The following is a 144,179-nucleotide window of genomic DNA, read 5'->3' on the forward strand; positions in this document are numbered from 1 at the left end:
TGCTGGCTACGATTAAGTATTTCCGTTCAATTAAAGAGACAATGCCTTTCAGTTTGGCAGTTTCAGGAAACCGACCAAGACTTGCATGCGACCGTTTTGATATATATGTTTTACTTTTATCTTTTTCACACAATATAAATTTTGCAATCACAACATAACAAACAAAACTGATTGTTCATTAGTAGTAAACTACTAAACTATATATGATAAAATTTAAGGGGACTTGAAAATTCATATTATTAACTGCACTCCACTTACAGTCGTGATAAGGGGGTGATGGGACGGCGTAGTGCTACAGGCATGCTGAAAAAGAACGTACTCGCTTAGCTTGCGATAGCGAACAACATTTATGCATGGTGGGCAGCAGATGTGGGGTAATCGTAATCAGTAATCGTAATCGATTACATATTTTCATGTAATCGTAATTGTAATCGATTACTCTGATTGAGAATACCATGTAATCGTAATCGTAATCGATTACATTGCTAATGTAATCGTAATTTATGATTACTTCCGTGATTACTACACTATTATTAAAGTTTCAAACTGTATGAACTTGCACTTTATTGATGATTATATATTAATCATTATTATAGCATTCTTCAATATACATGTATCTTTAAAGTAATAAAGTTATTACCTACTAGCAATTTGTAAACAAAGTATGTAAGTTAGAAAAACATTTATACAAAATAATAAGAAGGCGTGAATGTATGGTTACTTAGTTTTAAATAAGAGTTCTGTACACATATTATCATATTCTCCTTAACTGTTTTATACCAACACCTTCTGTAAATAAATATCCTATTCTTTTAATCTTTCTTTTTTAATTTGTGGGTTATATTACTTTATACCAATGGTTATCTAAAACTGTAACGATTGTAGTGATGCTTTGATAACTTATTGCTGTGTGTGGATTTGGCTGTCCAGTCAAGCTTACAGACAAGAGATTACGGTTGTGCGCTGTCTGCAGTCATTAAGACTAACAAAAGCAAAGAGTCTGCCAAGACAAGACAAGACAAGAATTTTATTCTCATAAACTGCACCGAGTGCAGTATGGAGAAAATATAAACAAAATAAGTTACAAAGTGTTTTCTGTAGTGGTAATGGACATACTATTTAAGTAATATTAACCCGGAAGACTGACCCTCTCAATGACAATTTGCAAATATTTACATAGTTTACACAAAAGTGATTTTTTAGTTGTAGAAAATAACTGGTAAAAGGTAATTGCACTTGCTCTATTGGTATAGTAACTAGGTATATATACATTTCGATCAGTAGAAAAGACGTACATTTAAAAATATAGTGAAACTCATCACCAACATCAGTGTTGCACAAGTGACATATTCTGTTTTCTCTCTCAATATTAAACCATCTACCGGTTTCAATAGGAAGTCTGACATTTCCAGTTCTAAATTTACAAAGAATTCTAGCATTTTTTGTTGAGAGTTTCAACAAATAATTTTCTAATTTAAATTCATGCTTGAACATTCTGTAGTTAATACCTTTCGATGAGTCAAATGTATCACTATTCCATTTTTGTAAGTACTGGTCACATAGTATTCGTTTAACTGCATGTTTTAACCACAAAACATCCACCTGTGTACATGAATATATATTACATAAACCACATTCATCTAATATACGTTTTATAAAGGAAAACCAAGTACATGGTATAGCATTAACGTTATGGTTATATGATGTCAACATGTATAATATACCAGACAATTTAGATTTTCTACTATTAACAACATTTGCCCAGTATGTAATCATTCTAACTTTAACACTAATAGACAGTGGGTATCTACCTAATTCACCATAAATCATAAAGCTTGGAGTCGACTTATTAACACATAATATATATTTGCAGAACTTGAGGTGTAATCGTTCAATGATATCTAAATTACTGAAGCCCCATATTTCACATCCATATAATAATATAGGTTTTACAATCCTGTCGAACAGGTCTAATTGACAATCGATTGATTGAACTGTCTGCATTTTTGTAATACAGCAAACATAGACTTTGAGGCTCGATTGATTAGATTTTTCTTAGCATTTGTGAATGACCCAGATTTACTCAACACAAGCCCAAGGTATTTAACTTCAGTTAAGATTTCTAAGTTTTTATTATTATATGTAAATTTATTCTTTTTTGTTTTTGAGTTACTTCTTGAAAAAATCAAAATTTTAGTCTTGGCTGCATTAACTTTAAGTTTCCATGTTTCACAGTATACTTGAAAACAATCTAGTTGATGTTGTAGGTCATCTGCTGTTTCAGCTAGTAGTACAGTGTCATCAGCATATAGTAACACAAATAACTTAATATATACATTAAGATCTGTCTCAAGTGGGTTTGTTACTAATTCGATACCTTTGCTATTTTTTGTAGCTAAAAAAATTTCTAAATCATTTAAATATAATGAAAATAAAAAAGGTGACAAATTTTCTCCTTGTCGTACACCAATATTACATGGAAAATATTCAGATTTACAGCCATTGTGTACAATTCTAGATTTGATACCGTCATACATATTAAATATTATTCTGAAACATTTTCCATTAATATCACAACTTAATAATTTTTGCCATAAACCAATACGCCATACAAAGTCAAATGCTTTTTCAAAGTCAATAAAAGCACAGTACATTTTTTTTTTTCCTTTTAGTAATTCTAATAATGTATATAATACAAAAATAGTATCAGTTGTAGAGTAACCTTGTCGGAAACCAAACTGACTTTTTTGTAGTAATTCAACTTGATCAGAGAATACCGTAAGTCTATTATTAATTACAGATGCAAATAATTTTCCGAAACAACTTAGCAATGTAATAGGTCGGTAATTTCTGATGAGACTTTAGCTTAATGGATAGTGGGCAATGAACATCAGAAAATAATTTTGAAAATTCTAGTATACAAAAGTCGTCAATCAGACCTAATAAACTACTAGTACCAATACAGTAATCTACAACACTAGAGTTTTTACAAGTAAATTTACCAAAATGTTTATCTGCACCGACACGACCATTAAGAATGTACAGATTATTAAATGTACACAAATCTATAAGTAAATTTCCATAATTATTCTTTTTCGTGTCCATACTTTTTCTCTTAAGAGGAATGTTAAGTATTTCTAATTTGTATGCGTCGGAAAGTGGTTCAGTATCTTTACCATCTTTATCATTGAATATACAATCATCAATTGAAATACGGCTATTAAAATCACCAGTTAAACAAATTATTTCGTATTCGGCTAACATAGTTAAAAGTTCATTTTCAATTTGATAAAATGCATCTGGTGATGAGTAAATAGAGTTCTCAGGCGGTATATATACAATGCCATACAATATATCATCATCTACATTTAAAACGCAACCTTTCATTTCAAACCATAATATAAAATCACTTTCCGAAATTACAGTTTTTACATATGGTATAAGGTTATTTTTAACGAAAAGTGCAATGCCGCCCGATCGTCTATTAGCCATGGATACTCTATTTTGCATATGTATCAACTGAAAACCCGATTTGATCACAGTCATCAGTTTTAGTTTCAACAAAACATAAAACATCATATTTATTTACAAGTTCAATAAACTCTGGATAACTTGTTTTTTTACACACGCCGCATACATTTAAATACAATACGTTAAAAGTGTGTTCACTGCATTGTTCATTACACGCGAGAGAGTCTGCGTTACACTGAATGTTTCCAAGCGCACTAGTCCGAGCTGAACTGTGTCTTCCGTGGTTGTCCTAGCGTCGGCTTGGCGAGTTGTTCTGCTGAGTTGAGTTCGTGGTAGTACGGGGTGGCGTGGTTCGTTTCTCTGTTCTGAGTCCCTGTGTTTGTTGGTCCTGTCCACCTGTCGCGTCCATCTGTTCGTGCGTTGTGTTTCGTGCGTCTTTTTTAAACAATGTTCCGTCTATATACAGTTTGTCATACACTAATGACGCCCTTTTCCCGGCCCTTTTTGCCTGTTTATAGTAGGGATATAATTCTTTCCTTCTGTCATTTATCTCTTTAGGAAATTGTTCGTTCACACCAAACGTTTTCCCTTTCAATTTTGTGGGGGCAGCTTTTCGGACCATTTCACGGTCTTTAAATTTATAAAATTTGGCCACAATAGGTCTGGGTCCGGAGTAACCTCTTTTCCCAAACCTATGTACGCGTTCAAAACTTATCGGCTGCTCTATCTCCATATCTTTTTGAATAAATGTTATTAACAACAGCTCTGTGTTTTCATCTGGTCCCGTTTCAGGAATGCCTGTAAAAATCAAGTTTTCACGCATCGATCGTGACTGCAGATCAAGATGTCTTTCTTTTAACTCGTCATAATTCAGTCGCATTTCAGCAATTTCACTGTCTAACGCTTTTGTCATATGTCTCTTTCATAGTTTTTTGTAGCTCAGTATTGTCTTTCATTGTTTGTTCAAACTTCTCATTCATGAAGCCCATACTACCCTCCATTTCTATAGCTTTACTTTTTAATGTCATTATGTCAGTGTTTACTGTATGTAAGGATTTTTCTACATTTTCTATTCGTGACTCAATAATGTCGAGTTTGTTCAGTTTAAAACACACTGATTCCAACTGTTTTGTTAACACGTCTAATTTGGTGTGAATACTCAACTGTCCGCCATGTGGGTGGTCACTGTGTTGTAACTGTTGTAATGTGCCGTCTTGTTGCTGTGGGTAGTATTGTTGCTGCTGTTGTACAACCAAAAAGCTGTTTTGGGTGTTTGGGTAATATAAACTTTGACTTACAGGACCGACAGGACCGACGACATTCGGGTTAACATTTGCGTTTTGTTGATATCCAGGAGACGCCATGTTGGTCGACTGCTCACTCCCGCTTGTGTCTTGCTTGCTTTTCTTTCTACGTTTCTTTTTTTCGGGTGGCATCTAGACAGTATAATTAAAATGTATGCTCCCTCCAACAAAACATCATCTTTCTCAGTAGTACTGAAACTATGAGACCATATTGTCGTGAAACTATTTTCGAGAACAATACAAATCGGCAGAGCCGCTCTAAACACGTCCGCTCAGCTTGTCCACCACACCACACATGCCGCAGTACAACCGATCGCATTCAACACTTTTGATGTATATATATACTACTCAAAAGAATTTAATGGTCAGATGATATTTTCGACATTATTTTCTGAATGTCAATTATATTAGCTAGACCATAATGTCACGCATGATATTGTTCCATTTTGACGAAAGTGGGTCTAAGCAACCCATAAATGAATTAAAATCCACTGTCATTGACACTGTCGACTAGTTCTAATGGCGAAAACATGCTTACATTTGCACGTAAATTAGGGCGAAAGCGAAAGGTCTGCTAAGTGCCCATAACTTGCTTTTTCACAAAGCGCTTCATTTGCACGCTTTGCTCGTGTATTCCATGTTCCCAATGCTGAATTTCCGTATAATTGGAGCTTGCGTTCGTGTACGGTGCACACTCCAAATTCGACAATGGTACGACGTCAACTGACTATCGAAGATCGAGGAAGGGCTATTGCTTGGCTTCAGGATGGCAATACGCAAAGAAATGTTGCTCTGAGACTTGGTGTCAGTCAGAGTGTCGTTGGCCGACTGTGGCAACGGTACCAAGCAACGAATTCTGTTCGAAATCGTCCACGTTCGGGAAGACCCCGAAGCACTACAAATAGAGAGGACCGCTACATCACCAATATGGCTCTACGTCAACGCACAACCACTGCACGCCGATTACGTGACAATCTGCGGACTGCGACTGGAACTCGAGTGTCTGATCAAACCATACGCAATCGTGTGAGAGCCAATAATCTACGCTGCCGTCGCCAGGCTGTTCGACCACCACTCCTACCACGTCACAGAACGGCCAGACGTCACTGGTACACGCTTCATCTGCGGTGGCAACGTGTTCAGTGGGGTCGAGTGATGTTCACTGATGAGTCCAGGTTTAGTCTCCAGTTCAACGACGGTCGGGTTCGTGTCTCTACAGACGTCCTGGGGAGCGCTTCGCTGACGTTAACGTTAGACAACGTCACCGGTTCGGTGGTGGCAGCGTCATGGTGTGGGGCGGCATCTCTATCCACCACAGGACCCCCCTCTATGTGGTGGATGGCAATCTGAATGGAATCCGCTATCTGAATGAGATTATCCGGCCGTTGGTTCTCCTAGGCCTTCAGCAGATTGGCGGCGGGGCAGTTCTGCAGGATGATAATGCCAGACCCCACCGCGCCAGGGTGGTAACGGACTTTCTCAGACAACAAGGTATCGCCAGGATGGATTGGCCAGCATATTCGCCTGACTTGGCCCCAATAGAGTCCGCCTGGGACGAATTAGGCAGGAGAGTTCGGGATAACCATGCCCCTCCGGCCAACCTTCATGATCTGGGTCAACTTCTTATGGCAGAGTGGCAGGCCATTCCCCAAGAGTTCTTCAGACGTCTGATCAACAGCATGAGGCAACGATGTGTCGAGTGTATTCGCGCCAGGGGTGGATTCACACACTATTAAACGAATGTTCTAATGTGTAAAATCCATGTTTGACAACCTTCAACTTTGACAGCATGTCATGTGACTTTCTTGTATGCAGTGACGTTTATTTGTGGGTTTTTTGTAAATATGGAACAATAAATTAAATTTTTGGTGTAGTTTACATCATCAATCTAATACACTCTGAAACTTATTTGGTTATAAATTTTTGACCCTTAAATTCTTTTGAGTAGTATATATGATCATAGTTGACAACTCGGACTTTTGATAACTGTAAACTATATGTCTTGTTTTATGTGACACTGAACTAGAGCAGTTCGGCGATTAAAGGGGCATGCTTTGGTTTCTTTTTGCAGCTTGGGGATTAACACACATGTAATTACGTTTTGTCGTTAAATATAATATGTTTTAAATATTCACGTAATAAGTAAAGTTTGTTTTGTTTAACGACACTACTATAGTACATTGATTAATTAATTATGGACGATTGGATGTCAAACATTTGGTAAATTTGACACATAGTCATCAGATGAAACCCGCTACATGTTTTCCATTAGCAGCAGGATAGCACATACCATGGCCTTTGATATGCCAGTCATGGTGCACTGGTTGTAAGAGAAAAACTATAAGTTGAACTAGTCCACCGAGGGGTTTTGAAAATACAATTACATGTTTTAAATATAATAGCATGTTAAATATTTACAATTATTTTGCTTTTTGCCTTTGCTTGGAGACCATGCATTTGAACAGCTCATGTGTATTAAGAACAATGCACACTTTGCTTAAACAGTCAGACATTTCAAAAACATCTCGTGTTATTGTCATACAATGTACATGCGTTTATACATTTTTGATATGATTTTTGATATGATGTAATCTACAATTATCCATTATTTGTTCTTAATTAGTGATATCAAGTGAACATATCATGTTGGTAACATCACCTCAAAAAATAGTTCGTATTTGTGAAAATGTAATCATGATTGTAATCGCCTCAAGTCTGGTGCGACAATCAATATGCTATCGGTGTTCAATGTAATCGCTTCATTGTTCGCAAACATTGCAGTTTATGTTGTCATAGTATGATACCAAGGCTAAGTAACGATGTCGTAAGTGGCGTTATAACCGCTCATTAAACCGGGCCCTGTTTAATGAACATGGTTATAAGCTGTGACAGCAAAAAGCTGTACTATCCCCTGCCATCCAGCGTAATACAAACACAACCGTAACAAACCAAGTGCAAATGTTTTTCCAGGGTATAATGTCTGAAGTAAACAAGAGACTTGCTGGAATTGAAACTGCTGTGAAAAAGTTGAAAAATTGGATGTTTTTGAACATGAACTTAAAGTCATACATACGAAAATTGATAAAACCGAAGAAAAGGTTAAAACCATGGAGAACTCCGTTAGTTTTTTGAGCAAACAGTACGATGAACTTTTAAAATCACAAGTAGAGGTAACTGTCTTGACCGAAATGAAAGATATTAAACAACAGGTAAAGGAATCGTATGACATAGCTCGAGAGGCATCGACTAAACAAAGGGAGCTGGAGGAGAAACTGCTCGATCTCCAGGCACGTAGCACGCGAGACAATCTGATTTTCAGTGGAATAGAAGAGAAAGTTGGTGAGAATGTCCAAAAAGTCCTACATTCTTTTATAAAGGAGAAGTTAAAGATGGAGGAAGAAATCGCAATTGATAGATGTCACAGGATTGGTGCTCACCATCACGGAAAACACAGATCGATAGTGGCAAAGTTTACATATTACAAACAACGTGATACAGTGCGGTTTGCCTCTCCCGCTAACCTCAGAAACACGCCTTTTGGTGTAAACGAGCGATACCCACCAGAAATTGCCCACAGACGTAGAGCATTATACCCGAAGTTCAAACAAGCTAAACGTGAAGGTAAAAACGCCAAGCTCGTGTTCGACAAACTGTTTGTGGATGGTAAGCGTGTCTTTCCTGACGATCCCATGGAGGCACAAGGTCAATAGGGATGTCACAGGGGGTTACCCTCGGTTGAAATAAAGTTTTCTTTTCTAAATATTTGTGGAATCAAGTTTAAAATAATGTTTCCTGATTCCATAGAATTTATATCCAACCGTGACGTTATTGGTATTGGTGAAACAAAGTTATGCAATCTCGACATATTTGAAGTTAACGACTATACCATGTTTCGCAAAGATAGGAAACCGCCCGTCTTGAGGTCATCGGGTGGTATTGCTTGTCTGGTGAACAATAGAGTTAAACAACCAAAAGATTTTTGGAAATTAGTAAACGGTTTGAGTAAGAAAATACCGAGTGATATTAAATCTAAACATTTTATATGAATATTTCAAAACTGTTAATACTACTGTGTGTAATGAAACATGTGACTTCCTAAATACTGATAATGATATACTCGATGTTGCTATAACCGAGGAGGAAATCCTTTGTGCTGTAAGATGTTTGAAAAATGGTAAAGCATCTGGTGAGGACGAAATTATAAATGAATACATAAAAACTACTGTTGATATATTACTACCTTTTTATGTTACTATGTTTAATAAGATTTTTGATACAGGAATAATTCCTGATACATGGTTGAATGGTGTTATACTACCTATATATAAAAACAAAGGCGATCCCTTTACCCGAGAATTATCGACCCTTTACTATACTCAGTTGTCTGGGTAAGTTATTTACGTCAGTTTAATAACCGCTTAACTAAGTTTGTTGAAAGTAATAATTTGCTTTCTGAAAACCAGGCCGGTTTCAGGAAAGGCTACTGTGTGACTGATCATTTATTTACTTTTCACTGTGTTATTGATTATTTAAGATATCGTAAGAAAAAACTATACTGTACATTTATTGACTTCAGTAAAGCCTTTGATCAAGTCTGGAGATCTGGACTGTGGTCTAAAGTTATAAACCTAGGCATATCTGGTAAATGTTCTACTGTTATATTTAACATGTATCAAAATATTAAATCCTGTGTAAAGTTTGATGGACATATATCAGAGTCGTTTTATTGCCAATCTGGAGTACGACAAGGAGAAAATTTGTCTCCGCTTTTATTTGCTATATTCATTAATGATTTAGAAAGTTGTATGAATATGAACAGTGCAATGGTATTAACATTGATGACAACGCTCTAACAGATTTTCTCAAAATACGTATTCTCCTTTATGCTGATACTGTGATATTTGCTGAAAATATTAATGATATGCAAACGTCCTTAAATGCATTTCGTGAGTATTGTATTAGATGGAAACTAACTGTAAATATGGCAAAGACAAAAGTGGTTGTTTTTTAATCTAAAGGTCGTAGACATCCAGTTTTTAATCTATTTGATAACATACTAGAAGTAACTGATAAGTACCTAGGGTTGTGTTTTCAAAGAACTGTACATACTCACTAAAAAAGAAATGTATTAAAGAACAAGCCACCAAAGCTATGTTTTTACTTAAATCTCGAATAAGTAACCTCATCTTACCAATTGACTGTCAGCTTAAACTTTTCGACCAGACTATTTTACCTATTTTACTTTATGGCTGTGCGATATGGGGTTTTGAAAATTGTTCTATTGTTGAAAGTGTACATATACGATTTTGCGAAGTATTCTTGGAGTAAAACACGGGCACACCACTATATATGATTTATGGTGAGCTTGGAAGGTTCCCACTTGTTGTTTATGTGAAACGTAGAATGATTAGCTATTGGTGTAGGATGTTAAATAGTGATAACAAAAATAAGCTATCCTTTAGAATATACAATGCCCTTTTATCTGATTATGTTTATGGAATACATGCATATATATGGTTTAATTTTGTAGAAAATATTTTTAATGAAACTGGATTTACGTACGTATGGTTATCTCAAAATGTTGTTAATTAAATAAACGTTAGCGATATTATTCTTGAGAGACTTAAAGACCAGTACTTGCAGTTATGGAGAGACAACATTTACCATTCTAGCAAAGGTACTGACTATAGGATCTTTAAAGAAATCGTAAATTTGGAACCATATTTATTACTTTTAAATACAAAACATAGGTCTACTTTCACTAATTATCGCACTGCCAATCACAGGCTCCCAGTAGAAGTTGGTAGATGGAGAAATATTCCCAGGTGTGAACGGAAATGTTGTTTATGTCACGATGTTGTTGGTGATGAACATCACTTTCTATTTGAATGCTATTTTTTCCGAAATGAAAGATGCAAGTACATACCAAAATATTACTATATAAAACCAAATGCAATTAAATATCATGATCTATTCTGTAGCACGAATATTACTTTATTAAATATTACTTGTAAATTTTTAGATAACATTATGAGAACATTTATGCCCCCACGTTAATCTTGTATTATTATATTATATATGTAAAACCGCTGTATTATTATATTGCACATACTGTAACTATGTGCTCATGTATCACTTGTTATGTGATCGGAGTGTAAATAAAGATGTGTTCTGTTCTGTACTGCGTGGTTACAGTCGTGCAAAGTTATGACAACTCCGCGGTTGTGCGGCCACGATACCAAAATTGCTCAATGCCTTAACTGGGATGGCGCAAGCCAGACTATATTTAGCTGCGATAGGTAACCCCGGGATTTCCCTGTACATCCGATGCAAACTTCCGCTTGTTTCCACCATTGCCTAAAGGCAGAGTCAACTCAAACAAGAGCTTATGTGTTGGAAAGATGCATACCCGGACCACCAACACATACTGACACTTTAACAAATGAAAAACGGGTAATTTTAGAGTTAATAAAAAAACGTGAATATTCCTGCTAACTGGAGGCAGCCATTTTGTTTCGTTTTTGTATTCACTGGGATGGTACAAAATGGCTGCGCCCGTTATATATAATAACCGTCACATTTAACCGTTTTGTTAATTAACTATACGATTATACGTGTTGATATTAAGCAATAATGTGCATTATATATCGTTAAATATGCATACCAGGCCAAATGCCTTAATTGTCCCCTCCTTTAAGCACTGGCGTAGCCAGAATCTGGCCACAGACCACAATTAATTACGCTATATGTTTCTATATAGCGTTAGTGGCTATAACATTTTTATTAATATCAGCAGGCCCATGGATTTTTCTATGTACCTTTGCCTGCCTGAGACCGGCCTCGGTGGCATCGTGGCAGGCCATCGGTCTACAGGCTGGTAGGTACTGGGTTCGGATCCCAGTCGAGGCATGGGATTTTTAATCCAGATACCGACTCCAAACCCTGAGTGAGTGCTCCGCAAGGCTCAATGGGTAGGTGTAAACCACTTGCACCGACCAGTGATCCATAACTGGTTCAACAAAGGCCATGGTTTGTGCTATCCTGCCTGTGGGAAGCGCAAATAAAAGATCCCTTGCTGCCTGTCGTAAAAATAGTAGCCTATGTGGCGACAGCGGGTTTCCTCTAAAAACAGTGTCAGAATGACCATATGTTTGACGTCCAATAGCCGATGATAAGATAAAAAATCAATGTGCTCTAGCGGCGTCGTTAAATAAAACAAACTTTACTTTACTTTTTTTGCCTGCCTGAGGGAAACACCCTGAAAATGACAACCCCTGTTGTTCAGCTCTTTCTCCCAGAATATTGGTTTAAACAAACGCACCTACTAATCCCATTTTACACAAAAAGCACTACTTTTGCATGGGCCGGAATTACCACAAACAAGTCTTCAATGTCAACAAGTTATACATGTTTACAAACTACATGCTTTCCCCTGTCAACTTCAGTCAAATGCCTAGTTGCCATGAAATAATCACAGTCAAACAGCAGACTACTTGCGCGGACAGATTTCCGGAGTTGGGAAGATAACTCTGATCCGAGGCCATCTTTTTATTGGGGTGGCGGTCACTAGAGTAGACAGAGGGATGGCCATGGCCTCTCCCTCACACTTCTCCCTCCTCACCACTCCACCTTTTATATTTTTCTATCGCTCCAGAGGGACTCATAGACAGTGTTATTGGCCCCTCCCCAATGTGAGTCAATAAAAAAAAACACCTGGCTGTGCCAGTTGTGGCGGCAATCCCTCAAAAAAAAACCCACCCTAATAAATTTCGTAACGAATGTAAGACGGGCCGGTATATAAGGTGGAAAGGAAAAAAGATGTGATCGAGAGGCCGTGTCCCCATCACCCATCTGGGTATGCCAATGTGCCCGGGATGCCTTCCCCGTCCCAACCAGTGGTCCACGACTGGTATATCACATGGCGTGGAATGTGCTGTCATATACGTGAGTAAGTACATATAATATATTATTTGATACTAGTGGACAAATGTAGCGGGTTTCCTTTGAAGAAAATATTCAATATCAGTGAATAATTAATCAATACGCTCTAGTGGCATCGTTAAACAAACAAAAAGAATATTTAATGAAGAATTAGAATCATACTTTAATATCCTAGATAAATCGATGTATACTATAAAATTTCGATTTCGAATATCTAATTACTTTTTTACAAGTCGAAAAGGACACATTTCCATTCACCTGAAGTGCTTTTTGGTAATCCTGATGTTTGTAAAACCACGAAATGCATTTGTAAAAAATTTTCACAAGACGTGCTGTCGAGAAAAAACCGTTAAGCAAGCGCGGTCCAATCTATTTTTAGAGGGGATATTTCCATTTCAATGTCACAGACGTTGGTATATCACGTGACCGTTATCATTTTGGTTCGGTTTGTTTTCTCGAGCACGGTTCGCGCAATCAACATCCGATTTGTTGTTGTTCATTTGTGAGATTTTTCTTCACAGTTCGTTAACATTTTCAGTAACAATAAAGTTCAGACAAAAGTGTCTCAATACAAAACGTTACAAAACCCTTAAAACCAATAATTTTGCTAAGTCTTACGATATCTGGAGAGGGGATACAATCAGGACAGAACAGTTGGAACATGTCCAGGAGAGGTGAAACGAACGCACCCCCAAGTCTGTGAAATTTGTCGTGACGTAGGCATTGTTGTGTTTCGAGCGACATCAGAATACTAACTTTCAAAATTATTTCAAGCAATTGGGACATGGGGATTCCCATGGTATTTATCGATATAAAACCTGCTTTTTCACTCCATTTAATAAAAACGTGATCTAAGTGTGTTACAGGTTTGTAGATTAACCAAATTATAATTTATTTTCGCTGGATGGAACTAGGGTGTGTGGCTTTAATTGACACAGAAATAATATTTGACGTCACAATAGTGAAAATTCGGATGAGTTCAGATTAATGGTAATATGGTGAAATTCACTAGCACATAAAATATATTTAAGGACCCTCAACTTGTTTTCAGTAGCATATTTGCCAGACAAGAAATGTTGAAACATTTCAATGAAAAATAAACAAACAATTATAAATAGGGTAACCGGCTGCCAATGTGAGCTACACTTAGTTAGGAAACAGAAGAACTAGGAAGTATATTGCATTGAAAACCTTTATTTCCCGAAACATGATTATGTAAATCTGATTAACATACTTAAAGATAAATATACACTGTATACTAAAATGCAAGCTGGGAAAAATACATTCAGCATTGTAAACCTTTCTTCCAAACTGCAATATCTGCATTAGTGAGAAACTACAGCTTTTAATGCACGACACAACCAGTTACCAATGAGTATAAGCTAGTTATAGGGAAATGAACAATTAGCAGAAAAAATAGTTCAGCTGACCAATACTAAAAGAATCCTTCATATGTGTCCATGTGGCACAGGGCTATTCCACCCGAGGGTACATAATTTGTTGTTGCTGACATATTATGTACCCGAGGGTGGAATAGCTCTGTCCGACATGGATACATAATGGAGGATTATTTTTCTCCAATCCAGTACATGAAAAACAAGCATTTTGGAAAAACCTACATTTTTTTTTATGTTTTATCTTACAATAAAACAAACATAACCACTGAAAAGATCGTACCAAAAAATGGTTTATACTAAAAGTATAAACCGAAAATGATAGTATAATTGCATTATGACAGCAGGTTTCCTTGTTTTTATCAAATATAAAAAGCATTTCTTGCGTTATTTTGCCGCTTACGTGACGTTACCCAAGGTTAATATCAGCTCAAACAGAAGTCACGTGGTCATGCAAGACCGATTTATTCCGCATATGCTGACATCATGGAATACGCCTGTCTTGCATGGCTAGGGATGGGAGAAATTGCAGTCATTACTAGGAATGTTCATTAAGCTGTTCTTACAAATGGATTTTCTTTCACAAGAAGAAATAGCATTAAAAATAAATGTGACACTTTTGTCAATTTGGTGGACTTTTTTAAAAGGCAAATGATTATAAGAAAAAAATAACGAAACCTTTTCTGGTTCCACAGTTAGTTCCTTAGTTCAAACTTTTCAAGAACAATATTTTAACCAGTCAGAAATTATTTGGTATTTTTTAGTTATCAGTGATATATTTAAGGAACATACAATTTTTATGACATTAAATTTGCCAATGACTTAATTAGCTTTAAATCTACCATGTACATGTAGCTTTTCTCTTGCAATTTGATAGGTAAAAGGGATATCATTTTGGATTTCAAATCAGGTCATAAAACAAACATGTAGAAGAAATAGTAATACAGAGAACATGTTGGATATAAATGACATCAAAAACTGTCCAAATGAGGTTAGTTGATATAAAAGCATGCTTATATATTAGACATATACAAACTTACAATTAATTTTCAGATGACCCAGACTATAATTAGGTTAGTGTGTAACATTCTTTAAAGGGATATATATAGCTCCCTAGCTGCACTTTTTGCAAACGTGATGCAGCCTGGAAGCATGTTAACAAGTTGGAGCTGGCTTTTCCCCAGGTACCCTACATAAAGATACTATAAGAATTTATTAATATTGTCTCATAAGTTTTATTTTGTAACTAACAATCAGTCTTTGTAAATGTATATATTCTGCATTAAGATTTAGTTGGTTACATAATGTTTAATAACCAAGTCTTGGTGATTATATACACCCATTAAAACTTGTTACAAATTGAATGAATCAGTTTCAATGATTATACATTAAGATTTAATTACAAAATAAATGTTAACCATCAGTCTGTCAGTATTAAGACAACTAATTACTTTTTTTCTCTTACAAACTTCAATAAATCATTAACCATTTGAAGCAACTGTGAGCCAAAACCTGCCAGTTAAAAAACAAAAATAACATATCATAGTTAGTATTCTCATGTCATCAAGAGAAAATTCAGGACATGAAGCATTCAGTATCTCAGTCCGTAAGCGATGATTTGATCAGTCCAAACAGCAAACTATTTTGAGAGAAAACAAAATGGAGTTTAGGATGAAAGTGTCATAGTGTGACGAGCACTACTCATCCAGACAGGTAGTTCTGACAATAACCTCTGTGACAGCATAGGGATCACAGTTAGAAGATGGACGTCGGTCCTCAAGGTAACCTCGGCCATCCTCTGCAACTTGGCGTGGAATTCTAATGCTGGCACCTCTGTTGGCAACGCCTGCTGAGAAGTCATGTATACTCGATGTCTCATGCTGACCAGTCAAACGCCTTTCATTATCCTTGCCCTCGCGTGGATCATAAGCTTTGATATGGCGCACATGATGCTTAGAAAGCTTCTCAATGGCATCTTCAATCGCTCTGAAAGCATATTCAAAACACAGCTATTACGACTAGTGGCATCTTAAAAGTTTATCCAATATATACATTGTATACAGTCAAACTTTGTTATCTCAACCTCTGTAAACTCGAGTACCCAATACATCTTGTGGTCCAATGCCGGTCCAGACAATTTTCCTATGTAATGTTCTGAAACTAAACACTGTTATCTCGAGCATGCTAATCTCAAGTACGAGACTTATCTCAAGCATATTTTGGTATCCCTAGGTGCACTTTCCTGGAGTTTTTTCTAAAAAGTATATACACAATTTACACGTAAAATGACTCCCTTTTTACTTATGTTTAGGGTATTAATTTGATATGCCATTTCCTTCTTCTAACTGTCAGCATGAAAACATTCACACACAAATACTGTTAATTTAAAATACAAAAACGACTATACTGTTTAGTGTTGTTACGTTATCAAACAAATTTATGTTTGGGATAATTTGCATCAGCAACTATTATGTTTATCTCTAGCTACCGATATCTCGAGCTTGTTGAATCGGTCCTTTCAACATCGGGATAATGAAATAATATATACTGGTCATTCTCCCAAAATATGTCATATTGCATTAACCACCCCTAAAATTGATAAAAGTATGATGACTGAGATAACAACACTTAGACAATTAGTACCGTATTTAGAATCTTTCAGGTAATTGTTTTAACATTATATATAGAAAGAGAATAATTCATGAGTGGCCATTAGATACCATCTGTCTTACGAGTTGTGATTTTTATTAAATTTTAAAAATTTAATTAGAAATTTAACAGTAAAACATTTTAAAATATCTTCTTCTAAAGATTTGACTGGGATAGTTCTGAAATTAAGTATAATAATTCTTTGGGCAATCTTCACAAACAAATAGATATTTTGAAAATTGTGAATTATTTTATTTTATTTATTTAACTAGAGAAAACTACATGTATTAACAATTAAAGTTTTCCAAATTATCTTCTCCTAAAGTTTTAAAATCAAGACATATAAAAAATTAACATTAAATTTTTTAAACTATCTACTTAAGAAGTTTTTATTGGATAATACTGAAACTTTGTACTATTAGATAACATATAAATAGTTCTATACTTTGTAAAAATGTTGGCTTTGGGACCCAGATTGTTCATGTATATACCACTGAGTAATTAAGATTGGAGAAAACTTGGGAGTGTTTTCTCTTTTATAGATACATTACCTGTCCTCAACAAGTGCACCTCCCCCCACGCAAGTGGTCTGGTCCAAACATCTGAACAGCCAATGGGATGGCCTAAAATTCTTCACTGTATACTTCCTGTAGTTCCGGTCATGTGACTTCAACTTCCTTCTTTTTTCCTGAGCGCATTAATGGAAAATTAGGCCAACTATGGTAAACCCTCTTCCAAGGGATGCCCGTCACAAACCAATGCAGATGATGTTAGTAACAACCACCAGAAAAGCCGGCATCTGTCAACAGTGGCAGGTACGGCTCCTAGAAACACATGGAACTGGAGTCGGTAAGCCACATCTCATGCTAGGTCTGGTAAGTGGAAAGACGGAACCACTAAGGATGCAGGTATTAGGTAACCTCCCAATGTATTGGAGTGTTAATAAAAACAATCAACAACATAGTATGGATGCATCCATCAGAACAATGAACTGAACAATCCCCTGAGTGTTTTCTGTCCAGTACACCAAAAAAAATGTTAGTCCAGTTAGGAAACATGGCCCAGTGCAGTGCAAGGCAAATGTTATCCAGACAAAACTTCCAGCAACAGTGCATGTTAAAAGTGCACACAAAAGTCTTATTAAATCCTCACCTGTTGATTCAACAGACATCTTGGTGTACAGTCTAGAATCCAACAGCAACCTCGACAACAACGAGGATGGCTAGTATTCACCAAAGTCTGTGCAGTCACCACTGGACTCAGATGATGAAAGCCCTCAACATCTTCTGTAGAGACATCCCTCAAGTAGTAGTTAGCGAAGATGGAGTCTGTTGTCCAAAAACAACCAGCAAGTATGTGCTGAATGGGCATGTTACAGTGCAATGACATGGTGGCGGCCAGTGCACGCAATTCATGTGGATTGGAAGCTGACAGTGCAGGGAAACCTTCCTTCTGGTACTCAGACAGGATTGTAGACCAGATTCAAGTAGACAGTATTCTTGGTAATGTCTTTCAGATGACTTTGGTGACAGGAGGGTAACAATCTCGAACGGCGTCCCTCTCGATGTAGTGATACAAGCTCTCACTGGACATATGGATAAGTCTTCCACATCGTCCGGACCCACAATGGATGACAAAGCTTGAACTACGTATGATCGAGGCGCTTGATCAGGCAGTTGATTCTTGGCCATAAGGAGCCCCAGGGTAACAGAACTGCGCTCAAGGTGAAACCGAACCAAGTCCACATCTAAGGCATGAAACACATACAGCTGTAGAGAAACCCAGCAAGAAGACAGTCTGCCATGTCAAAGCTTCTAAGGAGGACTCTTCTAGAGGCTCATATGGTACTGATGTCAAGGACCACAAAACCTGATTCAAATCCCACTTCAGTGGACTAAAGCGATGGACTTGATCTTCCAGTTTAAACTCCTTGATCATCTTATGTATTTCAGGGATGGTAGACAGCTTTGTAGCAGTGGCTGGATCACGAACCGTAGCAATCATGGACACATAACCTGCAATGGTCGACCCTTTGAGCTTCTGCCGGATGCACCATTGGTGGAAACACAGCCATTGGACATCATATGCAGCAGTAGTGAACGAGCTATGAGCCTTCATGATAGCCACAGAAGTCTTGGAAGAAAACTCTTTCTTCTTCAAGCCTTTGGTGATAATGTCCACACATGTAGCTGGAACAAGCTGCAGATGGTGTAACCTTGATGTGGGATGCCACAGCAGATGATCCCAATCTGGTAGAGGCAGAGGATGTGGATCAGCGAGCCTGATGAGGTTTGGAAACAACACTCTTGTTGGCCACATTGGAGCGATCAAAAGAAGATGACAATGGAATGGCTGAAATCTCTGCAACACATTGGGCAGCAGGATTGGAAGCGAAAATGCGTAAGCATCATCTGTTCCCAGCTGATGGCCAAGGCATCGAGATCTATGGCGTCTGGATCTGGTACTGGCGACACGTATACTCGAAGCTGATGGCTGAACCGTGTGGCAAACAAATCGATGTTTGGTGTCCAGAGACAGTTACACACCCATCAAAAGGCCTCCAGATGCAGCATCCATTCGGTTGACTGCGGAGATGATGGACGGGAGAGACTGTCTGCTAGGACATTGGACACCCCCAGAATGTGTCGAGCATGGATCGGCAGTGGAATGCTGTCCACCAAGTCATACAGGTGAAACGTCATCTGTAGAAGACTGCAGGAATGAGTAAGCCACCACGGTAACACTGTTGGTGGCCACCATCAGACGCTCCAATCAACCTCGGACGCCAGTGGAGGATTGAGTTGTAAACCGCTAACATCTCCAGCAGATTGATGTGTAGATCGGTTTCTTCTGGAGACCACAGCCCTGACAGCATTTGGTCGCTGAGATCAGCTCCCCAACTTTCTAAAGACGCATCGGCGAAGAGATAATAAGTCGCTTGTAAGGGTCGCAAAGGGTCTAAGACATTCGATCGGTGTTGCCACCATCGGAGACTGGGCTGCAGATCGACTAGCAGACGAAGTTTCAAGTGTGGATTGTTGTACTGTTGTACTGGATGTAAGGATTCGACGCAACTGGAGTCAACTTCTGAGCATCAAGTCTTGCGCTGATGTCAAGAGACCCAAAAGACTGCCACTCTTGGAAAGACATCTGAGACGCCAATGCTCTGGTGATCATTAACTGAATCTTTGTCCAAAGATCGATGGGGACCAGGACAAGGCCGAGATCTGGTCACAGACGGGCTCCGATGAACTGCAAGTCCTGCGTCGGATGCAACTGAGACTTCTCTAAGTTGATTATCCACCCGAGAGACCGAAGGAACTTCAGGACATAGTCGACATGGATCGAGAGCAGAGTCTTGATGCGAGACTTCATCAGGCAATCATCCAGGTAGAGGTAAAAGCAGATACCTCTCTGGTGAAGGAACTGTGACATCGGAGCAGTAATTCTGGTAAAAAGCTATGGAGCCACGGAGATCCCAAAAGGCAGGACCTTCTCAGTCTTCTTAACTCTGGTAGCAAGAGTAGGCCGCAAACTCTTCTGCCGACAGCCCGGTACATCGGTCACACAGTCTCTCATCATGACACGGAATACGACATCCTGGGCAGAACTCATGTGGGTCGTCCCCCCCCCCCCCCCCCCCCCCGACATAAACTTCCGACATCGGGTACAGGAACGCACAACACGTGTCAAGCTAACATCTGACATTAGAAATATTTTTCAATCTGTGAAATAGAAAGAAAAAACCAACCATTAACTGCAAAAAGCTGCTAAACAAAGGACGCCATTTTGTAAATGATGACCACACATTGTTACCTAGCAGAAAACAAAGAAAAAGAAAGAAATGTTTTATTGAACGACGCACTCAACACATTTTATTTACGGTTATATGGCATCAGGCATATGGTTAAGGACCACACAGATTTTGAGAGGAAACCCGCTGTCGCCACTACATGAACTACTCTTTCCGATTAGCAGCAAGGGATCTTTTATTTGCACTTCACAGAGGCAGGATAGCACAAACCATGGCCTTTGTTGAACCAATTATGGATCACTGGTCGGTACAAGTGGTTTACACCTACCCATTGAGCCTTGCGGAACACTCACTCAGGGTTTGCAGTCGGTATCTGGCTTAAAAATCCCATGCCTCGACTGTAGACTGATGGCCTAACCACCTAGGCCGGTCAGAAAACAAAGAAATTTGGAATAAATAACACTTAAAACAAGCGTAATATGCCAAAAGAATATAGCGACAAGCATAATAAGACAATGCAGGAAACGAATCCACCATAATAATACAAAAGTATCACGAAAAACCCTGAAGTTCGACTCCAAACAGAGCCAAATAAAACATGTCAATCCGACAGCAAAAGGAAAAAGAAGGAAGATGAAGTCACATGACTGGAACTACAGGGAGTATACAGTGAAGATTTTTAGGCCATCTGTGCAGTAGACCATGAAAAGTAGGTCACAGGAATCTAGTAATAGCATGCGATATACTGCCATCCCAAGTTGTTCCTACATGTGAGGTTTGATGATCCTATATGCATCTGTATGGAAGATATGGTCCTGACAAGAAAAAGTTAATGCCATACCATAATACAACCCATCAGACGGGCGTATAAAAATAACTCTTTATCCAAAAATATTAAGAACACGAACAAGAAACTTAACTTGACTTAGTACATTTAAGGTATTACACTTAACAGTTTTTACATCATCATTTGTGGTTTGTGTACCCAAGTATAATTACAAACTTTCCTCTATTCTGATTGGATGACGCTTAAGAAAAACTGAAGGTTAACCCCAGAAAATGACGTCATTTTGCCAGCTGGGACGTCATACGTAAAACAGGTCATGGAAATTTTAAGGACTTTAGAAGCTGATTTATGTGTATTTTAACTAAATATAGTATGTTCAGGCACTTGTGCATAAATTTTAGAAGAGGGTGGGGGTTAAACTGTGGCTAGCAAAGTTTACGAGGGGTTAAGACATGCTTCCCCGGAAAAAGTATTGAAAAAAGATTAAAATTTCCTTGATCAAGGGGAGGGTTCGACTGCCAAAACCCACCCTCTGCACACGCTCCTATGTTTGTAATTATATAACTGCTTGTTATTTCAAAATAAATTTATCAATGTACAATTGTCACGAACTACATAAAATTGTGTAGCGTAGTGAAGGATTGTAAACTAAACTCCTCAGAAAATGACGTAATTATGTCAAATGGGACGTCATTATGTAAAGCAGATAATGGGAATAGTTAGAAACTGATTTATGAATTATGTCTAGTTTTGACTAAATAAGTTATGCTGTTTGTAATTATAAGAATTGTATTTTGTTGTAAATTTATTGATATAAAGTCACAAGTTTAGTATAAAATCACTAAGTTATGCGATGCAATTTTATACAATTTGTGACAGTTATACAGTCAAATCCGCTTATTTGGATGTGCCTCGTGCAACAAAAATATATTCAAATAAGCGGCATATTCAATAAACCGAAGGTACAGTTTCGACATACGATATACCCAATTAAGACCTCTTGTTGATTTATGCAAACCCTAATTACGATTCTCCCAATTTGGGCCTCATGACATGTGGAATTTTAGTCAAAAACCGTTAAGTATTTTGTGTTAATAAAATACCGATTCCAAGTTCCATATTGTGACTCTGTTGTCATTATCAAGTTTGTCTATAAACTTGATAAATACAAGAGGCAACAGTTAATGCCGTTTGTACGCCTAGAAGTAGAAGTGACTAAACATCTAATGACCCAGATAAAACCACCGGAAGCTCAATTAGACTGGCCACAGTCAAATAATTAAAAGGCCGTTATTAACTTTTTGATAATTAAACGGCCGTTATTAACTTCTTTGTACATTTGTAAATCAAGTGCAACAAGACCCCACCCCCACCACCCAATATAATCTTGAATAAGTAGTCATTTCCATGTTCTGTATTTTACCAGGACGTCTATCTGACTATTATCTGTGCGCATTTGTAACCGATTTGACAGGTAAACTAGACTGGCCAAAGTCAAATAAGTGAAAGGCCGTTATTCAATGTAACAGAAGGAAAAACACAAACACAAACGCTAATATTGGGCCCGATATTGGAATGTCTTTTTGTCTGGCGACGGAAAACCATTCTGATAAGGCCTTCTCCACATTGGCTGCTTTTCCCGTTCTCTGTCTTTTTCGTTCTGGGTTAGCATTGGCGAGATACTGGGCACATATCTCGTCGTATTTCTGAGCCAAAGATAAATCGTTTCGTTTCCGTTTATTTGCCATGTTGACATTGTGAAAAAAAAAGTTCTTGTCAATATTTATAGCCAAAAGATGATTAATCCAACTTGCTAAGAAAATCTCTTACAACTTACCTTTTGTCGGCATTTAACAATTTAAACAGTAAACACCATAATCGGTCACCCCAAATGGGGCCTCACATTGTGAGCTGCAGAGGAAAAATCACGTGATCAAAAGATCCCGCTAAAAATAACACTAGTAGCAAACGGCTTTTGTTTGTTACTGTCACCGACAATTCATAGAGAAAAATATCTGACAAGTGTTTATTTATGGATTAAACATACACTGCTTCAAAAGTGGCTGACATGAGATTAAGGGATGCCTGCTTACGAAACGCACGTGGCCGCCAACAAGGTGGGAATGACCGACTTTGATCCTTGATTGTCCTGCATTGTCTCGGCCATTGGGTCACATTTGAGATGAATCTCCGAGTTCATGGATTAATTACGATGTAATTAGGAAATGTATTGATTAATAACGAGTCATCCGAAATAATTTAAGAAACAAGAAAACAAGTTTGTTGTAAGTCTTTTTCTCTTCTTTAACAATGAAATAAAATTAAATTAAAAGTATTCATTTCTGCATGTACAATAGTATGGTATTACGTACGATCATAAATTTTACAAAAACACATCAAGTAACACAAACTTTCCTATGTTTTACGTGCAATTGCCATTCGGCAAGAATAATTTTATATTCAAATATCCGAAAACACGTTAAAAAACACATCCAATTAACCGTTGGATTTTGTATTGTCATAATGGCAAATGGTTCCGTGCAGGACAAACATATTCAAATATCCGAAATATACAATAATCCGACATCCAATTAAGTGGATTTGACTGTACATGGATATATTTTTTTTAATATTACGAACAATTCTTATATAAATCTTATAAATTTAATATTCAGTTTTTACTATGAGGGACAGTGGTGTGGTACTTATTTTAAAAATCATTATAACAATGCAATAAACACTATTTCCACTAATCGTAAATAAAACCTCATTATTGACATTAACGTTATGTCAAATAGCAGATTTATTAACTGTACAAAAATAATCCTTTGAAGTGCACGCTTTGTTACCAATTTTTTATTATTAAGTGTACTCTTGTTACTGCACAAACATACAAAACTACCTGATACAAGTATTGTTTATATAGCTAACTGGTCTTTTCGTTGTCTTGCTGTGACATGTGATTTTAACATTGTGTGTATATATCAGTGTCAACTGGCAGTTAAGACTAATCATATAAGTTACATTATGTAATATAGTGGGAAGCTGTTTTACATGTCAGCGGCATTATTACGACTAAACTGGATAGTTTTATGTATATGGAAACACTGAATGTCAGTACACAGCCTTTTGAATCAGCGGAAACACGTTTAGTAGCCATTGCGATGACAACAAACTTAACATCATAATAACACTCCATGTGCTTTTTTAAAAGTACATTCCACAATTCTCAAAAAGAAATTAGCCAAAGTCTGGAGGTTTAATGAAATACACAGATTTTCAGAGAGGTAAACCAGTGCCGCCACTTTTCAATTAGCAGCAAGGGATCTTTTATATATGCACCATCCCACAGCCTTTGTTACACCAGCTGTGGGGCACTGGTTGGAACGAGAAATAGCCCAATGGGCCCTCCACGCACAAGGCGAGCGATGTACCACTGAGCTATGTCCCGCCTGCCTGTTTTGGTGTACAAGATGACTGCACAACACATGTACATTTAGCAATCGCAGATTTCCAACATATCGAGGGGTTAGTGCCAGAACCCATTATATGGTGAATTATACAAAAATGAGTTGATCACCTTGTCAGCATCATGGGAAGGTGTACTATCATTTCACAATGTCTCATTCAAACCAATAATTTATTTATGCTTTTACAGAACAGAACCCAAACCAGTTATCTTTTATGTCCATTTCCACAAAAGGCAAAAACCATGTTTTCAGCACTACATTATTCTGTTTCTCTAGAATTTTGTAGTATCAACCATAGCTGACAGACATAATGCGTTAGCTTACAACACTGGATTGTGGTGGGCTGTAAACTGTCTGAGAAGATTGAATCCTAGGTGCCATACTGCCTGACATGCTAATGACACATGTTAGCTCTAAGTGTTTATATCCAGCTGAAGTAGCTAGAATTAGCCGTTTACACATCACGATGACTGGTCCGTTTGTGATAATCTGATAGATAGATAGATAGATAACAATTTAACGTGTCCATATACCACTAGGGTTTCGAACACGCCCATCCAGAGTCCGACCTCCGATAAGATCGGTGGCCTGACTCGGGATGGGGGGAGGATAAAGTTGAAAATGGGCAGAATTTTGAAAATAGCTATTAATAAAAAAAGTTAATAGAATTAAAAAAAAGAATTAAAAAACAAAAATTATATAAAAAGTTACAAGCCAAAAATAAAAAGAATTGACTGCTCGGCTGAATATTTATATGATTTGGAGCATTTTAGAAGGACAGTCCAAAAATAAATAGAAGAAAGAAGAGAGGATCGGACTATTTAATAATATTAAAAAAAAGAGAATAATTTTGACATAAAATTTTGAATGGAGGTCTAAAATTTTAAAGTCCGATCTATATTGGGGGGGGGAGAGAGGGAGGGGGGTGTGAGTTTAAGGTGGGCGGAATTTGGAATACGAATTTAGTAGTTAGGTCAAAGACCTAAAGCCAAAATGAGCTCATTGATACTACTCATGTCATGTCAAAAGAACAAACTTAGAGTGCTCGAACGAAAGGGTTTTAACGTGATTTTAGCAATTTAGACGGGCTGCCAAAATAAAGTGTGTCGGACTGTTTACCAAAAAAAAAAAAATAATAATAATAAAAAAATAATAATAATAACAATAAAAAATTTAAATAAAATAAAATTTTGAATGCAGGCCAAATGAGATGAAGTGCTTGGCGTTGAACTGTGGCACCAGTTTCCTCCAACGGTGGGCTAGCAAGGTCTTAGCTAGCTTGACGTAATGGGCGCTGGCGATGATCTTCAGTAGTCCATGTCTTCGAAGAGTATTCCCTGTCTGTAGAGATCATCTCGGCGCGACGTCACCACAAGTCCGAACTTCCCATCTCGTAGTTCCATGGTGTGGATGGCACACTCAACTCCGTCAGGAAACTTCTTAAAGTTGCCCTCAAGAATGCCTCCCGGCAGTGAGCTGGTGTCCGAGGTGTCCCCGACCAAGTATCGAGCGTACTGGCCCTTGATCTTGGAGATGGCTAGGCTCCAGGTGGCGTCCCAGCCCTGGGCGGTCACGAAGGCCGGGCCCTTGGCTGGCTGGTCACTACTCTGTGGGGCGACGGCCTTCCGCTTCGCAGCAGCACCATCCATAGGGGTCTTGGCGAAGTCCCCCGGGGGGTTGGAACGGGAGATGCACGCCATTGAGTCTCGCAGATCGCTGTGTCCAACTGCGGCGTCAACTGGTCCACTGGCTCAGTCTGCTCAGATGTATCTGCGTCGGCTGGCACTGGTTCTTCATTGGGTCCCGGGGGTGGTGATGCAGACAGGACCGCCGCTGGTGGTTGAGCCACCAGTTTAAGTCCCCCCTGAGCCGTCCCTGGTGCAGATTTTCTCTTCCTCCTCCCTCTTCGTCGTGTTCGTTACCACGTCGCCATACACCAAAGTCACGGTTGCCGTGAGCCAATGCAAGCGACGCGGTACTCCAACAAAGAGTCGTAGCTTGCAATAAGTCCACCCAGGTTTTATGACCATACGCAATAAAATATTTTAATTTACTTAGCATAGAGGGAAATTAGTTTATATTATTTCAAATGCATCATCACAGGATTGTAACTTTTCTAGTCATTGTATATTTTACAGACATTATATAATATTTGACATATAGTTGAACATGAATTAGTAGATAAAGGTAAAGTATTTTTCTTTAAATCGGAATCCGTTCATGGTAGTTCATATTATAACTAATTGGTTAGAAGAAGCGACCCCTTTATATAAATGGCATAAATAAATATGCATACTAATAATAAATATTGTTCATTGTAGTAGTTGAAATGTATGCACATTCATATTTTCTGGGCTAAAATATCTAGATATTACTACATTAACTGGAATAATTGTAAAATATCAGATGTTCCAATAATGAAGGATCTCTGGTCATTATAACAAACTGGTTACTGCTATAGTGTGTTTAAATAAAATGTGTGTGTGTACATGTATATCATTCTACAAGCGCATTAGACAAACATTATACTTAATCACGCACCAGATCAATGCTGATGACGAATGCATTAAACTGTATTTAGATATTTTTTACACCTGGTCTTATTGTACTTAATGACACTGTTATTATTATAACATCAATTTATTAAATATTTTAATCAACAATCTTTATTCAATGAACAAATTAAAATGTTTTCAAAACTATACCTGAAAATGTCTTATTTTTAATCTACAGTTACTGCAATGTATTTGCAATTTATATATATGATAAGACTAGTAGAGTAGTTAATTCTTGTACACGCATGCAGTATATCCCCCATGTCAGCATAGTTCAGTGGTACAGGTAGATGCGATGGGATATATGATTGACTGCCCTTAGTGGACCCATCGTCTTTTATCTTACTTCAACCAGTGCCCAGGACTGGTACATTAAACATTGTGTATGTACTTTCCTGTCAATGGGGAAGTGCATATAAATGATACCGTGTCGCCGTTTTGTTGGAGCAGCCACTATGCCGGTAACAATTTTCCTTTTGCATTTTACAGACCAAGTGTCAAATACCTCACAGATATATGATAATTATGGTTTAAACAACTTCCAGATCAGGTTGCCGGGGTCTGGATTGAAAATTAACGTTGCGGAAAGACACTGGCTTAAGATGTGATAATAATCCAGCTCAGATTTCAAGACATCACTTGATGCCGGATTCGTTTCGAGTTGTGCCGTGTCATAGCCAGCTTTGTTTTGTAGATCCACATAGTCACGATTACGGAACAAACACACCTTACCACCTCCGTCATATTGAATTCTTAGGGGAATAAAAATAACAGTTAAAACTGATACACAACTATCCACAAGCACCAAACACCTACAGTTTGAGGATTTAAAAAAACAATGCACTGAACATGGAATAAGTGAGTTTAACAATTCACTAGCCATAGTAAAACACTACCAGCCCTTCTGTGTGTACTGTACACTGGTGCTAATAATACTACAAGTAGAACATAAAACCAGAATCAAACATGACAAAAACACATTTATAAACACTCTAATAATTAGCATGCAATTTGTAAAATATTTGTGCACATACCATGTTAAAACTATCCCAGTAAATTAATTCCATTTAATGTACAATTGCAATGCATCTACAGTTCACCTGAGGTTGAAATTTGTTTAAGACAAAATTTAAAAATACAAACTTTACTTTCTCTAAAATTGGGGATTTCTAATTAACACATTTATTTTATCTCAAATGCCACGAGACACCCTACGTTTTGCTGATAAAATAAAATGCAAGGTACCACATGTTATATGTGTTGCCCGAGTAAATCGATACATTGTTTTTATCATTGTTTTTATCAGATAAATGTTTTATTACAAAATGTTTACATTATCAACAATGAAATCTAATTTTGTGAATTTGACTGTTGACCATTTGCGTTTCGCCTACAGTGTATTACTAAGAATAACACATGTTTGAGTACCAGTGTCAATAAAATGTCTGTTCAAGTATAGGCTAGAAGGCATTAAAAATATCATGTGCTGGCATGCCATTAAATATTTCTTTCCCATCCATGCCAATATCCAACTAGTCAACAAACCCTAACTAGTCAACAAACCCTAACGGGGCATATATATGAATATATCTATCTATATATATATATATATATATATATATATTAGGGTAGCCAGGATTGTTTATTGGGGGTGGAGTGGAGATAGAGGGCACTGCCTTTACACATTTTATGGGGCGACATGCACTATAAAAGTTGGTATTGTGAAAAAAAGAGGTATATTCGAGAAGGCAAGGTCCTCTTGTGCCCTATCCCTGGCTACCCGGATATGCCAATGCATATATGTGCAATTTAACATATAACAAACAATAGATTTTGGTTTCAACACAGGTACCTTTAGTAGTATTACTTTCATATTTAAAATGTACTCAACAAAATGAATTAAGGGACAGTAGAATTGTGGAAATTATTTGCTGATGTCATTATTTTAGTACGTTTTTATCACATATAACTTCTAAACATTGTTTCAGTAACATCTGACCTATGTTACATGCAAACATCTTACACACGATGAGAGTTTTGTGCATTTTTGTAAAACCTACGAAAATGCGCATTCTGCACACAGCTGAAAACACCCATGACCCTTTGTAGTGTCTGCCATCCAAAGATAATTTGTTATTGTTTACAATTACTTCCTGCCTTCAGTACATTTTCAAAGTATTAACAACACAGACCCAATTAGGTGTCTTAGAGCTGCTGTGAAATTAAACGTTTACTGTATGCCACGTGGACTCACTGCAAGATAACGTTATTCTTGACTTGAGATTTCACACAATTTGTCACATATGCTGGACTGTAAGAAAAACTGTTTATAAAATAGCTTGCTCTGGCATGCTGGTTGGTGCTGTTTGTGTTCAAGTTCCAGAATAAATTAAATAGTTCTTCATCTAATTACATCATGATTTATTATTATTAGCAGACAAACATTTTAAGGTTTATACTAAAACAAATAACTGCTAGTATCTGAAAGCAAAATATTTAGCAAAAGTTAAGTTTCCGATTTTTAAGTGCAGTTTTCTCAAATTGAAGTGGAAAGGAGACAAGTGGTTCTGGCACTAACCCCTCGATATATATAACCAGGGTTATGCAGTTAAGAAGATTTGACTGTGTGTATGTATATATATTTATACATATATATTAATATTACCTGATGCCACCATCATTCCTCATGCTCAGAGTACTGTAGTTACAATGGGCCCCTGCACCATTCCAGTCGCCCTCCATGGGTTTTGGATCGAGAGTGACAACCACACCAAACTCCTCGGACACACGATGCATGATGTATCTGGCCATCCACAAGTGGTCTCCCATATCAATGCCTTCACACGGACCTATTTGGAACTCCCACTACAAGTAAACAGTAACAGCATTAATACTTGGAACTCCCACTACAAGTAAACAAAACAGTAACACCAGCAATAACTCCATTACTACATGGAATTCCCACTACAAGTAAACAAAACAATAACACCATTACTACATGGGAAATTCAACAAGTAAACAAATTAACAATAGAGATATTGAGCAGTTGAACGTGTACGTCTATTTGAACTTCCCGCGAATGATGTCATAGAAATGTGTGCTCTACGGAGAAACCTTACGTAAGGCAGAACTTGTGGAACTGATTACATGTAAGTAATTTAAGTAAGTGTTTTAAATGCACATTTCTATAATATGTTGTTGGAAATATGTTTGTATATCTCTCAATGCCATCAAGACCATATGGACCGTGATTAAATGCTTCGTAAATTCATAATGTGATCATAAAAAAGCTTAAAATTGGAGAGTATAACATCTCGTTTTTTCCATCCAAGGACAACATTTAGTGCACCTGTTTTTAAAAAACATTAGATCCTGTTTCCTTTGTGTATTGCAGGTGCGGATCAAGGATTTTTTGCAGGGAGTCCTCAACTAACGAGAATAAATAGGAAAACAACCGTTTTGCAGTAATTTAAAATTAGACCAAAAACCATTCGGAAGCAATAATCTTAAAATTGTGTCCATCTTCTAAATGAATAATATTTAAAATAATAATAATAATAATTTGTTGCAAATGTTTCATAACAAATAAATGTAAATAAATATAAATGTAAACAAATTAATTTAATGCATTGTAATTTTCTAACCATTAACACATCTGCAGTTAATTTTGACATGAATGAAAAATATATATTTCAAAAAGTAATAATTCCAATCTCTAAAAATGCCTTTGTTATAAACCCTTGGATTGGTCAAATTCGTATCACGTGATGATAAAAACTGACATTCATAGCACCATGAATCTCAGTTTAGCGCTATTTTTGGCTTATAGCCGGAACTACTTTATGAATTATGTCAACAAAGGAATCCCCGAGGAATTTCCTTGAGATTCAATTTTTAGACATCAAACAGTAATCGTCTGCTGCCAAACTTCCAAGTGTTAGCTTTAGACATCGTAACATGTCACTCAACGACGCACTCAACACATTTTATTTACAGTTATATGGCGTCAGACATATGGTTAAGGACTACACAGATTTTGAGAGGAAACCCGCTGTCGCCACTACATGGGCTACTCTTTCGATTAGCAGAAAGGGATCTTTTATTTGCGCTTCCCACAGGCAGGATAGCACAAACCATGGCCTTTGTTGTGAACCAGTTATGGATCACTGGTCGGTGCAAGTGGTTTACACCTACCCATTGAGCCTTGCGGAGGGAGCACTCACTCAGGGTTTGGAGTCGGTATCTGGATTAAAAATCCCATGTCTCGACTGGGATCCGAACCCAGTACCTACCAGCCTGTAGACCGATGGCCTGCCACGACGCCACCGAGGCCGGTCGCACCACTTGAAGTCACACACACGCCAAAACCATCCTGTGTTGTCGCCACTTCCACAATTACAAGGCCAGTAAACACAGAAACTCGCGACACACCCGTTTCATCCATTTCCGGGAACATTGAAACCACTTTCTCCATGTCAAATCTATCAACACATGGAATTTTCACGCACTCGAAATTTGATAACTGTAATTTCAACGTTGTAATTGGTAAATCTGGACAGTAATAAAAAAAATGGCGTCCATGCACTGTTCGTAGTTAAATATTCATACACCAACCGCTTCACATATAAATTATACCATACAAAATAGGTTGCTTACTTACATGTACGTTATGTTTATAGTGAATTCAAAATGTTTCTAGTTGATATTGACATTTAATATGAAAAAATTAATATGAATTGTATTAATGATTGTAACATTGTCATTCTCTCATTCGGCTATTGACGGAAAAAGCCGAACCGCCATAGGGTTTCCAATAATGTTGAGTATGAATTTCGTGTTAATAAAATAGTAAATAGTTGGAAAATAGAGATCACTTTTTATTTCAAAGAGCTACGCCATTCATACAGGTGTAAAGCGTTATTGCGTTTCATACTAGCATGAAACTCAAAAATTTTCACATTCCATTTCTTAAATATATTGATTTTAAACAATTTTTTAATTAGGTATAAGATGACAACTTTCAGAAAACGACAGGTATGATTCAGTCCAAAGTAAGATATCACGATGTTGAAAGAAGTCTTAGCCGGAAATCCATTTGGTGACAAAACAAAATGGACAACAGTAGCCAAGAATGTGTCATGCCTTACAGACAGCGACTTCATAATTGATGGAAGAAGAGTTCGAGAGAGAACGCAACTGTTGATAGAACAGTTTAAGGAGGATGATAAAAAAAGCTTTAAAGAGGTTTATGTTATACGTCTTCAAACACCTCAGACCTTAATAACAATTTTTACAAAAATCATTGTCCAAAATTTAAAAACATACCACATATAAACCGTGTTTGATATACTGTGCAGTTAGACATGTACATACATAATGGTTACCCCAAAATGGATTTATCTCCAGTGGAATTTACATAAATTTATCTACTAGTATTTTGTTTGAAACATAACATATTTCTTTTTCTCAAATTGACATCTTGGAGAGTTAATAACTTGTAAAAATGAAAAAGAAAAAAAAAGAAAAAAAAAAGAAGCAAAATAGGAATTAACTATTTAATTCTTGTATGGGTGATGATTCTTTGGACGTTAGAGAACAACAAATCTGGTTCCAATTTATATCAACAGAAATACAGTCAAAGCCACCTTTGACTATGCAAGAATGTACATTAGATGATTTGAAAGAAATGTAAGGTGGACACTTAAGACAGGTGGCAGCTTAATAGAGTGCTCCATTGGTTAACAGGTTTGACTGCACAAATATTCTAGGAAAATAATTATATTATTGTTCAGATTTGTTAGAGTACTCTCTGATTCGAAAATCGTTTATTGAACTTAACGTAACATGTATTTTAATTTTCGGTTTAAGGTCTGGTACGGAGGAAGAATACGATTAATGTTACTTCAGGAGATTACAGATCTGATTGAAAATGAGACTCAAAAAGAAAGGACAACATCAGGAAGACTTAAAGGGAAAAGAAATCCGTACGAGGGCACTTGAAACTCTTACACCAACAACAGATGGTAAGGACATTACACTGAACCATAAGATAACATTACAGTTAAAATGTATAATTAGTAATAATGTACCTGATCCAATCAGTTGTTATATCAGTTGGGATTTTCAGGTATTATACATAATATCTGAACCAGGCTGACTTTTTAGGCATAATAACTGGAATTGATTCCATTGTTGTTGAGTGAGCCAATGTATCAGTCGTTTCTCTTTGGGATCAAAATGAAAAAGAACTGATAATTATGGAAGATGCCAAGTTTTAATCATACTTTATTCGAGTTTGCCTAACCATCTCATCCTTAACTGTAACCCCCGGGTGTTAAACTACCATCAGTTATAGTATAGATACATGTAATAATTATTATGTGCAGAACGTTGTTCAGTTATGTGTATTACATGTATAAACAAAGATTGCATATAAGGTACATATGTATATGCACACATTTTCAGAGGTGGATACAGTGGCTAGCATGACTCGGCCAGGAGAATCATAGGAGAGTGATTCTCAAGTTTTCTATAACTAGTTTATGAGTTTGACAGTTTCAGTAGGAGTATTGTTTTGCACTCCACAAATTGCAGACACTATGGGCCATAGGAGATATTGTTGCCCTTGAAAATATATTTTGTGATTTTAGGGGAAGGTGAGGTTGCTTCACCCAAACGAAGCAACAGTGAACACGTATTCAGAGATAAAACAGAAGCAGAGAAGAAAAAAATTAATTAAAAAACAAAAAATGTTTTATTTAACGACACACTCAACACATTTTATTTACAGTTATATGGCATCAAACATGGTTAAGGACCACACAAATATTGAGAGGAAACCCGCTGTCGCCACTTCATGGGCTACTCTTTTCGATTAGCAGCAAGGGATCTTTTATATGCACCATCCCAGACAGGATAGCACATACCATGGCCTTTGATATACCGGGTACCAGTCGTGGTGCACCGGCTGGAACGAAAAATAGCCCAATGGGCCCACCGATGGGGATCAATCCCAAACCGACCACTCATCAAGCGAGTGCTTTACCATGTCCCGCCCCGCTACTTAAATGAAACACTAAGCACACTACGATGATACAACCTTTCTGAATACAGATATTAATGCAAACATATACTGCATATAGACTTAAGTTGCACTGGTTAGCATATTTATTGGTCTCCTACTGGTCCAACCGAAGGGGACTATAGGTTTCATCTCCGTCCTGCCTGTCTGGGTGTCTGTTTTCCTGATGTTTTTTGCAGAAGGCTAAGATATTAAGCTAAAATTTTGTATATAGCTTATCACGTACTGTTACTGATCAAGTTTAACTTTCCTGGTGATTTACTCACTTTTCACAGATGTTTGGCCCTTCAATTTAGGAGATAAGAACAATTGTCAAGTAGGTAACGTGTATTGCTTTAGCAGTATAACTATCAAAATGCTGTCATGGACGGAGGAGACGGCCTTGGCCGGCTCTTGTGCCCACGACAGGCGTGCGCTACAACAGCTTGTTTTGAATGTGCACGTAAAACCCTATGACACGACATGACAATCAACTTCATTCATGTGCTAAGCTGACAAATGAGACCACTAAGGATACCAGCATCGTGTCTTCGTCCTTCCATAGGTTCAAACAGGTTTGCTAGTAATCCATTAGGAATTACAACCAACTGGAATTTTAAGCCATGCAGGCCACTTGTGATCACTGAACAAAATATGTTGGTTAAAAGGCACTCAGTCACGGATGGTTGACCTAATTAATTACCTAACAAAGAAAATATATACATTTGATTTGTCGCTAAAAGTACTTTATTTAACCATCTGCATAACTACCATAAGCCACTTATTAGTGATATTTTGTAAAAATAATTGAATTATGTCGACGGTCCATAATTTAGGATAAAATAACGGCTATTTGGAGTGAAGAGGTGTAACGTATTATTTTTGTAGTCATGTGATAGGCAAATACCCACCGAATAACCGCAGTGTCGAAATGATTCACCAAGCTCATGTAACGAGAACGCTTGACCGTCCTCTGCGAAGTAGGGTAAATCGAAAGAAAAACAATAAAAATAAGTTATTAAAAAATTATATAAACATGTACTGAATAATAATAAGCTTATACATTAATTTATTTTAGTAACAGAAGCATTTTAAATGGAGACGATCCCGACTAGTTAGGCCTTTGCATGTACAGGTAAATTTATTGTTTGTTGTATGTGGGAAAAATGTATATTTATTATTATGCAAAATATGCCATAACCCCATGGATAATTACAGCTGGCTTGGGATAGGAATTGTTACATTTTTAAAGAATACTGTGAACTAGATGGTGTTTATGTATGAAGTGGCTATATATACGATGGCCGTGTATATAGCCTCTGCTAACGAGGGCTGCATGACTATAAACACAGCAAAAAATGAATATACACGTAGGCGGTAAATAAGTATTTGATTGATCCATATTACCAAACCACTTGGAACAGGAGGAATACACATGGTTCATACAGACCTGGTGAACAGAAATTCCAGTACTTTTCAAGTACTTTTCAAGTATATTTTTCAGTTTTTCAAGTAGTCTTTGGCACAATGTTACAAGCAGTTTAACACACACACATCACTAGTTAACTACAGCTGACCGTTTTTCAGCACACGACTGGTTACCTGTCTCGCTCATAAACCGGTTCAACTATTAGTAATGCACTGTTTCCAGTAGACAGCAGCCCAGTCTACTTTAATCTTCACACTGTGGTGCATATAGCAAGCGCAACAAGGACTTGTATGCCAGTCTATCTATATCGGCAGCAACACATATCACTTCCGGGTTTTGATTACGACAAATACCCGAGAAATATACGTCAGCAAATACTTATTATTTTTTCCAGATTTTAATCAGTAAGAGAGACATTCTGCTTGTAAAAAAAAACATTTCAAGTAGTTTTTAATTAAATTCCAGTACTATTCCAGGACCTTTTCTGAATTTGCAAATTTCCAGTACTTTTCAAGTACTACGTCAAAATTCAAGGACTTTTCCAGGCCCGTGCGAACCCTGATACATACTAAGTACAAACAGTGCATGGTCTGAACAGAGGAATGTGGGTTGAATATGAATCTAGCAGACCCTTTTGTGTATGTTTTCCATAGACACCTACCGTATATCTTAGCCTATAAGTCGAATTTTTTTCACCCAAAAATTATTTTATAACTTGGGGGGTCGACTTATAAGAGGGTAAAAAAAATTCAACAAAAAATATTACTGTTTTGAGGATTATTTTACAAGTTTTATTGTTGAAGTATGCCATGTATTTATACTCAAATATGTTAATTTGACACATTTATTTTTTATAACCTGTTTTTTTGGGCATTAGAACGGTTTTGGTTATGCGAAAAGGCGTGCGATCTCACTCGCATGCCAAGACAACAGTCCACTTAGTTAAATTAACAGTTATCACTAATAGTAAAAATGTAAACAATACTAACTACCTGTTGCCTGAGTTTATTTTGAAATCTGGTCACTGGCATTAATGGTTGTTCAAACAATGTTTTGTCGGTGATTAACTTCATGAATATTACTGAGCCTTCCCTTAAAATAGACTGATCTCTGCAGTTCACTAGAGCAATAGGGACACACATCATTTGGTACAAAAACCAGTGTACTTTCCAGAGTTATCCTCCTTACATGTATTAATATGGCGGCAAAACGTGATACTTTCAGTTTTATCGTAGTGATCTGTTGTCAGTGTTTATAAATAAAGTTGTTGTCTGTGCACAAAACCATCTGTACAGTACCATACAGTAACAGTCAAACAGCTTTCACACTCTACTAAGGGAATATTTCGTTTTGATGCTATGTAATAATGATAGTTTGATTGGAATAGTCTGATTATATTGCGATATACAAAACGTGAAAACCGAAGTTTGTAAAATAATTTTCTTTTGTTCAAATATTGTACATTATTGTTCTCATGTGCTGAAAATAAGAAATACTTCAATATTTATAAGTTGTTTTTCATGGGTCGACTTATAAACGGGTCAATAAAAAAAATACGTTTTCAGGGCTTGAAATTAGGGACTCGACTTATAGCCGAGATCGACTTACAGGCGAAGATATACGGTACCCAGTGTTTCTGTCGGAAAGAAATGTTTGGGTATGGCACTATGAAATTAAATATTTACAATGTGTTTGCTGAATGCAACAGCAGACGATAGGGGGTATGGGGGACCTCCTCCAGAAATAAAATGGGTTAGGAGTAGGGTTATGGTTAAGAAAATCATACAGTAATAATAAAGTGTCATTCATTTTGTCAAAAGGTTGACTTAACATTTTTAAATCTGCAATAAAATTTGGGCATGGCGCCATACCCATTTTACCCTCTGGCAGAAACCCTGCTACCATACATGTATATGAATAGCGTAATATTGCCCCTGCAGTACTATAATAATAATAACAATAATAATAATATATCAATGAATGAATGAATGAATGCATACATATAAATAAACAAATAAAATTATCAGATGCTGAAAGATTATCTGTAAAAAGAAAAAAAATACACACTAACTATGGACAGTACACAAACTAACAGCAGGGCTTGTAACTGGAAGCAGTCGGAAGGAAACATGTTATTTATATAGCTGTTTCCAGATAAGCATAATTAATAACTATGATTTGGTAACAGTACTAACAGTTTACCTAGTTTCACAGATTGATATGGTTATAGTGACTTAAATATGGCGGCATTCTCAGAAGTATTATTATTATTATTATTTTAAATTATATATTAGCCATATGAACTACATTACATATAGCAGGCCGTTTAATCATAAACAACTGGAAGCAAATTGCTAATGCATCATCAGCTACACTCGAAGTGGTTACCAATCACTATCTGTATAGTAACGGTATAGTTGAGAAACCTCTCTATAATATTTTTAAATACCTGTAGATAATATATATATATATATACGGGAGGGGACACAAGCCATATTTTTACGTTCGGAATTTGATAACTGCAAATTAGATGTACATTAATGAGGTCAATGAGGTAAATCTTATTGACAAGACATTGTAATCGACATACTAGTAAACAAATAGACAGGGCTTCAGTTTCTATTAAACACAAGACATTATGTTGTGTATTAAGCAAAAATGATTGTGCCACAATGTTTTTTATCGGTGCAGGCACATACCCATCTCCTTGCAGAAGCAATTTTTTTTTTGCGATACATTTTTCGGGGAACATGTCTCGACCCCTCACCGTAAACCCCTCTCCCCATGCTCAAATTCCTGCACACGCATCTGCAGTGGTACTGTGTACGGAGCTCCGTATTAAAAAAAACCCAACCCCAAAACACCCCCCCAAAAACCAACAAATAAAACAAAATAACCCTCCATAAAAACAACAAAAACACAATAATACAAAAAAATAATAATAAACCAAAAAGTAAATAAATAAAACAAATAATAATAAACAAAAATCGTGTGTTTATGTTCTAACTATTTATTATTTTTTTGTCAAGAAATAATATATTTTAAAGTCTCTATACACAGCGGTCGTGCACTGTATACAACTCAAAAGAATTTAAGGGTCAGACTATATTTTCGACATTATTTTCTGAATGTCAATTATATTAGCTAGACCATAACGTCACGCATGGTATTGTTCCATTTTGACGAAAGTGGGTCTAAGCAACCCATAAATGAATTAAAATCCACTGTCATTGACACTGTCGACTAGTTCTAATGGCGAAAACATGCTTACATTTGCACGTAAATTAGGGCGAAAGCGAAAGGTCTGCTAAGTGCCCATAACTTGCTTTTTCACAAAGCGCTTCATTTGCACGCTTTGCACGTGTATTCCATGTTCCCAATGCCGAATTTCCGTATAATTGGAGCTTGCGTTCGTGTACGGTGCACACTCCAAATTCGACAATGGTACGACTTCAACTGACTATCGAAGATCGAGGAAGGGCTATTGCTTGGCTTCAGGATGGCAATACGCAAAGAAATGATGCTCCGAGACTTGGTGTCAGTCAAGTGTCGTTGGCCGACTGTGGCAACGGTACCAAGCAACGAATTCTGTTCGAAATCGTCCACGTTCGGGAAGACCCCGAAGCACTACAAATAGAGAGGACCGCTACATCACCAATATGGCAATCTGAATGGAATCCGCTATCTGAATGAGATTATCCGGCCGTTGGTTCTCCTAGGCCTTCAGCAGATTGGCGGCGGGGCAGTTCTGCAGGATGATAATGCCAGACCCCACCGCGCCAGGGTGGTAACGGACTTTCTCAGACAACAAGGTATCGCCAGGATGGATTGGCCAGCATATTCGCCTGACTTGGCCCCAATAGAGTCCGCCTGGGACGAATTAGGCAGGAGAGTTCGGGATAACCATGCCCCTCCGGCCAACCTTCATGATCTGGGTCAACTTCTTATGGCAGAGTGGCAGGCCATTCCCCAAGAGTTCTTCAGACGTCTGATCAACAGCATGAGGCAACGATGTGTCGAGTGTATTCGCGCCAGGGGTGGATTCACACACTATTAAACGAATGTTCTAATGTGTAAAATCCATGTTTGACAACCTTCAACTTTGACAGCATGTCATGTGACTTTCTTGTATGCAGTGACGTTTATTTGTGGGTTTTTTGTAAATATGGAACAATAAATTAAATTTTTGGTGTAGTTTACATCATCAATCTAATACACTCTGAAACTTATTTGGTTATAAATTTTTGACCCTTAAATTCTTTTGAGTAGTATATATAAAATTCAAGGTATTTTACACAGCTATCGTATATATAGCTTCATCAATACTCAGTTATGTCGTACATTTTAGACTCCTCATAAAAGAATTCCAATTTTTTAAAATGAAGCTGCTCACTGGTTGTCATGGGATTCCCTCAATCGTGGTTCAATTAAAATGTTTTGGGTGATACAATAGGGATGTTGGTATTCCAAATTAAGGTAATTGTCATTTATAATCCATATTTAGAGAAATAAGGCCCACTAAATCTGTGACTGAGTGTCTTTAAGGGTTGGCCTGCATATTCTGACAGTACCTCAATGAAGCTCCAACAGTTCTAAAGAGGTGCTGTCCACGTTCGTTAGCAAGTGCAAAGGTTGCGTGTAAACGAGGTTGGCTACTTCATTTATGATGTACGATAATTCGGACTGTCCTACCTAACATTAAGCAAATCATCTTAGAAGAATACAAGGCCTTCTATATCTGATGCTGTTCTGTTCCTACATACAGCCTTGTCTGGTATCTTCAAAGCAAGATGCAGATGAACAAGATAATTCTACTCAAAACGAAATATCTTTCTGCACTGCTCAGAAGTCAGTGTATTCAAATCCAGCTGATGGTGTTTATTCACTTGTGTAGAGGATGTCCCAATCTTCTACGATAGTACCAACATTGCCATCTTTTGTATTTAGGTAGCATAACAAAACCATACAAGTACGCGTGCAGCTCAATGTAAAAATCTAGATGTCAGTACATGTACATGTAACTACCAGTACAAGTAGACATACACCTACACATCGACTACTCAACCTCTGTAATAACACCATTACTCACCAACAGAGAGAATTTTTAGCAACAGACTGTTTAATCAGTGACCATTATTAGTCAATATTAGTTGTCCTGTGCAAATCTCATATTTGCATTTTTGTTCTTTTGAAAACCCCACTGAAACTTTGGGATGGGAACTGGCATTCTATCAATGTTTGTTTTTTTATTCTCCTGTAAACATTCAAGATGTAGATCTATGCATGCAAGTCAACTAAACAGGACACCCACAATATTCCACAATATTCAGGTGTTCTGGTGATTTTAATAGTTGGATCTGGACAATGAAAGAAGAAATCCACTACATTCATAGGACTATTTTTATTACCAAAAGTAATCAATTATACAATACATCTAAAAACTGCATAGGATATAAAATATTTTCACTGTCATATATTGATGCCAATATGATGGGCAGTACAAAGCATTAATGTTTCGTATCCCAAGTTATTTTGTATCAAATGTTAATGGTGGAACCTATAGCTCAGCCGTTGATCTCACAATAATTTCGCTAAATATAGGAGCAAATGCTCAATGGGAAATACTGGATACCTTTAATAGCAACCACTTTCTCGGAAGAAGATAAATTTATCCCTAAATTTAAATTTTCAAACGCCGACTGATGGGCCGGTTTCACCAGCGACTGCAAAATGATTAGCATTGAGGATAATGTAAACATTGATGTTGCCACCAGTAGCCTAGCTTACTAAAAAGGAAAAGTTTAAGATAACTCCTGTACAAATAAATAAATGAGCTTTATAATGAGCTTTAAAAATTTAAATGATAATAAATCAACTGGAGATGACAACTTAGGTCCACGAATACTTAAGTTAGGTGCCTTGACAATTGCTTCTTCATTAACATTTATTTTTAACAAAATAATAGTGGTATTTATCCACAATGTTTTAAAAATGATAAAGTTATCCCAATTTTCAAATCTGGTGACAAAAATGAAGCTACAAATTATAGGCCAATATCTGTATTGCCAACACTATCCAAATTAATAGAAAAACAATTCTCCAAGCAATTTTATGATTACTAAACAAAATTTGACATTTTACACTCATCCCAATCAGGTTTTAGACCAAACAACTCATGCCAAACTGTAATCAGGATGGATTAGAACATTTACTAAACAGAAAGCTGCAAGAATATTAGATGTAGATCCTATTACTTTATCTGCCCCACTATTTAAACAGTTAAAATGGATAACAATGCAAACACGAATCCACTATCACAAATGTTTACAAATTTATCAATGTCTATGGAATAAAACCCCAAACTATCTTTCAAACTTATTAATACATGTTGGAGGAAACAATCCCTACAACCTTTGAAATGTAGAGGATAGAAATCTATTAATTCCAAAACCTAAAATGTCTTTATTTAAACATGCTTTCACTTACTCTGGACCAGTACTTAGGAATCAATTACCTAAAGCTGTCCGATCATCGCCAGATACTGCTGTTTTTAAATACAGACTCAAGAAACATTTTCTAAAATAATATCATTTGTACATACCCTTTCCGTAGTGGAATATACTTTACTTATACGCCACTTATAAGTTACCTATATATTGGTATAAGTGAAGTATCAGTGTGTATAAGTATAAGTGAAAAAAATGGTTAATTGATACTTCACTGATACTCCACATATATTTCACCTATAAGTGGTTTATCAGTGGTATAAGTGAACTGGAATTAGATCTTTTTTTTGTTGTTTCTACAAGTGAAATATAAGTGAAATATTAGTTTGGAGATAGTCTTTTTCAAAGGAAATGATCTGTTCCAAATGAACGGGGAAAAAACTAAGTCCAAAACATTTTCATGGTTATTTTTTAAAAATTCATAACTTCTCACAGGATTTATCGAATTCATTGGGAACTGTGGCTAAACAACCAAACATACATTTAGCAGATTTAGATAGTATTTATGATAAATTTATAATAAAAAAAAAAATAAAAAAATAAAAAGGCGGGGTGGGTTATATATGATTAAAACAGGATCATCTTGTAATTATCCCATACTACCTCCTTGCTTTCAATAGACTCCCCCATCCCGACACACCTGTCATAATAAAGATCTGTAAAAAGTAGCTAATGGGGGGGGGGGGGGGGGAGGAAGTGATCCCCATCACAATGCACAATGTTTATCGATCACAGTATGGATTTTTTGGGGGGGGGGGGCTAAAAACTAAATATTACAGGGTAGGCTACCACTCACATCTCATACATATATATATATATATATATATATATATATATTGCTGCTAAATAATAATATAATTATAATTTCAATTAAATAATAAAAAAAATAATTTAAAAAAAATAAAGTCAATAAAAATTGTTTTTAAAAAAATCTTAATTATTGTTAATTTGTTGTTATTATAATAATACTGACACACATATGGCAGTTGCTGTTGGTACTGTTGTTCCAGCTAGCTAGCCATGCTGTATTCATGCTGTATGTCTCACACCCACCCACCACCACTTTTTTTTTTTTTTACCAGATTGTGTGAAAATAGGCACAAAAACCAAATTAAAATGAATTGATATTACTATAACAGATTGTGCCCCCCCCCCCCCCCCCTTCCTTTCAGGTATCATTACTTTTGGTCTATTATTTATTAAGATTGATTTTTTTTTTTTTTTTTTTTTTTTTTTAATATGAATTTTCACACACATAATAATAAAAATGTTAGTTTTTTTGTTAAATCACAAGGAAGAAAAATAAAGTAAGCTGGTGTATCACTCCCATCCCTGGTTCTCATGATGGGATCATCACATATTTTTTGAAAAAAATACCCACACCTTTAGGTAACGTTATCTTTATTCGCTAGAAAAAATATGAGCTTTGGTATTAAAAAAAAAAAAAAAAAAAAAAAAAAAAAAATGGTAATGCCATACGCCATATGCAGAGTAATAATTTATAATGCTTAATAGACAGAAGGCCACAAAGGCGTTAGATTAGTACATAATTATGATAATAATAATAATAATAATAATAATTATTATTATTATAAGTCAGTGTCGTCTTAAAAGACGAACGAAGGTTAAAAGCGATAATATGATTGGTCGGTTCCTAAACAGTCATACCTGGGATTTGATTGGCTTAGAGATAACACCAGGAAAAAACGCGCCATTTGCAGTTTGCCAAAATAAATTTAATAATAAATAATGACAAAACATTGTGTATTTTTCATTATGAATTGGATTTGAGATCATTTTGATTGAGCAGAAACAATCACAGTTTATTACCGAATACTTGGCTATGGCGGAAAATGAATAACTTCGATTTAAGTTTCGGATGTCCTACTATTTTCGTCACGTTTGGAAGGAAAAAAAGGTAAACATGATTTTACTATTTTCTTACTTATTCTAGACACCTTTAATATATAGGCCTAAGATGACATCTTTAACTGTATTTGTTCTAATATTGTGTGATGTTTGATGACAATCGAACGAATGTAACGTGTTCTACATGAAGCAACATTGGGTCATGACACAGAAAATTTCCAAAATGGCCGATCAAGGCATTTTTTCAGGGGCAATTTAAATACACATAGATCACATTGACATCATAAATAATACATTTAAATGCAAAATAAATATTTTAAGATGCCAAATTGATGCATTTATTACAGAAAAAGTGTTGTTATTTCACCGATGGGTACAGATTTTTACAACGATAGTAATGCTTTTTTGGGGTGATTTAGGTCACATGACCAGATTCACGTACTCTGATAGGTCAGCAGTCTTTGTTTACAAATTAATTTAGTTTTAATTTGTTTAATTTATTTAAAGTATCACAAGTAGCAGTCATTTTTCATTTTACTTAGTAATATATATTGTTTATGGGTACCATATGTTTCGGTCCCCAAACCAGTTCACCCCCAGTCAGTTCACCCCCAATTATGTTAGGTAATAAAAATGATTTTGGCTTAGGTAATTGGTTGTTTGGCAAGTCTTCCTCATTACCACCAACAAATTATTAAAATATTTGTTAGAATCAATGTACCGTTAGAGATAGTTATTGATCTTTTTTTTAAGTTTATAAAACATTTTGTTTTATAATTTTAAGCAACATAATGTGTACCGGTATATTTCATAATCCTTTCTGGTGATCAGGCTTGGGATCACAAAGTCATGCATTCATATTTTTTTGGTACATGTACAAAATTAATTATTTGAAAGTAAAATTTGGTTTGGGCTACAATAAACCTCAATTGTTTAGGGTACCAGACGTTTCTCCCCCAAATCGGATGTCAGTTCGCCCTCGCGTGCTTAACCAGTTCGCCCCCACAAAGGTACCAGTTCACCCCCATAAAGATTTATATGTATTAATTAATTAATTAAACTGGTGATTATGTCAAATGTGCCCGGACTGACTCAGGATCCAACCAAATTGTGGAAAGACGACAATCCTCCCCTCACCACACTAAGAAAAGAAAAGAAACACACACACACACACACACACACACACACACACACACACAGTTTAACATGCCTCTAAAGAAAAATACAGTAATTGTTTAAAAGTAACAAATAATTGGGATTTGGGGGCGAACTGGTACATGGAGGGAACAGGCCAAACTGGGGGCAAAACATCATGGATTCATTGTCTATACAAAAAGTAAGTTTGTTTTCTTTAAAGACACCACTAGAGCACATTGATTTATTAATCATTGGCTATTGGATGTCAAACAGGTAATTTTGACATATAATTTTTCAGAGGGAACATGCTAAAAATTAATTAGTAGCAATGTATTTGTATCTATGCACCATCCCACAACAGGATACCACTTACCAAGATGAAATACATACGAAATCGTGCAACAATTGCCAATCGATGCATACTTATTGTTTGCTGAGAATATATATATAAAATTAAAATATTTATACCATTATATTTTTGTGTTACCTGTTTACTCCTCTGTTCACTTCACCCCCAACTGTCAGTATGGATGCCCCCAAATATTTACAACACATCTTTGGTTGCATTTTGTATTTATATTATAAAAATTGTTTCATATTACTTTGACTGGGGTGTGGTATCAAGCCTTTTCGCCCCATGCCAGTTAATTTCTTTTCAAAACGCTTGTCTTCTCTTTTGAAAAAAACTTATAAAACTCTTAAACTGACACAGGAAAATTCTTGGATAGGATATTGACATACCTTTGGGGATGGATTGGTTTGCATGAGGATGAAATGGACATTTATTTTGATTACAAGAAATACAAGTTATATATATATATATATATATTTTTTTTTTTTTCCAGAAAAATCGTCAGCACATTCTGGTCATCATATTATGGAAATATTTGTGACTGGTATGTATTTAACAAACAATAATCTTGTTTTAAGATGCATGACTTGATGTGTAAGAGGTGGTCGTTCAATGTCACAAGCCATTATACATAATTATTTAGAAATGTTTGATTATACCAGATCACTTGGAAATTAACTTTAACATGTGTTATCAGGTTAGTAGGAAATGCAATCTCTGCATGATGGTTGGTTGATAATTTTTAAAACATCTATTTCAGGATAATAACTTTTACACTTTCCTTAACATTAGAATTTTTTTTTTTTTCAATTCTTCCTTGTCCGCCCATATTCTTGAGTGAGCATCTTGAATTAAACATTTTAATAATAAAAAAAAGTAACTTCCAGTTTACATTTGAACAGCATCTGACATCACATGTATGGTCACTGACAAGCATGCAGGGCTTTTTCTCGTTCTAACCAGTGCACCACAACTGGACAAAGACTGTGGTATGTGCTTTCCTGTCTGTGGTAAAGTGCATATATAAAAGACCCTTTGCTGCATTAGAAAAGCTGTAGCTGACTACGAGTCAGAATTACCAAATGTTTGACATCCAATAGCCGATGATTAATTAATCATTAATTAAGCGAGAAGAAACCTGCTACAATTTTCCATTAGTAGCAAGGGATCTTTTATATGCACAGACAGGATAGCACATACCACAGCCTTCGATATACCAGTCATGGAACAAGAAAAGCCCTAAGGGTCCATCGACAGGGATCGATCATGGGTCAACCGTGCATCAATCGAGCGCTTTACCCCTATAGCTTGAAAGGAGTTGCATGCAGTTCTATGATGTACATGTATAGAGGCACTGATTTTCCGCGATCGCGGAATCGCGGAAATACCTATCTGAAACGGAATTCCCAATTTTTTTCCAAAACATTATTTAACTTTAGCGCATTTGATTAATTAAAATTTATTTTTCGAACTAGAAACTATGGACACCGACATCTGCCTGTGCTACGCTACGACACTAGTACCTTTGTATGTTACGTCAAATGTTTAATGTAGAGTATCTAGACGTTTTACCAGTCATGTTTTCTTCGCTTATTCCCGATGATTTAACGGGAAAAACCAAACATTGTGAGCTAAAATTGTCCGATATTTACTCAAGTGAAAGATATATTATGTTATGTTTGCTTATTAATTTTTAACATTTGCGGCATTGCCATATTTCCGATCTCACAAAGGAATGCCATAATTGCATATTGTATGCCAGGCTTTGTTCAAAATAAATTATACAAGGGAAGTGGTTTATAGCCGTTTGTAATTATTTTCCCGATCATATCGTAAAGAAAACCGAAAATGTCCGAAGTCTGTCTCGTGGTGTATTCGTGGTTAAATTTAAACCAAAAATAAATACAAACTACTGACATGTTTTGCCTCATTGCATATTTATTTATTTTATACCAGCAATTAATTGCGGTGTGTGTGTGTGTGTGTGTGTGTGTGTGTGAAACAAACACAGAATTTGTTTAATACTGAAACGGAAAAAACCGGAATTTGTAACATTATGAAACGGAAAAGGGAAAAATCTGAAACGGAAAATCAGTGCCTCTACATGTAGTTGACATGTACAAACTAATACATGTAGACAAATGTATGTTTGTTTTTTTTTTAATTTCATTATTTCCCTCCCAGTCCAACACCCTTTATCTTTTTGTAATAGTTTATATTTTGTAGGCCTGAAAATTGGTACAGATTCTTTAGATTCAAATATATATCATGTATTTTATTTTTTGATTTCTTCATAATTAAAATTAAAGGTCAACATTGAATATTTCAAAGTCTGTTTTATCCTTGAGATTTGATTGATACCAGGTAAAAAAATATTTAAACTTGAAAATTTAACTGAAAATTAGTTTGCTTTCTCTTGAAATTTTGATTCCCCACACCGGAAACTTGGTACGCTATGATTCTCTAGGGTAGTCTTTTTAAAAACTAACAGAAAGAACTAAATGTTTACATTAATAATAAACAATAGCTAATTACATAGCAGATCTATCCAGACTACATTTGTTTTTCAGAATCCCATCTGAATGTTGGATGACATATATCAAGATGACACTGAACAGGACAACTGAGGAAAATGGATGTGAAATAATCCAATCTAACAGTTGGAAATAAATATATATAGTATTTATAAAATATTTGTTTGTATATACTGTTCAGATATATTAGTGAGTCAGAATGAAACATCACTTTGTTTGTTAAGACTATTGTGCTTCAATTTTTATGTTTTGTGGACAGCTAGTTTACAGATAGGGTGTGTAAGCGGTGGCATTAATACAGCAATTGCCCGAGAATATTATAAGTTGTAGAAGCATCACGAGGGGTATATGGCTTTTTATGTACCCTCTGTGTGTTCTTTTACCCCGAGCCGAAGGCGAGGGGGTAAAAGAGCACACAGAGGGTACATAAAAAGCCATATACCCCGAGAGATGCTTCTACAACGAATTTATCTTGCCGACATGTTAAACCATATAGCCAAATAATCAAATTAACGCCAGACAATAATTGTTAACAATTTATTAACGGAGCCGTACCACGCGGACGCGAACGAAATCACTTGCCAGTGACGAAAAATAGTTCCATCGATAAACGAGTTTTTAACTTCAAATGTTTGTAATATGAAATTGTCTGAAACAGATATTAATAATTTAAAAAAAAAAAAAAATACCTTTTTTTTTATCAGAAATGTATGTAGTAAAAAAAATAAAAAAAATAAAAATAAAAAACAACTGTTGCTAATCGCGCATTAATACAATAACACCACGACCGTAATTAGGTGGCCGAGTTCAACATTGCAGCTTTTAAAAGTATTGAAATAGTGTATTTTATAGTAAAAATTAAATTAATGATGTATACTTGATTGATTATCAATGTTATTTATAATCTAATTATTGCTTTAGCATTAACTGGGGCGGCTGGAAACTGTTGGGAAATTACAGACGGGGTATAAGAGAATTTGGCTCCGCCCACAGGGGGATAAGGGATTTGTTCAACGGCAAACAACCAATGAGATTAAAGAATTTTACATGAAGGCGAGATAATGAAATTTGGCCTCCCAAGGACAGATTGCTGCCTATTTTCATTTGTTTAATGATTAGTTCATCACCAACTGCTGGATGTAAAAAATTAAATTGATAATTAATTCTGACCCATAGTCTTCAGAGGAAGCTCTCTACATGTTTCAAAAGCTGCAAGTCATCTTTTATATGATCAGGACAGAACATACCACAGCCTTTGATATTCACTTATATTTCACTTATACTTCACTTATACAGCGTTTTTGTAAAATATCAGTGAATCACTTATACTTCACCTATACTTTACTTATACAGCAGTTTCTGTGAAATATCAGTGAATCACTTATACTTCACTTATATTTCACTTATACAGCATTTTTGTAAAATATCAGTGAATCACTTATACTTCACTTATACAGCAATGTTTGTAAATATCAGTGAATCACTTATACTTCACTTATATTTCACTTATACAGCATTTTTGTAAAATATCGGTGAATCACTTATACTTCAACTATACTTTACTTATACAGCAGTTTCTGTTAAATACCAGTGAATCACTTATACTTCACTTATAAGTCACTTATATATATCTAATACTTCTGTTAAATATAAGCGAATGACTTACACTTCACTTATATATATGGTTAACACTTCACCTATATGTCACATATACTTTGTATAAGTGATACCTCATTTGCATACAAAATCCTAATCGTTTACTTATAAGTCACTTATACTTGAAAAATATTAACGACTTATACTTCACTTATAAGTGAAAAATATAAGTCATTTCGGTAAGGGTATGTTAATTGCCATATATGTATTTTCTATTTGTTCATAAATGTATAATTCCATTTTATAATTGCCGTTTTGTAATAGGCACCTGGATTGGTTAAAATGCTATTATGTGATCTAAAAAGCCAACGTTCATTCTTTCATGAACGTGAAAACTGCACTTTTTAAGTAAACAAATAAAAACAGAATGTTATTTGCGGAACTACTTTTTATCAATTAGTCAACAATGGAATTCCCAAGAATTCCAGTGTTTCTATTTTTATGTGCTCTGTGAGTGACAGTGACAAACTGACAGACGACAATCACAAACCTACACCGCACAGTCTGCGAGCCAACTGTGGTGACCTTTAGACCACCGGCCAGTTTACTTTACACCGCAATTCAGGCTTTAAACGACTCCGGTTTTGAACTGAAACAATGTATATATATGACAGGCCACAAAAAACAGAAGCTTCTATTAGAAGTTATAGCAGAGAATGCTCAACAAATCAAAAGAGACATGAGCGCAGCCCTGTCCCATTCGACAAAAAACACCCAATTGACAACTTACACGTGTGAAAACACATACACCTTCGTCCTGTCCTTTCCGAGAATAATATCACACAATCACAAACTTCCTCTGAAATCCACTGTCTGTATTAAAACCACTTCATCCCTTTCAAATCAGTCTTCACATTCACTTTTCACTAATTCAACTTTTGACAACTGCAATTTTAATATAGTAATCTTCTAAATAATTTGACACTCTCCCTTATGTTTATTAGTTCAAAATTCATACTATAACTGCCTTACAACAAATCTTCCATTTAAGTATACATATTGTTCAATTCTTAATTATCGTTTGATTTTTTTTTTTTTAACTATTTGCATTATCAGTTGATGTTAAGTTATTTTAAATTTTATTTGTGTATTGATACAGTTGTAAATCATTGTGGAATAGAGTTTGATTGGGTTTTTTAATATACAGTAGTTTAGTATAATGGCAACACCAAAACCGTTTTACACACTTATGTATGCAAACGCGCTACGCCATTCATACAGTGTGTAAAACAGTTTTGATGTTTATATCATCGCATAAACGTCAAAAATATAATGTTCAATTCTTAAATGTATTGTAATTCTGTATTGTTTATACCCGAGGGCCTCAGGGAAGATAAGCTTTTGTTAACTGTTATCCTCACTAAATAAAGAATTTAATTATTATTATTTTAAAATAATAGAAATTGTGAAAAGAATATTCCAAAAACTAAACCAGCTATCAAAAATAAACCGGTATATTGCTGGACCAACGAAATTAAAGCTAAATGCAGACTTAGGAACAGAATGTAAAAACTATTTTGAAAAACTGGAAAACAAGAGTACCATACTAAATATAAAATCGCGAAAAGTGAAGTAGGTAAACTAATAATTAGTGTTAAATAATTAACAAGCCAGCTGGCACAAATTCTGTGGAGAAATTAACAACCAAACATCAATTAAAGCCATCCAAGCTAGGACACTGCGCTAGACCCCTAGTCCTTCAAAAACATAAAACTGCCATTACGAATAAGCAAAAAGTCAACCTACTAAGTGAAACTTTCAGCAAAAACAGTGGTAATGATAATTTTCCGAATAATTTTTCTCCCAACTAATAATACCACTGCCGGAAAACATCAACCAATGATAATCTTCAATACAATAAACCGCTTACTTTATTAGAACTTAAAGTCGCGCTTAAAGTTAAACAAATCACAGCCACAAGACCAGACAGAATCAGCTATACACTATTTCAGAATCAGCTATACACTATTTCAGAATCAGCTATACACTATTTAAGCATATGTCCAATGCAATTTTGGAGGTATAGTCCTATTGTTCTTTAATCGGAACTGGAGAGAGGGCCAAATTCATGCTACATGGAAGCACGCTGAATGCTTCAGCCTACCTAAGGCAGGGAAGGACCACACTCTCCCAAACAGTTACAGACCGATCACACGCTAGAAACTATCATCAACAAGCATATAAATAATTATTTAACCAAAAATAAACTTATAACTGACCTACAAAGTGGCTTCCGTAACGAGCACTCTACAAATGATCAAGTAGTCAGACTACAAAATTCTATTAATGATGCGTTCAGATATCCCTAAGGTATACGCAATATTTGTCGACATTGAAAGATTTTTGATATGGCCTGGCGCCAGGGCCTACTAATCACATTAGATGATAATGGAATTAAGGCAGGGTGCTCGACTGGGACATTAAGCTCTCGGCAACAAAAAACGTATATATGCTATTTATCAAGACTAAAACTAAACTCGACGAATATCAACTTAAATCAGGAGATACTATTCTTCTTGGCGCAATTAATTTTCAAAGCTCATATTAATATTATTAAAAGTGCATAAAATGCTCAGCCATTTCTGGCACCAGCTGGGGAGCACAAACAGAAGCCACGCTTATGGTTTACAAGGCCTGCATCCGACTATCGACTGCCACGCACTGTTTCTAACTAAGCAGGTAACCAATAAAAACTCCTTTTCCGCACTTCAAAAAAATTCTGTTCCAAGTCGCTGCCAGTGAACATTACCCAGACCATGTCCACATTTACACAAATGGGTCTAAAAACACAGATAATGGCAGGGTTGATTCACAGTAGTAGAAGAAAAATTACCTCGACATCCTAAAGTATTAAGTTATCCGTATTCACAATCTGTCTGTCTATACACAGCCGAAGTCACAGGCCATACAACATGCACTAGTATGGACTGAAAAAAAGCAGTAATTTTTTCTGACAGTTTTAAGGTCCATACAATATTAAATCACTAGTTGGGCAATTCCACGGTAACGGAATTACGAGTTAGAGAGATATTTCAGGCATTAAACTCAGCTAGTCCACATAAGAAAAATTATCAATGATGTAACTATGTAATACACTAGTACTGCATTAGTGCTTGTTATATGGACAGAAGTCGGACTCCTTACTACAAGGTGTAGTGCACGAGTACTTAATTAAAGTTTGGTAACAGAATTACGTTAAAACGGAAACCATTTTTACGGGCATCGCAAAACATCAACAAACTCTGAAGTATGATGAAATAATTATTTATCCTAATGACTTGTGATTAACAAAATAGAAATTATATTAAAAATGATCTTTTCATAATTTTGTTGTACAACATTGAATGCCGGTAACGGAATTACACAGTTCGTTAACAGAATTACCGCTCTGAATTTACTTTTGAAAAACAATATTTATTTACTTTCAATTTGATTTGCAAATATGTTGCATAATTTTATAAGTTAAATAATAATTCAGTATACTTGTTTTAAGCATTCATATTAATATTTCAAATGATAACTAGTTACAATATCGGTAACATGTACACGTACATGTATATGAGTGGAGATTTAAACTAGCACTAAACTGTGTACATAGTAAATGTTTAAAATGTTCGACAACAATTGAAATATTTTTCTTGAACAGTGACATTGTTAAAAACAAAGAGAATGACGCCAGGTCAGAGGAATACAGGCCAATTAAAATTATATAGACTGACCGTCAAACATCTAGATTGTATTACGGTAAGTGAAAGATATTATGTCTAATAATAAAATTCCTCATCTATCTGAGGTTATGGTAACATACATGACAACATTCAAAACACCAGTATTTTCTTTTTTGGCCAATCAAACATGCCATCTTTCCATTTTAAGAATTTTACTCAGATTAGATTTCCTTGTAAAACAGCATTAACACTATAAAATGGTTGCTTTCTTTTTGTCCATTATATACATTGAAAAGCATAATGTTGGTAATTAGAATGATACTTTCCATTTACTGGATATCCTGTCATTTAAATATAAATGATTAAATAAAAGTAAAGTTTGTTTTATTTAACGACGCTGCTAGAGCACATTGATTTTTTTATCTTATCATCGGCTATTGGACGTCAAACATATGGTCATTCTGACACTGTTTTTAGAAGAAACCCGCTGTCACCACATAGGCTACTCTTTTTACGACAGGCAGCAAGGGATCTTTTATTTGCGCTTCCCACAGGCAGGATAGCACAAACCATGGCCTTTGTTGAACCAGTTATGGATCACTGGTCGGTGCAAGTGGTTTACACCTACCCATTGAGCCTTGCGGAGCACTCACTCAGGGTTTGGAGTCGGTATCTCGATTAAAAATCCCATGCCTCGACTGGGATCCGAACCCAGTACCTACCAGCCTGTAGACCGATGGCCTGCCACGACGCCACCGAGGCCGGTATGATTAAATAAAGTCAATAAATGCCTTTGGATAAAGTAAAATTAAAGTTTATGTTACATTTCCACTTTCTGGGCCCTATATATGTTTAAAGATATGTACAGAGCTTGAAATAGTGGCCTGTAAAAAGTGAAAAGAAGTCTATTTTTAAATCTCGTAAGTGAAATGAACATTCACCTGCTAAAATTAACTAAAAATCACGTAATTTTTTTCAAAAAACAGATGTACTCACGATCATCTCATCTTCTATTTAGCTGAGGTTGAGCTCATAATTCTGTTACATTTTAATTTTATAATGTTCTAAACTACATATCAGAGGTCCTAATTTTCCACACATTGTCCCAAACCCTACATTCATGTTGCGTTGTCTTATTTCTAGCAGGCCATTTTTGTTTCACAGCAGGCCATATTTCTTTTAGCCTGCTATTTTAAAAAAATAATAATGGCAGGCCATATTTTACTTCATATTTCGAGCCCCGATATAATTCTAGTAGGTTTTGATTATAACTTTAATTTTGTCATGGATTTGCAGTTGTTTAGTCATCATAATCAAGCTTTTAAGTAGTACTGTTTGGTTAAATTTAAGTGTATCAGATTTCCTTAATTTCTATATTGTTAATGGAGGACATTTATATTTGCTATGGGTGTTCCGTAAATGCATTTGGAGCCACTACTAGTACTATATTACCATATTGATTTAAAAAAAAAGATTTTGTATATCTTCCTATTCACTTGCTGTACTGGTGTATATGGATAAGAGTAGCATTTTAGTACCGTGTAGGTTTAATATAAAGTGTTTCTTAACAATATATACCAAAGACAGTAACGGAATTACACACCTATGGTAAATTACATATGTTTACAGCTATATAATTTTACTAATAATGTATGAATTTGAAAGTAAATGTCTCTGGTTATGTTCATTAACATATACTCAGAGAATATGAGTTGATTCCTTGATTACATATAAATGAATAATACAATCTAACTTTTTGTTTGTTTTTGGTAACGGAATTACAAACTGATTCTATGTTTTCTAATTTCCCCTAAATCTAAAACAAATTTTTTTCCCATTAAAGTGGATTATGAAGTGTAGTACTTTGTTAATGGTAAAACAAAAACACTAATAAAAAGAATATTACCTTCAATTACATGGCTGCTGTACATAAATTCTTAGTGTGTATTACGGAAGTGTCATATTTTTAGTGTGACGGTATCCTCATAAAATAGCTAAAGTCAAACACATCCATTTATTTTACAATATTTTACTTATCAGATTTGGATTTTCCAGACATTTTTACAATTAAAAACAATCTTAATATATAAGGAATAACATGATTGGATTTTTTCACTCCATGTCCACTTTAGCGTGGAATTGCCCAGTTACCTCTAAACACCCACATAGCAAAATATCAATTTACTATTGATGAAAATCATAATTAAGCTCCAAATAGGTAATTCATCTCAACTCAACCAATATCAAAGTAAAATCCACAATGTATATATCTACTAACAGCATGCGTGGTCAACCAGAAGATATGAAACACTATCTTCTGGACTGCACACTACACGCCAAGTAAAGAAAAGAAATGTAAGAACTATAGGCCCTAATTACGAAAGACAACCCTGCTATTACCATATTATTACCCCAAAAACTATTTTAAACCGGATAAAAAACACACCAAAATACGAACTTTTTCGATCAATTTAACAGTTTGTTCAGTCCACCAAACCTAAACTTTAATAAGTCATCGGGTCATGGCGCTACCTATAACTCGACCGATCGATATGCATGCAGGGAACAATATTTTAAAATCTGAGGTAACCAGAAATTTGTTCACGTGAGTGAATGAATGAATGAATGAATTAATGTTTAACGACACCCCAGCACAAAAATACATATCAGCTATTGGATGTCACAAATGGTATATATGAAAATATTACTTATACAGGGTATATTATTTATGTAAAAGTTAAAACCACAGTGTAGGGAGATGTGGGGGAAAAGTATAATACAATACATAAAATCGAGGTAAGTAAATTTTAAAACTTTGTATAGAAGTCAAAATGTTTTTAAAATTTTACAATTAATTCTGGGTGGAATTTAAAGGATTCGAAAACATTTCTGTTGCCAAATATATAATTTCTCATCTGCTTGACATGATCACACTCCACCAAAATGTGATGCACAGTGTACACCGACAGTATTCACACTGAGGAGCAGGGTCCTTCTTTAAAATAAATGCATGTGTCAAATATGTATGGCCGATGCGGGCACAGCACAAGACTACTTCATCCTTCCTGCACCGCCTGTAGGATGACTGCCACTCTAGCTATAGCTCCCAGGACTGGCTTGACAGAAAAAATATATTAGTTAATATGAAATTTAAAATCACTGTAGGGGACACCAACATGGACACGGGGCAAGTTCAAAGCAGACTTGGAAGCAACATCTGCCTTTTTGTTACCCTTAATGCCAACATGGCTGGGTACCCAACAAAATATAACATCTTTATTGGCAACTGATAAAAAGACACACTTTCATATCACCATCCCAACTAAGGGATGCTCCAAGTTCATGTACTGTAAAGCTTGGAGACACGAAAGTGAGTATGTGAAAAACCAAATATTTGGATGCACACGAGTCCTTAATCTGTTCCAGGGCTTTAATGATTGCCCAAATTTCAGAAGTAAAGATTGATACTGAATTGGGCAATCTCATGGAAATTATTGCGTCCGATGGAAAAACTGTAGCAGAAGTCACAGAATTCCCATCCCGTGATCTGTCTGTGTAAACAGGGATAAATTAAATCACAGTACCTCTCTTGTTCACATGGTTTTTACCTAGGTAACCATTTGTTCGGTGATGTGAATTATACCTGCATAACCTGTGGGTTAACTGATCGGTTACCTCAAAGTTAAGTTAAAATTCTATTTTAAATACACAATTTTTAGCTCAAACAAAATACAAAAGAAAAGATTTTATAAAACAGATTCTTTAATGCTTGCTAAAGTTAAAAATATTGTAAAAGGACTAAATATCGACCCGAGTACTGAAACAAAATAAGATACACCTCCAGATTCCTTTTCTTGTTTTGCGGTATATAGCTAAGTTACTTTCACTTTATTGATGGTACTTCTAAACTACAGTGATGTTCCAAATGTTTGTTTTTTAAAGCTCATTATACGATGTTAGTATTTTTCAACTTTTGTGACACTTTTGGATTCGTGTTTACATGTACATTAAAACCATTTTCAACATTTGTAAAATATTATGTCTAATATATATTCCTTTAGAGATAAAATAGCAGTAGATAATTTTGCCGTCCCCAGCGGTTCATGCACATTTCTTTAAAACGTTGGGCTCGACTCTATACTGAGCATATAGTTTATAGACTGGTCGCAAGTTACGACTATTGCAATTGCAACATTGTCTACTGGTTTGCTGTGCATAAAGTATCAAAAAATCAGTCTAAAACATTTATCGCAAACTTTAGGGTCTCAAAATTACAATACTCAAAATTTTATATAATAAACGTCCTGTAATCGTGAAGTTCGCAAGTTTTAATTTCTGAATATCTACCGATTTGCGTAAATTTAATTTTGCATAAACTGACACGTGAACAGAACAGCGGTTCGCGTAAAATATTGTGCCCTGGATATGCATTCACAGTTGACTGGGTCAGACTACGGTGCCTGCACTAAGCCTCATACACCCCCACCAAACAACGGACTCGACTGATGACTTAAGTCTAATGTCACTAGTAGAAATTAAATGTAAACAAACGGTATCTGCATGTCATGGCTTCTAGGTAGGCATCGCCACTCAGAACTCGCCCAACCAATATGCCCCCATCTCAGATGCCTAGACGGATCAACAACCACTAAACAAATTTTAAAAAGTAGTTAATTGACTATACCAATTAAACTAGGTAACGGGACAGGCACGTTGCGACTCTCTAGCAAGTAGCGCCACTCAGAACCAGTCCAGCGATATGCACTCGCTCTGAGGGCTTAGACGGACCAACACCCCACTCCTACTCAATCATCCAATTAATATCAAATTCATGGATTGCCTAATGGCCCACTGAACCACCCTGGTCTCTAATGGGAGTAGCACACTAAGAACTCGACCGTACGACTATGTATTCCAACAAGAGGTTGGGGGGAGGGGTTAGGTGGACTAAGACTGCGGGCTCCTGTACCAGATAACTACAGCAACAACTGAATAAACATAAATAACCAGTGTAAAATGTATTATATGCATGTATGTACTAATTCTCAATTTATACAATTTTACAGCAATTGTGTACCAACAAACACTCCCAAATGAATTGGCGTCCCTGAAAAGGGCCATCAGACGGGGTTTACCTTTGCCAGATAGTGCTGCAAATGAGGAAGTACTTCTGCATTCCCCTACCATTGAAGTGTACCCCGTCCGATACCTAGTTCGCAGGGAACTGCTTGGACATCGGGACTTCTTCAGGCTCTGGTTTACCGTATTTTGCAACGTGTTGAAACGAGAGAACGTCATACTGGGAGACATTTTAAAGGTTGCCCGGTGGCATATTTCTAAGAAACACACCTTGGTGACAACCCTCGCCAAGAGCAAAGATCGGAATGTCAACAGCTTCCCTGCAACCTCCTTCGGATCAGTTGTGGGACATATGTCATTTCCACCATGGTGGGCCGATACTATCATGTCACTGGGAATCAGAGTTGTTTGAGTTAAATCATTTAATTTAAATGAATGATTTAAATCACTGCCAAAAAATCATGTATTTCGATTTTTTGATTTTTTTAATTATGTTTCATTTGATTTTTATGATTATTGCATTTATTTTTATTGATTATTTTGTAAACATGTGATTTATCAATTAACTTACAGTACAAAAAATGAAGTGTTATTTAAAATCAATTGTTACTTATGCTAGATAATATAAGTTGTAGAAGCATCACGAGGGGTATATGGCTTTTTTATGTACCCTCTGTGTGTTCTTTTACCCCGAGCCGAAGGAGTAGAACGTGTGTTTTCGACATTCGGACTTGTACAGTCGAAAATATGAAACCGACTCATCACCGAAAAAGCAGGGAAACTTGTTTTCATGTACAAATTGTTGAACAGCAAAAAGCAATGTTTGTAGACACTTGTGACATATTATGCAGTTTGCTTACCTGTCAAACTTGGTACACTGTTTTGGACATTGACAAGTAAACACACAACGACATACCGTTTGCGACACTGAGAACATTGTTTTTGTTCAATAAAAGTATTAAAATACTATTTTGTTGCCTCATTTCTAGATGTTCGAGGTATTTCCTTTCAGAATGCAGTGAAATTCCAAATCGTGTATTTAATAGGGAGCAAGTATTCAATTCAGAAGCTCCAAATTAAAGTAAAAATAAAAAATAAAAAATAAATCTGATATAATTTTTAAAAATCAGATTAAAAAAAAAAAAAAAATTAAAATCACAATTTTTTTCAATCCTGCTGGGAATGTGGTCTGCACCCGAAAAACCGACACTCAACCAGACTAGCACTTTTTAAAACAAAACGAACACTATAAGGGGTCAAACCCTTTAAATGTAGCTAATCAGGTTAGTAAAATTATCCCCCTCTCCTTGTATTTCATTAAATCCAAGGGAAGATGGGGGAGGCTTTTTTCTTTGGGGTGTGTTGCAATTTACGATTACGGACATAACATAATAGGTACAACTTAAACATTCAATAAGGTTCAATAACTATACAGCACACTTACTAAATAAAGCACAATTCACATACATGTAGGATGCATTGACTAATGATAACAATGCATCTGACCACAAATAATGGCCTAGCACCTTCATACTTAATAAGGAGCCGGGCAAAAGAACACAGACTCCAAGTACACAATTGCAAACACCCAGAGGGCAAAAAAATACGGCCCATTCAAATTGCGCACCTTCTTCCCTTTAGCATTAATCCTACAGGACGTTTCAAATTCCATAGCACCAAAACCCCACCGACCCACTCCGCCTGTTACCAATTCCAGTCGGGCTGCTGGTGCTCTCTTGCACCTGCCAGTGCAGGACAGTCCCTTCTCCCACACACCCCAACCCTTTCCAGTCATGGAGGCGTGCGCTACAACAGCTTAAAACCCTCTGACCTGAATTTGGGTAATCTGTACTGCATAACTGCTGCTTCTACAATAAAAAATACTGTGAAAAACACTGATGATAATGGGCAATGGACTGACATATTCCGTATCTGCAAATATCTTACTTGTGCTGGCATGACTTCTGCATTGCAGCCACCAATGTTCACTCCTGCATACAGACAAGCTCTATAATGAGCCTCCACAATATCCCGTCCATAAACCTTGTTAGCACCTACACCACAATAGTAAGGACCTACATAAAGAAAAGAAAAAGAGATAAGCCTTGATAGAACCTGTATGTGTACACCACAGTAATATTAAATAGTAGTAGTAAGGACCTACATAAAGAAAAGATACACATTAGATAAACCCTGTTAGCACCTACATCCAAGTGATTATAAATTTCATCATTTTATCCATATTTGATTGTAGTTACATGTATTTCGCAGTTTTATTATTTTTTCTACATTTAATAGTAAACAGAATACAACAAAGACTTACCTCAATCCAAACTCCTTTAAGCTGAATGTATATACCCATCAAAACTACTCAGGGTTCACTTTAGGCTTAGTATATGGCTCTACTGTTTAGATGGATTTTACTGCATACATGTAATTTAACTACGTGCATATGGTAATGGTACAAGATTACTAAAGGACAAGAGTGACATTATATCAACACTTGGTGACAGGCATATTTTCATTTATGACAGGCTCAAATTGATGGACATAGATCCCTTTGATAGGCACCACTGAAAATAAATATTTCCAGGCCTGCCAGGACAGGAAAGGAGGATGGGTGGCAGAGGGGACCAGCCATGCTTAACATGTACAAGAGAGCACAAGCAGCCCGACCAGCATCGGTAGCGGGCTGGGGTGTAAATTGCAAGCTATTCAGGCACGTAGGACGGATTTTTAAAATGGGGGGCTAATTTTTTATGGTTGTTCTATCGTCAGGTTTCCGTATTAGCATTATAAGACATTTTATATTTAGTGATTTTGACTTGGCTGAGTTGGCTGAATTATAGCTCTTGATAGCACCTACACCACAGTAGTATTATATAGTAGTATAGTATAAGGATCTACATAAAGATAAAATAAACAGAAAAACCACATTAGTATTATACCTTGTTATATAACATGCAGTGAAATATCTGAAAATAGTGACTATAACACATTTTAGAGTGAATAATAGCTTTTCCCCTTAATTTTTATGGTATGCAGGATAAAGATAATAACTAGTTAATGACGTCTGATATCTGCTTTATCCTGTTCAGACCGTATGAGAAACCGTAGAGGTCAAATGAGCAATTTTGTAATGTAGCTCTGTGTTATATCCTGCTACTATACGGATATGACTCTGCATTATCCGTCATCATATTTTGTCAATAGAAACGGTGGTTATAAATAAATAGTAAGGACCTACATAAAGAAAAGATATGCATTAGATAAACCTTATTAGCACAGACACCACAGTAGTTAGTGCATAGTAGTAATGACCTATATAAACCTTCATTAGCACATACACCACAGCAGTAGTATATAGCTAGTGTATAGTAGTATGGACTTATACATAAAGAAAAGATACACATTAGATAAATATTGTTGCCACATACACCGCAGTAGTATTATATAGTTAGTAAGGAATTACATAAAAAAAAGATACACATTAGATAAATCTTGTTATATCCTACACCATAGTCAATGTTTTAGTCAAGATTTTGACAGGGCAGGGTGCAAGTTTAAATTGTAGTGTATTTTTAATATGAATTTATTAATTTATTAACCATTTATTAATTTTTCTCCTTTTTTTGTGGGAGTGAGAGGAAATCAGTTTCCAAAACATTAAATATTTTTAAGTTGGATTATTGATGAAAAGATATAACATTTTTAACAATGCACAAAACATTTAAACAATAATTAATAACTGCAAACTGTTTGACAGCCCTCTTCCTTAACTTTTCTGTCTAGTAGCCAGAGGACAACTAGCTACTACTATTTTTTATATAGAATGTATAAAATGTTTAGTTGCCAAATGAAAAAAAGGTCACATACATACATTTGTACATGCACATGTATGTGACCAAATCAATCATTTATTTCCATATATGAATTATACAGACATGATATCAACAGCAAGAAAAGAAAACAACCCAAACCCCCAGACATGTTACAATGGTTACAACATCCTAGCACAATTAGGACCAGATCAGTTACATTGTAGAGTGATTGATCACCTAAAATCCTGGGGGTTTTGTGTGGGTTTTTTAAATTGTATTTATACCATTTACATTGTAATACCATTCACAAATGAAAATTAAAATCAATAAAAAATTTTTTTAAATCTGTAAATTAAGAAAATGAAAAGAAAGAAAGGAAAGAACAAATAAGTAAGTAAATAAATAAATTGGTATCTGCATATAATATTATTTGCAAAAGTTGCTAACTACACTTAATTTCTAATACTTCAAATATGACTATTATTAATGGAAAATGTCAAGATCGATTTTATTAACACTTTTGCAATCATGCTTTTATTAAATGACACATTTATACCTACATGTATACATTAAAAGCCATTTTTAGGAATATGATAGCATTTTAAGGAATCTTAAAAATTTGGTGCCACTAAATCCTAAGATGACAATTGTCAGTTAACTGCACATTTTAACTCGATAATTACTTAAAGGGACATTCCTGAGTTTGCTGCAATTTTTAAGATGTTTTTAACTAACAGACTTTTTAACGATTGTAATTACATATCAAATATATTTTTCTGCATAAAATATTAGTGGCTGTATATTAAACGTGTTTCTGATCGTTCTAATATTTGTACTAGGTTAAATTTCATGTTATTTCGTACGTATGAAATTATTTGAAGACAATATCCAGTTTGGGTTTCTGAGAAATATTAAGACGACCAGAAACACATTGAATATACAGATACTGATATGCTAAATAAGAAAATATATTTAATGTGTAAGTTTAATCGTAGAAATATTTTTTTAGTCGGAAAAATCTTACAATGGAGCAAACTCAGGAATGTCCCTTTAAATGGCACAAATTCTGACAAACAAAGTTAAAGTGCCACAGTGATAAAACGTGTATTTTGCTATATTTTGGTACATATTTTGTACACGTACACACACACACGTTTACAATATATATGAATCTTACCAAATTTTAAAAAGTTTTAAAAAGAACTGACAGGCCTTTTTTAAAATTTATATTAGTAATAATCAAATCGCATTTTTAGCCCTCTCCGAAAAAAACACTTGAAGCTGAAATTTAATTTTTTTACCACTATCCCAAAGGAATAGTGAATTTCAAAAAACACTATTCCGTCTAAAAATGTACTATCCCTTCAAGTATTAATGTACCACTAGTTTTCCTGACACTGCTACGTCACCCTGTACAACATTGCGTAACAAACAATTGTTTATATACCAGTCTATGCATTACTGCGTATTAGCTGAATTACAAACGAACTCACTCCAAACATTAGTCTCGATCAAAAAGATGTACATGAGAAAGGTCTTAGTAGTGCGAGGATTTGTTCTGCAGAAAAATGTAGCTGAAGAAAAAGCGTAAGTGGAATAGTCGCAGGCGATTTTCGGTATTCCGTGCTTTATTTTCACTTCCATGACGGAATATTGGAAGAATTGTTTTACTATTCCGTTTTGAAATTTACTATTTGCTGAATAGCGGAATAGCGTAAAATTCGACCCCTGTCATCGGGCACACACAAAAGTCAGTCCTTGCAATCTTTGGTTTGCAAACAGGTATCGTTAAATTTACACTTGCCTGGCATGTTGAAAGAATTTTCTTGCTCAATTTAACAATGGTGTCTTCCGATGATGCACAACGACCACATGTCCGCATGCGCAAATACTTTGACCCAATCAGAGAGCAGTATTTGTGAATATTTATTTTCCGTGGACAGCTGAAGCACATATTTGACGGGAATGACAAAGAAGTTTTTGATTGACACATAAATAAACCTACGGAAACGATTCAATTTTTTTTTACTAAACATAGGAAAGGCATGTTTCCTACTTTTTTCAGGAGGGAAAAATAAAATTCAAGTACTTTTCAAAGACTTTTTCACAAAAATAAGATTTTTCAAGGTATACAAGGCCTTGAAAATACATTAACAAAATTCAAGTACAGTCAAGCACTTCAAGCACCTGTGCGAACCCCGATTCAATTTTACATTGCTTCCATCGCGAGGCTAGCCTGGAAAAATAAACTGACAATCGTAGCCCACAGGAAAGGACCTTATAGGGTAGAATCTGCAGCGATCATCTTTTGACCAAAGACTACAATAGTCACTACAACTGTGAAGAGAACGTTATGGTTTTAAAACAACAACTATAAATGATCGAAAATGTTTTCTGTTTGACATTATCACGTGGCCCTTACAGAAATAATTTACATGTATACAAACTTATAAGTGGTGTACAAGTTGCCTATACATTGGCATAAGTGAAGTATCAGTGTGTATAAGTACAAGTGAAAAGAATGGTTAACTGATACTTCATTGATACTCCCCATATATTACACCTATAAGTGGTTTATAAGTGGTATAAGTGAATTGGAGGTGGGTATTTTTCTTGTTTCTATAAGTAAAATTCATATAAGTGAAATATTAGTTTGGAGATAGTCCTTTTGCAAAGGAAATGATGTGTCCTTTTGCAAAGGAAATGATGTGTTCAAAATGAATGGGAAAAAAACTAAGTCCAAAACATTTTATATGAATATTTTTTTTAAATTCTAACTTCACAGGATTTATCGAATTCATTGGAAAGAGTGGTTAAACAACCAAACATACATGTAACAGATCCAGATAATATTTACAATAATAAAATAAAAAAATAAAAAATATTGATACACGTTATATGATTAAAAAGGGATCATCTTGCAATTATCCTATACTACATGTACCTCCTCACTTCCAATAGACCTCCCCGACCAGTTGCAGATCCAGAAAATCCATTGGGGGGGGGGGGGGGGGAGAGAGAGAGAGAGAGAGAGAGAGAGAAAGAGAGAGAGAGAGAGAGAGAGAGAGAAGAGAGAGAGAGAGAGAGAGAAAGAGAGAGAGAGAGAGAGAGAAAGAGAGAGAGAGCACCATGTGCAATGACATGAGGTGGAATGCCAAGGGAACTTTAGGTTTAGGTGGAATGTCAAGGGATTGTGATTGTCTCTGCCAACACACCACCTGCAGACCTGTCAACCCTCCTGGATTCCGCGGGAGTCTTCCGGTATTTGCTCAAATCTCCTTTCACCTGTGCGGGAGACAGTTTCTCCTGTTAAATGACATTTTTGTAAGCATAAAAAAAAATCGATCCTCTTTTGTCAAAATAACAGAAGGGAAGTAACTGCCTTTTTTTCTCATTCGGAAAATGTCAACTACTTTCGGTTTCTGAGAATGTAACAGGCCGAATTGTCCCAACTGTTTAACCTTTGCCGAAGTGAGAATTGTGGGATAGCCTATTTATATTGTTAAAAAAGCACATGGAGTTTATAAAATGACGTGTTATTATAATGTTTGTTGTTATCGTAATGGCTACGAAGCATGTTCCGCTAATTCAACAGGCTGTGTATTGACATTCAGTGTTGCCATATAAAAAAAAAAAACTATCCAATTTAGTTCTAATAACACCTCTGAATTGTAAAATGTCTTCCCACTGGATTAGAATTTACATAATGCAACTATGACGAATCTGAACTGCCAGACTCCGAGTTGACAGCGATACACATGATGCATGTTAAAATCACATGTCAAAGCAAGACAACGAAAAGACCAATTAGCTGTATAAACATACTTGTGTCAGTTAATTTTGTATGTTTGTGCGGTAAAATGTTGGTTATAAGGGTACACTTCAAAAAATTATTTTTGTACAATTAAAAAATGTTGTGTTTGACATTGACATAAAGTTACTCACTGAAATGGGTATAATTCCGGTATATTTCACACGATGTCCGTAATGAGGTTTTACTTATGATTAATGAAAATACAATGTTGATCTGCATCATTATAATGATTTTAAATAAGTACCACGCCACCGTTCCTCATTATAGTAAAAACTTAATATTAATTTATAAGATTTATATAAATTTGTCTTTGGTACTTCGGTACACTAACCACAAATGATAATGTAACGCAACCTGTAAGGCTGTAAGTGTAATACCGTAAATGTACTAATTAAATTTTTTATTTTCTGTTCATGTTCTTAACATTTTTGGATAAAATATATATATATTTTTTAAATATGTATTAAATCATAATAATATTTAAACTTTAAAAAAAAACATTTTTTTTTTTTTTTAAATCATTTTTTTTTTTTTTTTTTAATGCCAAGATCTAAGGTTAAGAAGTATATATGACATTATAAAGTATGCATATAACTTATTGTAATATATATGACATTATAAAGTATGCATATAACTTATTGTAATAATGTTTTTTTTAAATCTTGCGATTTTGGGTTAAATTGTGTGAATTTAAAAAATCTCCTGCTTTTTCAACACACCTCCTGCTTTCTCTTGACTAAAGGTTGACAGGTCTGCACCTGTCACAATAAAGATCTGTAAAAAGTAGCCAATGGGGGAGAGGAGGGGATCCCTATCACAATATTTATCACAGTATGGATTTATTTTGTCCATTATTAAATACAGAATTCAATAATTTGCTCGTTCCAGCCAGTGCACCATGACTGGTATATCAAAGGCTGTGGTATGTACCACTCTGTCTGTGGGATGGTGCATATAAAAGATCCCTTGATGTTAATCAAAAAGAGTAGCCCATGAAGTGGAGACAGCGGATTTCCTCTCTCAATATCTGTGTGGTCCTTAACCATATGTCGGACGCCATATAACCGTAAATAAAATATGTTGAGTGCATCGTTAAATAAAACATTTCTTTCTTTTTTCAATAATTTGCAACCACCCTCTAGGGGGAGGGGGACTAAAAAAGAAATGTTATAGGATACCATCCACATCTTATATACACATATACACACACATACATTGTCAAAAAAGAAACACATAGGTGATAGGGAAAGAAGAAAAGTGATTTGAATTTTTTTTTTTTTAAATTGTACAATGTTGCTGTTTGTTAATGTTCCTGGAATGGGACAGCATGCCCAAATGCACCCTAAAACAAATTTAAATTTAACGCACGTTGTGCGACAATTGAATGAAATTGGTGTGAAATGGGTCAGATTTTGGCGAATATTGCACGTAAAACTCGGGGAAAAGATTGGGTAGTGATATGTATTTAAAGCTGCAATGCTCTCAATGATTGATGGCTCATTTCCATTTCGACGTTGATGAGTTACAAGATGCCAAGACTAAGCCTGCCAAATCGAAACATTGCAATAGGCCGCCTCCAGTTAGGTGAATTGCAGTCGCATGCCACATGAACGTCCATCAGAGCACCATTTCACATCTCTTGGACAGGTACCAGCAGTTTCAATCAGCTGAAGACTGGCCCAGAAGTGGAAGACCCCGCATAACAACTGTAGCACAAGATCGCTACATCCAGGTTCTGCACTTGCGTCATCGAACTGCAACAGCAATGAACACTGCTGGACGCATACCTGGTTTGAGAAGGGTGCCTGCACAAACCATTCGGAACAGACTTCGAGAAGCTGGTTTACGGGCTAGGAGACCATATGTTGGTCCCGTCCTGCGACGTCAATATCAACATTTATGTGTTCACTGGAGCACGAATGTACATGGGTGGAACTTGGGAAACTGGTGGCAAGTATGGTTCACGTTTCTTTCTACAGTGACGTGATGGACGACATGTTTACAGATGCCGCAATGAACGTTTTGCCAACAAATGCATCGCCCATGTTGACAGATTCATTGGAGGGAGTGTCATGATGTGGGGAGCCATCTCATACACTGGCAGAAATGAACTTGTGTTCGTACAAGGCAACCAGGATGAAATTCTTCACCGGCACATGCTTCCCATTTTGGATCGACAGAGAGAACTCTTTCAGCAGGACAATACCAGGCCGCACACAGCACGTGTAACAATGGATTTCCTACAGAATGAGAACATTAATGTGCTGCCATGGCCATGAAGATCGCCAGATTTGAACATCTATGGGATGAACTGGACAGACGTGTACGCCAGCGTGACCCAGAGCCTTAGGCCATTCCGCAACTGTCACATGAACTGCAGGAAGAATGGGCTAGGATTCCACGTGCCGAGATTCAGAGACTCATTTAGTCTATGCCAAGGAGATGTTGTGCAGTGATTGCTGATTGCCACACAAGGTACCGATTTCAGCGCCCTCATGCGACGCTGTTTGGTGACGAAAACGCCGCCACTGCCGTCAGTCAATAGCAAGAACATTGTCACATACTCATGTCAAATTTGACTGTGATACATCATAAATAACGAAATTATGCCACTTTGTATTAAAGAGATAATTCCATGATTATTTCGTCTATGCATTTCTTTTTTGACAGAATACACACACACCACACGCACACCCACCCACCCACACCTGCTGCTAAATAATAAAATTATATTAATTTCAATTAAATAATAAAATAAATAAACTTTAAAAAATAAGGGTAAATGATTTTTTTTTTCAAAATATATATATATAATTATTGTTATTATAATACAGAGACATGGCAGTTGCTGTCGGTGCTGTTGTTAAGTTCCAGCCCTGCTGTATTCATGCTGTATGTGTCACACCCACCCATCCACCACCACCATTTTGTCTTTTTTACCAGATTGTGTGAAGATAGGCTCCAAAACCAAATTATAATGAATTGATATTACTATAACAGGTATCGTTAATTTTGGTCAACTATTATTTATTAAGATTGATTTTTTAAATCTGAATTTTCACACATAAATAATAAAAATAATAATAAAAATGTGTTTTTTTTATGTTGTTTTAAATCACAAGAAAGAAAAATAAAGTAAATTGGTGCATCACTCCCATCCTTGGTCCTCATAAATCCAATTATAGAAACTGCAATCCGTAGGCAAGATTTTTAAGGAGGGTGGGGTGGGGTTGGGTGAATTCCTTGTGATGGGACCATTGAAACCTCCCCCCCACCCCAAAAAACCCCGACCTTTTCGTAATGTTATCTATATTTGATAGAAAAAATATTACCTTTGGTAAAAAAGCAAAAACCCGTCGCACACCCCTACCCCACTGCATATGGGCCTGAGACGTAAGACAATGCTTTGTGATGTTTTGTGTCACATTGCTGTGTGTTGTCATGTTGCATACATAATCCGAATAAATGTCAGCGTAAGTTTGTTTTCAAATGTATTTTGCAAATGAAACTCGCATGATAATATAGAAGCCTGATTGCCATAAAAAGACTAACAAAGGTTAAAAGCCATAATATGATTGGTTGGTTCCTGAACAGTCATAGGATTTGATTGGCTTCAAGATAACAATAGGAAAAGGAGCAATATGCAGTTTGTATTTTTTTAATGTATTTTGCTCTATGAATTGGATTCGAGATCATTTTGACTTAATGAATGCTTGGCTATGGCAGAAAATGAACTTCAGATTTCCTACATTTTCGTCACGTTTGGGAGGGAAAAAAGGTAATATGATTTTACTATTTCCTTACTTATTCTGGATGCCTTTAATATATAAGTTGACATGTTTAACTGTATTTATTTTTATATTGTGTGATGTTTGATGAAAATCGAATGAGTGTAACGCGCTCAGCATGAATGCAATATGCGGATCACAACACAGAAAATGTCCAAAATGGCCAATCAAGGCATTTTGTTCTGGGGCGATTTAAATATACATAAGACACATCGACTTTATAAATGCAAATTAAATATTTTAAGATACCAAATTGATGCATTTATTACAGAAAAATGTTATATTTTTCACCGATGAGTACAGATTTTTACAAGGGGTAGAGCAAGGGTTTTATTTTATCGATTTAGGTCATGTGATCAGTTTCACGTACTCCGATAGGTCAGCAGGCTTTGTTTACAAATCAATTTAGTTTTAATTTATCACAAGTAGGAGTCATTTTTCATTTTACTTAGTAATATATATTCGTTTTGCGTACCACATGTTAGACCAACCACCATCCCAAATTGTTCCTATATGTGGTTTGATGGTCCTGTATGCAAGATATGATCTGGACAAGGATTTATGGTTATGTGCAGTAGACCATGAAAAGTAGGTCACAGTGACCTAATAATAGTATGCAACATACTGCCATCCCAAGTTGTTCCTACATGTGAGGTTTGATGGCTCCATGTGCATCTGTATGCAAGATATGGTCCGGACAAGAAAAGGTTAACATACATACGTATGGACAATGCCATACCATAATATGACTCCTCATAGAAGGGCGTATAAAAATGGGATTACTCTTTTGTTTGATGATTTGACTTTTGCAAGATCGGCATGCTTGTTTTAATTTATGTAATGTCAGCAATCACCTAGACCATCATGGGACACATTAATGTCTGTATTACAAATATCGCAGAAAGAATGATATTCACTCACTTTGGACTGCTTATAAAACAGGCCACAGTTCTGTGTATTTGTTTTTGTACTTTTGTAAAACACTTGTCTCTTTTCAACAAGACGCCACTTTGTCTCCGGTGTAACTGTTCACTAATCCCCCTGTGAAAAGATCCATTTTGTGCCGGTGTTCGTTTGAAATGTTCCCACTAAAATTTTCAAGACCGATTTTGTCTTTTTTCCAAAATGTTTTGGTCTCGATTCATAATGCGTAATTTAAACAAAAAAATCTGGGATAATTTCGTCAAATCCAGAATGGTTGGCATCTCTGTACAGGTCTGTAGTTATGACAAATGTATTATTCCCGACAGCTATACACTCTTTTTGGAAATAATACTAAAGGAACTGTTATGAATTTGCTGCCATTAACATATACTCTTCAAAAGAAGAAACGCAAAACCACATTGTCGTAACATTTGGAGAATTGATTTAATTATTGAATGGTGAGTCCGATAATTACCAAATGTTGCAGGATTGTTCACAATTCACTCTAGTACATTGTGAGTAAGTGATAGGACACACCACCAAGGTCAAGGTCATCTGGAGTCAATACCGGGTGTGGCCTCCGCGTGTGTTGACAACTGCCTGGCACCGCCTGCCCATTGAAGCAACCAGAGTACGGATGACGTCCCGGGGGTTGGTGGCCCACTCGGCCTGCAAGGCTGCTGCCAGCTCGGGCAGGGTCTGGGGCTGTGGTTGTCGCTGTCGGAGGCGTCGGTCCAACTCGTCCCATAGATGCTCAATTGAGTTCAAATCCGGTGATATCGATGGCCAAGGAAGGACATTAATGTTGTTGTTCTGTAGGAAAGCCGTTGTGAGACGTGCTGTGTGAGGCCTGGCGTTGTCATGTTGGAACACTGCGTTGGCGTTGGCCATAACTGGAACGATGTGTGGCCGGAGGATCTGGTCAATGTAGCCCTGTGCATTCAGGTTGCCCTGCACGTGGACCAGGTCAGTTCTGCCAGTGTGTGAGATGGCTGCCCACACCATGACACTACCCCCGCCGAATCTGTCCACTTCCTGCACGCAGTTTGCCGCATAACGTTCACCACGACGCCTATACACGCGACATCTTCCATCATGACGTCGGAGCAGAAATCGGGACTCGTCACTGAACCACACCTGTCTCCATCGCAGTTGAGGCCATTGTCGATGAATCTGGCACCACTGCAGTCGGAGTCGACGGTGTTGTGGTGTTAAGATGACACCTCGAACTGGACGTCTGGCACGAATTCCTACCTCACGTAGGCGGTTCCGTACGGTCTGGTCGGATATCCTGCGCAAACCTGGTATTGCTGCGGCTGTGGAGGTGGCAGTAGTCAATCGTTCCCGAAGGTGGCGTACCCGGATGTAGCGGTCCTGCCCGGGGGTAGTGACCCGTGGTCGACCGGATCTAGGGAGGTCACGTGTTGATCCATGTTGCTGGTAACGGTCCCACAGTATGGAGATGGTGCTTGGGGACACATGGAATGCCCTGGCAACGGCCGTTCTGGATTCGCCTGCGTCTAGTCGGCCGATGGCATTGTTTCTCTGCGGTTCACCGAGACGTGGCATGTCCTGGGTTGTCAACTGTCGGCCAGATACAGAGGCCAGGCAAGCGAACACCCTGCACTTTTATACTGTCGGTGTTCATGTTGCACGTGCAGACAACGCACGTGCAGTGGTGACATGGTTTGCACGTGGCTGCGTTTTTGCGAATATTCACATTTTGGAACTTTATTGTACAGTAGCTGCGTTTTATCGAATGTAACCGTGGGAATGTGTTTGGGACATGCAATGACCTTATATTCACAAAGCATGAACCGGTAGGAAACATAAAATCGGAGTTATAACCCATTTGTACCCTTTTGCGTTTCTTTTTTTGAAGAGTATATGTTTAGGATTAACAGTCTTTTTATCACTAAAAATACATATTAAAGATATATGGCAAGGTGTTTGTTGTTGCCCTAATGTTTGTAGACTCCCAAACAAACTTTTACTTTCTATAATGTTTTTTACATACAAAAAATAATGTTATATATGAAGTAAAATGAATATTACCCTAAACAAGCATTTTGAGAGTACTGCTAAAGCAATACCTATCCCCTAACGGGCCCAACAATTTTTCATATCTCCTATATTCAAGGGCCAAAACTCAGTAAATTGGGAAAATCACCACAAAACTTCAACTTATTGATCTGTAAAGCTATATACAAATGATAAAGCTATATACAAAATTTCAACTTGATATCTCCAGGCATTGCAAAAATCCGGAAAACAAATTTTAAGTTCAAGAGCCATAATTCTGTTAAAAATGGGTAAATCATCATGAAAGTCAAACACAATCTGTAACAGTACATGATGAAACTATACACAATATTTCAAAGCCTTCTGCAAAAAACATCTTGAAAACATATGTGGGACAGACAGACTGACAGACGGAGATGAAACCTATAGTCCCCTCCGGTTGGACAGGTAGGAGACTAACAAGATTTGATACAATGCAGGTATTCATAATAAAAAATCACAATTTGAGCTTACCTTGTGGTCCAGGAAAACCGTTTTTGGGCCATCCAAAAGGATGCCCATCAAAAGCAAGTAGTGTGTATTCTTGCTCAATTCCAAACCAAGGATGGTGATCTTTGGCACGCTCCATGATCTGTGCACAAGTGTAACGCCTATTCGTCTCTGGTGAAAAAAAATAAAAAAATAAGAAGGTAAGACAACATCCAACAGGTAACACACAGACATAGACATGACATGCACTAACATTAGGACAACATACATGGGTAAGACATCCAGTATAGGGTAACTATACTTATATCCCACCACAGGTCTCGTTGTCATGGTTTCTTTTGTTAAAAGTGTAGGTGTATACGTATTCACCGATAGCCTACACTTTTCCACTTTTCCTCCAAAAGTGTATGTGTATTACAATACATCTACACTTTTGGAGGAAATGTGTACGTGTATCACAATACACCTACACTTTTCATTTAACTACACCTGTAAACAAAAAAAAACAAAAAAAATTAAAAAAAAAAAATTATGAATAATACAATGAACTTTTGTCATAACTTACCGTATATCTTCGCCTATAAGTCGAATTTTTTTCACCCAAAAATTATTTTATAACTTGGGGGGTCGACTTATAAGAGGGTAAAAAAATTTCACCAAAAAATATTACTGTTTTGGGGATTATTTTACAAGTTTTATTGTTGAAGTATGCCATGTATTTATACTCAAATATGTTAATTTGACATTTATTTTTTATAACCTTTTTTTTTTGGCATTAGAACGGTTTTCGTACGATCTCACTCACATGCCAAGACAACAGTCCACTTAGTTAAATTAACAGTCATCACTAATAGTAAAAATGTAAACAATACTAACTACCTGTTGCCTGAGTTTATTTTGAAATCTGGTCACTGTTCAAACAATGTTTTGGCGGTGATTAACTTCATGAATATTACTGAGATTTCCCTTAAAATAGACTGATCTCTGCAGTTCACTATCTAGAGCAATAGGGACACACATCATTTGGTACAAAAACCAGTGTACTTTCCAGAGTTATCCTCCTTACATGTATTAATATGGCGGCAAAACGTGATACTTTCAGTTTTATCGTAGTGATCTGTTGGCAGTGTTTATAAATAAAGTTGTTGTCTGTGCACAAAACCATCTGTACAGTACCATACAGTAACAGTCAAACAGCGTTCACTCTTTACTAAGGGAATATTTCGTTTTGATGCTATGTAATAATGATAGTTTGATTGGAATAGTCTGATTATTTTGCGATGTACAAAACGTGAAAACCGAAGTTTGTAAAATAATTTTCTTTTGTTCAAATATTGTACATTATTGTTCTCATGTGCAGAAAATAAGAAATATTTCAATATTTATAAGTTGTTTTTCATGGGTCGACTTATAAACGGGTCAATAAAAAAATACGTTTTCAGGGCTTGAAATTAGGGACTCGACTTATAGCCGAGATCGACTTACAGGCGAAGATATACGGTACATTGAAAGAAAGAAAGAAATGTTTTATTTAACGACACACTCAACACATTTTATTTACGGTTATATGGTGTCAGACATATGGTTACGGACCACACAGATTTTGAGAGGAAACCCGCTGTCGCCACTACATGGGCTACTCTTCCGATTAGCAGCAAGGGATCTTTTATTTGCGCTTCCCACAGGCAGGATAGCACAAACCATGGCCTTTGTTGAACCAGTTATGGATCACTGGTCGATGCAAGTGGTTTACACCTACCAATTGAGCCTTGCGGTGCACTCACTCAGGGTTTGGAGTCAGTATCTGGATTAAAAATTCCATGCCTCGACTGGGATCCGAACCCAATACCTACCAGTCTGTAGACCTAACTTACATTGAAATCTGGAAGGTACTTCCATTGTTTCGCTTATATTTGATGAGCTCGTGTTCACATTTGGAGAAGCACACGACTGCGCGACCAATTACTAACACTTTCCATCACGTTCACACTTGTGATGTTCAGTTGCAACGCATTGTTTTTTAAATCATTCAACACTTGACTAAAGTCTTTAGATATCCATATTGGGGGAATATAGACTAATTTTCCCCTTGTGCTAAACGTCCAGCTGTCAAAAGCTTGTCCAAATTAATATGCACAGAAAATTAAGTTCATTTAACTAAACAAAAAAAATCTCCATTCTGGCCTTCAAAGTCCTTTTTTTTCTCGCTGGCTTATTTTCACATCCACTACAGTCTTTCACAATTCGCCGTTACAAAATAAGACAAATTTTTTTTGCTTGATGACAAAGTTCAAACTATGTTTAACTAATTTTAACTAATAGAAAGAGCCATCTAACTACACATGCACACTTATTCACAATAGTTCCCTTGAGATATTTACAGCATGATAGGTCTGTTAAAATCATGCAATGTGCGGAGCTGTAGTTAGGGTGGTAGGGGTGTCAGCTACCCTCTATCCAGTAAATTCCCCAAACTTTAAAAAAAATCATTAAATATTATTTTTAGTTCTACATATCATAAAAAAGGTTTTTTAGATGATCTAAATATAAAAATGTTCTCAGAAATAGCACTGTCATACTTAATTCTCTATACTATTGCCATCCCGAGAAACATAAAGTGTGTCCCTGAGTTTTAATATATTCCGATACCAGTACATGCAGCCCTGACACACACTGATAAAACTACCTCAAACTGCATTTGCATGTGCGACATGAACAACTGAAAGTGACAGTTTCACTGCTCCAGAACAAAATGTGAGGCTCAATGTATATGATGTCTGGTCTACGTTATTTTCGTTTCTTTATTTACTACTTTCTAGTTATTGATTTTATTTGCCATAGAACTAATATAATAATTAACTCTACCTTAAGTGGGGTATAAGTCAGTTATACCCACACCTACTCGGTGTATCAGTGAATATCCCAACAGTTTTGACCCAGTCCAGCGCCCTGGTGTTAACTTTATCCATATCTTTTTGCATATCTTTAAATATACTCCTCCAAAAATGTTAAGGATCGGTATTTACTTTGAACATAACATCAGAACCAGAAAAGATAAAATGCTTAAATTTGGTTTCAACTATCGTTGTTTATTCATTAATTGTGTGAAAGTCAGTTCACTAATTGCTGTTTAGTAGCGAGTATGACCACCATGAGCATTAATCACTACTCTGCAACATCGCTGCATGCTCTGTATCAAGTGCCTAATGTCCTGCAGTGGAATGTTCTGCCATTCTCTGATCAGAGCACTTGCAAGGTCATCTATGGTTCTTAGTAGGTTATCAAATCTTGAAATGTATGTCTGAAGTTGTGTCCAGATGTGTTCGATAGGTCGGGAGAAACAGCTGGCCAATCCATTCTTTCAAATGTCTCTTCTTCAAGGTAATACCTCACAATTTGTTCTTTATGTGGCCGTGCGTTATCGTCCATTAGCACAAACTCAGGACCAATGGCACCTGCAAACGGTCTCACAAATGGATGAAGGATCTCATCTCTGTACCGAATTGCGGTAAGAGCTCCATTCCTGAAGGCCTGTAAGTCTGTATGACCATCCAAAGAAATTCCACCCCATACCATACGATTTCGACGAGCCAATGTCACCATAAATCTGTCTTGACACTGTGTTGTAGCTTGCGGTCTTCCACTCCTGGGTCTATCACGCAATTGTCCAGTATTGTTGTAATGTGTTTGCAATCTGGAAATAACACTTTGTGATACTACAAGTGTTCTAGCCACCTGTCTTTGACTTTGACCACTTTCAAGCATTCCAATTGCTCTGCCTCACTCTTCAATTGTCGTGGTGGCATTGTAACTAAACTTTAATATTAAACGATGTGTAGTCTCAAACTGACGACATTCAATTTCATCACAGCTTTCAATTTGCGATTTCAAAACAGTGCGTTTTCACTCGATTTTCACCCAAGCCAATTCAAGGCCCAGGTGTGCACGTGCAAATTGTGCATAATCGTGTAAAACAATCTACACACAAAGTACGGTATCTCATTTTTACTGGTGAAACTAAAAATAACACTTTTCATCTTTATAAGAAAATATTATATATTTAATATATATATATATATATATATTTTTTTTTTAAAACTTGGTCATTATTGACTGATCCTTTAACTATCTTAACAAACACAGATATTTCTTTTAGGGTCCTCACTTCATTTAGCTTAATTAACAGATGTATATTTCTTGAATTTATTTGGTTTTAATGTACTTAACAGAGATAAAATGATCAATAAATGATGAAATAATTACTTTTTTATTTCATGAAACTTTAAATGTGATTTTCTCAGTTTGTGTTTTTCGAATAGTATCATCTTCAAAATGCCATATCTTCTGTTCTAAATGGAATATCTAAAAAATTCAAACTGTTTTTAACTGGGTATGATAGGTAGTTTCCATTAATACCACAAATGGAAGATGTAAAATTTTGGCCATGTGATGGGTTTTCCTAGACCGCCACACATATGATCCTTAACTTTTTTGGAGGAGTATAGTTGCAGAATTGATCTGCCTGAGTGCCAAAAGGCACAATCACCTGCAAATAGTGCACTATTTAGTAGTGATCCATGTCCGTTTTTTTCCTTCTTTAAAAGCAGTGATGATAATGCTGATAAATATATTAAATATTGTTGGTGAGATGACTGAACCTTGTAGTATTCCGTTTATGATATCGGGTTTTGGCTGAGAACTGGCCATTTACCTGGACTGAAATAGATCTATTATGAACAAAGTTGTTGATAAAATTAAACATGTTGCCTTAATTCCATTATCATCTAATTTGGTTAGTAGGCCCTGGCACCAGACCATATCAAAAATCTTTCAATGTCGACAAATATTGCGTATACCTTAGGGATATCTGAACGCATCATTAATAGAATTTTGTAGTCTGACTACTTGATCATTTGTAGAGTGCTCGTTACGGAAGCCACTTTGTAGGTCAGTTATAAGTTTATTTTTGGTTAAATAATTATTTATATGCTTGTTGATGATAGTTTCTAGCGTGTGATCGGTCTGTAACTGTTTGGGAGAGTGTGGTCCTTCCCTGCCTTAGGTAGGCTGAAGCATTCAGCGTGCTTCCATGTAGCATGAATTTGGCCCTCTCTCCAGTTCCGATTAAAGAACAATAGGACTATACCTCCAAAATTGCATTGGACATATGCTTAAATAGTGTATAGCTGATTCTGAAATAGTGTATAGCTGATTCTGAAATAGTGTATAGCTGATTCTGTCTGGTCTTGTGGCTGTGATTTGTTTAACTTTAAGCGCGACTTTAAGTTCTAATAAAGTAAGCGGTTTATTGTATTGAAGATTATCATTGGTTGATGTTTTCCGGCAGTGGTATTATTAGTTGGGAGAGAGTTACTTTTATGTAATTTATCTGAGAATTTTTTCGGAAAATTATCATTACCACTGTTTTTGCTGAAAGTTTCACTTAGTAGGTTGACATTTTGACATCGGTCCAGCAATGTACTGGTTTATTTTTGATAGCTGGTTAAGTTTTTAGGATATTCTTTCCACGATTTCTATTATTTTATAATAATAATAATAATAATAAATTCTTTATTTAATGAGGGTAACACAGTTAGCAAAATCTTATCTTCCCTCGGGTATAAACAATACAGAATTACAATACATACATTTATGAACAAATAGAAAATACATATATGGCAATATAAACATATGTACAAATTATATTATTTTAGAAAATATTTCTTGAGTCTATATTTAAAAACAGCAGTATCTGGCGATGATCGGATAGCTTCAGGTAATAGATTCCAAAGTACTGGTCCAGAGTAACTGAAAGCATGTTTAAATAAAGACATTTTAGGTTTTGGAATTAATAGATTACTATCCTCTACATTTCAAAGGTTGTAGGGATTGTTTCCTCCAACATGTATTAAATAAGTTTGAAAGATAGTTTGGGGCTTCATTGCACAGACATTTATAAATTTGTAAACATTTGTGATAGTGCATTCGTGCATGCATTGTCATCCATTTTAATAGTGGGGCAGATGGAGTAAGAGTAAACATTCTAATCCATCCTGATTACAGTTTCCCCAAATTACACAGCAGTAATCAAAGAGTGGTAAAATATACACATTGTAGAAAAGTTTTCTTGCATCTAAATTTAAATACCTAATGATTTTCAATAAAAGATACAGATGTTTTGAGATCAAGCAACACACATGTTTAACCTGATTTGTCCATTTTAAATTATTATCAACTTTGATTCCTAAAGTTTTTTACAATCAGCGTGTTGCAGACGTTCTGAATTTATTATAAGAGAAATATCATTTTGGATTGTAACTTTTTGTATTGTTCCTATAGTCATATACCTGTATTGGGTCTTTTTTGTGTTTATGAACATTTTATTATAGGAACACCATTTTTCTACACTATTCAGATCTTGCTGAAGTTTTATCTTGAATTTGAATAACAGTTTTCCCCGACATGAACATTGTTGAATCATCTGCATACCCAAACAAAAATGCATGCTTGTGGCTAGGTAGTCACAAGGTTGATACAAGGTAGTACAAGCAATGCAAGCTATTTGCTAGCTAACATTTAGCTCGTGTAAGGTAGTCCGTACTTCTGCAAGCTTGCTGCATGCATGTTTTCATTTGTACAAGCATGCGCAAGCTTGCTGCATGCATATCTCAACTGTGAAAGCTTCCCACAAGCATGTTTTCATTTTTGCAAGCTTGCTGCATGCATGTATAACTTCAACTGTGAGCATGCATGTCTACATTGGTAGAAGCTTGTGCATGGTTCCACACAAGAAGGGCTTAGTTTGTGTAGTTAAATTTGAACAGAAAAAGCTATGTCCTAATAATTTTCATGGTTATTTTTTGTAAATTTATAACTTCTCAGATTTAGATAGTATTTACAATAATAAAATTAATATTAATACATACATGTACGCATGATAATGTAATATGGTTAAAACAGGATCATCTTGTAATTATTGGATTTTCAATTGGCCCCAAAAATAACAACATATGCATGGCCATGAGAGGATATGACTTGGGTCGTTTTCGTTGAAATTTGCCTGGTGAAATTTGAGATGATGTTGAAAACGTCTGAGCCAATCACGTTATATTGAGAAGCCTTAGTAATTAACGGTTTAGAGATCAATCATCCAAGGCAGTAATTATGTATTTAATAAATGTGACTCAGAAAGGGTTGTTCTTCACTTATTCATTAGATGCAGTGTACATGTCTGTTAAACGCAAAAGAAAATGATTTGTCACTTGCAGATACATACAAAGCCGTTAAAACTTTTGAATCCCCAGCACACATGCCTGAATTAGTTGGATTATTAAAAACCAACAAGAACAAATAACAAACAAAACAAACACCCCGTTATTTATGGATCATCACTAACAGTATCTGCTATATATTGTCAGACAGAAATCAGTCGGACCGCTGCGTTATGGTCAGTCAATTGTGTTAGAATGGTCATGCATGTCAGGGCTGGCCAAAAGTACTCGTCCGCTCGCCTTAGACGAGTAAAAATTACAATTCAGTCGTCCACCGGGCAACCAAAATTTTCTAACACAAACAGCCTCTTTATTCCTTTTGTACACTTACAATTATTTTAATTCTGTAGTCTGCAGAAAGCATCATCCACCATTTCAAAGCTTGGCTAAGACTGCGAGGCCGTTCAGAGACTTCGATTGGATGTGCAAGTAAGAAAACTATAACTGACCCCCAACACCGTCTCTTAGACCTTTATTAATAAATCATGGTATTTCATGTTGGTGTCTGTGAAGTAAATTGCATAACAATAGCCAAGTCATTATTTAGGGATCGCAAATAATGCCAAAGCTTGCCACATCTTTTGTGATGGAAAGAACACCAGACCATGCAGTCTTCACTGCAACTTCATACATGGTCACATAATTCTACTTAGTATTAGTAGTAAGGTGCATTTGGTCAATTAACCACCCAGTAATTCCAGAAATGACATTTTGTAAACACATGCACCGATGAACTGTGTGATGGTTCTGCATGTTGTTTTAAGTTTATCTCATTAACTTTGTTTACACTACTGGATGGTCAGTAGTTTTATGCACCAAATTTGTGTTTATAAGACAAAGATATCCAGTTAACAACAGGTATCAAAGACATTTAAAAAAATAATATCAATTACTGGCAGATTAAAACAAAAACGTCAAGCCAATTATCATTTTTATTTTTTTTAATCATTATTTTTATTTAGTTTTGTTTTTACATTTATATATATATCCAACTGCATGTATTAACCTTCTGAGTACTGCAGGTGAGATATCTCGCTAGACGTCACGTCAGTCGACATACTGTACACTGTATACAGTTCATTCCCAAATTCATATTTCCAACAATGAAAATTACCAAATATTGCAATATGAATCGTAGTTCGGGTTTAAAAAAAAACCAGCTGGCCACAAATGCTCGTAAGTAAACGCAACTTTTTCGATTTTTTGCCTAATTTTAATCACCATTAGCCGATCTAAAAATAATAAAAATTACAAAAAAGACTTACCGATTCATATATGAACTTTATTTCATGTATTTATAAAACATTTAAGTGAATATATGTGAGTAAAAATTATAAACTTGTACCCACTCAACGTGGTTTTTGTTAAAAATTAATCCAGTAGTCTAAAGGTTAACTATTATAATATTTCCGGTCTAAAATACCGCACTGTGCTAGACTGTCTCCCATGCTTTTATGTACTTGGATCTATGCAAGTGAAAGTCGGTACTATCGGTTAATCAACTAACCCAGTTAAGTGCATAAGCGGGTTTGACTGTACTTTGGGAAATTCATTATTTTTTTCAAAGATTTGTTTATGGAACACAAACAATCGTTAGCATTTGACATTTACTATTTGGTTTTTAAATAATTTCTCGAAATTATGTATTTTATTTCATGACACTGATAATTTATTTCTTGGGAATTTTTGTGAAGTTATCGTCCGAAGTATATCGGTACAGTACAAAATGTACTAGTATGTACCATGACAGAAGAAAATACCAGTATTTTAGTATGCTAGGCTACTGACTTTATAAATTGATTAACATGAACTGTCAAAGCCAGTTTGGTGTAAGGAATTTGAGTGGCTGGACGTTCCCGTTTTCGGGTAGGATTAAGCTTTGAAATTATGTAATATGTTTTGATATTAGAAAAAATAGGATAGACATTTTTGTGAGCAAGAATTTTCAGTTTTTCTGCAAACTGAGTGTGCTAATTAATTTTAATGCTTTGTATAATGAAATTGTATTTTCCCCCTCATGTCTCCAAGTCATGGAATTGCCCTCTATAGGAGGATGGGACGGACAATATAGGTATACTGGGGTACCACGATATCGTGGTACTGAACTATTTTGAAAAAATAAAGAAATGTACTTACATATATGAAGGTAAATATACTTGGGTGGCAATTTTTGCTTATCTGCATCATGTCCATGCCATTGTGTTGACAAATAAATGCAGTTCTAACATTAAAACAGTTGATGGAAGGACACCATAGCATTGGCTTCCGTTCAAGGGAGGTTACCATGATATTGGGGTAAATCGCAAACATTACAATACCGTGGACCACACGGGTCAAAAATGGCTGTTTTTGTACACATTTATAGTAATATCTACTAAACGAACTTCAACACAAGGACATAGAAAAGTGAACTCAAAACGTTTCATTTTTCAACTGTAGTAACATATTTACATTTCCCAATGAAAAAGTCGGTAATTATAATTATTATTCTTCTGCAAGACAGTGTGGACATTTAAAAATACTATAATAGTTGAATTTTTAAAAATTGTTCATCATATTAGTATGATTCAACAGTTATATAATCAATATTTATCGAGTGAAACCAAGAATAGAACATATTAAAAGTTATGTGTTTTGTTTAAATTGGCAATAAATATAGACATGACCCTTAAATGTTTCCATACTTTCCAACGGTCGTGTGTTCTAAATATAGTAACACTGTGACCGTGTATAGCCTCGTTTTGATTGTCAACAACCAGATGACAGTCGGACAGCTGTCAGAGCAGAATTGTATGCATGTGTGGAACCTGCAATATCATGAGCAAGGAGTATACATGACCATCTTAATGAAACTGTCTAAAACACAATTTTGCCCACATGTTTGAGTGATCAACAGAAATGTTCACGCAGTATAAATTCCCCTTCCAGATGACACCCCCACCCGTCTACGTCCAGACTATGTACATATGCAATCATTGTAATGTTTGCCCACTTTTTCAACTTTCCGGTTCAGTTTCTAAACATACAGCATAGTAATGTCAGGCGTGTCATCACTACCAATGTAATTTTGACAAGCTATTTTGAGCAACAATAAACCAAGTGCCAGCTCTCATCTCATTGGTCTTTATAATTTCAGATATACAACCAACAATTTAACACATTTTTTTCATCTCAATGTAATTAACTTAAAGAAATGTACCTGCTGGTTTTCTGTTGTATTTGAAGACTTCACACAAAACCATTTTGTTATGTCCCTTCCTGAACGGATCCCTGAAAACGGACACTGGCTGCAGGTACATGTCGGAGTTTGAACCTTCGGCTTGGTATGTACTTGAACCATCAAAGTTCCATTCTGGATACTCTGTAATAAAAAAATATTTCCTAATCACTTGTAATCTACTTCATGTAACCAAAGGCGAAGTGGATTTCATTTTTTGGACTTAAATAAGGTGAAGTTCAGTGGCATAGGACAAGTTTTTCACCCAAAGCACACACCTTTACTACATATACAAATGTATATACAGGGCTAGAACTTAAGGTTTTCATCCCTGGAGTTAAAACAGATTCAGAGAATCAAAAATCTGTGGCTTCTTGGAAGCTGTTTGAAACTCATCGGGAGCTATTGGTTAGTTGACAACAGGACAATATGATATAGGTACAATTATTTTGCTTTCGTACAATAAATTTTAATGTAATTTCATGTCAGATCCATTTTTCATAAATGTTATAATTTATTAACTGAATATTTTTTGTCATATATATTTGTAATGATCCAACAAAAATCATGGCATTTTTTAATAGAAAAGTTTTGCACATTCTAATGATGGAAGCACAGGCGAGTTTATTACTTTTTTTGGAATATGCAGTGCTGTCATTGGATATTCTAAGCCAAATTTGAACAAATACATCCAAGTGTTTGAATTCTTGAACATTGTATTTCATGAGATGCAATTTTTTTTTTTTTTTTTTAAATAACAAAAACAAAACCACACTCCACAGTGAGCTACTTAACAGGAGGAATATTCATGTTATTAGTGTTTACTATCCTTCACCACCATGAAAATAATTGACAATTCCATTTTGACCAAAACAAAAATACTGTGTTCATGCCTACGTTTAGGTACATGTTAATTTTTCAAAAATGTATAGAAACTATATTAAGTTTCAGTTTAAAAAGATGAAATTAAAAATTACAATCCATCATTGAAATTAAAAATTACAATCCATCATTGAATCAAATGTAACATTACAAAAAATCTTGTTTTTACATATTTAACATTTATTGTGAACATAGCCAAAATGGTTACAGCATGTTTTGTATCAGATCCTAGCTGTTCCTATAGATGGTGTTCGAAATAAACACATACATGTATATGTCCGTTTGTTCCGACAAGTGAAAATGTGCTTGCATGGACAAACAATTTTTACTCAATGGTTGTCCTATATAGGGACAGGTAAAATGTTTTCAATAGAGTTTCATTTTGAGCAGTAAAAAACATTGTCCTTGCACTTGAATGAACCAAACAATTTATTTGGACAAGTGAAAATACTGACAGACTAGTAGATTTCTAGGTGTACTTATCTGGTGGAATATAGTGAAAATTTCTGCTTATCTCTATTGCTGCTGAACATTTGATACACGTAAGTACATATGACTACCATTTTATACCCTAGACATTTCGTTCACTGGTCATATACTGTACACACTTTATGGTAAAACAGCATAGGCATACAGGCTCCCATTTTTGTTGGGGGCAGGCTGGTTTTTGCCCGAACACTTACACACGCACTACCAGTAACAATTTGAAAATATTTCGCTATTGCCTTAGATTTCAACTTTTAAAAGGGACCACTCGTCCAAGATACGTTATGATCGCCATCATGGATTTCCAAGATGGCAACCATGCGAAAAACCTATTGATACAAATACTTCAGAACCCATACCACCTGGGCTCGTAGTTTTACTTTTAATCTAAATTATAGTTTTGAGGGTAATACATGTAGTTATATCACCCACAATATTACTAGATGGATTTTTTAAATAAAAGAAATGAGATGAGTCTTACCATCGTTTTGCTTTTGTATTAATCTGTTCTTAATTAAGTATTAAAAAGTGGAAAATCTTTGTCCACTGTCTTAGGTTTCAATTTTTAATAGGGACCACTTATCCAAGATACATTATGGTGACAATTGTGAATTTCCAAGATGTCCACTATACAATAGCTGTTAGTACCAACATCTCAGAATCCTTGCCACCTATACTCTCATTTTTGGGATCTAATGAGTTATATCAATAGAGAATAATACATGAGTGGCCGTTAGATACCATTTATCTCACAAAGAGTTGTTTTAAAATGTCTCCAACGAGCAAAAGACACACACACACACAGAGAGTTCAATGCACTTGACTCTTGTAAGCATGCTTAACCAATTCATTACAGGTTCTCATCAGGTAGTGTCCCACACAAGAACTCAGAATATTGGCTGTCTTTATCAAAAGTCTTCCCCATCCCTCTGGAGCGTGTGCATTTTGTTGATGCTGTATACAGCCAGTGAACGTTCACTGGTTGACCACATCCCAGCTTGGTAGGTAACACAATTTGGGTATTGCAGTAGGGCATCCTGGATGGGTGAAATAGTTTCTATTGTCTGCTTCTTCATCGTCTTATTCTGGCAGTACAACACATTCCAGGTCACTAGTCTTAGCACACAAGATAATTGTGAAATGTTCCAATAGCAGAAGTGTAGAGCATCTGCATTTACCAAGAAGAATAGCTGCGGCACTAGATGCAATGGTTATTTACTTATCTTTGAGGCAGTTTACGATAGCATTTGTGATGCAAATTAAAAGTTCCTGATTGTTCGTTGGATCACGAAAAACATCTGCCCATGCAGTTTCCTGGAATGTTGTTGTTACCAGATAACCGATATGTGATGAGTATACCAGGGCATAAAATTTGAATTTTTCAGACAACCAATATGTCGTTCGTGTGGTTTTAGTGTTTACACGAACGATTTCTTTAGTAGTTCGGATACAAATGAAAAGGTTAATGGGCAACAATATTCTAACTAGAATCTAAGATGATCATTTGCGTAGCTTTTCTTCCATCATAAACACGAAAATACAATTTTTGTGTGCTAGGACTAACTTAAAAGCTACCAGGCGAAAATAAAAAAATAGGTTTGTAAGAATGACCCATGAAAATCAACCTGTGTCAAAATCTTTTTCGACCTCTTTTGGGGAAGAATTTTTTTTATTGTTAATTAATATTTAACCAATTTTAATGTAGGCGTGAACAAGTATAATATTGATCAGTACATGTAGATGATATTTGTCAAACATTTTAAAACCTCGATATAATTTAATAAACATTTATTAACGTCAGTTTGGATTCATTGGAAATTAGAAATTCTGTAAGATGCTATTCATAGTAACGAGAACACGATTTTCCCGTGACGGTGGCACGAGATCTCGTGCACCGCGGTGCATGTTCGTAATACAAGGTACATACTCTTGTGACAGGCAAAATGGCCTTTAAATTAAATCAATCCAACGGTAGCAGTATATAATATAATATTGTAAGAAACTACCCATAAAGGTTCTGTGACGTACTTCAAACACCGAATATCAGGACTGAGAATTTCAGCAAACGTTCGATGACGTGCTAACGCAGGTAGCGTTTTATAACGAAAGTAGACGGTGGTCGTGAAGGAAATAGCTGGACACGTTGAATGATTGAGAAAAAGCTGGTTAGAACATTACCATCAAGCACATATGACGTACACTAAGGTCAGGGATTTCCCACTACACGGAGTTTTCCAAAACGATGATATTAGCCAACACACATTTGTTTGGATTTTCTGATGAGTGATTACAGCTTTTGCATGAATGATTCGTCTATGCTGATATTCAGTTGGCTTTGCATAACCTACAAACGACTGATAAAATCGTTAGTGCCAAATTTTATACACTGCAATTTATTTTTCTTCCACTTGCTAAACAAAATTTGAAATAATTAAGTCATAGGAAATCCTGAATGATTTTATGCGTGTAGTATTTTACATTTAAAACATGTTTGAGGTAAGATATTGTTTGAAAAATCAAGAAAAAAGTAGGATACATGTTTATTTTGTTGGGGAAGGGTGAGATGGAACTCTTGCTATGGCTGAAACTCAGGAAATTAAAAAGAAACTGACCTAACAACATAATATGATTTTTTATCATTCACTAAAGGCTTCTGTAGGAGATATCGCTGGCACTATAAATTGTGATATCTTATAATCTTGATTGGTCAAATTTTAATCACAAGACAATGTTTTGTTACGTCACTGTGTTTGTTTCAGCACTAAACCTACCATTAGTGACGTCACGCCACTGCAGTTCTGCTAGTTAACGAGTCTACCGCTGACATTCAACCCACATTACTGACATTGTTTACAACTGTCGCAAATGAAAAGAATGATAATGGATGATAAAAAGAATACCCCCCTCGTGTCTTGTGATATCATAATTTATCAGCACTCGTTGATAAAAGTATAAAATCCTCGGCAAACCTCGGATTTCATACTTTTATCAACTCGTGCTGATAAATTATGTTATCACAAGACACGAGGGGAGTATCCTCTATGTGCACGTAGCGAAATGCTCAAAAGGGAACGTGCAACTACAATACTAATTTTTTCAAGACTTCTAAACACGGCTCCATTTTTTTTTTTTGTATTACCATATTGCAGACTTTGTATCAATTGCGATGTATCAATTGCAATGCCGATTTCAAACGTTTACATTGTATCTTTCTCACACCGGCAATGTAGGCTTATTTTCTTCCAAAAACAGTGATATTTTAAAAATATATTTTATGACGAACGATTACAGCTTTTGCACAAACAATCCATGTTTATTTTGATATTGGTTTTGCAAAACTGACAGACGAACAACAAAATCGTTCGTGCCAAATTTTATGCCCTGGTATACTGACTGTTTGTTTCGTACAGTATAGAACGTTCCAAAAGACCGGCATCACATCATTTTAAGAGAAAGTGAGGAAAAGGTATTTGATCGAGGAAGCAAGCATCATGGTATAGCATATGACATTTTGTTAAAGAAAAAAAGAGAAAAAACTGATACTAATCTGTTCCACAACTTCACAGAATGTGACACTACCTCTGCTTTTACTGGAAAAGGTAAAAGGACAGCTTAAAACTGCTACCCTGACGTGACTTGTGCATTTACCTACATGCATGGTACTCCTTACACCAAAGTAATTCTAAATGCTCCCCACTTCTAGCTAATAAAACATTTTACAGTTATCTTGTATAATAAGACCAGCAACGTGGAACATGTCGACGAAGCAAGGAAATTGTTGTACTACCGGCCAGAATAGAATTAGAATGACAATGGAAACCATTCCGCCCATCAAATATGTCCTGCTGCTAGTGTTGGAAATCTATTATCGATTATCAGTCCTCCTCGGTTGTCACCAACCAATCAACCTTAGATTACATAATCGATTAAAATTATATGAACATAATAAATAATGTAAATTATAACGATAATGCACCTATTGTCATGCTCACTGAAATATGTCGCGTACACCCTATAACTCACCAATACCTTTAATAACTAATTAGTAACTTATTTGTATGTAGACATGAAAAACAAACACAAACCACAACATATTTACATCAATTACATCATCTAGACTAGAGGAAAACTTAGGCAATGAACAAAAAATTTCCACTTTTTAATAAGAACAGAATGATATAAAAGCAAAAAGATGGCAAGACTCACAGTAGTCATTGCAGCATTGTTCCTCAATAAGTTGTCTATATATTTCACTTCTTTTATAAAAAAAAAAACACCCAGACCATCTAGTAATGTTGTGAATAATATATCTACATTCATTACCCTCAAAATTCTAAGTTAGATTAAATGAAAAGTTATGAGCCTAGGTGGTATGGGTTCTGAGGTATTGGTATCAATAGATTTTTGCATGGTGGCCATCTTGGAAAGCCAAATTTGTCCTCAACTCACTATATGGGGCGATATCCACCAAATAGCTGTTAGAACTTTAGAAAGGTCTATCATACTATACTCTGTCAAAAAAGAAATGCATAGGTGATAGGGAAAGAAGAAAAGTGTTTGATTTTACAAAACATGTTTTTTTTGTACAATGTTGCTGAATGACCATGTTTGTTAATGTTCCTGGAATAGGACAGCATGCCCAAATGCACCCTAAAACAAATTTAACGCACGCTGTGCGACAATTGCAGGAAATCAGCATGAAATGGTCAGATTTGGGCAAATGCATGTAAAACTCGGTGAAACGATTGGGGTAGTGATGAGTATTTAAAGATGCAATGCACGCAATGATGCCTCATTTCAATTTCGACATAGATGCGTTACAAGATGCCATGATTAAGCCTGCTGAATCGAAACATTGCAATAAGCCGCCTCCGGTTAGGTGTATCGCAATCAGCAGTCGCACGCCACATGAACATCTACCAGAGCACCATTCATGTCTCTGGGACAGGTACCAGCAGTTTCAATCAGCTGAAGACCAGCCCAGAAGTGGAATACCTCGCATAACAACTGCAGCAGAAGATCGCTACATCCGGGTTCTGCACTTGCGTCACCGAACTGCCACAGCAACGAACACTGCTGGACGTATACCTGGTTTGAGAAGGGTGCCTGCACAAACCATTCGGAACCAACTTCAAGAAGCTGGTTTACTGGCTAGGCCATATGCTGGCCATCTCATGTGGGGAGCCATCTCATGCATCTGCAGAAGTGAACTTGTGTTCGTACAAGGCAACCTGACAGCTGTACGCTACTGGGATGAAATTCTTCACCGTCACATGCTTCCCATTTTGGATCGACAAAGAGAACTCTTTCAGCAGGACAATTCCAGGCCGCATACGGCACGTGTAACAATGGATTTCCTACAGAATGAGAACATTAATGTGCTGCTATGGCCATCAAGATCGACAGGTCTTAACCCCATTGAACATCTATGGGATGAACTGGACAGACGTGTAAGGCAGCGTGACCCGGAGCCTCAGACGCTTCCGAAACTGTCACATGAACTGCAGGAAGAATGGGCTAGGATTCCACATGCCCGGATTCAGAGACTCATTCAGTCTATGCCAAGGAGATGTCGCGCAGTGATTGCTGCATGCTGCTGGTGGCCACACAAGGTACTGATTTCAGCACCCTCGTGCGACGCTGTTTGGTGATGAAAACACCTCCACTGCCGTCAGTCCATAGCAAAAACACTGTCAAATTTGACCGATACTATCATAAATAACGAAATTATGCCACTTTGTATTAAAGAGATAATTCCATGAATATTTCACCTATGCGTTTCTGTTTTGACAGAGCATAATTTATTTACGGCATAGGGCTATTAAAAAAACATCATGAGAATTTGCACGCCCAGGTGATACCAATTTCGGCTTTGGCCCATGGACTAATATCTATCGTTTTTGCCCAAACATGAGGATCAAATACCTGAAGGAGAATGAATGAATGAATGTTTAACGACACCCTAGCATGAAAAATATATCTGCTATTGGGTGTTAAACACTTGAAGGAGAAGGAATCAGAGCCGGTTTATCCTAGTAGCAATTAAAAGCTACGGGCCCCACGTTTCAGGGGGCCCCCGCGGTGATGTGTAGATTTATTTTCCCCAGGTCATTCCCCCCACCCCCCACCCCCACCCCCAGCCTGAGAGGTTGCAAAATATATATTCTGGGAAGGGGCCCCGCTGTTATTTGTGCTACAGGCCCCGCGGATCCTTAATCCGGCTCTGGAAGGAATTTGATCGAGAGGATGAAATACTACTTGATAAAGAGAGAGGATGAAATACTTAAAGGAGAAGGAATTTGAAAGAGGATAAAGTTGTTTTGTTTTTTCAACGACGTACACCACTGGAGCACATTGATTAATTAATCATTGGCTACTGGATGTCAAACATTTGGTAATTCCAACTCGTAGTCATCAGAGGAAACCCGCTACATTTTTTTCTAATGCAGCATGGGATCTTTTATATGCACTTTTCCAGAGACATGAAAGCACATACCACAGCCTTTGTCCAGCTAGTTGTGGTGGAATTTGATAGAGGATCACATACCTAAAGGAAAAGGAATTTGAAAAAGAAAAAGAAAGAAATGTTTTATTTAACGACGCACTCAACACATTTTATTTACGGTTATATGGCGTCAGACATATGGTTAAGGACCACACAGAGTTTTTAGAGGAAACCCGCTGTCGCCACTACATGGGCTACTCTTTCCGATTAGCAGCAAGGGATCTTTTATTTGCGCTTCCCACAGGCAGGATAGCACAAACCATGGCCTTTGTTGAACCAGTTATAGATCACTGGTTGGTGCCAGTGGTTTACACCTACCCATTGAGCCTTGCGGAGCACTCGCTCAGGGTTTGGAGTCAGTATCTGGATTAAAAATCCCATGCCTTGACTGGGATCCAAACCCAGTACCTACCAGCCTGTAGACCGATGGCCTAACCACAATGCCACAGAGGACGGTAAAATTTGAGAAAAGACAAACAGCTTTAGTAGAGGGAATGAATGAGTATTATAGGCATGCATACAGATTGAGGCTCATTTTGGGGGTCAAGTGGCAAGGAATGCAATGATATACAGTGTTCTACGCTAGGTTTTATAATTTACTCTTCTTTGGCTAGTGGACAAAATGTTTTTACTCGCCAAGCTTAAAATGTTACTAGCCACACAACTCTTTTTGTATCATTTATGCATGTGTTGTAACCATCTAAACATTATACATGACTTATGCTGCTGGATTAAATAAATAGTTTGAAACAATGAAATTGTTTAGTTTTCACTCAATCATGAATTTGACATAGGACCATTTCAGAATTGATCGCATGAGGGAGGTGGGAGGGACTATAATTATAATTTTATGCCTCACATGATTGCTATTTTATCCCCTACGTATCCTACTGTTTAAATAAAATATTATTTTGTGGGTGGCGGGTATACAAAAAAACAAAAAACAAACTATCTCCCCTCATTTGATTTGTGCCAGCAACATGCTTGCTAATTTTTCTACAATAGGCACAGTGCATTGTGTCAGTATTATCGTCATGTTGAAGCCACGGAAACTGAAAGCCAAGTTTCATTAAATTTTCTATGTTTTTTGTCCTGCTCTGTTTTGGTTTCAGCTGCAGATGTCTCAGATTGGTCTTCATTTGACTTTTCAGTACTCGTTTCACCCGTCTCGTCTTCTTAGTTAGCGTTTGAAATTTTATATTTTCGTTTTCCTAAAGAATTGTAATATTTTAATTTTTGTCATGCTTCTACATGCTGGGCGGAAACAACGTATACATCTACACAGCAAGAAAAACAAAATCTCTGCTAACTGGAGCTGCATTCGATTTGAACGAGTGTAGCAACATGCGTAATGGGTTAGCAGATCAAGCGTAATGGGTTAGCAGATCAAGCGCAACACTTGTGTCCGTTCAATAATTACATAGTCGAAACTTTGGCATTTTTTTTTTTTACCCTGCTCCACATAACATTTTGTAACGTTAAAACCACCATCCCTTCTAAAATTATGTAACACCTTCGTCACCCCTCCACTTTCACTGCCACAGTTATGCATTTTAACCAACATTATTCGGTTTGGATTTTTTTTCTTTTGAATTTATTTTAAATAAATAATTGATTAAAAAATAATCTAATAGAAAATATGGCCATGTATATATATATATATATGGCTGCCGGTATTTAGTTTATGCTTTTAAAAAAATCACATTATTTTAAAGACGTTGCCGGTAAGTAAATCTTGACAAACAACCTCTCCCCTCCCCCACAATGTTTGTAACACATCGCATGGTGCATCAAAGAGTGTTACATAATTGTTGAAATGCTCATTTATAATGCATTGTTTAATAATCAGTCTCCATTTTGCACGTTTAATTACAATGTGTATAGTTTGAACAGTGAGTGAGCAACCTTTACTTGATTTTGTACTCGTGTTCTTCAATCGAATGCAACCACCACTAATGTACCATAGTGAATCGGTTATGTATAGTACAATACAGTATTCGGAACTTCTTTAGTCGACCGATTACATACATTATCCAGAATTCCATATCAATTGAGATATTCCAAATGGTTGTGTGCATTAAAATAATACACCAATCAAAATATCTGGATTTTTTTCGCAAGTATCTGGATTTTTTTCGCGATGAGTTCTGAACGATAGCGAAAATTAATACGGAATTCACAGTGATCAATCAGACAACTTCGTAAATAATGAAGTGTTCCGACTGCACAATGATGTCAACAAATTTCATTGGTTTTCGCTGTTAGGAGTGAACACACATGGCAAATAATTTAATACTTAAGACATTTTTGGAGTCAGTCGCCAGATGGTGACGATAATAAATTCAGTTGGTTGCCACGCCAACATTTTGGTCGCATTGGCGACCATTTTGGTCGCAACGTAGAACACTGATATAATTGCAAATATTACTAGCTACATTAATTTGTATAAAAGGAATGAAATATAGAGAAATATTGAGGAAAACAAACATCTATTGTATACTATCAGCTTCTTGCTGTACTCATGTTTTAGATAATCTTTAAGAACAAACTGTACAAAAAAAAAGAAAGAAATGTTTTGTTTAACGATGCACAAAACATTATGATTTCGAAAATATTTTAAAACGCCCGTGTGTCCAAGAAGTAGCGGTTATTGATTTGAGTTCTAGTCAATTTTCAGGATATTTCCCGGTTCCAATGTCACAGACTCTTCTTTCACTCTATTGTAACTTTACCCAAATGAGTTACAGGTTTATAAATTAACTAAACTTAGTGTCTATTTTTTTACGGTTAAAACTAGGGTCTGCACCTTTAGATAAGTTTTGATAATTGAATATTAAGTGACTTGGGTGTCAAATTGATCTTGCATTTACTTTTCAATATGTAGACAAATGTGTCAAATGTTTTTAACATTTTTAATATTGTTTATACATTTAAGAAGAAATAACAAATTACAGTTAAAATATTGTTTGAATTTTATTGATGTTGCATGGTTTGCCAGTGGTGTTACCGTATTGCGATACCACTGCACCAGGCCACTGACAGTAACACCACTGACAAAATTACAGTAAACAATGAATTCTCCCCAAACCTTGCAATTAACAAAAGCCTTTTCATGTATTCAATATGGTCAAAATTCAAAGTTATACATTTTACATAATAGTTTGTGTAAAACTTCATTTGCCATGGACTCAAAATGGTAACACCACTGATGGGGAAATAAAAAATACTGCTTAAAAATACTCAAGAAACGCAAAAATAAAAGTTATATCATTTAACAAATTTGTGATTTTAGCATGCCATTTACTTCTTTTTAGCATTACATTGCTCACTGATGTTCAAAACTATCAGTTTGCGTATGATTATATATAGAAACTGATAAATTCAAAATCGGTAACACCACTGACACAAAAACCTGTAACCAACATGTTTTCATCATTTTAAAAACACTGTGCATTTTTAGAGGTCATTTAAACTATTCAATATAAAGTTTTCAAAACATTAAACTATATAACTTCGAACTTGGGTGTTCATGCTAGTGATATGGTAAAACAGCCTACATATGCATATAAAAACAACTAAAAAAAAGCAAACTAAATTAAAAATAACTAAAACAATGTGTGTACTAATTAACAAAAACTGTATGTTTACTTCATTAGGGAATATTTTTGATGAAAGACCCAATGTGATAAAATCTGGACTAGGTAACTACAAAATAGCACTTAACCTTCTGACTACTGCAGGCGAGATATCTCGCCCGACGTCACGTCAGTCAATATACTGTACACTGTATACAGTGCATTCCCCAATTCATATTTCCCGCCGTTTTGCACACGACACTCACCGGAAACGGAAATATAATTAAAGAAAAAAGATTTTTTTTCAAAATGGTGGTTTTTGTTTTGATTTTTTCAATTGAAAATACCTTGAAATTTTTAGTTCAAAAAGTGGTTTTCGGCAAGTATTTTCGCTTGACAACAATGGCGGCACGTCGCAGTAATTTTCAGGGATCGATAGCCGATTGTAACAGCTAATTTGATAATAAATTTGATCGTTTTACCAACAACGAAAATTACCAAATATTGCAATATGAATTGTAGTTCGGGTTTTAAAAAAAATTCTGGTCAGAAAACCACTGTTATCGGGAATAATGGACATAAATACTGGACAGCTGGCCACAAATGCCCGTAAGTAAACGCAACTTTTTCGATTTTTTTTTGCCTAATTTTAATCACCATTAGCCGATCTAAAATAATAAAAAATTACAAAACAAGACACGAAAATAATACTTACCGATTCATATATGAACTTTATTTCATGTATTTATGAAACATTTAAGAGATATATGTGAGTAAAAATTATAAACTTGTACCCACTCAACGTGGTTTTTGTTAAAAATTAATCCAGTAGTCTAAAGGTTAACTATTATAATATTTCCGGTCTAAAATACCCCCACCCCCAACTTTGAATGTTTATTCCAAGAAAAAACCCATGAACCACAATATAATGTGCACCGTTTTTTTTAAACCACAAAATCGACAGTGAATGCAAGATGTACCACTTTGCCCCCCGTCACCAAAATTAACGAAAAGCGAAAGAAGCGGTATATTCAAGAAACCAAGAAACAAAACTTAAGTTAGGTATTTGAGTACATAGACCTACATGTCACATTAAACAAAGGCTAGTACTTGCGTACTTACATGTCACAGACTCACACGTGCATAAATCAAAACAAAGTTATATACCCCATACACTGCAAATGACTAATAAATATATGAAAACAAAAATATAGCATATTACATTTCGTTCTCGTGGCTAACGTGAATGCGCGAGATTTCTAAATTTATAATAGTGTGGTATATTTCCGGTTTGCCGGAAATGGCCGAATTAAATCTCATGGAAATTAAAAATATTTACGGTCCAGTTTTGTCATTTTTGTGCACTTTTTGGCGAGGTATGGATACTTTTGTAGATTTATTTTGCATTTATTACAACCATCACAAGTGAAAAGCGATTTTTAAGAGGCTTTTGGCGTTTCGTTGTAATGAACACTGTCAATAACCTGTAAAGTACCGTAAACTACCAATCGGCAATTTTTCATGGGTGATCGCTGGACATTTTTAAAAGATATTTTTTCTATTGCTATGTATAGTGCGCACCCCCATTTTTAACCTGTATTTTCTGGGGAAAAAGTGCGAATACACGGGAAAATACGGTATACAGCAGTTTCTGTTACACTTATACTTCACTTATAAGTCACTTCTATATATCTAACACTTCTGTTAAATATAAGTGAATGACTTACACTTCACTTATATATATAGTTAACACTTCATCTATATGGTCATGCACATGTAATTTGTATACGGTATACCTCATTTGCATACAAAATCCTAATCGTTTACTTATAAGTCACTTATACTTGAAAAGTATTAACGACTTATACTTCACTTATAAGTGAAAAATATAAGTCATTTCGGTAAGGGTAATGGCCCTGGGGAAATCCCTGAAACTTAATAAAGGCTTAAAATGCCAAGCAACTAAAGAGAATGAAGACTATCGGAACAAGATGCAAAAATATCCAAATCGAGGCAGCCATATTGATGACGTCATTTGACAATGTTCCCCCACAGGTATTCTGGGTAATTTTTACCCAGGAGCTAGTCAGGACCCATACTTTGATAAAACCCCAAAATTAGCTGGTAGTACAATAGTTGCTACTTCGGTCATTTGTAGAGCACTTTTGGGCCATCTCTTGCACGCCTATATGGCACCATCGTCAAGACATCCTAATAACAATATTGATTTTTAATATCTTTTTGTCACATATAAAACAAAATTAGATTATCTTCAAATAAAACAAACTAAAGATGTCATAATGTTTAAGATAATTTAAAATTTTTTGCTGAAATCAAAATCATCACACATGTTCATGTTACTTTTGACATTTTTATACAATTGATGTAGGGTTTTAATTATTGTATAATAATAAATTAATTAGTAGTAGTAGCAGCAGACATACAAAATAAATACACTGCTTAAAACAGCTTTATTTAAAACATGTCTCAAGTTTGATTTTGACAGTTAAAAAAAACATTGAAAGGAACATTTTTGTCACTCTCTGGATCAAATGTTAGCATGCATGGTATGGCTTTTGCCGAATGGTCCCTATAGCTAGAAGGTTGTCCTAGGTGCACTTAAAGGGCTAAATTCCGCCACTTTGACTAAGTCAGTATTAAAAGAACTGAACAATTAAATTTTAAATGCCCCAAAATTAGAATAATTACAATATATGTAAGAGTGTTTACAGTTCAAAAACTTTAAGGCCATGTTTCTAGGCCCCCTTAAGTTGTTCAAATGTACAGTTTCAATCACATCTAAATAATCAAGCTAGTTATTTAGAAACTTGGTGAATGTTATCAAGTTATTTTGCAAACCTTTAACACTTTTGGGTACAGAGTCGAGAGTTCTACATTTTGAGCGAAGTCCTTCTCCGGTTCCATCAATCCAGACGTATTCACACATACACTTGTTCTGGGGCTGGTCCAGTTCAAGGAACTTCTCCAGCACCTTCTTGTCTGTGATAGGTGCTCCCATTACGTCTCAAACTACAACACACAAGTTCACACATAGATAATTTTCTGTCAAGAAACAATCTACATGTCTGTTATTATTAGTGATGTTCCGATCATCGATTAGAAACAAACTACATGTCTGTTATTATTAGTGATGTTCCGATCATCGATTAGAAACAAACTACATGTCTGTTATTATTAGTGATTCCTCCAGATTAGATGAGGAATTGATGTAAATATGTAGGGGTTGGTGTTTGTTTTCATCTGTACATAATGACAAATTATATTAAATAGTTATTGAAGGTAAAATTAGGGTTTTGTGTGGTCTATCCCTGTGAACATGAAAATAGTGCTAATACATGTTATTCAAATATTTTTCATGCTCATAGAATTCTAACTGATTATGTAATCGAACGTTAATTGTTGGTGCAAACAGATTATAACCGATGATCGCAATTATGAAATTCCAACAGGTAGTACTAAACCAAATAACTTCCGGCTGGGTCAAAGTTCGAGGTGCACCCAACTTTTGATAGAGAAGTGAACAACACAAGTCCTGTGATTGGTTATAAATGTGAGTGTGTTGGTTGTAAAAAATAATAGTTTCATCTGGGTAAAAAAAAATGTGCAATTTTATTTCATCTAGTACCAATGTGTCAAGTAGCCTTGTGCTTGAAACATGTATGGGGTACCTGTAAAAAAAAGTACTCCAATTTTGTGCGAAACTAGGGTAGTCATAGACGCTACCCGTTATCTCAGAAACGAGCAGCTTGACCCCCATTTTTTTCCGATTCACTTTAAGTGTAAGGGGTGGTAGTATTTATATCCGTGGCGTTTATGTCGGTTGATACGTTGCAGGTAGGAGTTTTAGCCACATATGTTACTATTGTCGTCTATGGGACTTGATTTGGTAGTATACACCCAACAGATTCCCAACACTATAATTATTTATAATACGGCAATATGTCTTTATTTCACTACTATATATATCAACAAAAATTCTGTGCAATTAAATTTCTCACCTACATGTACCATTAATTTATTTAGTGTCACTGATAGTTGTATCCATAAGATGTGTTCATCGATCATAATAATCTTAAGAAACAATTAAATTAAAATATTTGTCTTTGTCACATGCAGACTTAATTCACCATTTAAAGGGAGTTGTTTTAAAAAGGGAGCTATCATTTCAAAACAGGAAAGCACATACCACAGCCTTTGACCAGTTGTAGTGTACTGGTTGCGACGAGAAAAAAAAACAATCAATTGAATGGATCCACAGCAGGGTCATTCTGTGTCAAATCACCCCACCCCCACAAAACAAAAGAGTAAATTTAAACCCTACCCTCTTCAATTTCAATGAAATTTGGTATATATGGTTATTTTGGCCAAAAAAAACCTAAGTTCCCAATTTTCAACTCAGTCGGACCAACAGATTCTGAGATATGGCCCTTTCTTTTTTTGTCAATTTTGGCACACAAAAAAAGGGTGTGGCCACCAAAATTTAAATTACCATAACTCTACAACCAATGATCCAATTTTGATAAGTACGGTATCATTGAAAAGGGAGAATTACAATGAATCCAAATCTAGCATTATTTTTGACATCTGGGTGACTTTTGGGTTGATTACCTTTGACCTATATTTTGACATTTAAATTGACCTTGTGGGACACAAGACCTTGAGATGACCATTGATCAAAATTATAGCCTGACATGTTATCTACAACATATACAAAAAATTGGAGAGGGAAAATGTTTCCTTAGTCAGCAATTTCAATTGGAAATATTTTTGCTTGTTGTTCTATGCTCTGTGTATAGTCAACACTGTAAATTTCATGAATGTTAAAGGAGCTCAATCATGGATTTAGTGGGCCTTGTTTCTCTAAATATGCATTATAAATATTCATTTGGAATACCAAACCTAGTTATTGTATGATCCAAAATATTTTAATTGATCGAACTACGATTAAGGGAATTCTATGATACGCTTATTTTTTAAAATTTGGAACTATCCTTGTGATGAGACATGAAAAATACGGAATAACAGACTCGTAGTTATGAGGCTATATATACGACAACCGTATAATGTATTTTTGGATTTTATATATACGATCGCCGTCTAGAGAGACTTGGCAAATGAGGGCCGGCTATATACATGGCAAATAATAAAAAATTACCGTGAATACGGTGAAATAAAATAATAAACAGTCTGAACATGAACTCACCATTTATTATTATTATTATTTTGCGTGTGTGCAAATTATTTTGACTGGTTCACAAAGTGGTATTTCGGTTTTAATGTATAGCGTAAAAAAACAGTGTACTGTTGCATGTTTTGTCGTCCAATGGTTGGCTAATTGTTACTTAACCCAGTTGAATACAGTTCTACGTGCAGGGACAAGTTCAGCCCGCCGTTTGTGCGTGTGTGCACACACATTAATCTTGCATTTTTATAGCCAAAATTCCTCCAGATAAAACACTGCCCCCTCCACCCCAGAAAGGTTTTACAAAATATACGTAAGCAGCCTCAGAATTGCAATCAGTGAAAATTTTTAAAAGTTCAAGCCCTGTTGTAAGTTTGTGTACTGTCCGTGGTTTCTCTTTCAATTAATCTATCTCAGCTGCCAATAATTTGTAATTGTTATTTTTATTCATTCATCATCATTATTATTTATTATAATTAATTTTTTGTTAGTACTGTAGGGACAATATGATGCTAGGAAAACATACACAAACGGGTCCGTTAAATTCATATATTCCCCAACCCCCACCCACCTCCCCTGTTAGAAAATTCACTGTTCGTACAGTACATAGTATGTATTCCTCCTGTTCCAGATGGTTCATTAATATGGATCAATCAAATACATGTACTTATTTACCGCCTATATATACATTTTTGCTGTGAATATAGCCAGCTATAGACATGGCCTTCGGCCTTCGTATATCTATCGTATATAAACAGTCTATTTCAGAGTAGTCTTTAAAAATGTAACAATTCCTATCCCAAATCAGCTGTTATGGCATATTTTGTATAATAATGAATTTGACAAGGTGGAAAATGACGGTGTTTGTGATAAAGATGTTTAGAGTTTTTCGCGTACGACTAACGATAAATTTACCTATAGATGCAAAGGCCTAACTAGTTGGGATTGTCGATGTTAAACATGCTTCTGTTACTAAAATAAATTAATGTATAAGCTTATTATCATTCAGTACATGTTTTTATTATTTTTTAATAATTTGTTTGCATTGGGCTTTTTCTTCTTCTATTTACCCTACGTCGCAGAGGACGGTCAATGTTCTCGTTACACAAGCTTGGTAAATCATTTTGGCACTGCGGTTAATCGAGGAATGCCCGTCACGTGACTCAAAATAATATGTCACACCTCTGGTCTCCAAATAGCCGTTATTTTTCTCAGAATTATGGACAGTACCCATAATTCAATTATTTTTATAGTCGTGCATCCTTACGTCGGATGCGTTTTAACGCAACGTCATCGTCTAAATCGTCTTACTTGGGCACGTGTACACACTCGTTGGATATGGCGACGCTGGAATACCGTTCTTTTTTCAGATGAATCCAGATTTTCTTTACAACGTGGTGATGGCAGGGTGCGCGTCTACCGCAAGAGAAACGAACGCTATGCTGACTGTTGTGTTCTTGAACGAGATCGTTTCGGGGGTAAGGGTTCTGTCATGGTCTGGGCAGCCATTGCCCATGGTTATCGTTCACCACTAGTCGTCATTGATGGCAATTTAAATGCTCAACGTTACCGCGATAACATTCTCGCTCATCACGTCATTCCTGTGTTCCATAACAATGCCAACATCTCGATTTTTCAGCATGATAATGCCACCTCTCATACAGCTAGACACACTGTAAATTTTCTTAGTACAAATAACATTGATTTCATTGATGACAACCCCATCGAGCATGTCTGGGATAGCCTGGACAGACGATTGAGGCGTCGTCCCAACCCACCCGCTAACGTCAACGAACTTTGTCAAGCGCTCATTCAGGAATGGAACAATATTCCACAGGCAGAAATCAACACTTTAGTCAATTCTATGCGCCTGTGATGCACTGCAGTGGTCAATTCAAGAGGTGGTCATACCCGGTATTAAGTGTTTTTTCTTTTTTTAACCCCTACCACACTTGGTCAAAATTTCTCCCAGTTTCTGTTAACCTATGGCCATGATTTTTGCACCAAACGATGCATCATGGAACACTCTTTAAACGCATATATAACAATTATTCTCCCGGTTTGTTTTCATCAAGTTATGTTCAAGCAAAGTTAGCGGAAGTTTCTTATTTTGTTCAGTATATATAGAAACAAAAAATAACAAAATGAATAATCAATTCCATTCAGTTCCGAAATATTTCTTTTTATTGGCTGTACATAAAATGTTTGACACGAATAATTATCGTTCCGCCATATTTTCATTCTACATTTTCGATGTGCCAGGATAAAAATAACTTTTAAATGTGAAAATGTGTCATCTTTAAAGACCTAATTCTGGTAAGGTTACCAAAGGTATTGTAATTAATATTTTAGTCAAATTTTTTTTTTAATATGTTGTTGTACGTGTTGAGGCTCTTAAATAAAGCACATGTCTGATTTTATTAAATCGTGATTGCAAATAGAAAATTCTATCCAATGGATAAACATTATGGCACAGCAACAAACATCACAATAATAAATATCGTGCCTGAGACATTTATCTTAATGAACTACTATTTTGTGTATCTTACAAACAAATACTGGATTATTTACATCTTCATGGAATATTTAATACATCCCTTAATGCAGTGTTCTCGCTGGGTGAAAATTAAAGGAGGGTGGCCGTGTGGCACCACACCCTAAAAAAATATAATAATAATAATTTAAAAAAAAAAAAAAAAAAACAGAAGAGAAAAGGTGGGGGTGGGAGCTTGGTTACCATATTGTTGTGTGTTGGTAGACTTTGTGGAAAGACACTCTCCTTATTTTGCTTACAAAAAAAACGTTTATACAAAATACAAGTAGACTCGTCTTTTAATTGAACCGATGATGTTATCGGTCTGACATTCACTGGCAGTTCCGGTTTTGCCGACTCGATCAAAGTTTTAATATATATATGTTAATAAAAGATTTCGAGATATACGAAAAACAATAAAGATGCTTGTAAAGTGATCCCCTAATGTCGTTATTTCCATCTTCATAGAATGCTGTGATAAAATATTTTGTTTTTGTAAATATATTTTGTATATATTATTTGGCACCCAAGATAAATGATTTTTATGATAAACACTACCACTTCCATTGTTTTTATAAGCAGTGATATATCTGGAAAAAAGTGTGCATTTTAAAATAGCGGAGATAGGTGCTGGAAAATAAAGAGGGGCATAGAAAAATAAAGGAGGGCGGAGAATGTGAAAGGAGGGCGGCAAAATGCAATAGCGGGACGGGCCGCCCCGCTTAAATGGAGCAGCGAGAACACTGCTTAATGTTACAAAACATTATTAAAACATAAGATATTTAACGTGAAAAAAATCTATAATAGAGGCGCTCAATCACAGATTTAGTGGGCCTTATTTCTCTAAATATGGATTATGAATGACAATTGCATTAATTTGGAATACCAAACCTCGCTACGTACTGTATCACCCAAAACATTTTAATTGAACCACGACTGAGGGAATCCCATGACAACCTGTGAGCAGCTTCATTTAAAAAAATTGGAACTCTTATGAGGAGTCTAAAACGTACGACGCAACTGAGTACTGATGAGGCTATATATACAACAGCCGTGTAAAGTACCTTTGAATTTTATATACAGTGCACGACCGCCGTGTATAGAGGCTTTAAAATAATTAAAAATATATTATTTCTTGACAAAAAAAAACCCTCAAACAAAAAAACTGTCCGGTGAATACACCAAAATAAAATAATAAATAGTTGGAACATAAACTCACGATTTTTGTTTATTATTATTATTATTTGTTTTATTATTATTTGTTTTTTTTTGTTTTTTTTTATTATTGGGGCAATTCCGTGGTGTCAGATATACATTTCAGCCAAGTATTACATAAAAGTACAAAAAGTTTCACAACTTTTATATTATTATACATTGTAAGAACCAACTAGGGCACCATTGTTATATATAAACTTGGTTCCATCCTAAGTTTAATATGTCACTTTAGGTGTGCATGGTGTCGGACCTATGCACACACAAACTGCAATTTTTCACCCACACATGGCTATGTCTAATTTTCTGTGATGTGTCAGGACATATTAGAAATATTGTGTCCTATTCCTACACATTTTGGGGGTGTCTGACGTATTCATGTGAAATACAACTTTACAAGTCATTATATAGATAACAAACAAGATGATATTAAAAACAAAAACACAGTTTGGGCTAGGATTTATTATTTTTGTTTGAAGAAATACCCCGTCACATTCCACTACGCTATGTTTCTCAGAAAGATTTTGTTTACGACCCTGAGGTTTTCTGAAGTTACATTGTGTTGGAACGTTTTCGTTTCTTACGGAATATACCGAGTCTACTATATCACACACCCAATCGTCACTGCCAACGATGTTAACAACAGCTATCATTGCCTGTGCACATGCGAGTGTTAAATAGGAATGCTCGTCTACTCGCCTAAAGCCAATTTACCCCGAGTGTTTGGACAACTCACCTCAAATGTTACTGTCCGTAAATAATTGTAACAAAATTAAAAATCGACGTCTACAACTTTGGTGTCATTTTATTTATTAATATTACAGTGAAACTCTGCTATTACCACCACTTATTAAATGGTTTTATAATGGGGAGATCTTAATATCAGATAAATAATAATTTATTACAATGAACTGTCAAGCCTAATTTAACGACGTTTGTGAGTTTGTCCCTCATTTCCTTAAAGGAATGATCAGGCAAGGCTTTTGGACTCCCGACTTGTGTTCATATTCAACTATATTTAATGCACATTAGCTTAAAATGTTGGTACATTAATTTTTAAAATGATAAAGATACGAGTTGACTATAAGCAGTGTGGGGCGAGCTGACCAACCGCTTTGGGGGAAGAGTTGGTTTTGGGGCGAGTTGACCTGCTACCGTTAAATAGTGATAATTATACCTTTAACTTGTGTTGTGTGTTTATTTCTCTAGTGGATGAGATAATTGTTTGTATAGATGAAAATTCCTTGTCATACGGTCATAAAAGCACATTATTCATTCCAAGACCGAACCAATCTAATTAAAATTCAACTTTTGAATGGCCCGCGACTGAATTTCATTTTAAAAAAGAACTTACTTAAATTGCACTGACTCCAACTGGCTGCTGTTAGATCCACTTGTAATAGTGGAGCTAATTTTAATTAGATTGAGACCGAACCTTGGTAAAACATTCCAGATGTTTGATTGTGTGGGTCCCGTGACAACATAATAATTAGAATTTAATTACAACAGTTTGTAATAAAACTAAAACAAGTTATTGTTGTTTATATGATATATATGATAACATGTTTTTAAAGTGCAATTTAAGTAAGTTCTTTTTTAAAATGAAATTAAGTCGCGAGCCATTCAAAAGTTGTACGAGCGAGTCAAAGTGTTGCTGTGAGTGGCCCAATTAGCCAGTCAAAAAAAATCCCAAGTGCATTATATATACCCTGTAAAATAGTGATGGAATAATGCAAAAATGCAAATGAGACTCGTAAATGTGTTATTTTGATATATAAATATTCACAACTTAATGAAAAATCAAGTTATTTCAATAAAATTTGTTTGTAGGTTGCTATACCATTCACACAAGTACCTATAAAATTTCAGCAGAACAGAGCTTTAAATTTTAAAGTTATGAAAATTTTATTCCAATCAACGATCAGTGCAACCTTTCCTGTGAAACTGCCCATATAAACACAGTCTAGTTCACAGTATTCTTTAAAAATGTAATAATTCCTATCCCAAGCCAGCTGTAATTACCCATGGGGTTATGGCATATTTTATACAATAATAAGTTTGACAAAGTGAAAAATGAATGCGGTGTTTAGATTTTTCCGCGTACAACAAACGATAAATTTACCTATACATGCAAAGGCCTAACTAGTCGGGATCGACGCTGTTTAAAATGCTTCTGTTGCTAAAATAAATTAATGTATAAGCTAGCTTATTATCATTCAGTACATGTTTATTTTTATTGTTTTTCTTTTGATTTACCCTACGTAGCAGAGGACAGTCAAGTGTTCTCGTTATACGAGCTTAGCAAATCGTTTTGACATTGCGGTTATTCGGGGGTTGCCCATCACGTGATTACACAAATAATACGTCACACCTCTTCGCTCCAAAAAGCCGTTATTTTTTCCTATATTATGGACCATCGACATAATTAAATTATTTTTTTACAAAATATCAGTAATAAGTGGGTTATGGTAGTTATGTATATGGTTACAGTGCTGTCCGGTGTATTGGCACACCTAAGCATTCAAAGACCTTCGCTATGTGAACACTGTAATACTTAATAAAATGTGTCTCACACCAATGAAGCAGTGCATAATCTGAGATACACTACAAATTGTTTTATGTCTGTAGTAAATAAACATTTTAACATGGTCCATAAATGTGGACACTCACTTGTATACAAACCGATTTGCATGTCCGGTGATTCGGCGCAGTAGATGTGGATTGGTGACCCCGCTATTTATAAACTGCCCATGACCTCACTTTGTAGCCCATAAACGCTACACTATTGTCCCAGAATTATTTTACTACTTTTTTGTTTTGTTTTGTTACAAAAATATTATTATGAAAATGAACGATCACACGTGACCCATCTCGTGATCTGTTTCGGAATATGTTTTTCTGGGTGTTTTTTAGTATCACAGTACTGCAGATGCATGCATGTTCATTGTCATGCATGGCTAAGATGCCTGTACATGGATTTGTTTCTCAGGTAGATTGTGCACACATGTGGATCTTATTTCTCTTTTATTTTTTTATTTTTTTCGTAACAATGTGACAGTTGTGAACTGGAATGTCTGTCAATTAAGGTGTAAAACTTGTTTTGTTTGCATTTGTCTGTTTTCCTTTTTCGGTTAAATAAAAATAACCGAAAAAAATAATTATACCGTTTACTATAATTTTAAAAAGGTGTTTTTAGACTCGTTTTAACACTCTTAATATTAATAAGGCTGACCTACTTCGCGTTTATATACACGAAAGCAGGTGAATTATTTATTTTGAAATTATAATATAATTATTGATAATTCTAAAATAAAAATTGTAGCATAGCACGCCCTATTACCGCGCGGCTTAATAATTATCGGAAAATGGGATTCTGAATAAAAACATTTGTCTAACCTAACGATTTCTTTTGCTGTTTTGTTATTCATGCTTTCATGCATATCGTGAAATAAAATATTCCCACCCAAGTTATTAATTTCCAGTGGCAAACACGTACTAGTTTTGATGTGGTGACGTACATACACAAAGGGAAGGAACTCTCAGTTACTGTGGGTGTTATGATTGTTTAGTATGGAGGCCCATTATGGACAAAATGTTAATAAATGTTACATTATTATTGAAGCGTGAACATCAAGCAAGTCCTGGTGTGAATATCACCAGAATTCATCTTTTTAACGTCTTGTTATCATGGTTAAAGGTAGCTATAAAACCAATAACTTAAAAATATTCATTACAAATAATCTGAACACAAATCCTGGAATGCAATATATTTTAAATGAATGTACACACGCATCCAGCTGAAGCAAATGGTCAGCTTTCAGTACTAAAACATACAGGTTTTATAAATACAGGGGACAATATTTCGAAATCTGAGGTAACCGGAAGTCGGTTCACATGGTTTTTACCTAGGTAACCAATTGTTCGGTTACGTGAATTATATTTGCGTAACCCATGGGTTATCTGATCGGTTACCTCAAAATTATGTTGAAATTATATTTTAAATACATAGTTTTTAGATGAAACATAAAGTTAAAACAAATACAAAAGAAAACATTTTACAAAAAAACAAAAAACAAAATTCTTTAATGCTTGCTAAAGTTAACAATATTATAAAAGAACTGATTATTAGCCCCAGTACTGAAACAAAATACAGGGGCGTAACCAGAAATATTCTTAGAATTACGCATGCCAAAGGCGTGCCCGAGCGGGGGGATTCGGGGGGCCTCCCCCTATGAAAATTTTGCAACTCAGGACGCCTGTAGATGCATTTTTGAAAATCTTTTTTCGAGTCAAGTTTAAGAGGTCTATTTTATAGAACAATTACAGACAGCCTCGACCTATTCCCGGATTTTGTTTTTGAATTACGCACATGCGTACTGTGCGTAATGAGCGGTACGCCTTTGAAATAGATAAATACTCATTTGTAGGGATTCCTTTTTGTGATTTGCGGTAGCTATGCTACTTTCACTTCATCGATGGTACTTATATACTTTGGATTCCTGTTTACGTTAAAACTGTTTTTAACATATGTAAAATTATAGCCAATCCAATAGTATGTCTACATATATTTCTTTAGAGATAAAATAGCAGCAGAAAATTTAGCCGTCCCAAGCGGTCCGAGCACATTTCTTTAAAACTGTAGACTAGTCGCAAGTTACAACTGTTGCAATATAATGTTGTTTACTGGTTTTCTGCGCATCAAGTATTTAAAAATCAGTCTAAAACATTTGTCGGAATACCAGTAGTATGTCTGCATGAATAAACTTCCTGTAATCGTGAAGTCTGCAAGTTTTAATTTCTGAACGTTTACAGGTCATGACGTAACCGATTTGCGGTTAGCGTAAATTTAATTTTGCGTAACCGACACGCGAACAGAACAGCGGTTCGCGTGAAATATTGTGCCCTGTAAATATGGAGTTTCAGGTGGTGCAAAAACAAAATAGAAAAAGGTGGTCCACTTGGTTCATATTCGAATCCCCCCCTCCCCCCCCCCCCCTTCCAGGTCCAGATCATACGCCCCTGTATTTAGTGCCTACTCAATGCCAAGGTACCAGACGTTTCTCCCCCAAGGCAGTTCACCCCCAGGTCTGTTCGACCCATGTGCATAACCAGTTCGCCCCCACAAAGGTACCAGTTCGCTCCCGTAAACATACCACTGTGTCGATGTGAATGTGTGGTCTGTGCCCCTCTGTGTGTGCCAAGCATCCTCTAGTGTGTAAAAGTGCTATTTTTTATTTTATGAAACATATAGATATTTGTGCATCTTTGCATTAAATGTATCTGGCTGTATTTAGTTTTTACGATTCAGTGTTAAAGGGACATACCCTAGTTTCAAGCCGTGAAAATTTACACTAACTTTAATTAATATACAAACCTGTAATACATTTGGATAAAGTTATAACTGAGTGAAACATGAGTCTGTGACTTTGAAATGGTGAAATACCCTCTAAAAATAGACTAAAACTCGACTCCATAACTGTTATTTCCTAGACGCACGTGCGTTTTTAAAAATATGAGAAATGCATTTTGCGATATTAAAAACACCAGGATGACCAAAAACATTCTGAATGTACAGAAATTGATAATGTAAACCATAAAATCTAAGTAAAGTATGATTTCAGTTATCAAAAACAGCTATAATAGTAAAAAATATGCATTAGTGTTTAAAAACTAGGGTATGTTCCTTTAAACAAGGCATTATAAGGTTGTACAATGAGAGCTATACAGGTGGAGTGCATTCTGCCTCAACAATAAGGACATTTATGGGTATATTTATGAAAAATGTTTTGTCTCCTTCCCAAACCAACCGCTAATGGTAGTAAGCATAAACAAACTGACACAAGTTATGAGACCAGATCTTATAAATGATATAAGCATGTACACATGCATGCATTTAATATATACAGTTTCAAAAGTGTTGAAAAATAAAAACAGAAATAATATATGATTTTGTTATCTAAGTAAATTTTTTAAAAAGATGTGTATTGGCTTGTAGTTCAATTTTGTATTTGTTATATTGATCCATCAGGGTTTCTGCCAGAGGCTAAAACGGGTATGGCACCATACCCACATTTTTAGGTAGATTTTTGTTTTAATTAACTTTTGACAAAATTAATTATTCTTATCAGCACTGTAAGATTGTCTTAACCCTAGCTCAAAACTTAACCCATTTTCTTTTTGGAGGAGGCCCTCATACTGTGGTTGCACTCAGTTCCATAGCGCCATACCCATACATTTCTTTCTGGCAGAAACACTGTCCATGGAACATTTTGTTTGATTCCAAATATTATGATATTCATGCCGAGGTGTCTTTAATCATTCATTTACTCATTTGAATTAAATGTGTAACAGTTAAGATTTTAAATGTTATTTATTGTCAGTTCCGACTGAATCATTTATACCTGATGATGACCTCACATCAGTAAAATAATTATTTGTATGTATTTAGATATATGACCTTGTTACTCATTCTTATTACTGTATCAGCCTGTTCTGATCATTAAATATAGTTAATCAGAGTTTTTACTGTAAGTCAGTTAGTTCATTAGATGGTTATTATAAGTAACTTAGTGGAAGTTAAACCTGGTCTACTATGTTACCACATGTCCACTAGTTACTTTCATCAACAAATGTATTTTTTTTTTAATTAAAAGGTATGTTGTTAATGGATATTAGCATATATTTACAAGGGCAGTAAAAGGATGTGCTGGTTGATATATAGTAAAACTACTTCTTGCAACATATAGGAAATATTTTTCGGATTATAAATGATAGTTTGTAAGAAAATATATGATAAGAGTAAACATTTAGGTGATTACATAAAATATAACCTTATCTTGTAACAAAGTGACGTTAATTCATAGAAAAGGACAGCTTGCCTAAATTGTAGTACCATATAAAATGTCCCCTGTGTATGTTTAATGCAATGTTTGATATTGCTGTGATCCATAACTTAGTGGACACTATTTCTTACCTGTGACAGTTTTAAAAAAAACACATGCAAACTGAAATGGCTATTAGCGTGCCAAACCATCATTTCACGTGCAGAAATATATATTGAATAAAATACTGCAAATAAAAAATATATTCAAGTTGTTTCATTTTTAAGAAAAACAAAATCTGAATTTTTTTCCCCTTTTCTGTGGAATGGCCATATATATAAATATATAGGTATAGGTATAGGTTATAGGTATATTAATTAAATTGGTGATTATATCATCAGTGCCGGACTGACTCATGATCCGTCAAAATCGTGGAAACACACACACAAACACACACACACACAACACACAAACACATACACACAAACACACTTTAACATCTAAAGAAAAAAACTCAATAATTGTTTAAAAGTAATAAATAATTGGGAATTGGGGGCGAACTGACTAAAAGTTTGGGACGAACAGGCAAACAGTTGGGGGAAAATCGACATGGGGGTGAACTGGTAACAGGGGCGAACTGACTGGGTGCGAACTGCCTTAGGGGCGAACTGACTGGGTGCGAACTGCCTTGGGGGCGAAACGTCATGGATTCCAATGCCAGACTGAGTCGCAGTTTCACCGATATAGAGACTCAGACTGAGTCTGACCGAAATTTACTGTCGATCAGCTGTTCACAACAACTCCACCACTACACGAACTGCCCACTGCTGAACAAGAAAGATGACGCTATGAAATCGATGTCAGCACGAGCATGACAAAATCACAGGCAGCTGGCGGTTTATCATCTTTATGCCTGTCGAGGACTTACTCACTTTGGTCAGGAAGGGAATTAAAATATAGGCCGTCAGTATGATTCTGAACAATATTACAAAAAACCATCTGAAATGCCAAACATGTTATAATAATTATATATTAAAGAATTTTCCATTCTAAAATTTCAATATTATAAAACACTTACCTTTGACAACAAAACCAGATAAAAAAAACCAAACACCACTGTCACACTGGATAATCAGACACGTCAATTCCTACTTTGCTCGAGGTCCGTAAGACTTTTGTTACTGCTATGTCATATTGAAGACCGGTGATTGGTGGATGGAGCTGAGAACTGATTGGATAGTCAAATAGTCAGCGAGTTGACACGTGCGAAAAAAAGAAAAAGAAAACTGAAGTCGAATTACCGTTTATTATATAATAAATGTATATATTTTAACTTTAGATTTCAATGTAAAAATAACAAAATGTTGTATTACCACATTTTGCTATTTTTACATTTATTTGCTATACATTACTAGAACTACTGTCACACTAGAACGCTAGGCCTAATCAATCCCAGTCACCATAGGGGTGGGGGGGGGGGGGGGGGGGGGGGGGGGGGGGGGGGGGGGGGGGGGGGGTGGGGGGGGGGGGGGGGGGGGGGGGGGGTGGGTGGGTGGGGGGGGGGGGGGTGGGCGGTGGGATGATGGGGGGGGGTACTTTGTACAAGTCAACCGCCATTTTTATTGTCGATTTAGAGGAGCGAGCGATTAGTAGCCTATACGATCACTGGCACATTAAGTCAACACTTTTCTTAAAGGTCCACGTTTATCAAAAACGTAATTCACAATTGTTTGATATTTACGTATACCTTTTACAATATATATGAAGTATCAGTAAAATAAATTGTTAAAAATTTACCCGTTTTTAATATATTCGCAATAAAAAGTATCGTTTTTCCCATCGCTTGCCAAAACGCCTGTCGAATCCAAGAGCTAAGTCACGTGACCCCGTGGCGCGCTAACCGGCATAACATGAAAGCGTGATTCGCAGCCTTTCAGACATTTCACTGGGAAGGTGGAACACGTGTATTTTTAAAATGCGAAAATTTTATTCTATTGAATTAAATTGTATGGATAGAATATTCTTTTTGAGATAGTTTTCAAATGTAAAATATGGTGAACCATTGTTTAGTGTTTGGATGTATCAAAGCAGCAGTTTAAAACAAACCGACAATCACAAGGTTTGCATGGAAGCGGTTCTTAAACAGAACCCGTGCGTAATGGAAAGGACCATCACGATGGAATAGGATCTGCAGTGACCACTTCATCCCTGAGGATTACATTTTTTTTTTTTTTTTTTTTTTTTTTTTTTTTAACATAGCTGTTCCAAGCCTGTATCCCCACAGGCACATGTTCTACGATTGCGCATGATACAGCAAACAAGAAACCATGACGAGCACGAGCTAAACTAGAGGTCAAAAGGGGGAGGGGGAGGAGGCGGGGAGGGTACCAGAGCAGGGGCGGCAGTGTAAAATATAGCTCGAGGTTGCCACTCTTTTTTCAAATTCAATTGAGAAGGACATTTTCACACATACAACAAATATAACCCATAAAAATGCCTCTTTGAAAAGTGTTACGGCCATGCGCCGTCCTTGCAGTGGCGTAGGGAGGGGGCCCACATCCCCACCCCACCCCCATCAAACTTTTTGTTTGTTTAAACTATTAAATTTTATAAAATCATACTTGCACATGTGTACATAGTGTGGGCTGAACAAAAGAACGGGTCATGTAGGCCTAGTAATTAGCTCTGTTTAAACAGGCGCGAGATCTTGCCCCTACTGTCTGCCAGTGGTCACCTTTTAAACAAGGAGGGCATTTCCCCAGTAATTAGGACACCACAGAAAGTGTTATGAAATAATGAACAACATCTGTAGTAACGTGTATAGGTAGCAAGATAATCGTATTATTATTTGTATGTCTTAATACCTGCATTGCATCGTACCAATCTGTCTAAAACAATAAATTCACATCCCTATTGTATGTGATATTAATCAATAAAATAATGTTATTAATTCTGCTTTTTGTTTTAAATGCGTTCTGATCTGAACACGCATTTTTATTACAGTCAAATGTTAATATCCCAAGTCGGGACTGAACTTGTGTCCTGCTTCTCACAGGTAGGTAGGTAACATGGTTAACGTACTTGTATACCATTTCCTCACAAATCGAGGTACCGTTAGAGTAGATGTACAAAAGTGATAAGACCAAAATGTTCAAACTAGCGTCCGTTTTTAGAAAAATCATTCTCTGCTGTCGGTATGTTGACCTACTAACAGAAGGCCGGAGGCTACGTCACAGGTCCAATGCGAGTCAAATCGACTGAGCAGTATTTTTTTCCTCAAGTGTTTTACAAAAAGTCACTTTATTAATAACTGGGATGGTATTTTTGTTTTTTTACTTTTAATACTGTAATGTTTATGTATTTGTTTTATATACTGTGTATTAATAATGTGCCATGATTGTTGACCTTTAATGTGCAGGGCGAGTTGCATCCCTCTATTTAGTAAATTTAAAATGGCGGGGAAAGTTTTGCAGGTTGTCGTTGGAATATTTATTATTTTTATTATTTTATTATTTATCATTTTAATACTAAATCGGAATTTAGTGACAACGGTAGGTTATACGTTTTTGGTTTGTGTGTCCATTAATTGTTGCACTATTTCGGTTGAGAAACGGTTGAAACATGGTGCCACAAGTTTTGAATTACAGCTATATATCTCGCCTTCATGTAAAATTCTTTAATCTCATTGGTTGTTTGCCGTTGGACAAATCCCTTATACCCCTGTGGGCGGAGCCAAATTCTCTTATACCCCGTCTGTAATTTCCAACAGTTTCCAGCCACCCCAGTTAATGCTAACGCAATAATTAGATTATAAATAACATTGATAATCAATCAAGTATACTTAATTAATTTTATTTTTACTGTGATAGGGGAGCTTGAAATTAATCACCTCCTATTTTGAAATAATAATAACAAAGGGTATTTATAGCTCAGATGCTTGGGGGAAGCCTATCAAACAACAATGTATTACATATTTGTTGGCGGTCTCCAACTTAGCTGTGTACGTCATAGGCCTTCTTGACATGCGTATTGTTGGGGTCCCGACAGTCGGCTCCGCCGGGTCCCATTGGTCGGCACCCCTACACGATCTATTAAAAGAAGTGTTTCGGAACACTTGGGCTTCTTCTTAGTTTTCGATTCTTGTGTTATGTTTTGTTTTTAAAAGTCCGATTAACTTCCGAGACAGTGAGTAGCAATTTTTGGGAAATAAACATACAATTTTATTATTTATTATTCATCTATTTTGTGTATCATGTATAACATGCCTTCTTTAGTTGTCATTTGTAAATAAATATCTATCGTTTTGGTTACCTTTGGCTTTCAAATTGTGTTTGTTCGGTCATTTATTTTATTAATTACAAGAAATCATCCAGTATAGAACCCAGTCATCCTGTTACATTTGGTGTCAGAAGTGGGATGATTTTCTAAATTTAAAATTTAATTAGACAACAATTTTTTTATACATTTTTATTTTTATTTTGGAAGAACCATTTTTGTTTCTTTGTTTTATAATTTTTTTTGGCCCAGTTGATGAAGGCAAGGCGTATGAATACATACGCCATACATTAGACTTTGAAAATAGATATATATTTTTTAATTTTATCAAATAAATGTGTCTGCTTTATTGCTTTTAAAATCATGGCTTTTATTAAAAATATTTTGACCAGTTTTGCAAGGTGGTTTACGTCAACGGGACAGACTCGTATCGAGTTGACTCCCGAAAGCACCGAACCACTCGCTACGTCCGACAAAATGGTGACTGAAAGTAGTTCTGTCAGTTCCGAGTGTCACCTACCTGCTGTAGACTTAAATCCAACAAGTACAAATCCGAAAGAAATATCACACAGGGCTATTGTTTGTAATTCCAACAATAATTGCTCGAATATTTCCGACACACAACTACAAGGTCCGCCGAGCCCTATACATGTATTTTCCCGTGGTCAGAATGTCCGTTTTTTGGAAGCGACCAACAGGAAAATGCTAAATTCTGATGAAACATTTTATTCTGTAAATACTCCGAACAGAAAGCACGATAACACTTTTGACATAGGCCTAGAAGAGAGCGCCGACATGACGCTCACGACACCGCGCTGAAGCCTCGACTTTAGAAATACAGAACATGAATTTTCCGAAATAGATACAGCCGATGGTTTTCCGTACCGAAATCATTTCAAAGAATTTCATGAAACACCTAAAGGCTACACGTTGACTAAAAATAATCCCAGTTGTGAAGTTGTACACATTTCACAATATCGAAATGACCACATGGTTCTCGGTGAAAGCAGGTCGGGTGATGACGTCATTTACTCGCCAGAAAGCGCAACGATTCACGGTCACGTGACATCGGGAGCGCCTGGCCAAACTAATTTCAAAACAAATAATTTCGGTGATTTGGGTTTACAACAGACCTCTCCTGATCAGATAAATAAAGGAATATCACAAGAGGGTTGGGCCAAAAGTTACCAACAGTCTCAAAGCCCATTGTGTAGGAACAGGGAAGAAAATGTCAGATATTCAGAATCAGGGTTACCGGATGGAGATTTTAATAAATAACGTGACTGTAGGTATGTAAGAAATCACCTTAAAGTGCTGTGCCAGACCATACACTAAAATTTCAAATTCCACAACTAAATGCTTTCTTAATTCATTGCAATAATATTTTACAGCGATATGTAAATCAATAATTACGAAAATGCCCCATAAAAGTATTAAAACATCACTCAAGTAGAACACTGCCGGAAACGACCGAGTAAAATTCTCGGTAAAAACATTTGCCTGTAAATAGCCGTGACGTCACGAAGGGAACGCGCTTCACAGAAACCTACCACGAGATGACTTCCAGCGCAAGCGAAAGTAGGACCGACAGCGACTGTCAAGCTCATTGATCATGCGATTCTTCTTTCGATGATGAATAGTGTAGTAATGACGACTGGACTAATATTTGTGCAACACAACAAATAATAAATATGCCTTATCAGTTTGAACCTGGAACATCTTCCGACGAACCACCGGCCTGACAGATGACGATGAAAATGGTCGTGGAGAGAGCTTACCACTAATTTACAACTTTTATTCTTGTTTTGTTTTTTAGCTTTTCGTGCGAATTATTTTGCTACACTGTATGTTCTAATATTTGTGATGTAGTAGAAAAGACGATAAATAACTCTTGAATTCTACGAGTCAAGTGGAGCAGATATCGGTAATTTTAAGAAATAAACAAAAAATACTTTTAGACCGTCCCATCCCTCTATGAAGATGTTTTTTTGTGTGAATAATTTCAGTTTAGTTTGATGTAAAAAAAAACAAAAGTAAGTGTTTTGGAAATAACAAAACAATACTATTTTTTTTGTGTGCAGTTGTGAAAACAGTCTGCTCAGAAATAAATAACTTATTTTAATTTTAAGAAATAAACAATAACGACTTTTAGTCCGTCCCATCCATCTATGAAGATGTTTTTTTGTGTGAATAATTTCAGTTTCGTTTGACATAAAAAAAAAAAAGTAAAAGTGTTTTGGAAATAACAAAACAATACTATTTTTGTGTGCAGTTGTGAAAAGAGTCTGCTCAGAAATAAATAACTTATTTTAATTTGAACAAAAACGACTTTTAGTCCGTCCCATCCATCTATGAAGATGTTTTTTTGTGTGAATAATTTCAGTTTATTTTGACGTAAAAAAAAGAGTAAATGTTTTGGAAATAACAAAACAATACTATTTTTTTGTGTGCAGTTGTGAAAACAGTCTGCTCAGAAATAAATAACTTATAGCACATTCCATAGTATGAAAAAAGGTTTTCTCTGTGGGAAGGTATAATAAAATTAATTTAATGTATTTATAGTCTGTTTTACAGGGAACGCCTTTTTTCAAACTATGGAATTTACAAGTCATTTATTTCTGAGCCGATTGTTTTCTAAGATGCATACAAAAGTAGCTTCTTTTTTTTCTTCTTTTTTTCTTTTTTACAAAAAACACCTTCATTTTTGTTGGATGGGACGGACTAGGCTATAGATGCTTCCTTGTTTGTACTTTATTGTTTTAATGTTCTCGAACTGTAAAGAAAAATCTCACAAATGAACGAGATGCAAACGACAACAAATCGGATCTCGATGATTGCACGAACCGTGCATAAGAAAACAAAATGACCGGAGTTGAAAGCATAACGCAATTTGGGACATTGACGATATGCACCCCAAGGTCGTTTCGGTGTGGATGGCGTCGGCTTGTTGTCATTTGTTTTGTGTCGCAGAAAAATTGTTGGTACGGCATCTTTTTTTAAAAGCCATAACACATGGTATTCCCATATCTCGCTTAAGCCGACAAGCCAGTTCGGACGAATCGAAACTAAAGTGTCTACTGTCGCAACGGTCTCCGGCATTTTCTTCCCGTCCAGTATTTCCACGTTGTTTTAATCAAATTCACACACAGCTTTCTCACAGCAACATTACTAGGAAATGCGTGAAGACTAAATTTATCGGCTTTTGTATTGCTACAGCCGCCAACAACACGCCGTTTAACCATAATAAACACAAAAGAAGCAATGAACAATGGCGCTGATTATCGAAAGGAGTTCCCTTCGTGACGTCACGGATCAAATCTTACGGAAATTCCCGAAACAAATTCAGCTGGTTCTGTTTTTCAGGGGAATATTTTTAAATGGAAAATATACCGGTATATAATTTTTTTTTTTTTTTTTTTTTTTTTTCTAATCATATTAAATAATATCTTGATTGATATAGCTCAATACATCATACATCTGGAACAGCACTTTAAAGGGACACACCCTAGTTAAGTTTATTTGTTAACCATTACGGCGTTGTTTTTCGCTATTAAACCCCATTTTTCACAAATAAAATTGCACTTTACTTACATTTTATTATTTAGAATACACATTTCCATTCACCTGAAGTGCTTTTTGGTAATGCTGATGTTTGTAAAACCACGAAATGCATTTTTTGCATTTTTTCACAAAACGTGTTGTCAAGAAAAAACCGTTAAGCAAGCGAGGTCCAATCTATTTTTAATGTCACAGACGTTGGTATATCACGTGACCGTTATCATTTTGGTTCGGTTTGTTTTCTCGTGCACGGTTCGCGCAATCAACATTCGATTTGTTGTTGTTCATTTGTGAGATTTTTCTTCACAGTTCGTGAACATTTTCAGTAACAATAAAGTTCAGACAAGTAAGTGTCTCAATACAAAACGTTACAAACCCTTAAAACCAATAATTTTGCTAAGTTTTACAATATATGGAGAGGGGATACAACCAGGACAGAACAGTTGGAACATGTCCAGGAGAGGTGAAACGAACGCACCCCAAGTCTGTGAAATTTGTCGTGACGTAGGCATTGTTGTGCTTCTACCGGTGACATCAGAATACCAACTTTCAAAATTAGTTCAAGCAATTGGGACATGGGGATTCCCATAGTATTTATCGATATAAAACCTGCTTTTTCACTCCATTTGATAAAAACGTGATCTAAGTGTGTTACAGGTTTGTAGATTAACCAAATTATAATTTATTTTCGCTGGATGGAACTAGGGTGTGCGGCTTTAAGAGAAAAGAAAAAGAACCAGATAAATTTGACGGAAAAAGTATTGATTGGATAGATTACATAACTCATTTTGAACAGGTAGCTTTTTGGAATAATTGGTCATATAATGAAAAGGCTCTACAGCTATCTATCAGTCTGAGAGGGACAGCGCAAAAATTACTTGGTGACCTGTCCGCGACCCAAATCAGAGATTATGAATTTTTAAAGTTTGCCCTAGGGAGTAGATTTAGTCCGGTGGAGCGTGAAGCCGCCCACCGTTGTGAATTCAGGAACCAAAAACGTTCAAAAGGGGAGGATGCGGCCGAGTATGGTTATGCCCTCCGTAGATTGGCTAGTCGCGCATTTCCTGAAATACCTTGGTCTGCTAGAGAAGACATGATTATTGATCAGTTTACTAGTGGGTTGGGTTCTCTTGATGTTAAAAGACATGTTCAGTTTGGACACCCAAAATCTCTTGATTCGGCTATAGGGTTAGCTGTTGAGTTTGAAGCATTTGAGGGTACTTAAATAAGTAGGAAACCATATAACAAAGATTGTGATACTGACGATGTTAGGTCGCTTGTTTGTCCAGTAGTCACAGCAAAAAGTTCAAACGGATCACATAAATTAGAAACCAACTTACAAAATAAACAAATGGAGGATATTGTATTAGCAATTAAAGATATGACTTCTCAAAATATTCAGATGATAAAAGAACTGAAAACTCAGTTATCTGAACTTAGTTATCGCTCTAGGTCAAATTTTATTTCTAAACGGTCAAGGGGAAATATGGAAAATGTTGAGTGTTTCGGGTGCCATAAAAAGGGGCATTTTCAGTATAGTTGTCCCCAAAGAGGGAATGAAAGTTTGGTTTCTTCGGAGGTGGGTAATGCCCAAAATGCGTTAAACTAGAACAGGCTGAGCTTGAGGCCCAAAGTTCAGCCTTTAGATCTGTTAAAGTTAATGTTGGTTCAAAAACTTCTAAGGGCCCACTGAGTAGATTAACAGCTATTGGGGAATACTTGCTGGTTTACTAATGCCCGGGTAGGGGTGGTTAGTGTCGAAATGCTAGTAGATACCGGTTCGGTTGCTACGGTAATTTCGAGAAAGGTTTATGACACTTTAGGCTCAAATAAACCTGTACTGCCGACGTGTGCAAACACGTTATGTGCTGCAGATGGAGGACCTTTACACGTGTATGGCCAGGCTTTATTTTCAATTAAACGGGGAATGAAAGTGTATGAGCATGAAATAATTGTAGCTGATCTTGGTGGACTCTCAGGAATAGTTGGTTTAGATTTTCTTGAATTAAATTTTGCTGTTTTGTTTGATACAAAGGGAGATCTCAAGATGCCAGATAATGAGTTATGGTTGCATCACGAGGTAGACAATGTGATTGCACATATTAGATTGAGTGAAAATGTTATAATTCCTTCAGAAACTTAAATGATTATCAAGGGAATAGTTGATAGACCAGTTAAATATGGCTGGGAGGGGATTGTCGAATCGGATGGTAGTGTAGAAAAAATGGGATTATTGATGCCTAAGTCCTTGGTTTAAGTGAAACAAGATGAAATTCTGTTTTTAGTGTTGAATTCTGGATCTGAGTATGTTAGGTTAGAAAAAGGTTATCCGGTTGCTACATTAGAGATGGTATGTGGAGTTACAAAAACCGATAACAATAGAGTTAATTCTATCAGAGAAACAGGGAATTCGCTCGAAACTATCGAGGAATTACCTGAACATTTGACAGATTTATTAGAACAAAGTGTAAAACATCTTACTAAAGAGGAGGGTGAGCAAGCCGAGAAATTGATTAGGGAGTTTAGTGATAGTTTTGTTGGTCCTAAGGATAAATTGGGTCGAACAGATCTTGTTAAACACTACATAAGATACTGGAGATGCTAAACCCATTAAATTGCCCCCTCGCCGATTACCCATAGCTCAAAAGGAAGTTGTTGAAAAAGAGATAGACAAAATGCTAAAGGAAGGTATTATTGAACCCAGTTTTAGTCCTTGGTCAGCTCCTGTATGTTTAGTTAAGAAAAAGGATGGTAGCGTCAGATTTTGTGTAGACTATCGCCGATTAAATGATGTAACTCATAAAGATGCTTATCCTCTTCCTAGGATCGACGATTCGCTCGATGCTCTTGCTGGTGCTAAATGGTTTAGTACTTTAGATCTAGCTAGTGGGTATTTTCAAATTTCTATGGCAGAGGAAGATAAAGAAAAGACAGCTTTTGCTACACACAAAGGACTGTTTCAGTTTAGTGTGATGAGCTTTGGTCTGTCTAATGCCCCTGCAACGTTTGAAAGATTAATGGATCTAGTTCTAAGAGGTTTACACTGGAAGAAGTGTTTAGTGTATATAGATGATGTGATAGTGTATGGAAATAGCTTTAGCTCAGCGTTAGATAACCTTAGGTTGGTCCTAAGTAAACTGAGAGGTGCGAACTTACGGCTAAAAACGTCCAAGTGTGCATTGTTCCAAAAAGAGGTGTCTTATTTAGGTCATGTTGTGTCAGCTGATGGGGTAAAGTGCCACCCGGGTAAAGTTGCTGCAGTTAAGGGATGGCCGCGCCCACAGAATGCTTCAGAAGTTCGGAGTTTCTTGGGTTTAGCCTCTTATTATCGGCGCTTTATTCCCGATTTTGCTACTATTGCCTTTCCACTTACTTCCTTGACTCATAAGAAGACCAAGTTCGTATGGACAGATGGGTGTGAGACAGCCTTCGAGACGCTGAAGGAGCTACTCACGGGGTCCCCAGTCCTCGCCTACCCTGACAGGGAGGGTAGTTTTGCTTTGGATGCAGATGCTAGTTTATATGGGATAGGAGCCGTATTGTCGCAGGTGAAAGATGTAACAGAATATGTGATAGGATAAGACTCTGTCTAGGTCGCAGCGCCAGTACTGTACTACCTATCGAGAATTATTGGCAGTTGTTACATTTGTAAAGCATTTCCGACATTATCTTTGGGGGAGACCATTCCTGCTTAGGACAGACCATTTTTCACTTAAATGGATTAGAAATTTTAAGGAGCCCGAGGGTATGGTGGCCAGATGGCTTACTGTGTTAGATACCTATGATTTTAAAATCTAGCATCGTAAAGGTAGCGCACATGGGAACGCTGACGGGTTGTCCAGGATCCCACCAAAACGAAAATGTCAGTTGGATAGTTGTTTTGATTGTACATGGAAATATGGGGAGACTGTAGATTCTATTAGGAATAAACAAAAGTCTAGCCATTCAAGAACAGTTCAGGAGACGGAAGCTGATTCTCGTATCGATGAATCTAGCGGAAGCCCCGAGTCTAACTGGGTGGAGGGGTGGACGATAAATGAGATTAGTCACATGCATTCGGAAGATCCGTGTATTGGGATTATTCTTAGACTAAAATCAGAATCAGATGATACATCTGACAGGTCCGAGACAGCCAGATATAGCTCAGATGTCAAAACATTGTGGAGCATGTGGGAGGAACTTGACATTCGAGAAAATACGCTGTATAAGCGAGTCGAAGCAGTACCTCCTACATTGCAACTACTTTGTCCTAAAAGTATAAGAAAAGAAATAATGAAACAGTTGCGTAACGAACGCTGTTCTGTACATTTAGGAAGGGACAAAACTCTAGATAAGATAAAACAGGGATTTTATTGGCCTGGTATGTCAGAAGATGTTAGTCAGTGGTGTAAAGAGTGTAGTGTTTGCGCCCGAAAGAAAGTTGGTCCTGGGCTAGGGAAAGCACCATTGCATCAAGCAGAAGGAACGTCGACGTCGACATCAACAACAATGGCATCGGCATCATCAACATCAATACAGAAGACGTCAATAATTTCACCACTGATGGGTAACGGCAGTTGGATGGCTCCTAGTTCTACAACATCGTCAGCCACTACTGCATTGGCTCTCCACTCTCTGTCTCCTACGTGTTCTATGAGAGACAAGCCTTCTAGATGGGATGGACGCGGTCTCAGGTGTCATTGCTGAAAGTGTTCACCATCTTGTGTTCTTGGATTCAGTGCACCTTTAATATGTGTTAATTCCAAATGGATGTGCTTTAACGTGATATTAATTCCGAATTGATGTGCTTTAACGTGATGTTAATTCCAAATGGATGTGCTTTAATGTGATATTAATTCTAACTGGATATATTTTATTATTAGAATAATAAATCTGGAACTCTGGATATTCCTGACTGACTTTACCACCACATGCCTCTGGACATTTATGAACTTTATATATTCCAGCGTGAATGCAAACAGTTTTATACTTAAATAATATGCGGGTTTATACGGGTGTATGTTATACCTAGATTATTTGACGCCAATATTTACTCGTACTTTGGGAATCTTAAAACGTAACATATACTTAACTTATATCAACGATTTATATCGTTGAATTTTAAGAAGGGGGAGTGTGATAGGGGAGCTTGAAATTAATCACCTCCTATTTTGAAATAATAATAACAAAGGGTATTTATAGCTCAGATGCTTGGGAGAAGCCTATCAAGCAACAATGTATTACATATTTGTTGGCGGTCTCCAACTTAGCTGTGTACGTCATAGGCCTTCTTGACATGCGTAATGTTGGGGTCCCGACGGTCGGCTCCGCCGGGTCCCATTGGTCGGCACCCCTACACGATCTATTAAAAGAAGTGTTTCGGAACACTTGGGGTTCTTCTTAGTTTTCGATTCTTGTGTTATGTTTTGTTTTTAAAAGTCCGATTAACTTCCGAGACAGTGAGTAGCAATTTTTGGGAAATAAACATACAATTTTATTATTTATTATTCATCTATTTTGTGTATCATGTATAACATGCCTTCTTTAGTTGTCATTTGTAAATAAATATCTATCGTTTTGGTTACCTTTCAAATTGTGTTTGTTCGGTCATTTATTTTATTAATTACAAGAAATCATCCAGTAAAGAACCCAGTCATCCTGTTACATTACTATAAAATACACTATTTCAATACTTTTAAAAGCTGCAATGTTGAACTCGGCCACCTAATTACGGTCGTGGTGTTATTGTATTAATGCGCGATTAGCACCAGTTGTGGGGTTTGTTTGTTGTTGTTTTTTTAATTAATATCGGTTTCAGACAATTTCGTATTACAAACATTTGAAGTTAAAAACTCGTTTATCGATGGAACTATTTTTCGTCACTGGCAAGTGGTTTCGTTCGCGTCCGCGTGGTAAAAGAACACACAGAGGGTACATAAAAAACCATATAGGCCTACCCCTCGTGATGCTTCTACAACTTATAATGTTATATATTTATGGGACATTCCACAGAAAAGGGAAAAAATTCAGATTTTGTTTTCCTTAAAAATGAAACAACTTGAATATATTTTTTATTTGCAGTACTGTATTCAATATATATTTCTGCACATGAAATGATGGTTTGGCACGCTAATAGCCATTTCAGTTTGTATGTGGGTTTTTTAAAACTGTCACAGGTAAGAAATAGTGTCCACTAAGTTATGGACAACAGCAATATCAAAATTGCACTAAACATACACAGGGGACATTTTATATGGTACTACAATTTAGGCTAGCTGTCCTTTTCTATGAATTAACGTCACTTTGTTACAAGATAAGGTTATATTTTATGTAATCACCTAAATGTTTACTCTTATCGTATATTTTCTTACAAACTATCATTTATAATTTGAAAAATATTTCCTATATGTTGCAAGAAGTAGTTTTACTATATATCAACCAGCACATCCTTTTACTGCCCTTGTAAATATATGCTAATATCCATTAACAACGTACCTTTTAATTTAAAAAAAAATACATTTGTTGATGAAAGTAACCTAGTGGACATGTGGTAACATAGTAGACCAGGTTTAACTTCCACTAAGTTACTTATAATAACCATCTAATGAACTAACTGACTTACAGTAAAAACTCTGATTATCTATATTTAATGATCAGAACAGGCTGATACAGTAATAAGAATGAGTAACAAGGTCATATGTCTAAATACAGACAAATAATTATTTTACTGATGTGAGGTCATCATCAGGTGTAAATGATTCAATCGGAACTGACAATAAATAACATTTAAAATCTTAACTGTTACACATTTAATTCAAATGAGTAAATGAATGATTAAAGACACCTCGGCATGAATATCATAATATTTGGAATCAAACAAAATGTTCCATGGACAGTGTTTCTGCCAGAAAGAAATGTATGGGTATGGCGCTATGGAACTGAATGCAACCACAGTATGAGGGCCTCCTCCAAAAAGAAAATGGGTTAAGTTTTGAGCTAGGGTTAAGACAATCTTACAGTGCTGATAAGAATAATTAATTTTGTCAAAAGTTAATTAAAACAAAAATCTACCTAAAAATGTGGGTATGGCGCCATACCCGTTTTAGCCTCTGGCAGAAACCCTGATGGATCAATATAACAAATACAAAATTGAACTACAAGCCAATACACATCTTTTAAATTTTTTTACTTAGCTGACAAAATCATATATTATTTCTGTTTTTATTTTTCAACACTTTTGAAACTGTATATATGTTAAATGCATGCATGTGTACATGCTTATATCATTTATAAGATCTGGTCTCATAACTTGTGTCAGTTTGTTTATGCTTACTACCATTAGCGGTTGGTTTGGGAAGGAGACAAAACAGTTTTCATAAATATACCCATAAATGTCCTTATTGTTGAGGCAGAATGCACTCCACCTGTATAGCTGTCTCATTTGTTACAACCTTATAATGCCTTGTTTAACACTGAATCGTAAAAACTAAATACAGCCAGATATATTTAATGCAAAGATGCACGAATATCTTTCATTTGTAGTAGTTTGAGGTACAAGAATAAGGAGTGTACACATCAACAGCGACCCATGGGATTATATATACAAGAAGATACAACAGTAGTCACTTCAGTGTTGATTGAGCTATTTGTGCTGTAGTTTGAGTAAGAGTAGTGTTAGCCAATATTTCATAATTAACATAAACAGACACTTTATTACGACTCAGGCTGTTACACAACGGCATATGAGGTTCATGCAATGCATACTATAGTACAGTGACAAGATGGGGTTTACAGGAGATAATATACGCGACTCTACAGAAGTTAGAATATAAGAACTCTGCAGAAAGAATGTATTTGCATTTGCACAGGCCAGCTATTGAACAAACATAACTGGCATCCCCCTGGTCAGAATTCAGTGTGTGTGTGTGTGTGGGGGGGGGGGGGAGGTATTTTTGGTTTGTTAATTGTTTATTTATTATTTACTTCGGTGACACTTTCATGTGCCAGGTAGAGAACACATTCATTAGGATATATATCACTAAATCAAACTGAAAAGATGCCATTAGTAATAAACTCAATAGTGCATACAGCAGCTATATGTATAACCATTAATTTATTTTAATCAACATATTACCACAAAATTGAAATATTAATACAGTGCACACCATAACACCTGACCCTTAAAATGTTTTATATATATACTACTCAAAAGAATTTAAGGGTCAAAAATGTATAACCAAATAAGTTTCAGAGTGTATTAGACTGATGATGTAAACTACACCAAACATTTTATTTATTGTTCCATATTTACAAAAAAACACAAATAAACGTCACTGCATACAAGAAAGTCACATGACATGCTGTCAAAGTTGAAGGTTGTCAAACATGGATTTTACACATTAGAACATTCATTTAATAGTGTGTGAATCCACCCCTGGCGCGAATACACTCGACACATCGTTGCCTCATGCTGTTGATCAGACGTCTGAAGAACTCTTGGGGAATGGTCTGCCACTCTGCCATAAGAAGTTGACCCAGATCATGAAGGTTGGCCGGAGGGGCATGGTTATCCCGAACTCTCCTGCCTAATTCGTACTCTATTGGGGCCAAGTCAGGCGAATATGCTGGCCAATCCATCCTGGCGATACCTTGTTGTCTGAGAAAGTCCGTTCCACCCTGGCGCGGTAGGGTCTGGCATTGTCATCCTGCAGAACTGCCCCGCCGCCAATCTGCTGAAGGCCTGGGAGAATCAACGGCCGGATAATCTCATTCAGATAGCGGATTCCATTCAGATTGCCATCCACCACATAGAGGGGGGTCCTGTGGTGGATAGAGATGCCGCCCCACACCATGACGCTGCCACCACCGAAACGGTGACGTTGTCTAACGTTAACGTCAGCGAAGCGCTCCCCAGGACGTCTGTAGACACGAACCCGACCGTCGTTGAACTGGAGACTAAACCTGGACTCATCAGTGAACATCACTCGACCCCACTGAACACGTTGCCACCGCAGATGAAGCGTGCACCAGTGACGTCTGGCCGTTCTGTGACGTGGTAGGAGTGGTGGTCGAACAGCCTGGCGACGGCAGCGTAGATTATTGGCTCTCAGACGATTGCGTATGGTTTGATCAGACACTCGAGTTCCAGTCGCAGTCCGCAGATTGTCACGTAATTGGCGTGCAGTGGTTGTGCGTTGACGTAGAGCCATATTGGTGATGTAGCGGTCCTCTCTATTTGTAGTGCTTCGGGGTCTTCCCGAAAGTGGACGATTTCGAACAGAATTCGTTGCTTGGTACCGTTGCCACAGTCGGCCAACGACACTCTGACTGACACCAAGTCTCAAAGCAACATTTCTTTGCGTATTGCCATCCTGAAGCCAAGCAATAGCCCTTCCTCGATCTTCGATAGTCAGTTGAAGTCGTACCATTGTCGAATTTGGAGTGTGCACCGTACACAAACGCAAGCTCCAATTAAACGGAAATTCTGCATTGGGAACATGGAATACACGTGCAAAGCGTGCTTTGTGAAAAAGCAAGTTATGGGCACTTAGCAGACCTTTCGCTTTCGCCCTAATTTACGTGCAAATGTAAGCATGTTTTCGCCATTAGAACTAGTCGACAGTGTCAATGACAGTGGATTTTAATTCATTTATGGGTTGCTTAGACCCACTTTCGTCAAAATGGAACAATACCATGCGTGACATTATGGTCTAGCTAATATAATTGACATTCAGAAAATAATGTCGAAAATATCGTCTGACCCTTAAATTATTTTGAGTAGTATATATATATATCGGGACACATCTTTGACTTCTGACTATCCTAGTTCCACATAAAAAAGTTCATCCTAATTTTACTGGCACTCTGCAAATGTTATAAACACGGTATATAGTAATTAACTGGTACACTAGTAGTAGTTAAATAAAATCTACCTGTATTTATTAAAATAACTGAAAACGAGTATGTGTCCATCATTAACTATTAGTGTAAATCAATGTGATGACAACTGTGATGTGTTTTATACTGGTAACTGATATACTGACAGTGTGGCCACTAAGTTACTCCGTTGTCCACTATGTTACTAAAGTGTCACAAATTTACTGTAAAGCTAATATTCTAGGACTACACTTTAAATAGGTAAACTATTATTCAGTATAAACATGTAGGAGACGTATTAATATTAACATTTTAGCAATAACTCCATGTAATGATGGCATTTCTACCTGTTTGTCTACTAGGTTACCAACACTGGTCTATTAAGTTACTTTGTTGAAGGTAACTTAGCAGACAGTAACATAGTAGACATTTTCTTAAATGTCTCATCCTATGACCTTGCTTGTCTGACATATTACCACTCAGGCTTTTGTTTTAGGGTTTGGTATACTTAACCTACTTTGTGGTATAATGGTCAAACTCATTCAGTATATTGGTGGATTACTACATTGGTAACCTTGCAGACATATAATAAAGGTACGACTGACTCGCGTTTCCAAAATTGAAAATAAATTAGAAATGTGTCACATCTGATCAAAACCAGGCTTCTCATTACTAACAGGGATTGCAATGCCATCTGGTGAGTATTTAAAAACATTCCATATGTATCTCTCATTGAATATACTTGTCTAAAATAAAATAATAACATTGTGGACATAATAAATGGGGACACAAAGTATATCCTAAATAATTTCTATAGTTTCAACAACTGTGTCATTATTATAATTGATTTCAACACTGGAAACAATCCAAAATAAAATGGTTTTGAATGAAAAATAATACCTGTTTATTTGGTTCATACAACAGACTGTATGTATAGACTTACTCTTTGGGACAGTAACTTAGTGGACAAATTTGACAAAATTTGGTTTTTGACTGTCAGTTTCTGTGAAATAATTAGTATTGAAATGATAAATGTTTATGTTCTTGCTAAAGCATGATCCACAATATTTATTTTCATATAAAAAATAAAAGTGAAGTAATTTGTTACTGAATAAATAGATGGGGTCAAAATCATCCATAATTTTTTTACCTTTTCTGTGGAATGACCCACATGTATGTTTGTGTGTATATAGGTTGCATAGTACCAAAGAAGAGAGTTCCGTGTCAAAGTTCGACGTGCACCGTCAAATATTTACAGAGTAAAAGCAACTGTGGGTTTGATTGGTAGTAATATGTGACATTGATTATTTGTGCAAATACTATTATCGCGCCTTCATGTAAAACTCTTTAATCTCATTGGTTGTTTGCCGTCTGTAATGTCCAACAGTTTCCAGCCACCCCAGTTAATGCTAAAGCAATAATCAGATTATAAATAGCATTGATAATCAATCAAGTATACATAATTAATTTTATTTTTACTATAAAATACACTATTTCAGTACTTTTAAAAGCTGCAATGTTGAACTCGGCCACCTAATTATTGTATTAATGCGCGATTAGCAACAGTTTTTTTATTTTATTTATTTTTTATATTTTTATTTTTTTACTACATACATTTCTGATAAAACAGAGTTTTTAAAATATTTTTTATTATTAATATCTGTTTCAGACAATTTCGTATTACAAACATTTGAAGTTAAAAACTCGTTTATCGTCACTGGCAAGTGGTTTCGTTCGCGTCCGCGTGGTACGGCTCCGTTAATAAATTTTTAACAATAATTATTGTCTGGCGTTATTTTAATTATTTGGCTATATGGTTTAACATGTCGGCAAGATAAATTCGTTGTAGAAGCATCTCTCGGGGTATATGGCTTTTTATGTACCCTCTGTGTGCTCTTTTACCCCCTCGCCTTCGGCTCGGGGTAAAAGAACACACAAAGGGAACATAAAAAGCCATATACCCCTCGTGATGCTTCTACAACTTATATTATCCATTGACAATAAATAAATACACTTTTATTTGTTATACAGTTGTTATGCAGTATATACCAGGGATTGAAACTAATGCGGAGTATCCCCAAAAATGGAACTGCAATTTTCAGCAAAAATAACGGTTGCTATTAAAAACATTAATTAAATCTCTTAAATGATACGTGACACCCACCCACCCACCCCCCACCCCCACCCATTTTCTTGCAGGTAGATTAGATGTGAGGTGCCACACTTTCTATTGCTATACTTCCTGGGTGTGTTGAAAGGGAGAGACTAAATCGTAGACACTGAGAGTCGTCAGCCAGTGAGAGTCTACTGAATATTCATGATCAAACGGTTGATCGACATCGAGATTTTACGACATCGAGTAATGTTCTGGTGTATATATATAAATTATTCCAACTGTAGATATTAATGTAACAAGTATTTAATAATATACAGTGTGGTTAATAAATTGTGTAATTGAATGTTACGTAGCGTATATCAATGTCGTTGTTTGTTGTTTTCCTACTCTTCTTCTGTGGGATAATCCCGCCGATATGTTGATGAATATTACACCAATGGTTACGGTTATGTAAACGTCAAAATTGTAATGCACGTCTGTACAACTTAATTTCATAAACAAATAAACAAACAACAACAACAAAATCATTCAACAACTACAGAATATATAATTTAAAATTAATTACTGTATAAATGAGTACAGGTCAAACCGATTAGAAAAATGTTGTCCACTACTTTTAATTATAATTATTCAATTATTTGTAATAACAATTGTCCTAAATAAAAATAATAACAAGACAACAGTAGTTACGGTAGTTTTTTGGAAAATTATAAATTTCAGATTTCAGTAGGTTGGACTATAAATACATTATCTCACTACCAAGTACACATGAAGTCATCCACTGATGTAGTTAACAAATTACACACTTCTTGGCTAATGTCTATTTCCTCAAAGTAAAAATCTACTTTTGTAGACACAAAATTAATCAATTATCTAAGTGATCAGAGTAGATTTCTGTTTCTTTATTTTTTTAAATATGATTTTTATTAAATAGATTTGAATAAAGTACCACTGAAGGTTCATTTACCTTTAATATACATATACATACATGTATACATACATACATACATACATACATACGTGACAGTGTGTGTGTGTGTGTAACCGGCCTCGGTGGTGCAGTGGTTAAGCCATCGGACTACAGGCTGGTAGGTACAGGGTTCGCAACCCCGTACCGGCTCTAGCCCATAGCAAGTTCTTAAGGACTCAATGCATAGGTGTAAGGCTACTACACCCTCTTCTCTCTCCCAAACCACTAACCAACTAACAACTAACCCACTGTCCTGGACAGACAGCCCAGATAACAGGTATGTGCCCAAGACAGCGTGCTTGAACCTTAATTGGATATAAGCACGGAAATAAGTTGAAATAAATGTGTGCGTGTGTGAAATACATATGTATAAGTAAACACTTTTTTTTTTTTTTAATGACACCACTAGAGCACATTGATTCATTGGATGTCAAACATTTGGTAATTCTGACATAGTCTTAGAGAGGAAACCCACTATATTTTTTCATTAGTAGCAGGTAATCTTTTATATGCACCATACCACAGCTTTTGATATACATGTACCAGTGGTGGTGCACTGGCTGTAAGAAGAAATAGCACAATGGTCCAATAAAAATGGATCAATCCTAGACCGACCACGCTTTACCAGTGGGCTATGTCCAGTCCCTCCAATTTATGTAGACACTGAAAATTAAATATGAATATGAATTATTCATCAACTATCTAACTGATCAGGGTTGATTTCCATTTTATTACATATGTGCATTTACATTTCCATTAAAATTATATTATTATTTTTTAAGTAGATGTGAATAATCTTACTGTATGTTTACTACCGGTGGATTTTATGATACTTATCTACTGAGGGTACATGGATATCATCCATCGAGGGTAGTTTTCCTTTAATATGTTATATTACATTACACATATGTTGGCTAATGTATATTTCAGCTACGTAAACACCTTCTCATGTAGACATGAAAATTCAATATGAATGTGATGGCTTAATCTATTATTTAACTGATCAGGGTAGATTTTCTTTTCATGTGTGAAAGTTTGATTTGTTTTTTTTGTAACAAGATGTCAATAATCTTACTGCATATTTACTATCCATGTCAGGAGTGGTTTTCAGAAAAGATGACTCTTAAAATTTCAAAAGCCTGGATTTTACCATGCTTAACTACCGAAGGTATATGGACATCATCCACCGAGGGTAGTTTTCCTTTAATATGTTATATTACATTACACATATGTTGGCTAATGTATATATTTCAGCTACGTAAACACTGTTTAATGTAGACATGACAATTCAATATGAATGTGATGGCTTAATCTATTATTTAACTGATCAGGGTAGATTATCTTTTCATATGTAAAATTAAAAAATTAAAAATGTTTTGTTTTTTTAAATAAATAGATATGAATAACCTTACTGCATATTTACTATATATGTCAGAAGTAGTTTTCAGAAAAGGAGATCCTTAACATTTCAAAAGGGTGGATTTTACAGTATGGTACCTAACTACTGAGGATACATGGATATCATCCACCAAGGGTACTTTTCCTTTAATATGGTACATTACATTACATATGTTGGTTAATGTATATTTGAGCTGAGTAAACACCTTCTAATGTAGACATGACAATTTAATATGAATATGATGGCTTAATCGATTATCTAACTGATTAGGGTGGATTTTCTTTTCATATGAAAATTTTAATTTTAATTTAATTTACTTTTCTTTTGTTTCTTTTTTTAAATAGATATGAATAACCTTACTGCATATTTACTATGTCAGAGGTAGTTTTCAGAAAAGGAGATTCTTAACATTTCAAAAAGGTGGATTTTACTGTACCTAACTACCGAAGGTACATGGATATCATCCACTGAGGGTACTTTTCCTTCAACATGGTATATTATATTACATTACATATATGTTGGCTAATGTATATTTCAGCCAAGCAAACACCTTCTAATGTAGACATGACAATTTAATATGAATATGATGGCTTAATCGATTATCTAACTGATTAGGGTGGATTTTCATTTCATATGAAAATTTTGATTTTAATTTAATTTTTTTTTTTTTTTTTTTTTTTTTTTAATAGATATGAATAACCTTACTGCATATTTACTATGTCAGGGGTAGTTTTCAGAAAAGGAGATTCTTAACATTTCAAAAAGGTGGATTTTACTGTACCAAACTACCAAAGGTACATGGATATCATCCACTGAGGGTACTTTTCCTTTAACATGGTATATTACATTACATATATGTTGGCTAATGTATATTTCAGCCAAGTAAACACCTTCTAATGTAGACATGACAATTAAATATGTATATCATGGATTAATCCATTATCTAAATGATCAGAGTACATTTCCAAATTAAAAGAAATTATTATTATTATTATTATTATTATTATTATTATTTAAAAATATATATGAATAACCTTATGGTACATGTATGTTTACTGTCAGTGCTAGGGATAGTTCTAGGAAAATGAGACACTTAAGATTTCATTAGGGTGGATTTTACAGTACCCAACTACCGAGGGTACATTATCGTCCACCAAGGGTACTTTTCCCAAAAGATGTTATATTAATTTACATATTTGTTAACTAATGTATATTTCAGCTAAGTAAACACCTTATGTAGACACTATATGTGATAGATTAATCCATTATCTAAATGATCAGTGTAGATGTCTAAATTGTATGTAATGTTTTTATTTTGTAATCAAATATATGTGAATAACCAACCTTACAGTATGTTTACTATCCATGCTAGTAGTGAAGCGACTTAGCTGATCAATTTAGCATTTTTCTGTGAAAGCATGAACATTGGCAAATGGTTAGAGTAACCCAATACAAGGATATTTAGTCCAGGGCCCACTGGAAATTGCACCCTGTATGACTGCCATCTTGAAGTCCAAGATGCCCACCATTACAGACCTGTTTTGTTTAATATCTCCTTAACTAATACACATATCGAGAGAGTTGAAATGCCTATACCCACATGTTAGGGGACTAGGAATCCAGTGGTGACAGAAGTATTTGCAAATTGTGGCTGCCATCTTGAAATCAAAGATGGTTGCCGTCCACATGCTATTTTGCCAATCTGATTAACAGCTCTACTGGGTCCAACAGTAGATCTAACAGCAGTGTGTGGACTCTTATGTCCAGGTGACATTTCATCTATAAATAACAATTTAATGCGTTATTCGGGAGCATACAAATTCTAAAAATATCGGGCGAGACTATTTATGCAATAGGCGACCTTATTGGTCTATTTCAACACTGAAAAAACAGGGGGAAAGTGCAGAAATAAACTCTAGATTGTATACTAGTATAAACAGATTTTATGGCTATACCATCACAGGGTTTTTTTGTCGTCTTGAAACGAATTTTATATAAAATTTTATATTGAAATTAGTTTTCAGCATACTTCGTAATTCACCCGAATCATTTCGTATACCCTCGGCATAATCCTGAATGTTTTCAAATTCTTTTCAAATCACTGGCATGATTTTGCAAGTAAGGTTTTGATTGGTCGAATGAAAGGTCAACTGGACCTCATCCAATGGGCTGCTGTTAGATCCACATGTAATAGTGGAGCTAATTTTAATTAGATTGCTATTTTGCTCAATATCTCATTTAGTAGAAAAGATATCATTACAGATTTAACACCTAGACTGACATATCAGGGGTCTAAGAATCCAATGGTGACATCGAATATATGGCTGTCATCTTGAAATCAAGCTATTTTACTCAATATCTCATAAAATATAAAATGTATTAATACAGTTTTAACACCTATAATAACATTAATCATTGGCTATTGTCACTATAGGTACTTGTGCAATCATACATCAAAATTACAAATCTTGCAATAATAGTGGTCATCCTGTTCTGTTATAAAGACAGGCTGCAGGTTCTGAAATCAAAAGTCTTAAATGAGTGGTAAGGAGTGTGGACCATACCACTAACAAGTCAGCAGGTGTGCAGGCAGAATTAATGGAATTTTCTGTAAGGAGACTGGAATTTTAGGTGATGGTAAAGATCTTGTCACAAAGGTAGTGTTGGACAGCTCAGTATTTTATATAGCGCAACTGACAGAAACAAGCGAACACTTATAAACAATGGGGAATGGGGAAAGCTAACGAAACATGAGTGGCACCCAGAGGCATCAATGGCTTCACTATGAGAGCTGACTGATTTCTTTAAATGCACATGCAATTTATGGCTCATTAATAGGAGATGGTATAAATATAATATTAAAAAAACAACCAGAATTACAGGTAGTGAAATGTTTAAGCAACATTTTGACAGCAAATTAGAATTTACATTGTCAAATAGTCCATGGGCCAGATACCGAAACCCTCCCCCCCCCCCAGGGAGTTTTGGAGACAAGTATTTTTAGATACCTCATTATATATGAATTTAATATCTGCTTGTCTGCAGAAAAAATGTTGGTGGATTAAAAAAATATCGCCATTTGAATGGGGGTACCGTTGCACATTTTGTGTCCCAAAAACACTATTGAAAAATTAAATATAGTGATAAAGTTGTCATCCATATAAATTTTTAACAGATATAAGGCCAAAATTAATGATATTCATCCTATACTAGACGTTAATAGTAACAAACTAAATAACAATGCAATATGTGGTATGAATAATGATATACTCATTGGCAAAAGTTAAGCAATGCCTGAAATGCATTATTTTCTATATTTACACATATTTTGGGCTGCTTGAACCTTTTACTATTAAAAATTGCACTGTATTTAATATATTGAGGCAGCATTATTCAAATATGGTTCAGTATATCTGCCTATACTATACTCAACAAAATTAATTAAGGTCCAATAGATATTTTAGCATTTTCCTTTAAATATGGGGGGAAATACAACTTCTTCCATTGAAAGTTGTCAGCATTGTGGCATGTTCTTAAACTTAATGACTTAAATAACAATTTTGAGGGAACACAATGACAAAAAACATTCTGAACAAATGTGTAACAAATATTTGCCTAATGCTCATTTCAATATTTTTCATAAGTATGTGAAATCCCAGTGTTTGTTGCATGTATAACCAGTAAAAGTTTACTGAAACAATGTATAGAAGCCATATATATGACCAAAACATGCTAAAATAATATGACAGTAACAAAGAATTCTATTATAAGAAAGTTTACTAGCCCTTAATTAATTTTGTTGAGTATACATGTATGTGCATCAATATTACGAATATGTCTTTCTTTACTAAACACCAGTGTTAAAAAATTTAAAGCATCAGTTTTGTGTACCTACCATAATTTCTTTTTCATTACATGTACAAGTCATCTATCTCACAGAAGTTCATCTTATATCATCTTATACTAGTCTGTGTTTGTAATATTTTTAGATTTGCCTTTATATTTACATTGTGCTTAACTTATGCTCAAGTGTATATAATTAGTTTCTACATCAAATATTGTCTAGGAAATTTTTAACTTCCTTTTATATTCCTTTGCATTTTCATACAATTAAAATATGTCTGTCATGTTCACAATTTCTGGTATTTTCCTTTTCCAGACTCTGCTCTGGTTCCCCCATAAGTAGGTCCATCAGCTCTCATGGTATCATATCACTATTTCATCTTTAGTGTGCCTTCTAAAATTTCTCAGCCATATGACCATTTGGTTGGGGAATAGCCTGGTATGCCTGGCATGACTGATACCAAATGACAACCCCGGCAATTTGTTCTCTTTATGTGCATTCTCAGAGCATTCTCAGTGAGTATATACATGTAGAGTGAAGAAGGCTGATTTATACTCTACTGTAGTTCAATATTATCATCCTTGGTTTGGCAACAAACATTTCCAGATATTTGTCAAGACATGATGTTTTTGTATGTTATTCGCACCTGCACTCCCATAGAGAAGGTATATGAAATGATCTGCTTCTTAAATATATGAACATCAATTTTTGCTGAACTTCCATGAGCTAACAACATTTCAAGGAAGTCTTGGTGTTGCTTGAGAATGTTCAAAACCTCCAGTTTTCCATTCTGCATAAAAGCACTGTTGGTATCATAGCCAATAATGGCAAGCACAGCTGGAATTGCTAGTTGGTGTCTTCCCTGCATCCTTAATGATGCTGTGCACATCTATAAGATGCCTCTTGTTGCCAAATTGAGTGTATACAAATGTCCGTATCTGGGATGGTGAACTGGCAGCAATGTACAGACATTGAAGTATAATCTTTGTTTCTGCATTTTCTTGTGCACTTTACAACACCCTCAGACATGATTTGCGTTTGAAACATGTACTTTGTCTCACAAGAAACTGAGGGCAGAGTTTTCTTTTTTTCATTTAAATGGTCTTCTAGTCTCTTAAGACTTTTGTAGGGATTCCTTAGATCAAGTGTGGCTTGGAAGAACCCCTTTCACATGAGAAATTTAGTGCCAAACCAGGAATGCTGTTATTATGCTACTGTGGATTAGTTGCAAACTTTCAATCCAGTAGATATTCCCTGAAAATATGCTGTACCAATAGAGCAAATTGGAAGAGAGCAAATTGCCATGGTCTCATATGGTATTAGTCATATCACAAAGTCCAGGGTATTCCTCAACCACATAGAAATGGCTGAGAAATGTCCAAAGAAATACTGAAGCTGAATTGGATGGTTTGTGATCTGATAACAAGAGCTGTTGACATACTGAGGGAGGAACAAGAGCAAAGGCCCAGAGGACAAAATAAGAAATTACAGATATTGTGAACATAATAGACATTATATTTGAGTCAGATGATACAGGGGTTCTAGAATTTTTTTTAAATTCACTTGCCATTGGGCCAGTGGATTTGAAAATTCACTGGCCATGGTGAAAAATTCACTTGCCCAATTTTAACTGTTGATAAAAACAAACAAAAAAACAGTAAATTAAAATAATTAACTTTTTAATGTACCGGGTACCTTTTGCATACTGAGATCATATGTAATCCATTTGTCAATTTGCACAACACATAGGCTCATTAGGCACACTTTATGTTTGTTTAAAAAAACATGAAACAATTTTTATCAGTTTAGAGTAAAGTTACTTAGTTAGTAAATTTAAATAATTGTTTCCACTAAAACCACCTAAGTTATATATATATGTATATATATATATATATATGTATATATATATATATATATATATATATATATATATATATATACATACATGTGTACATACGTATATAATCCGTTACATATTACAAGAATTAACAGTATTAAAAACAAATAAATATTCTATCACTTATGAATGAGTATATATTTATGTACTTATGAATGGGAAATCCTCCCCACACCCACACCCCCAAAAAAAAAACCCATCCCCCCCCCCCCCCCCCCCCCCCAAAAAAAAAACATACAAAATTTGTAATTTTCAATATAGGTACTTTGTTATATTTACCTATTTCCTGATTTTTTGCAAATTATTTATTTTTTGCAATTTATTTATTTTTTGCAATTTATGTGATATTTTATAAATTAAATTAATAATTTATACCTTGACCATTTTGCAACATAAATGGTGACATGCAACCTTTAAAAACTAACAAAAGACTGGTTACCGTTTCGCATTTTACGCTTGCACTGTACTACTATTAACATTAGAGTAACAAATCTTTGGGTACCAGTGCAAATAAGAACATGGCGGCAAGCAATAAGGTTTTTTTTTTTTCCAGTGTTTACACTTTATAACTTGAATAAAGTTACATCGGTAGGTATACTGATATCATCAATGGGTCGAAGATTACTGGTTGCCAACTATTTGTTAGTAAAATATCGCATGTGATAGCAAATCGAAAGAAATGACTTGTAGATGTTTCTTTTGTTTTCGTACGATCCAACTCCAAGCGTTGTAGATTTTTTTATTTTTTGATCACTTGCCATCGGGATCTCACAAAGTAACTTTTACTGGCCCGAATCCAAGAACCACTGGCCTCTGGCATCGGGCCACCGTATTCTAGAAGCCCTGGATGATAAGACTGAAATAGGAAAGAAAGTCAAGTACTAGATTATAGATATGCCTGATGAATTTATCTGATGTCAATTATATAAACCTAAGCATAAATTAAGCACAATTTAAATACAAATATGTTTTTAAAAATAGTACAAGCTTCTGTGAGATAGATGAATTGTAAATGTTTTAACACACCTCCGAGGAAAGGTACTTATAATTGGTTGGTACTAAGAACAGAGGGACATCTTCATAAATTTGTGAACATAGTATATAAACTCCATATACTTAACCATATTTGAATAATGAAGCCTCAATATGATATAGAAAAAAGCCAGGTCAATTTGTTTTGTTTTTAATAATAAAAGCTTCAGGCAATCCTAAGTATGTGTATACATAGAAATTAATAATTTCTGGCATTGCTTACTACTACTAGTAACTTATTTTGAGAAGTATATAATTATTCATACCTCATATTATATTGTTTTGTAATTGTTATTAACATCTACTTAATAGAATAAAAGGAAGGATGTAGAAATAGAAAATTGTAAACTTCACATGTATCATATTTGGGTCACATAAAATGATTTAGAATTGGGAATGAAAGTTAGATTTTTATAGTGCTAGATATTTGCCTGATGACAATATTCTATATAGATATCAAATACACCAAAACATAAGTTAAGCATAATATAAATAGAACTGCAATTCTAAAATATTACAAAAAGCAACAAAAAACCTAGCTATTGTAAGATGAACTGTTGTGAGACAGATAAATTGTATATGTAATGCAGCCTTGCCTAGAATGGTATGCAAATTCACTTTTTATGTTTGTAAGACTTGTGTGTAATATAAAACTATTCAAAATATCCATGTAAATGGTTTAGACAGCATGTACTGCACCATATTTAAGTAATGCTGCCTTCAGATATTAAATACAATACAATAATAAAAGGATCAGAATGTTTTAGGTACTGTATGTATATATATATACACATGTACATAGAGAATTACGTATATCGGGAACTGTGTAACTTTTGCTGGTGAGTACATTTGTGTATACCCCTGGTACTATATCCATACCACATATATTGCATTGCTTTGTGGGTTTTTTTTTTTTTTTTTTTTTTGTTGTGTTTTTTTTAAAATAAATTTTTATTACCCCCAGATCAATTTAACAATGACAAGGGTGGGGCGCCTTGCATCATTGCCTTACAATGAGATAATAGACATAATTATATTATATACACATGGTTACAATAGTACATAATACATACACATATTATACAATCTTAAACCAACATTTACAATAATACACATATACACTAACATTCATGTACATAGAATAGAGGTTTAGCTTTATATATATAAATACATACATACATATATATTGTACCAAAAATATTTACTTTTTGTATAGCATAATCTTTCATAAATGTGAAATTTAGGCATAATTTTTTTTAAAACTCAAACATTAAGTTGACACGCCCATACGTTATTTCTAAATAACATTTGGTCTGAGGAATGAGAGACAAAAATAAAAGAAAGTTTGGAAGGAAAGAAGACAGTAGAAAAGAGGTAGAAAAAGAAAAAAAGAGAAGAAAGGAAATGAGAAGTAGAAGATAAAGGAACTAGACGAGTGCTTGGACAGGTGTGTCACGCTAGAAATAAACGTTTGGATGGAGTAAAAGACCGATTTTTTTTTAAAGAATATAGTTTGTTAATTGTATACGTCTGTGTCAATATGTATTTTGTTTAAGCTAGAAGATCAAGCCACTTGGACCAGTTGTTATAAAATTTATCATATTCGCAATTTTTAAAATATATATATTTTTCTATTTGAAATTTTTTACGTAGAATAACTTTAATCGCATTGATACATAAATTTCTTTTAAGTATTTTCATGGTATAAATATAGTATTTAGTATTAATTATTAACCAGTTTATATTTTGGGCCATTTTTCCATCAATCATCCCAAAAATCCCTAAATGTTTTGTTAGTGAAATTTGAAATCCCGTTTCATGAAATATCCAATTTTCTAAACTTTTCCAAATCTCTCGTACCTTGTCACAATCGTAAAACAAATGTTGTAAAGTTTCAGGTAGTTTATTGCAGAATGAGCATTTATTTGATTCAGAATAGTTTATCATATATAGAAATGTATGTGGCAAGAATTCTGTGCAGCAGTCGATATTGAAACCATATTAATGTAGTGTCTTTTAAACATTTAAAAGGTAAAACATAATATTTTGTCCATGTAAGATGGTCAAATATTAAACCCTTGCTTGCATACTTTGTTTGTGACTTTGGAGTGGTGATTTTATTATTCAAAATATTGTACATAACCTTAATTGTTGTATTCTTGTTCAACAGAAAAATCAGTTTAAAAGGAAAAATTGGTATTTTAATTTTGCTAAACTCTGTTACAGTTAAGCTATCTTGTGTTTGTAAAAAGGCTTTTACAGCGTTTGTTAGCGATGCATAATGTAAAAAGTTAGTATTTATGTTATATTTTTGGGTAAAGGATTCAAATGTAAGAAAGTCTCCTTCCTCGTCCAGTATGTCGCTAATAAAAATGACTCCTTTGTTAATATAGTTCTTACACATAAATGGTTTATTATTTAATAATATGTTGGTATTATACCAAATATTCAATCCTTGGATATCTTCAGTGGTTTGTAACTTTTCATATTTTTGAACTAGTGCCCAACTACACAAAACATCTTTCCAAAACATATTTCTTACTCTTTCCTTTTTAATTACAAGAAAGTAATCTCCGTATATAACAAGGTCTTTAGTTCGTAACTTTGTGGTGGACTCAAATAATGTAACCCATTTTGTACTTTGTCGGAAAATTCTTTGTATCCACGTTGCTTTTAAAGATGTAACAAGGTGTACTATATCAGGAATATTTAAACCGCCATATTTATAATCTTGTACTAGTACATCTCGCTTGATTTTTTCTGGTTTATTTTGCCAAATAAATTTAAAAAACATGTTTTTAAGAGCTTGTATCATATGTGTTGGTGGATTTGGCAGTGCTATTAAAAGATGTGTGATTTTTGGTATTATTAAGGTTTTAAGGACTGTAACCCTTCCAAGTACTGACAATTTCCTAATTGACCAAAGTTTCATTACATTCTGCATATCTTTAATTTTCGAATTATAATTACAATCTATAATTTCATCTAAATTAACTGTGAAATTTATACCAAGGAGGTTAAATTTATTTCCACCCCATTCTAGCTTCCACCGTGTATGATGGTATACTTCTTTAGAATATTTTTTGCTGCCTATCCAAATGGCTTTAGACTTTGTATAATTTATTTTTAAACCTGAGATATCTGAGTAATAATCAAGTAAAACCATTGTACTTTCCAGAGACTGGGATGTCCCGTCAAGAATAAAAGTAGTATCATCTGCGTATTGAGTTATTAAATATTCTTCGCCTTCAATAGAAATACCTTTAATGTCATTGTTATTTCTCACAAGAATTGAAAGAATTTCGGCACAAATTAAAAAGATATACGGTGAGAGTGGATCTCCCTGCCTACATCCTCTTTCGAGTTTAAATGTTTCTGATATAAGACCGTTTTGTATTACACTCGACATCGAATTTTTGTACAAAGTTTTTGCCCATCTTATAATTGATGAATCAAAGTTAAATATATTTAATGCATTTTCTATAAAGGACCAAGATACTGAATCAAATGCTTTTTCAAAATCTACTAATATTAAAAGACCAGGTATAAAGTGTGTTTCGGTATATTGCATAATGTCATATATTAAACGTATATTTTCTCCAATATATCTTCCCTTAATGAAACCTGTTTGGTCATTATTTATTATTTTATCCAGGACAATTTTAATTCTGTTAGCTATGCAACCAGCAGCTATTTTATATATACAATTTAAAAGAGTTATAGGTCTCCAATTTTTTAAAAACTGCTTTGGCTTATTTGGTTTCGGAATACAAGTGATTATTCCTAATTTTTGGACAGTAGACATTTCGCCTACTTAATAGCTGTAATTTATTGCTTTAACTATAAAATGTCCTAAATCTGCCCAAAAGAATTTGAAAAACTCGACCGTAAAACCATCCGAGCCAGGACTTTTTATCGTTTTTCATATTTTTAAGTAAATTGAAAGCTTCAGAGTAACTAATTTTTCCTTCTAATGAATGTGTTTCTTCATCTGTTAATTTTTCAAATGTATAGTCAGATAATTTCTCAAATATATTATTATCAGATTTGTCAAG

At 35.6% G+C, this 144,179-nt stretch overlaps 2 protein-coding genes and 1 long non-coding RNA gene across 3 annotated transcripts; 1 reads left to right on the plus strand and 2 right to left on the minus strand.

Annotated features, from left to right (window-relative positions):
• Positions 1-3,760: 3,760 nt before the first annotated feature.
• Positions 3,761-4,384, minus strand: LOC121383617. The gene has a single exon (XM_041513709.1). The coding sequence runs from the start codon at positions 4,382-4,384 to the stop codon at positions 3,761-3,763; it is 624 nt and encodes a 207-aa protein (XP_041369643.1).
• A 10,093-nt stretch (positions 4,385-14,477) lies between these two features.
• On the minus strand, positions 14,478-112,406 carry LOC121383277 (glutamine synthetase-like). Its single transcript, XM_041513196.1, has 7 exons — positions 112,257-112,406; positions 98,269-98,439; positions 83,944-84,105; positions 73,498-73,644; positions 60,563-60,690; positions 29,991-30,190; positions 14,478-16,096 (listed from the first exon to the last, which is right to left on the minus strand). The coding sequence occupies exons 2-7, from the start codon at positions 98,426-98,428 to the stop codon at positions 15,808-15,810; spliced, it is 1,086 nt and encodes a 361-aa protein (XP_041369130.1). The 5' UTR covers positions 98,429-98,439; positions 112,257-112,406; the 3' UTR covers positions 14,478-15,807.
• Positions 43,099-48,364, plus strand: LOC121383278. The gene is made up of 3 exons (XR_005959276.1): positions 43,099-44,238; positions 46,172-46,222; positions 48,249-48,364. It is a non-coding gene; the product is annotated as an uncharacterized LOC121383278 (long non-coding RNA).
• Positions 112,407-144,179: the final 31,773 nt, after the last annotated feature.

Source organism: Gigantopelta aegis, chromosome 10 (genome assembly GCF_016097555.1).
Source record: "Gigantopelta aegis isolate Gae_Host chromosome 10, Gae_host_genome, whole genome shotgun sequence".
NCBI lineage: Eukaryota > Metazoa > Mollusca > Gastropoda > Neomphalida > Peltospiridae > Gigantopelta > Gigantopelta aegis.

Coding starts and splice junctions, on each gene's coding strand:
- LOC121383617 (XM_041513709.1), bottom strand. CDS start 4,384: ATGACAAAAGCGTTAGACAGTGAAATTGCTGAAATGCGACTGAATTAT.
- LOC121383277 (XM_041513196.1), bottom strand. CDS start 98,428: ATGGGAGCACCTATCACAGACAAGAAGGTGCTGGAGAAGTTCCTTGAA. Junction 84,106..98,268: donor TGTACCCAAAAGTGTTAAAG/GTTTGCAAAATA, acceptor TTTTTATTACAG/AGTATCCAGAATGGAACTTT. Junction 16,097..29,990: donor AGGAATGATGGTGGCATCAG/GTAATATTAATA, acceptor ATATGCTTTCAG/AGCGATTGAAGATGCCATTG.